This window comes from Rhodnius prolixus, unplaced genomic scaffold (genome assembly GCF_049639745.1).
Source record: "Rhodnius prolixus isolate KJV_2025 unplaced genomic scaffold, Rpr scaffold_44, whole genome shotgun sequence".
In the NCBI taxonomy this organism is placed as follows: Eukaryota; Metazoa; Arthropoda; class Insecta; order Hemiptera; family Reduviidae; genus Rhodnius; species Rhodnius prolixus.
In genome coordinates this window covers 6,954-151,132 of record NW_027411599.1, presented here as the reverse complement: position 1 = coordinate 151,132, position 144,179 = coordinate 6,954, and the positions used below count along the sequence as shown (strand labels likewise).

General features: G+C 33.6%; 6 protein-coding genes and 1 long non-coding RNA gene across 12 annotated transcripts in view; 2 read left to right on the top strand and 5 right to left on the bottom strand.

Moving 5' to 3' along the window:
* Positions 1-5,301: 5,301 nt before the first annotated feature.
* LOC141452104 (uncharacterized) lies at positions 5,302-9,496 on the bottom strand. The gene is made up of 4 exons (XM_074123968.1): positions 7,833-9,496; positions 7,091-7,264; positions 6,835-6,993; positions 5,302-5,980 (listed from the first exon to the last, which is right to left on the bottom strand). Exons 2-4 carry the CDS (start codon positions 7,206-7,208, stop codon positions 5,817-5,819), a joined length of 441 nt encoding a protein of 146 aa, XP_073980069.1. The 5' UTR covers positions 7,209-7,264; positions 7,833-9,496; the 3' UTR covers positions 5,302-5,816.
* A 129-nt stretch (positions 9,497-9,625) lies between these two features.
* Hdc (histidine decarboxylase) lies at positions 9,626-37,119 on the bottom strand. Its single transcript, XM_074123967.1, has 15 exons — positions 36,991-37,119; positions 31,793-31,853; positions 22,809-22,981; positions 22,606-22,719; positions 21,166-21,288; positions 18,742-18,876; positions 18,512-18,655; positions 15,810-15,876; positions 15,551-15,713; positions 15,374-15,444; positions 14,915-14,934; positions 12,850-12,948; positions 12,433-12,616; positions 11,087-11,233; positions 9,626-9,744 (listed from the first exon to the last, which is right to left on the bottom strand). Exons 2-15 carry the CDS (start codon positions 31,818-31,820, stop codon positions 9,698-9,700), a joined length of 1,515 nt encoding a protein of 504 aa, XP_073980068.1. The 5' UTR covers positions 31,821-31,853; positions 36,991-37,119; the 3' UTR covers positions 9,626-9,697.
* Positions 37,120-75,640: 38,521 nt separating this feature from the next.
* LOC141452109 (zinc metalloproteinase nas-13) lies at positions 75,641-83,459 on the top strand. The gene is made up of 5 exons (XM_074123977.1): positions 75,641-75,922; positions 76,824-77,009; positions 80,326-80,625; positions 82,254-82,387; positions 83,175-83,459. Exons 1-5 carry the CDS (start codon positions 75,775-75,777, stop codon positions 83,325-83,327), a joined length of 921 nt encoding a protein of 306 aa, XP_073980078.1. The 5' UTR covers positions 75,641-75,774; the 3' UTR covers positions 83,328-83,459.
* A 2,589-nt stretch (positions 83,460-86,048) lies between these two features.
* Positions 86,049-94,630, bottom strand: fu (STKc_STK36 domain-containing protein fused). 2 transcript variants are annotated; one of them, XM_074123976.1, is made up of 12 exons: positions 94,325-94,630; positions 93,310-93,483; positions 93,124-93,237; positions 92,869-93,014; positions 92,615-92,794; positions 92,293-92,534; positions 92,105-92,207; positions 90,689-90,875; positions 90,343-90,609; positions 89,915-90,260; positions 89,286-89,461; positions 86,049-86,906 (listed from the first exon to the last, which is right to left on the bottom strand). In XM_074123976.1, exons 2-12 carry the CDS (start codon positions 93,418-93,420, stop codon positions 86,850-86,852), a joined length of 1,929 nt encoding a protein of 642 aa, XP_073980077.1. In that variant the 5' UTR covers positions 93,421-93,483; positions 94,325-94,630; the 3' UTR covers positions 86,049-86,849. The 2 variants fall into 2 exon arrangements, with proteins under 2 accessions (XP_073980077.1, XP_073980076.1); XM_074123975.1 differs by lacking the exon at positions 94,325-94,630 and having other exon boundaries at positions 93,310-93,652.
* A 653-nt stretch (positions 94,631-95,283) lies between these two features.
* Positions 95,284-105,007, bottom strand: LOC141452106 (tRNA (uracil-5-)-methyltransferase homolog A). Of its 2 annotated transcripts, none has more exons than XM_074123973.1 (10): positions 104,893-105,007; positions 101,317-101,511; positions 101,056-101,226; positions 100,254-100,409; positions 99,689-99,884; positions 99,486-99,613; positions 98,853-99,106; positions 97,668-97,899; positions 95,981-96,173; positions 95,284-95,895 (listed from the first exon to the last, which is right to left on the bottom strand). In XM_074123973.1, the coding sequence occupies exons 1-10, from the start codon at positions 104,962-104,964 to the stop codon at positions 95,555-95,557; spliced, it is 1,938 nt and encodes a 645-aa protein (XP_073980074.1). In that variant the 5' UTR covers positions 104,965-105,007; the 3' UTR covers positions 95,284-95,554. The 2 variants fall into 2 exon arrangements, with proteins under 2 accessions (XP_073980074.1, XP_073980075.1); XM_074123974.1 differs by lacking the exon at positions 104,893-105,007 and adding an exon at positions 103,892-104,009.
* Positions 102,688-139,692, top strand: LOC141452105 (uncharacterized). Of its 4 annotated transcripts, XM_074123969.1 has the most exons (32): positions 102,688-102,879; positions 103,385-103,519; positions 107,061-107,104; positions 108,563-108,777; positions 110,169-110,405; positions 110,522-110,686; positions 111,433-111,602; positions 113,330-113,517; positions 114,092-114,366; positions 116,004-116,129; positions 116,537-116,564; positions 116,646-116,736; positions 116,829-116,918; positions 117,428-117,544; positions 118,911-119,000; positions 119,728-119,895; positions 120,951-121,028; positions 121,334-121,538; positions 122,986-123,186; positions 123,313-123,441; positions 124,504-124,734; positions 125,785-125,914; positions 126,267-126,371; positions 127,782-127,912; positions 128,236-128,416; positions 128,796-128,911; positions 130,021-130,298; positions 130,631-130,721; positions 132,455-132,631; positions 134,778-135,016; positions 136,170-137,740; positions 139,378-139,692. In XM_074123969.1, exons 2-31 carry the CDS (start codon positions 103,509-103,511, stop codon positions 137,719-137,721), a joined length of 5,859 nt encoding a protein of 1,952 aa, XP_073980070.1. In that variant the 5' UTR covers positions 102,688-102,879; positions 103,385-103,508; the 3' UTR covers positions 137,722-137,740; positions 139,378-139,692. The 4 variants fall into 4 exon arrangements, with proteins under 4 accessions (XP_073980070.1, XP_073980073.1, XP_073980072.1 ...); XM_074123972.1 differs by lacking the exon at positions 119,728-119,895; XM_074123971.1 differs by lacking the exons at positions 102,688-102,879; positions 103,385-103,519; positions 107,061-107,104 and adding an exon at positions 104,518-104,673.
* Positions 139,693-142,227: 2,535 nt separating this feature from the next.
* Positions 142,228-144,179, bottom strand: part of LOC141452102 (uncharacterized) — a 6,634-nt gene continuing 4,682 nt past the window's right edge. The window contains exon 3 of the long non-coding RNA XR_012457229.1: positions 142,228-142,746. This is a non-coding gene — a long non-coding RNA (uncharacterized lncRNA). The remainder of the gene's footprint in view (positions 142,747-144,179) is intronic.

Genomic DNA, 144,179 nt, shown 5'->3' with positions numbered 1-144,179 from the left:
CATACTGCCTCATCTCATTTATTATTTACCTAAATTCAATGAATTCTTCACCAAAATGTAGAGAAATGTATTCTGTATAAATGGCATAAATGGCTTTTTTTTCTAGGTATTGTAGTAAAAGAAATATAGATGGTTTAATTTTCGATGTTTTCTATCTACGATCTTGAACACCTTCAAAATTGAAACTAATATATCTCTTTTCGTGCTGGTCGGATTGCAATGATTTCTTTACCAAATTGTACATATAAGATAGCTCTATACCGGGTATAAATTGCAATCTTCTAGTTTCAATAGTTATTGTGAAATGGAAGGTTAAATTTTGAAGGTTTTCATATTTCTTCAAAATTTCATACTGCCTCATCTCATTTATTATTTACCTAAATTCAATGAATTCTTCACCAAAATGTAGAGAAATGTATTCTGTATAAATGGCATAAATGGCTTTTTTTCTAGGTATTGTAGTAAAAGAAATATAGATGGTTTAATTTTCGATGTTTTCTATCTACGATCTTGAACACCTTCAAAATTGAAACTAATATATCTCTTTTCGTGCTGGTCGGATTGCAATGATTTATTTACCAAATTGTACAGATAAGATAGCTCTATACCGGGTATAAATTGCAATCTTCTAGTTTCAATAGTTATTGTGAAATGGAAGGTTAAATTTTGAAGGTTTTCATATTTCTTCAAAATTTCATACTGCCTCATCTCATTTATTATTTACCTAAATTCAATGAATTCTTCACCAAAATGTAGAGAAATGTATTCTGTATAAATGGCATAAATGGCTTTTTTTCTAGGTATTGTAGTAAAAGAAATATAGATGGTTTAATTTTCGATGTTTTCTATCTACGATCTTGAACACCTTCAAAATTGAAACTAATATATCTCTTTTCGTGCTGGTCGGATTGCAATGATTTCTTTACCAAATTGTACATATAAGATAGCTCTATACCGGGTATAAATTGCAATCTTCTAGTTTCAATAGTTATTGTGAAATGGAAGGTTAAATTTTTAAGGTTTTCATATTTCTTCAAAATTTCATACTGCCTCATCTCATTTATTATTTACCTAAATTCAATGAATTCTTCACCAAAATGTAGAGAAATGTATTCTGTATAAATGGCATAAATGGCTTTTTTTCTAGGTATTGTAGTAAAAGAAATATAGATGGTTTAATTTTCGATGTTTTCTATCTACGATCTTGAACACCTTCAAAATTGAAACTAATATATCTCTTTTCGTGCTGGTCGGATTGCAATGATTTCTTTACCAAATTGTACATATAAGATAGCTCTATACCGGGTATAAATTGCAATCTTCTAGTTTCAATAGTTATTGTGAAATGGAAGGTTAAATTTTGAAGGTTTTCATATTTCTTCAAAATTTCATACTGCCTCATCTCATTTATTATTTACCTAAATTCAATGAATTCTTCACCAAAATGTAGAGAAATGTATTCTGTATAAATGGAATAAATGGCTTTTTTTTCTAGTTATTGTAGTAAAAGAAATATAGATGGTTTAATTTTCGATGTTTTCTATCTACGATCTTGAACACCTTCAAAATTGAAACTAATATATCTCTTTTCGTGCTGGTCGGATTGCAATGATTTCTTTACCAAATTGTACATATAAGATAGCTCTATACCGGGTATAAATTGCAATCTTCTAGTTTCAATAGTTATTGTGAAATGGAAGGTTAAATTTTTAAGGTTTTCATATTTCTTCAAAATTTCATACTGCCTCATCTCATTTATTATTTACCTAAATTCAATGAATTCTTCACCAAAATGTAGAGAAATGTATTCTGTATAAATGGCATAAATGGCTTTTTTTCTAGGTATTGTAGTAAAAGAAATATAGATGGTTTAATTTTCGATGTTTTCTATCTACGATCTTGAACACCTTCAAAATTGAAACTAATATATCTCTTTTCGTTCTGGTCGGATTGCAATGATTTCTTTACCAAATTGTACATATAAGATAGCTCTATACCGGGTATAAATTGCAATCTTCTAGTTTCAATAGTTATTGTGAAATGGAAGGTTAAATTTTGAAGGTTTTCATATTTCTTCAAAATTTCATACTGCCTCATCTCATTTATTATTTACCTAAATTCAATGAATTCTTCACCAAAATGTAGAGAAATGTATTCTGTATAAATGGCATAAATGGCTTTTTTTTCTAGGTATTGTAGTAAAAGAAATATAGATGGTTTAATTTTCGATGTTTTCTATCTACGATCTTGAACACCTTCAAAATTGAAACTAATATATCTGTTTTCGTGCTGGTCGGATTGCAATGATTTCTTTACCAAATTGTACATATAAGATAGCTCTATACCGGGTATAAATTGCAATCTTCTAGTTTCAATAGTTATTGTGAAATGGAAGGTTAAATTTTGAAGGTTTTCATATTTCTTCAAAATTTCATACTGCCTCATCTCATTTATTATTTACCTAAATTCAATGAATTCTTCACCAAAATGTAGAGAAATGTATTCTGTATAAATGGCATAAATGGCTTTTTTTCTAGGTATTGTAGTAAAAGAAATATAGATGGTTTAATTTTGGATGTTTTCTATCTACGATCTTGAACACCTTCAAAATTGAAACTAATATATCTCTTTTCGTGCTGGTCGGATTGCAATGATTTCTTTACCAAATTGTACATATAAGATAGCTCTATACCGGGTATAAATTGCAATCTTCTAGTTTCAATAGTTATTGTGAAATGGAAGGTTAAATTTTGAAGGTTTTCATATTTCTTCAAAATTTCATACTGCCTCATCTCATTTATTATTTACCTAAATTCAATGAATTCTTCACCAAAATGTAGAGAAATGTATTCTGTATAAATGGCATAAATGGCTTTTTTTTCTAGTTATTGTAGTAAAAGAAATATAGATGGTTTAATTTTCGATGTTTTCTATCTACGATCTTGAACACCTTCAAAATTGAAACTAATATATCTCTTTTCGTGCTGGTCGGATTGCAATGATTTCTTTACCAAATTGTACATATAAGATAGCTCTATACCGGGTATAAATTGCAATCTTCTAGTTTCAATAGTTATTGTGAAATGGAAGGTTAAATTTTGAAGGTTTTCATATTTCTTCAAAATTTCATACTGCCTCATCTCATTTATTATTTACCTAAATTCAATGAATTCTTCACCAAAATGTAGAGAAATGTATTCTGTATAAATGGCATAAATGGCTTTTTTTCTAGGTATTGTAGTAAAAGAAATATAGATGGTTTAATTTTCGATGTTTTCTATCTACGATCTTGAACACCTTCAAAATTGAAACTAATATATCTCTTTTCGTGCTGGTCGGATTGCAATGATTTCTTTACCAAATTGTACATATAAGATAGCTCTATACCGGGTATAAATTGCAATCTTCTAGTTTCAATAGTTATTGTGAAATGGAAGGTTAAATTTTGAAGGTTTTCATATTTCTTCAAAATTTCATACTGCCTCATCTCATTTATTATTTACCTAAATTCAATGAATTCTTCACCAAAATGTAGAGAAATGTATTCTGTATAAATGGCATAAATGGCTTTTTTTTCTAGGTATTGTAGTAAAAGAAATATAGATGGTTTAATTTTCGATGTTTTCTATCTACGATCTTGAACACCTTCAAAATTGAAACTAATATATCTCTTTTCGTGCTGGTCGGATTGCAATGATTTCTTTACCAAATTGTACATATAAGATAGCTCTATACCGGGTATAAATTGCAATCTTCTAGTTTCAATAGTTATTGTGAAATGGAAGGTTAAATTTTGAAGGTTTTCATATTTCTTCAAAATTTCATACTGCCTCATCTCATTTATTATTTACCTAAATTCAATGAATTCTTCACCAAAATGTAGAGAAATGTATTCTGTATAAATGGCATAAATGGCTTTTTTTTCTAGTTATTGTAGTAAAAGAAATATAGATGGTTTAATTTTCGATGTTTTCTATCTACGATCTTGAACACCTTCAAAATTGAAACTAATATATCTCTTTTCGTGCTGGTCGGATTGCAATGATTTCTTTACCAAATTGTACATATAAGATAGCTCTATACCGGGTATAAATTGCAATCTTCTAGTTTCAATAGTTATTGTGAAATGGAAGGTTAAATTTTGAAGGTTTTCATATTTCTTCAAAATTTCATACTGCCTCATCTCATTTATTATTTTCCTAAATTCAATGAATTCTTCACCAAAATGTAGAGAATTGTATTCTGTATAAATGGCATAAATGGCTTTTTTTCTAGGTATTGTAGTAAAAGAAATATAGATGGTTTAATTTTCGATGTTTTCTATCTACGATCTTGAACACCTTCAAAATTGAAACTAATATATCTCTTTTCGTGCTGGTCGGATTGCAATGATTTCTTTACCAAATTGTACATATAAGATAGCTCTATACCGGGTATAAATTGCAATCTTCTAGTTTCAATAGTTATTGTGAAATGGAAGGTTAAATTTTTAAGGTTTTCATATTTCTTCAAAATTTCATACTGCCTCAAATCATTTATTATTTACCTAAATTCAATGAATTCTTCACCAAAATGTAGAGAAATGTATTCTGTATAAATGGCATGAATGGCTTTTTTTTCTAGGTATTGTAGTAAAAGAAATATAGATGGTTTAATTTTCGATGTTTTCTATCTACGATCTTGAACACCTTCAAAATTGAAACTAATATATCTCTTTTCGTGCTGGTCGGATTGCAATGATTTCTTTACCAAATTGGACATATTAGATAGCTCTATAATGTGTAATTGCGTTGTTCTAGTCTCAATATTTTTATTACAAATTAAAGAATAGTTTAGAATTTTTTTACTGGTTTTTCAGTTGTAGATTTTTCTTAACGATTGAACTTATGCTACAAAAATATGTTCATGAAAATTTAATTTAATTTTTTTTATTTAACTGTTTTTATCCGACAAAATTTCTCAATAAAATCAAAATTTAGTCACATGTTAATTTTTTGAAACTATATTCTGCAATCATTCATTAACCGTAGTTGATGATGAAGCGTAATATATTTCTTTAAACTAATTTATTTTGGTTTTTGCATAATTTCATTTTTTATTAAATACCTATGGAGGAAAAAAAGTTTGATAAGAATATTTGGCTAAAAATGTCATAATGGTGGAACGGGTATGTGGGCGTTTAATTGGGCGTGGTCTACCCCTACCTCTCTACGGTTCTACATTTTCTAGTTTTTAGTAAACTAGTAAATTCTGCGTAAAACCAGTGTTTAGTTTAAATTGAATAAATTATGACACAAATAAACGTTGGGAGGATTATATTTTTATTTTATATTAAACTCATGTATTATATAATTTAAAATTGGCATTATTACTTATTATTATTATTATTAATACAATTATTTATTTAATTAATTTTGTGATTTATTTTTATATATTTGTATGTATTATTAGCTGTTATTGTCTACACAACAAGTTTTGAATCAAGACAATGAAAATCATTACTGAAAACTTTAACTAAAGTTCATTATAATCTAATTACCTATATTTATTTATTTTTCTAATTAGATTAATAATTTATTATACATTAATTGGATTTTTTAAATTTATTATTATCACTAAGTTTATGTATTTTTAATTTTCCATTATCATAAATTAAATTATTCAATAAAATAAAAACCACTGAATTAATTTACTAACAACATTACATAAACATTGACTACAGCAAAATGACTTGAAAACATTTAAAAATAATTAAAAATTAAAATGGCCAAGTATCTAAATTATAATGTTAATAATAATTTTGTTTAAATTCTTATTTATTTATTAGTAGTAGATTCCAGATGGCCACATTTGAGGCAGACTTTTTGTGTATAATTACTCCGATTGGTTGACTCTTCTTCTTCAATCTTCTCTGGAGAACCCAAAGATTTGGACCGATTATGTCTAGTTGGACCTTCGATTTCTAAACTTCCAGTGCTTTCTGGAATAAATAAATAAAAAATAAATAATTAATAATTTATTGAAATAAAGTTCTTAAGCAAAAGTACTATTCGTGAAAGAGGCGCATTCTAGCGGTGCCGACTGGTAACTACACTACTTATAATAGTTGGTCAACCTATATTATTCCTTAACATTTGAAAGGAGTGCTTTGGGATAGGGGGGCTTAAGAAGTAAAATTCATTACTATTTAATATCCATTAATTTAACCATTAAAGGTATAGACCCTAGGAGTATATAGCCTAGTACCGCAATACATCTTAGCTTTGCGGGTCTAGCCTCTAACCGTTCGGCTACCGTGGCGACTAGCAAACATACTTTACTGCAAATTTCTTATATTAACCATTAAAGGTATAGACCGGGGAATATAGCCTAGTACCGAAATACATCTTAGCTTTGCGGGTCTAGCCTCTAACCGTTCGGCTATCGTGGCGCCTAGCAAACATACATTACTGTAAATTTCTTATATTAACCATTAATGGTATAGACCGTGGAATATAGCCTAGTACCGCAATACATCTTAGCCTTGCTGGTCTAGCCTCTAACCGCTCGGCTATCGTGGCGACTAGCAAGCATACTTTACTGCAAATTTCTCATATTAACTATTAAAGGTATAGGACTGGGAATATAGTGCTGCAATACATCTTAGTATTGTGGGTCTAGCATCTAAGCACATCCCAGTATAGTACTTGCAGTTTCTCCGAAAATTTCGCACCAATCTAGAAGGTCCGCACTTCAGAGGAGTGGCGATTTCGCCTCTTCCAAAATACTACTAAGCATTGGGTGACACATTAAATAATCTTGAAAATTTCTCTAATTCTAGACGGAATTCCTCACCATTTTCTTGGCAATCGGTCGGCGATACTTCCTGCGTGATGTTGAACTCTGTACAAGTTGGCAAAACAGCTGTGGGGTTGTTAATGCCAAGACAATATTCGACCAAATCTAGACGTGAGTCCAACGAGAACTGTTTCTTTGCCAGCATCTTTCTTCGTGCTGGGTGATTAAAAGAAAAAAATAAACAGCATTCATTAATGAGGCGACATTCAGGTTCAGTGGAGCCAAAAACCATCTCTTTCTCTCTCATACTTACCTGGACTTCCTTTGTGAATGTTTGTCAGAAATGTCCATCCTTTGGTCCAGTTTTCGCCGCTATCTTGATCTGGATAGAAGATCGCTGCAAAACTACCGTTGACAATTTTTGGTGACATTGGTGAGTTAGCCAGCAGCAGACTGGAACCAAATAGTTCACTTCTTTCTTTGGTCTCTGCAAATTTTTAAATTGTTAATTAAATTTTAGGGGTTTAATTATAGTTTTTGTAAATTTTGTTAATTGATAAAAGGAAAAAGTATTGCCAACGTGTGAAATTTCCCTTCTACATCGAAAATGTCCGCTTGTCTTGTGGTTTCCGATGTGTAGTTTTTAAAAAACTGCCTGTGTGTGTGTTTGTGTGAGAAAAACCTCAATACCGGAAAATACAGCGGAAGTTGGAACTCGCCTGTAATCGTATCTTTCAACCGGAAGTACGATTTCATTTAACGGAACACCCATTGTTCATTTAAATTTTTATTTGAAAACACAATTTTCCAGTAAAAAATCATTTAAAGGATTACTGAGAGAGTGAATTGGTTAGTCTTCCCTCAAAAGTACCACTTAGCACAATGCGATCTTCTGTCTTAAAGTGGAGGTTGAATTGTTCTTGCTAATGTCTAGAGTTTGGAGGGGAAAAAATCCCATTCCGGAAGTATTGCTGTTTCGATTTTTCCTTTTTAATGAAGATTTCCTGTAACGCTATCTTCAGAGTACGTCTACTAAGTTCTTAGTTCTTACTTACCAAGTTTTGAAGCAGGAGATCTGTCATGATGCTTTGATTTCTTTGGCTCTTTTGCTAGGAAGTGGTATTCCCGCAGAGATGGCCGTTCTTATCTCATGAACAGATTAGGAACGCAATGTATACCATTTTTGTCGTAGTCCTTGGTGCCACTAGTTGAAGTGGTAGCTCGATACTAGCCACCTGATAATAGTCTTGAAAATAGAATGTTGAAATTGAAGTTTTGAAGTTACTAAGTTCAGCTTCTTCTTTAGCCTTTTTTAAATTTCATGAGCAGTTTCGAGGCTTTAGGCCCGTGTATGGGCAGCTAAAGGAAGCTAGGACTTGAAGAAAAGCATTTGTACCAGATGTTCATCATGAAGGAGTTGTTAAAGTCGTTGAGATTCTGTGGCCATGTTTGTTGTGCTCACAGTTCTTGTCATTAAAATCTCTGGTGGCAGCTTTTTTTGTCGTAAAGAGTTCGAAAGGAAATGGAGAGCTTCATGAAGCAAATGGCTCTCTCTCTCTCTCTCTCTCTCTCTCAATCCACACAACTTCCTGCTCTTAATTCTTGTACCATCTTTCGGAATTCCTACTCCTTTTTGGCCAGAATTGATTGAGCACTTCCGGAGAAGTTGCTTAGTAAGGCCTTCAAAGCAGCACAATTACTGCGCTGATAAATTTATCGAAACAATCCTCGATAATGTTTGCAAATGGTGCTCTCATTTCTCTAATATATCCTAAGGATTACACATGAGACAAGTGTATTAGGATTTTTTGGAGTGAACCCAACCTTTAGGTTCAGCTGTTACACTCAAAAAGGAGTCCCATAAAGTCTCAGCTCCAACTCATATTTACCTAACCTCTACAACTCCTTGATCTTTCGAGTGCCCAAAATTTCAAATATCGACTAGTTAGTAGTACATTATACCATTCATAATATCATGTGAAATTGCATCTAATAATCTAACTCGTCTTATTGTTCACTTATTACATACCATTCAAAATATCATGTAAAATTGCATCTAATAATGTAACTCGTCTTATTGTTCACTTATTATATACCATTCATAATATCATGTGAAATGGCATCTAATAATGTAACTCGTCTTATTGTTCACTTATTATATACCATTCATAATATCATGTAAAAATGCATCTAATAATGTAACTCGTCTTATTGTTCACTTATTATACCATTCATAATATCATGAAAAAATTGCATCTAATAATGTAACTCGTCTTATTGTTCACTTATTATACCATTCATAATTGCATCTAATAATGTAACTCGTCTTATTGTTCACTTATAATACCATTCATAATACTCGTATCATGAAAAAATTGCATCTAATAATCTAACTCGTCTTATTGTTCACTTATTACATACCATTCAAAATATCATGTAAAATTGCATCTAATAATGTAACTCGTCTTATTGTTCACTTATTATATACCATTCATAATATCATGTGAAATGGCATCTAATAATGTAACTCGTCTTATTGTTCACTTATTATACCATTCATAATATCATGTAAAATTGCATCTAATAATATAACTCGTCTTATTGTTCACTTATTGTACCATTCATAATATCATGTAAAATTTGCTTCTTGACTAATTTTTTTAACTAAAATTAGTTTGCCATCTTAGTTACCCTATCTATTCCTGATCATTTCCTCCAGCATCCCACAAAAACTACTTTTTGGCACAAAACAATTCAAGCTAAATGCAATTATAACGTAATCTACAGGATTGCTAAGGATACATGCAGTTACAAGGGAATATATAATTGGAAAAAAAAAATGCAAAAATAAATAAAATAAAAGAAATTAAAATTTATTAAGAATAATGTACGAGTATAAAATAAATAAACTTTTCGATGGTTATGCTGCCATATGTAGCTGGGGACATTCGCTTATTTGGTTGCCAACTGAAATTAATAAACAGAAAATAAATAAATAAAAAATAAAATAATTTAAAATAAAATTTTAATTAAAAAAAATAAATAAGTTGGCCCCCCTGTCATTAAATTAAAACAGCTGCTTTTATTCCTTTGTAAAAGTTTGAATGACCTTTTAATTTCCCATTTGACGAGTGTCAAATGTCTTTAAATAAAAGAACTATCCTGTGCAAGGTCAGCGTTCTAATCATAGGATTTTCGGTAATATGCGCGAAATTTACTTACAAAATTCTTCTTACATGCAATAATTTTTTGTAAGTTGTAGGAAACATTTGTATATTAATTTGAAGTTATCCAATCAAATACGAGTATGAGTGGCGAGAATCTGGTGATTATGGTTCTTAAGTTTAGTCTTTTGGGTGTCGGAAGACAAATCTAAGATTAATGAAGAGTTATTTCGTGATGCTGCATATGAGGATGTAATTAAACTGATCAACGTCCTGAGAAGGATCCAGGTCACTGGCTTTTTAAAAACAGGATATAGTACTCCTCTTCCAAGTAGAGCTTTACTGCTGTCTGTGCCAATTAAGGCCAGTTGAGACCAGTTGAGCTACAGAACTCCCTAAGTGATTTCAAGAACTTATCCAGCTTCTATACTGAGAGAAGTTGTAGCAAGAACTTAGAAATCACCCCCAATGCTTCCAGATGTTTTGGAGGGGGGATGGCGTTCCTTAAATTAAGAGAATCAAATTCTTTATGGGTAGTTACTCTTGGAAAGAGTGGGGTTTTTGGGGTTTAACCATAGTTGACCTTACCCTGCTTCCTGCAACGATCTTCCAAAATATTCTAAAAAAATAATACTTCCCAAGTTTGGAGACTATATAACCCTCGAAATACGCCCAGGTTATCCGGTAATCTGGGGGAAAAAAGATAACTACTTCCTGACATCCTAATCCCCACCCAGGTTTTCCTCATTAAAGGATGCTTCCCTCCATTTTATCTGTTTCCGGAAAGTTGTAGAAAGAGCCGATAGTCATATTCCTGATGCCAACAAACCCCACTTAAAAGGCCTTCTTCAACCGTCCCAAAGAAGACAGCCCCCCGTCAATTGAGATTTTCGAAGGTTACAACAGAAGAAGGTTACTCGGATCTGGAAGAACTTTCTCGAAAAAATGTAGTTCATGCAGAATGATCAAGATCAAGGAAAGAAAAAAAAAAAACCAAGAACTTCCGTCAGGTTCCAACAAAAGGAAAGAGCAAGGAGCCTAAGAGGCTGTTTAAGCCAAATTTAGTTTCCCATTTTCTCACTAATAGCGACACCGTCCACAAGGACGCTAAGATTCTAAGTTCTAGACCAAAATTTAAGACTCACCTGCTAGAGGAACTTTTTCACGTGGTCTATGTTTCTCTTCTTCAGCTAGTACTTCTGCGGCTATGGTCTTGATTTCTATCCAGTCTTTCAGTATATCGTCTACTGTGGTTCGCGGCGAGGTAACCGTAAATCTAATCACATATTTTCCTGTTTTTTGGGGGGAAAAAAAAATACAAAATTACTGAAGTTCTAGTAAAAAGCCTAGGCTTTATCAGTTCTTAAGACATTACGGGAGGATTCGATTTGGTTTTGGACAATGAGCTATCTGATTTGAAATCTCTCCAAGACTAGGAGATGGACCAAAAAAAAGGGCTTAATGGTGCTGCGTTTTTTGGCCAGAGAAAACTTGGACATCTACTGAAGAGCTTCTGGTTATTTGGACTGCTAAGGATATCCAGGTAAATCTGGATTTTATTTTCTAGATCCAACTTTGGGTTAGCTATCTTGGATTCTTTTTATTTTTTTGAGGTTATTGTGCTACAATCAGCGCGTTAGCGCTATAAGTAACCGTGATAACAGAGTAACAAATGATTAGGTAACCAGTGGAGTAGTTACCCAGTGGTAACACTCCCATAACATTAGATGGTTAGTCAATCTCTTCACTTGAGAGGAGATCACGAGGCCACCCTGTCTCTTAAGACATCTTGTCCGGGTTATCAGGAAGAGTTCTAGAAGAAAGATTTTTAGCTAGAGAGATTTATATGAGATTGCAGGCTGAAGTGGGAGTTTTCTGTTTTCAGCAACTTGTGTGATAAAAGAAATGTTAAGGGGTCAATATGTATAGTCCAGGGTTGGAGACATAAAATGGAGCGTTTACTTATAGTTCGAAGTATTTTAGATCGAAGAGAATGAATCCTTTCGTAGATTGGAGCGTTTGTTTGAACCCCACAGCTCTATTCCATACGGCCAGATGGGTTTCTAAAGAGTCTTTTAAGTAGTCGATAGCGGTCTGTTTAGTTCTGTACTTTTAAGACTAGTGTGGGGTGTTCCAAGAAAGTCTTCGGTCTAAGTAAAGCTCAAGCTAGCCTCAACTGGGAGAGGTGTTAGGTTATAGAAGACTGGAGGAATAGTAATGCGCCGAAGAGTGAAGATGGTATTTTGAGACTTGCTTTCATTAAGCTTTATAGCCCATCTCTTGAACCATTGCTCTAACCAGGAGAGATGAGATTGCAGGTTTCTGTGTGCTAAGAGAGGATGATGATTAGTGGACTGTAAGGAGGTGTAATTTGCGTATATGAGAAGTGTAGTTGGTAGGTCTGAAGTGTAAATGGAATAATCTTGGATTCAAAGGGATAATTCTAAATAAAAGGAAACTGAGTAGCTTCATATTGCCAAACAATGCTAACCTTTTAACGAAGCGGGCACACAATGCACATTCCCACGGGAGTTCATGATTTTCAACAGTTTCTCAGTCAACAGGTTGTCGCCTCTCAGTCTGAACACTACCATGCCTAGATGTCGTTTAGCTGGGATCTCAAATCGATTATCACTTTGTACAAATGATTCAAACTTTTGCGCCAATCTTACACCCTGCAAATTGATCGATTGTACAATCAAATTAAGTTTTTTTGTTTATATACTCTTTATTTACTTAGAATTTAAGATTTTGTTTGCTATGTAAGATGTACAAGTTTTTCTTTTTGTTTTTTGTATATGTACTGTTTTTTGTTTTTTGTAGCAACTCCTTTGTATAGGGCTATGCCCATGTAACAAATAAATAAATAATAATAATAATAATACTTAGAATTTAAGATCTTCTTTACCTCACGTATATGTTTTTGTAATCCGCTTACACCGTAATTTCTAATTACACACCATAATTTTAAGGAACGAAACCTTCGGCTTAATGGTATCTGCCAATGCTGCAAAAGAATATTGAACAACAAATTTAGAAATTAACTACATTAGCATACTGCCATAGAACATTGAAATCTTTGAGTTTAGTATTAGGTTCGAGTTAGTCTATAGACCAATTTGAGATTTTTCGCTGATAAAGTATAATATAAAACCTTTAAAGCTCATATAAATTGTGGTACTAGGCTATATTCCCCGGTCTATACCTTTAATGGTTAATACAAGAATCTTACAGTACAGTATGTTTGCTAGTCGCCACGATAGCCGGGCGGTTAGAGGCTAGACCCGCAAAGCTAAGATGTATTGCGGTGCTAGACTATATTCCCCGGTCTACACCTTTAATGGTTAATATGAGAAATTTGCAGTAAAGTATGTTTGCTAGTCGCCACGATAGCCGGAGCGGTTAGAAGCTAGACCCGCAAAGCTGAGATGTATTGCGGTACTAGGCTATATTCCCCGGTCTATACATTTAATGGTTAAAATGAGAAATTAGCAGTAAAGTATGTTTGCTAGTCGCCACGATAGCCGAGCGGTTAGAGGCTAGACCCGCAAAGCTGAGATGTATTGCGGTACTAGGCTATATTCCCCGGTCTATACATTTAATGGTTAAAATGAGAAATTAGCAGTAAAGTATGTTTGCAAGTCGCCACGATAGCCGAGCGGTTAGAGGCTAGACCCGCAAAGCTAAGATGTATTGCGGTACTAGGCTATATTCCCCGGTCTATACCTTTAATGGTTAATATGAGAAATTTGCAGTAAAGTATGTTTGCTACTCGCCACGATAGCCGGAGCGGTTAGAGGCTAGACCCGCAAAGCTGAGATGTATTGCGGTACTAGGCTATATTCCCCGGTCTATACCTTTAATGGTTAAAATGAGAAATTTGCAGTAAAGTTTGTTTGCTAGTCGCCACGATAGCCGGAGCGGTTAGAAGCTAGACCCGCAAAGCTGAGATGTATTGCGGTACTAGGCTATATTCCCCGGTCTATACATTTAATGGTTAAAATGAGAAATTAGCAGTAAAGTATGTTTGCTAGTCGCCACGATAGCCGAGCGGTTAGAGGCTAGACCCGCAAAGCTAAGATGTATTGCGGTACTAGGCTATATTCCCCGGTCTATACCTTTAATGGTTAATATGAGAAATTTGCAGTAAAGTATGTTTGCTAGTCGCCACGATAGCCGAGCGGTTAGAGGCTAGACCCGCAAAGCTAAGATGTATTGCGGTACTAGGCTATATTCCCCGGTCTATACCTTTAATGGTTAAAATGAGAAATTTGCAGTAAAGTTTGTTTGCTAGTCGCCACGATAGCCGGAGCGGTTAGAAGCTAGACCCGCAAAGCTGAGATGTATTGCGGTACTAGGCTATATTCCCCGGTCTATACATTTAATGGTTAAAATGAGAAATTAGCAGTAAAGTATGTTTGCTACTCGCCACGATAGCCGGAGCGGTTAGAGGCTAGACCCGCAAAGCTGAGATGTATTGCGGTACTAGGCTATATTCCCCGGTCTACACTCTTTAATGGTTAATATGAGAAATTTATAGTAAAGTATGTTTGCTAGTCACCTCCATTCACGATACCTAATTTGGTAGTTGGACGTTAAGCAGCCCGCCTGGTAAAATAGGCCTTTTTACTGCTATAGAAAACGCTATGAAAAAGAAACAGTTATGTTTTCCTGCTACGAAAATATCAGTTTTCATAGAAATCATTGTTCTGTATTTTAGTTTCCGGACTCGAAAGGTTTTTCCAACTGGAATACTTCCGGTGAAAACAAATCTGCACCGACCAACAAGAGAAAGGAAACTGCATTGGTAATTACCAAGCTTACTATTGGTTTTCAATTTTTTTTTTGGCTTTAACTATTGGCGAATCATATTTCGTAATTTATAATCCAAATTCATATATTACCTCATTAAGTGAGATCGGGGTAATAAACACTAAATATAAATAAATAATATTTTTAAAAAAACGACTTACCATAAAATCAACTGCTAGACCTATAAAAAATAAATAATAATAATAAAATAGATAATAATAATAATAAGCACTTTTCTTAAATACGACATGCTGGGTAATTAATATCTGTGATTTTCACCGTCACAGCCTGCACCAAACGAATTTTCTAGGCCAAAAAAAATCATTCAAATAAAAATTTTCCGAACATATACACGAAATTTAATGAAAATCCGTAGGTGCTATTTACAAAAAAAAAAATAAAAATAAAATAACGTAATGTTGTACTTCCGGTTTCGTATATTTCTACTGGTAAAGTCTTTTACTGGAAAAATCGATCTGATGATAATAATTTTTTCCTTCACCATGTAAAAGAAAATTAAAATGCATGCTATGGACGATTGAAATCACTGAAATTCTAGTTTTTCCCCTTTAACAATTAACTTTTTATATTTCGTATTTTTTAAATACATAATTATTTACCAGAATTTTCATGTTGTAAATAAAGCGGCTCAACATTAAATGTTCTATGTACTGCGCGGCTGTTTCTAACCCTAAATAAATAAATAAATAAATAAATATCGATTAATTTGATCGATGTTTGATAATAAATGTTTACAAAATAATAATAATAAAAAAGATAAATATATAATACTTTACCACATGGCCGTACAATCGAAATGCACCATCAACCATTTGGAGGGATTAAATGCCAACGAAGAGACATACTCAATACCTGTCAGCCAATGTCTGTATTCTGGACAGATAAAGGCGGAACCTGCGTACGCTGCATCCACGTGTAACCATAAATTTTCTTTTCGACCTTCAAAACAAAAGTAAATAAAGAAAAATCAACTATGGCATTTGAAAAACTATAGACAACAAAGAAAACTATTAAAATTTGTTGTAGTATACATACAAATTGGTCCTAATTCTTGAATATTATCGAATGCGCATGCCCCAGTAGTTCCTAAGGTAGCACATAGCTAAAACAGTTAATGGTTAGATTAGGTTACGGTTAGTTTAGTTTAGGTTAGGTTAGGTTAGGTTAGGTTTGGTTAGGTTAGGTTAGGTTAGGTTAGGTTAGGTTAGGTTAGGTTAGGTTAGGTTAGGTTAGGTTAGGTTAGGTTAGGTTAGGTTAGGTTAGGTTAGGTTAGGTTAACTTTCAATCAGTATTGTGGTACTTCCGGTTGTGAAATATACGAGGTTTGAAATTCCTTTGATTTTTTAATTTTTTTTTTTCTTATGAGTTCATACCTGCACATTAAATGCATCATACTTGAGGGACTCAGACTTACTCTAAAGGACCATTCAAGTATAATGTAGTGTTTTACTATTTGTTGTCCAAGATAGACGAAAATTTACTACCGGAAGTAACCAATTTTCTTAAAGAAAGGATTGTGTTTTATGGAAATTTCCCTATAGATGTTATTCTGTGTGTTTTATATTATAAAAAGGGGCTTAAATTGACCTGGTTAATATTTGGAGCTAGTAGAATATTGGAGCTAATAGACGGAAATATCTAAAGCCATTGATAGGCGCCACGGTAGCCGAGCGGTTAGACGCTAGACCCGCAAAGCTAAGATGTATTGTGGTACTAGGCTGTAATCCCCGGTCTATACCTGTAATGGTTAATATAAGAAATTTATAGTAAAGTATGTTTGCTAGTCGCCTCCGTCCACGGCACCTAATTTGGTGGTTGGACGTAAAGCCCGCCTGAAAAAATTAGCAATTACTTTACTCTAAGCCATAGATAACCTCCTTTTACTCAATTCAAATAAGAGAAAGAAGCAAAAATCAGGTGAACAGCTGAAAATGTAATTCTGTCAGCTGTATTTTAAAACGGATACAAAAATGGAAGGTAATTATTTACTAATGAACTAGAAAAAGAAGGAATTAATTTACTGGATGGTTACTGCGCTGGTATAGTGTATTTATCTTGGAGTGGAGAGAACATCTGGGGTCCTGTGTGAGGTCTCCCGGTAATTGTATCCCCCGGGAGTACAGCTATTTACCCGACAAGGAGATGGTTGGTTGGAGACGATTGAAGATATCACAGCGTAGACAGCAATAAGCTGATTGCTTTGGTTCTTCTCTTTAATTGTCCCTCATCATGAGACGGCAAGGAAATTACAGTTTTCTTCCCAATTATTTGGGCGATTTTCTTGCTTGCTCCCCCCCAACCCACAGCAAAAGGGTATCCTGTTGCCTTTTATGTATGTATGTATATATATATATTTCATCCAGAACTGCCTACGGGGTCTTTAATAACCCCGTGGCCTTGGGTTATTTCTTTTTATAATAATTAAGGATAATGTTTGCAATCTGTAAGATTGCACCGGTGTCTTTTCCAACGTCGATGCTGGAAGCTTCCAATCTTCATTCAGGTTTAGTTGTATTCTGCTGCTGTTAACAGGTTTTACTCGTATTTTATGTTTGTATCAAATTGTCAGAGTCGACTTAAATGGAAATGTACGTTTAAAGTCCACTAAATTGAGGGGAGATTACAATTGGTCTACTTGGTGTGTGAGTGTGTAAAGTTGTGACTCAAAAACGAAGAAAAGTACTAATATTAAAGTTTTGGACTTCGCCACAGAGGACTTCGCAACAAAGTTTTCGGTTAAAATTGGCCATTTTACTGTAACTTTTTTTGCTTTAACCAGTTAAGCGCGTTTGTTTGTGTATACACGTCAAACCAAATCTCTATTACAGTGCGTTCGACGTGTATACTCGTCGTGAAAAATATAAAATGCCATTAACTACAAAAAACCAAATCTCTATTACAGTGCGTTCGACGTGTATACTCGTCGTGAAAAATATAAATGCCATTAACTACAAAAAACTCGAAATTTTAATAAAATATAATAATAATATTATTTGGTGGGGATGTTTCCTTTATCTTACCAATAGAACTGCCAAGTATTTTATACGGAGGGAGGTGGTGGGAGTCAGCCAAATGATAAGTGGTTGGTACATGTTTGATCTCCGCATTAGAGATTGGGGAATTACGCACACAAATAGAAGCTCTCAACCCTTGTGCAATGCCCGTTTTTACCTTTTAGATAGAGATTCAAACCTCACAGTACGAGCATGATTTCATTTTGAGCACAGAATTCAAAAAGCTCTTTTCTTCCTTGTAAAAAAGCTCTTGCGTCCCTAGTTAACTAGGCGGCAATGCATACGTGAGAAGCGGTGCAAGATTTTGAATGAGCACAGAATGCTCTGGTAATCTCAAGCCCCCCCCCCCAGAGATTGCAGAAAAAGTCGCTTGCAGCGACTATTACGGACGTTGTAAACTTTTGGTTGTTTTTACCCTGCGTTTGACACATGTATACACGTCATTGTCGTGATTTCAATTCCGCACACTCTGGGGGGAGTTTTTAAAAATTAAATTCCACGCTTAACTGGGTTAAACTAGAAAAAATTCTATCAACATCCCTTTTTCTGGAATAAGGGAAAGAATTAGGCAGGCTTCTTCTAAAGTTTCGGGAATGGTTACACGCCTTCAGTAATTTTACTTGGGTTGGTATAGAATATGTGCTCATAACAAAGGATCGATATTAATGGTATGCATTTAGCCATTAGTTCATTACGTATGTTAAAAAAAATGTATGTACTTACAAAAAATGGTACCAGTCCTTTACTTCGATCTAATTCGATTGCTTCAATTAGCTTATCACCACGTAGCGACAAAGAATCATCAGTCTCGATATATCGCATTTTCACTAGACCAATCAGACCGGCTTTCTCGACTGATGAATGTGCCTGTAGCAACAACGTAAAAGTGATTTTAAAAAAACGGCGGCGATTATCGCTAGCATTCGAAATTTCAAAGAACCTAAAATGGTTACCTGATCTGAACAATAGGCTACCAGTCTGCTGTTGATTTCAGCATCGTCTAGATCATCGTAGGATTCTTTGTATCTTCTGATTGCTTCCGTACGGGCCGCTAGTAGTGAAACTAAAGTTGCTTCGCTGGCCGTTGTCTGTCAATTGAAACGGAAGCTACATTAATTTAGTTGAACATTCAATTTCTTTTCGTGCGTTTTTTTTTTTTTTTTAATCTACCGGAAATGGTTGTTCTGTAACTTATATTTTAGTATTTTCCCAAGAAACTTAATTTTAGGTCACATTTCCCAGTCGCTGGAATTCGTTTCGAAATAATTATTTTATTTTTTTAAATCTAAAATTTGTTCCGCTAGGCTGTACTTCCGGTTTACACTGTTTCTCTTTTTAAAATTTGAAATTTGTTGCAATTTAAAGAACTAATTAGTGCTTTATTCTAAGAATAATAGCTAACGCTCCCTTCTACGTCTCCAGTCACACAATACACTCTGATCTAAATACTCGTATTCCTCTCGTTTCTGGAAATTGACCCAATCTCGCCTACAACAAAACTCCACCACACATCTATACAGTAGATTACAACCCTCTGATCCACAACATGTCTTCCAACAATACTTCTACTCAAATCCAAATCGCAGACTAAAACGGCGGTGGCCACGCGATCATCTCAACATTTAACGCCGGATCTCCTAGGATGGTTGCTTGCCAACCTGGGAAAACTAACGGCCTATCCATCACTGGGATGGTCGTTGTTCACTACACTCACGCCTCTTAGCGCACATGCATGTGCGCGCACGTGTATGTAAGGGCATATATGTATATACGTGCATGTGTATTTCCGCCATCCCATAACTCTCATCTCTGTACCAGGATACAGTTGCTAAATAAATAAACAAATTACAAAAAAAATAGTGCTTTAAAATTACCGGAAAAACAAACTTGCCGGAATAAATAGGAGTTTTCATGAATTTACAATATTTTCTTGAAAACTTATCCAGCGATTTTCCTTTTTTGTTTTTTTAATTTTATAATTTTTAATGCATTTAAATTAACTTGTTGACATTTCATTTTAGTGTCTGGTATTTTTCCTACAATTTATGGAAAACACTTCCTTTGGATTCACTCTTTATTCTTGTTTTCTTTGTAATCCTTACAAAAGACGAAGGAGAGGAGAAGAATCTGTCACAGAGATTGGCCAAAGAAAAATAAATTTCATAACTAATGCGACTAAACAAAAAAATATGGACTTTAATATTAATTATATGCAAATGATTTGTTTTGGGAAAGCAGAAAAAAAAAAGTTTGTATGTTGGCAGAACTGGTTTTTTATTTATTTATTATTATTATGAGCATGCGCGTGCTCTCATTAATTTCATTGGCTGAACGAGTATTCTTGAAGAGAAGGAACTTATTTTTTTTAAGGCCATTTCCTGTCGGTAAGAGTCATTCAAATTAAAAACTTATGCTCTTGTTAGCGATGTCTTCTTCTACGTATTTATTAACCCCTTCCCCCCCCCACACCCAGAGCTCTCGCTGTAGCGGAAATAGCTAAGAAATGCTATTCAGATTTTAATTAATTTAAAACAAAACAGTTGTTAAACAAGTATGCTGGACCCTGCTGAAATCGGTACGAAACAGTAAATCAGCTGATTATCTGAAATTAAGTTTATATAAACCATTACAGAGGAGTTCACCAAAATACGTAATTAGTCTTTAAAATAAACAATACTTGAAATATGGTAAAAAAGAGGAAATAAACAAAAATTTTAACTTTTAATAAACAGTAAACTAAGATGAAAACGGAAAACCATTTTTAATAAAATAGTGAAAATAAAGAACTAGATATTATGTTTCAGATCCCTTTCTAGAAAAGCGAAGCTTCTCATATAGAAGGCCCTGATAAGACCGATTAGTGCTTTATGGAAGCGAATGCTGAGTTCAGGACCTAAGAGAGAGCCAGACAGCCTTGAGAGTATGGGGAAAGAAAAGTATTGAGGAAAATATATGATCCTGTGAACGAGGGAGGAAGATGGAGGAATCCGGTCACCAACTTAGGACTGCAAACTTTCTATGGAGAAGCAGGACATCGTTCAATGTTTTTTTAAAAAAAGGAAGATTAAGTTGGTTAGGACGACATGTGGAGAGGATGGTGGATAACCGCATCCCTAAATGTCTTTTATATGGAAGGGCCCCCTGAGGCGTCGGAATAAGAGGTAGGCCAAGACTGAGATGGCTCCTCAATCCTCAAAGAAAAGTAGATAGGGTTGTAGGATGAGCTCTTTATACTCTCCCTTTGATGGGTATTTTAACATAGGGTTCTCGACTTCTCAGTTTAATTCGCTCCTAAGTTAAAAGTATTAATGATAGCCAATACTCAATTAAATCAATAAAAAATAATTATTATTTATATAAATAAATAAAAAACTTACTTGCAACACACCACCTCCTCGGCCATTGGATTCAGAATGTAGGAAATCACTGGGTAGTCCAATCATCTTAGCCAGCCAATCCAATACTGTTATCTCCAGTTCTGTACAAGCTGGACTTGAAGCCTGTTTTGTTTTCCAGCGGGAAGGTTACAATGGAATTAAAGGTTACAAATCAGCTGATCAATTAGTACTTGTTTATTACTTTTAATGGCAGTGTGTTTGATGGTTGGTTCTAAGTGATGCTGATTCAGTAAACATGAGCTCTCATTAATCTCAGGAAATTGTTGTCGCTTATCTTCCGGTAACTTAGGAGTGATCGGTTTATCGGAATAGAAAAGATAAAGTACCAATTCTTTAATCTGCCATTAAAGTTAAAAGTTACGTAGAATGGAAAATATACCACTTCATGTTCGTACTTGCTCCTCTATTGTGAACAATTTTGCCAGTTTTAATCAGTCATTTCCGTTATTTTCATGGTATTGATTGAGAGTATAGTATGTGCATTATAGGAAGCCTTAAGATTGGCTTCCAGCATCTAATGGGATTCCTTTTAGAAAGACAGGGATAACCAACCATTACTTTGAAGTGAAATGGAGAGATGGGAGTTAACTTGAAGTTAAGTAAGCTCTTCAGCTTCTAAAGCTATATCTTCATATTGTATAGCTTTAAGAATTAGCTTAGAAATATCGCTGTGCTTTTGGGTCGTTTCCTTTTTTTTTTTTATTTTCGCGATATCTCCTCCAGTGCAATATAAGAGATTATGGCCTAGATGATACTCCTCCATTGAAGGATATCCGGGTTTTTTTTTTTTAGGGGTGGGAGTGATCCAAATATTTGCTTCATAAGCACAAAGAAAGCACTCTTGTGAGCACGCTCAAGAGAAATCGTGCTTGGATATGGGCAGTCTTGTTGTTTCTTAAAATAATTTAAGAAGGAGGTTTTATAAACATGATTTTGCTTAGCAAAATATTTCGGGATGCAGGAAGTTGTTGTTGCTTATCTTCCGGTAACTTCCGGAACGGTTTAATACGGAGAGAATAGAAAAGATTAAAAGCCAGTTCTCTGATCTGCCATTAATGTAAAATGTTACGTAGAATGGAATACAAAACTTTTGTAAACAAGACGTAAAAAGACTGAACTCTATGAAATATCTAAAAAATTTAAATCTATAATAATTTAAATTTATATAATAATCTGTTTTGTATACAGAGATGAATGCATTCTCTTTGTGCATCATTCATCCTTGATGACCTTCGACCATCTACAGGAAAAATTTCTGAAAAAAGATCAACGACCGAATTGAAGGACACTAACCAGTATCACCAGGCACACTGCCAGTTGGATATTTCTTTTAAGTATGAAAATAAATCAAGCATGGCAATCACAAAAAAAGAACTTGTAAAAAAAAAAAGTCTCAACAGACTTACTGCTAGAACTTACCCAAGTAAATCCGATACAGTTAATAGCATCGGCAATCATGTCGCCCAAGATGGATGGATACGAATTTAATGCTGGAAAATAGGCATGCATGTGCGGACTTTGCCAATGGGTCATCTTAAAAGGAAAATCAATAAATGATAGAATTGTAAGAAAAAGGAAAAAGAGAATCCCATAATTTTAAGCAGAAAAAGCACCACACTTACCCCGGGCATGATGACATTCTCAATGTCGTCCATAATACTGTTCCAGGATTCAGGCTCCAGAGGTGGATGCGGTGGTATCATTGAACGTATAAATCCAGGTTTAACATCTGGGAATACTCTTCGTTCACGGATATTCTCCAGATAGTCGGCAATGTAGTCTATCAGTTCTTTGCCTGGAAGCATTACCAACATGATTGTTACCGGCTCTCTCCCGGAAATAGAATAGAATCAAAGTTCGAGCTTTTTTTTTTAAGCGAACAAAATACAGGAAATGAGCTTTTTGTCCGTTGTCTTGGCGAAGAAACAACTACGCTAAGAAAAACAAGAAGAGATGACAGCTGAATCCGCTTCGGCTAATTCTGACTCTTGATGGACATTGTAGATTTGTAGATTGTATTAGAAGGGCGGTTCCACTAAAAAGATGGGAGAAGGAACGCAGGCAATTCAAAATGGCCACTTATTCCCCGCCCACCACTCATTGGCTTCGAGACCAATAAATCCGAATAAAGAGTTTCCGAATAAACTAATAAAACAGGACACTAGAGGAGCATCACGACTCAATCGCCACAGTGCACTGTATAAACCTAAGAGAGTTCTGGTAAAGATTACCAGATGCCACCAACTCCGAGATAGGAAACATTTAACCTGCCGAAGACGACGAATCTAGTTTGAATTCTTAGCCAATCACGAGTCCGTCAGCCTCTCTACTTAAGAATCGTTTACGATGATGGTAGACTTTATAAAATTTCAAAGCACGGTATGTAATAACCCGCGAATCAGGACAGCCTATATCATTTTCTGATTGTATGCCCTAACTTTAAGCTTTGTCAAGAAACGGATATATTTCAAAGTATAAAAGTGAAGCTGAAAGTACCAACAATTTGCTCCACTTTTCAGTGATTTAAGTTTAAGTTAGATGATTTCCTCGACTTCGCCATTATAATCATTAAAATCAAGAGCAGCATCAGTTGGAGATATTTTATCTTAAATTACTTTTTAAAAATGCATTTAAAATTAGATGAAAGTGTGTCCATTAACCTTCGATTATAAAAATAGTTCTTGTTTAAAATATTTCCTAACATTTTCTCAAATATTTCAGAGAGATCAGAAGTAAATTTTTGTAGTGCAATTTTGTAACCTTTGATTTCCTCATTTTAAGACAATCTACTTTAAAAATTGACTACTGGTCCATCTAAAAGAGTTTTCAATGAATTAAACAACTTGATAACTAACACTGTTGATTGCTCGGTGAACACGTTTTCTTGCAAAAAACAAACGTAATTTCTCATACTAAGATAGAAACGAATCCTGGGCAAATGATATACCGTTAGAAAGCCCACTAAACAAGGAAACTTGCATAAAAAGTGGCCAGCACCTAGGTCGGATAATGATCCCCATAAGGGGTCTAATGAGTTTTCTTCAAAAATGTTTCGATTACTTTTATTTTCCCAGTATCCAGGAGGAAGATTGAGGCTGTTTGGAGAATAACTTATGCTTCGAAATGGTATCAATTTTTAGAAAATTTATCTGTCTTTCTAACCGTGTCATCAGAATCGAATTCGGACTAAAACTTTCTGAGTAATAACATTTTTATTGCAAAAAAAAGTAAGGATTTTAGAAAAAAAATAATTTTAAAGTGACTTCACTCAAGAACAGTGGAAAATATGAAGTTGGCCACTACGTCATTGAACTCCACTTTAGATGTACTTCACACAGTATGCCTAAGGACATTACTTACTGGTTCACCCTGTATTATATTATACAAAATAATGTAAGTTTATTTATGTCAATGTATTACAAACTAACTCAATTTGAATGGGGGAATATCCCTTACAAGCATATAAATTAATCTATCTATCAATCTATCTCTATCTACTTTTTAGGGATTTATGGAATAACGGGTTTATATGTAGTGAGTGGGTAAAACCAAATAGATTTGGGAAAACCAAAAATAGAGATCGTGAAGTTGTAAGTTCGGCTTTAAGTTATGGTTTAAAGAATTTTATTTTTAAACAATTTGGTGAGGCTGTTAAGTGTCTATGAAAAACTTAATTTAAGTTTTTTTTTTTATGAATAATACATATAAAAATAAAAAAAGCCTGGCCAGTCCTTTGTATAATATATAGAATATTTATAAATTTGTATATAGTATTTTTGTAACGATTCTAGGTAGGCACCTACCTGTTGTATTTTATTACTACTCTGTTTTCTTGCTATTTTATTTTTTACTTCCGTTTTATTAAAATAATAATTGTTAAAAACTAAAATGGTTACTTTTCTTTTTGTTCCTTCTCCAAAAAATTAACAAACGAGTAAATTAATAATTTGATATCTGTGAAAACTTTTGAGTTTTCTGCATTTACGAGGGTCCTTTGAAAAGTCCGTGCAAAAATAAAAACTACTTAATTTTTTGGGGTAAACCTTTTTTATTTTTCAACATAGTCTCCTTTTAGGCTTATACACTTCGTCCAACGCTGCTCTAGTTTGTTGATCCCTTCCGAATAATAGGATTTGTCCAAGTCTGAAAAATAGCCATTCGTTTCTGCAATCACCTCCTCGTTTGAATAAAATCTTTTTCCCGCCAGCCATTTCTTCATATTGGGGAACAAATAGTAGTCCGAGGGAGCCAAGTCTGGAGAATAGGGGGGGATGTGAAACGAGTTGGAACCCTATTTCCATTAATTTTGCGACCACAACTGCTGAGGTGTGAGCTGGTGCGTTGTCGTGATGGAAAAGGACTTTTTTTGAGGGCCAATCGTGGGCGTTCTTCTTGCAGCTCGGTTTTCGAACGGTCCAATAACGATGAATAATATGCACCTGTAATAGTTTTACCCTTTTCCAGATAGTCGATGAGGATTATTCCTTGCGAATCCTAAAAGACAGTCGCCATAATCTTTCCGGCCGAAGGGACGGTCTTCGCCTTTTTTGGCGCAGATTCCCCCTTGGTAACCCATTGTTTAGATTTTTCTTTGGTCTCAGGAGTGTAGTGATGTATCCATGTTTCATCCACAGTGACGAAACAACGCTTAAAGTCCTGCGGATTCTTCTGGAACAGCTGCAAACCGTCCTTACACGATTTCGTTTTTGGTCAAGCGTGAGCAATCGCGGCACCCATCTTGCGGATAGCTTTGTCATGGTCCAAATGTTGATGCAAAATATTATGTACCCGTTCATTCGAGATGCCCACAGCACTAGCAATCTCACGCACCTTCACTCTTCTGTCATCCATCACCATATCATGGATTTTATCAATGATTTCTGGAGTAGTAACCTCAACAGGGCGTCCAGAACGTTCAGCGTCACTTGTGCCCATATGGCCACTCCGAAAATTTTGAAACCACTTATAAACTGTTCTAATCGAAGGTGCAGAGTCACCATAATGTTTATCAAGCTTCTCTTTAGTCTCCTGAGGCGTTTTGCCTTTTTCATAAAGTAGTGTTTAATCAACACACGAAATTCTTTTTCGTCCATTTTTTGAAAATCACTCGACTTCCTCGATTCAAACGAATGCCAAACACAAAGAAATAGACCGATCTGGCTGAAACTTGGTGTGTGTTCTTCCAAGAGATGCTACTAACTAAACATAACCTCGATACGCGCCAGTGGTGCTATCTCTCTGACTTTGCACGGACTTTTCAAACCCCCTCTCTGTTCGTGGTAGGGTTTTATTAAAAACCAAAAACATCCATTTGATCTTGAAGCTCAATAAATGCGCGCAACTGTTTCCTGTAATTGGGTGACTCCTTGATTCTATTATTCATTGAAGAAAATAACAGTTGAAAATTTCCAACAAAAAATCATGAAGAACGAAGTTTTTAGTCATTAAAGTAAAAATTTCATAGTTTATAAGAAACGTTTTTTTTGAGGCTCTGGGTTAAGCAGATTTATAAGGAAATTTAATGCTCTTTCGTGTATTAAGCATGCTTATCAACTTAGGACTTAGTAATAATTTAAAATAATTTCTGTAAATTGGTTTCCTTTGAGCAAAGACTTCTATTTTTTTCTTTATATGTTTAAGTAGGAGTTTGTCTTGTTTTTCTTTATTTAATTTCAGTTTTGAATTTTGCTACTCTACTGATGTTTTCATTAGAGTATTTATTGTAGTGCTGCACGAGACCGAGACAAGGCGAGACTTTATGCAGTCTCGATCTCGGTCTCGGTCTCGGTCTCGGTTTTTTTGAATTTTTGTTTAAGTATTAAAAGCGGTTTGCTATTAATAATCTTTTCAAAAAATGTTACTTTTTTCTAATAATTATTTTAATTTATATATTGGTAATGAAAATGTGTGTAAAAGAAGACAACTACTTACACTTCAATGCATCATATATTACTATTACTGTTATATATCTTTATATAATTTCAAAAAGATGTTAAAAACGCGCCAAATGAAAGACCCAAATAACATATCTGCCTCCTATAACAAGTCGATTCGTGAAATAAAAAATACACCTCCCAACAAACTTCCCGCTCCATTAGTTATGGCTGTTGGTGAAGATAAAGAATCTGATGATTCACGTTTTGACGTTGACGACGACTGCATCAATATTTTTGCACCATTTGCTCAAAAATCAGCAAATGATCACCGAAGCATGGAAGACAGAAATAATTAATTACACCAAATTAGACCAAGCACCAGTAGACGTTGACATTTTAGAATGGTGGAAAACACTTGAGAATTCCTTCAAAAATTTGTCTAGAATGGCGAAAGATATTTTTAGTATCTGTGCAACTTCAGTGCCATCGGAAAGATTATTTTCGCAAGCTGCGATGATAATGACCAATAGAAGATCTTCTCTAACTTCTGACTCAGTAAAAGCTCTTTTATGTATCAATGCTTGGGCAAAGTGTATCTTAAAAACGAAAATTTGTGGCAATATTTTTTAGGTGCATCGATAGTCTTTTTTTTCAAATTCACTAATTCCAAAATTCTAAAATATAATTCAAATAATATCAAAGTTCACAGTATTAGATTATTAATAGTCAAATTTATGAAATTGAATGAATGAATGATATGAATAGTGAAATTTAGTGAATTTATGTAAAAATTAGGTAATTCGAAGGGGGCCGCCACGGTAGCCGAGCGGTGCGAGACCTGCGAAGCTAATGTGTATTGTGGTACTGGGTTCGATTCCCGGTTTTAGGCCTTGGATTTTATTTAATGGTTAATATGAGAAATTTACAGTAAAGTATGTTTGCTAGTCGCCTCCGTCCGCGACACCTAATTGGTAGTTGGACGTGAAGCCCCGCCTGAAAAAATAGGCGATTACTTTACTTTGCTTACTTTACTTATGTAATTCGAAGTCAAATAGATGTAGTAATATTGAACATATATAATAAAATCGTATCTTTTAATAATTAATTCAATACCCGTAATGATTATTTATTAATAAAGAACACAATTTTATAATTTTGTAGCTAAAAATTAATATTTGAAAAACCGAGACGAGACCGAGATTTTTCGACGAGATATATATCATGTCTCGATCTCGGTCTCGGTCTCGGTTGCTCAAGTCTCGTCTCGGTCTCGGTCTCGAGACCGAGATTTGTCTCGTTTCTCGTGCAGCACTAATTTATTGAGTTATCGTAACAGGACTCCACTCTGTCGGTCCAAGAAAGACCAAGAGGTGTGTGTCTTCAATTAAAATATAAATTGCATTGTAGTATATATTTAGTTATTCACTTTTGTAGGTGATTTTTTGGTTTTATGCGATCTTTATGAATATAAAATGTAAATATAATTAATAAAGACAATTATTATTATTAATGCTCTTTCGTTCGGGAATAAACAGTTTTGTTACAGGATAAAGGATAGAAAAGTTACGGCCCATTTTTATGGCGGGGGAAAAAACCGCGAATATCGACGGAAAAGTTAAAAATGTAAAAATATCTTGGACACTATTGAGAATCGGGCCAAAGTGAAGAGTATTCTTTTTTTGGAAGCATTTGGAGCTACTGAATCACCTCCCCGGAAGTTTCGATCTCTAAAACCCTGTTTATAGTAAATATTTTGAAAATTTAAAATAACTTAATTTGAAAAAGGAAGTAAGATTATTGGCCAATTTCAGTCTTAAATTGTTTAATTAATTTTATTGGCAAGTTTTCGAATCTAGTGTCTAGGGTCAACTTCAGGGCTTATTAACTTAATTAGTTTTACATTGCCAACTTCACAGGTGGGCGTGTCTTCTGTCCTGGCTAAAAAACTGAAAGCTAGTCCAATCAAGAAATACAAAACGAAATTATGACATAAAATTGGCAATAATCTTTCTTCTATATGGGCTAACGAATCAGTCACCCTAAAAAATAGTTGAACTGTACTAGGCAATTATTAAATTATTTTAAAGCGGCCCCCCCCTTGAAAATGACTGTAAATTTGTCGAAAGTTCGACTTAAAAAAAAAAAAAAAAAAACTAGAATACTGCGCTTGCGCAAAAAAACCCACTTCTTTCCTGTAAAAAAAAAAATTAATTTCAAGATCTGTCTACGATAATTACGATATCTCCCTTTTTAATTAATCACCTGACTTTGTAATAAGTCAGCTGGTCGGTGGAAATTATAGAGTGCTTACGTCATTAAGGAAAAAAAAATATTTATTTATTTTTTTTTTTTTGGTGGGGGGACCCAGAATTGCAGACCGTAATTTGGACTCCGTATTTTGGAAAACCCAGAGTTATAGAGAATCTACGCGGAATTCCATTAATACTTTTACCGATGTAAATTGCCCCATAATTACGGTAAAATTATCATTAATGCGTGGACTTGATCTTGCGATATATACTTAACTGAAGTCCTTCTCTCTTTCTCTTTTTTGTTCACTATCTCTTTCTCTTAGTAAAAATTAAATTGTGAGTGTTTCAAGGTGCCTTTTATTAATACAATTTAAATTTTAAACCGGAAATGCACGTTGTTAAATTCAATGCACACTTCCGAATATATAATGTAAGGTTCCTTCTATTACCTACAGTAATTTTAGATACTTAAAATACCTAACTAAATAATAATTTCAAATTGTATATAAAAATAGGCGTTACAAAAGGAAATAAGATACCATTTTAAACATTGTTTTTGTTGTTATCTTTTATGGAAGGGAGAGGGGAACAACGCAGCGTCTGAACGCGTGAACTGATTTTCATGAATGAGTTCGCCATTTGATTCGAAATTATTTTTTTGCTTACAGTCTTCTTTAGATAAAATTTCAAATTTAGGGTCATTTGGGGGGGTGAGAGGGGGTGATTGGGTTAGACTTCCTAAATAAGTTCCATTTCAGCAGTTATAATGAACAGGTTTCAACAGGTTAGTGAGTATTTAATATGGCTGATAATAAATGAATTCGAAGGGATATTAATGGACTTAGAATCTTGAACAAAAGTCGTGTGAGTTGTTCAGCACACCAGAATTTTTAAATTTAAATTGATTGCGTACCCCCTCCCCCCCCAGTGACTTCCGGTAAAACCTCCAAGTTTGAAGAAATCAAACATTTTGTAGTGAATAAAGTTTGGTGATTGTTTTCACCATTATTTTGTTTGATTCACTCATTTTGTTTGCCAGTAACTCTGATTCGTTCTTCCATTGAGCTTTGGATCATAAAATGATTCCTACACAGACCAATAAGAGGTAGACCATAGTAGGTTCTACTACTGCTAAATGTCATTCCAATAAATCGATATAGTTAACTCGATTTATTTACTTTTATTTTTTTCTCACAAAGTAATAGGGTTTCAATTGAAAGATCTAAGTGAGATTTACGTACTTCGTAGCAAGAGCCGGGATTTTTTTTTTTATGGGCAATTTGAAGTAAGCATTGGCGTGGGGGGAGGGGGGTCTCTCATTGTGTAGCGGCGTTTTATTAAGCAGGCTGTCTCCATGGTGATAACATCGGTTTGTCTGTTTGTCTTCCCTTGGAGAAAAATCTGTTGTAAATTACACCCAGGATTTTCCTTCTAACACTGTTGGAACAATTGTAAAGCTTTTACAGGAAAGCGAATATCCGGTCCTTTACAAGAAAAATAAATAAAAATAAAATAAATTTCCTAGGGAAATCTCCTAGCTTCGTCATTTGTTATTTGGAAAACTCACAGAAAAATAATACGGAAAAACCTTGTTCCAATCGACTCCTTTCAACTTCGAACCACTCACACAACTTCCTTTACTAATATGAATAAACTAACCACTTCCGCTCAAAAGAGAGGGGGCCCTTATCTTGGAAAAGTGTTTAAATGAAAAGTCGTAGATCCACGTAAAGGGCATTCAGTTTTAAGGGTTTAAAGAGAATTCTTTGGTCGCTTATTTTGAGAATATTAATTTTTGTAAAGAAGGTGATTTCCGGTTGGCGGATTTTGGCGATAACTCTTATTGTGGCGTGCTCTGTTAGCGCTTAAGCAAAATAACACATTTTCAGCTTCCGGTTGTTGGACTGTTTTTAAGTTGCGGGTGGGACTTACGTACGTACACATATATTGTGAGGAGAGAGAGTACTGTTCTGGTCACAGGGAGACCTCATTACGTTTATTTCCTGTACAAAAATCCCCAAAATATGGAACTGTTGCTGCGAATTTCCTATCAGATAAGAGATGACGTCTGAAGACCACAAAAATGACCGGGGATACCTCTGAAACAGGTAATCTTACATGCAAGTGAGGAAACGCGCATGAGCGGTAGGCTGAGTAAAATTCATACCCTTCGGTGGAGTTCGGGAACGTTCGGAACTTCGTATATTAAAGTGCTTGATTTATAAATTTATGTATTTTTGAGCACTAACTTCCGTTCGATACCACTTTTGATACCTTAATGAAGAATATAGTCACAGTTTCCTGTGTTATTTCCTCCCTGAGCTCACGAAGGACAAGAAGAAAGTGAAAAGTAATTAAAAGTAAAGAAAAGAATCGATAGTAGAGTGTTTTAGCAAATATATTAGACCGGAACTGCAAGCTTTTCTTAGCGATTTCTTTTATTTCCGATTTATTTATTTAACCTTTAAAAGTACTTACCACGTCTCCTGTATTCTTCGGCATCCATTTTGTTCTTGTTTAGTTAAGAGTAAGTGACCAGCTGGAAGAAAACAAAATAATAAGTTTGATTTAATTGAGTTTAATTAAATACTCGTATATAGGAAACTACTTGTTTTTAGGGATATTGGCGACCTTTGCGGAATCCTCAGCCTACAGGATAAAGGATAGGTCAGCGTAATACTTCTCCAACACTCACACAACACATGGATCCTTCAGAGCAAGTTGATTCCTTCTAATGTGCCATATTCCAAGGTCTACACTCTAAATTCGCACAGCATCCCCACCTACACTCCTTATTCCCTCTAAACCAGTTTCTCTTTCACCTGGTTGTCCCTAAGGATCTACTCTGCTACAAGTATTATTAATTTATTAATTTAAGGTGTATCATTATCTTAAGCTATTGATGCTCAGAGCTTTTACCAGTGCATCGCCGGCCTCTAGGGCAATGTTCGCTCGCTGGAGAACAAACTGTTCTAACAGTTAGAAATCTCTAAATAAGAAACAAATTAATGATAATTTTCGTTTGAAGGAGGGGGGGCAAATCAAGTTCTCAGCCATTGGCGCCCTGGCAATAAAGTAAAGTAAAGTAATTACCTATTTTTTCAGACGGGCTTTACGTCCAACTACCAAATTAGGTGTCGTGGACGGAGGCGACTAGCAAACATACTTTACTGCAAATTTCTCATATTAACCATTAAAGGTATAGACAGGGGAATATAGCCTAGTACCGCAATACATCTTAGCTTTGCAGGTCTAGCATCTAACCGCTCGGCTATCGTGGCGACTAGCAAACATAATTTACTGCAAATTTCTCATATTAACCATTAAAGGTATAGACCGGGGAATATAGCCTAGTACCGCAATACATCTTAGCTTTGCAGGTCTAGCATCTAACCGCTCGGCTATCGTGCCGACTAGCAAACATACTTTACTGCAAATTTCTCTTATTAACCATTAAAGGTATAGACCGGGGAATATAGCCTAGTACCGCAATACATCTTAGCTTTGCAGGTCTAGCATCTAACCGCTCGGCTCTCGTGCCGACTAGCAAACATACTTTACTGTAAATTTCTCATATTAACCATTAAAGGTATAGACCGGGGAATATAGCCTAGTACCGCAATACATCTTAGCTTTGCGGGTCTAGCCTCTAACCGCTCGGCTATCGTGGCGACTAGCAAACATACTTTACTACTAATTTCTCATTTTAACCATTAAAGGTATAGACCGGGGAATATAGCCTAGTACCGCAATACATCTTAGCTTTGCGGATCTAGCTTCTAACCGCTCGGCTATAGGGCCGACTAGCAAACATACTTTACTGTAAATTTCTCATATTAACCATTAAAGGTATAGACCGGGAAATATAGCCTAGTACCGCAATACATATTAGCTTTACAGGCAGTATTAATATATTAAAATTTATAATGCATGGGATCTATCCAAAATGCTGTTGTGGTCAAACGAGTGGAAAAGTTCCTAATTTCTACTCATGGGATTTCCTGCCACCTGCTGCTCTAAATCCTTGACTCTCAAACTACAGAAAGTAGTTGTTTATTTTGACGTCATTTGTGGAAATATGGACACTAATTCTAGGTTACAATCTCCCTACCTGAGCCAATAGCAATCATACTAATGGTATTTCATTGTAGATCTTCCGACCAAACACACATGTCCACCATCTTTCGACTTACATACTCAGACGCGTCATAGCTGCCATCTTTTTTTTCTCTCTCCTCATTCAGACTCACAGGCAGCTCGCTTCTTACAACAACTGATGGAAAAATTAAATTCTCTTGAAGAATTGGTTTTGAATGTGGAAAATGAACCAAATCAAGCTGTTGGCTATTAGATTCTTCGTAAGAGCTTCTTAAAGGTCCCTGTCCGAAGATGGACAATGAGAGGACACTGTCCGGAGACCGGCGGTGATTTCAGTTGTTGATAAGCTTTAAATTTTTTGTTTGCGTTTCTTTGTGCTACAATCAGCGCGTTGGCGGTATGAGTAACAATGATAGAAATGAATGGTAGATCCAAACGAGTGGAGAAGTTACCGCAGTGGTAACACTCCAAAATTCTTGAACTATTAGTCACTCTCTTCACTTAAGAGAAGATCACGAGACCACTGTCTCTTAAGGCGTCTTTGTCTGGGTTATCAGGAAGAGTTCTTGAAGAATGATTTTCAGCTAGAGGATTTATATGAGATTGCAGGTTGAAATGGAGTTTTCTGTATCTAGTTTTCAGCGACTTGTGTGGACAAAAGGAATGTTAAGGATCCAGTGTGTATAGTCCAGGTTGGGAGACATAAAAATGGAGCGTTTACTTAAAGTTCGGAGTATTTTAGATTGAAGAGATTAGACTCTTTTCGGAGATTGGAGCGTTTGGTTGAACCCCACAGCTCTATTCCATACGCCCAGATGGGTTTCAAAGTTAAAAAATTAGTTTTTTGTTGTCCAGAGAGAGTTTTTGATCTATCGTCTAAGAGTCTTTTAAGTAGTCGATAGCGTCTGTTTAGTTCTGTTCTTTTTAGTCTAGTGTGGGGAGTTTGAAATTTCTATCAGTCTCTAAAGTTTCGACTTTCATGGACCACCATCAATCGACCTTTTCTTCCATATGCTACTTGGAAGTATTTCTGTAGTTTCAGTTTTCAGCAACATTGGCGTCCCAGCCTAACAACACGAACAGTGCTGACTCCTAAAACACTACACAATACGCATAAGGTGGGCCAACTGATACAGTTAATGTGTGGATACTTCCTTCCGTAATGCACATTAAAGGGGCACATTAGAAGTGGGTGTCATTAATAATAATTTCCTGGAACAATATTTTCAATTAAAAAAAAAAATGGTACTTTGTGAGAAAATAGTCGGGAAATTTGCAGCACTTCCGGTGGCGAAATCTTTATTAGGGTAGTCAAATGAAAGATAATTTCCGTTTGTTTTTTTTTCTGAGCTGCAGTGCTCATGAAAACCGCTTTAAAAACAAAGCTATTTCCGCTGGAAAGTTTGTATCACTAATTCGACAAGATCTGCGCGTCACTTCCTCTAATCTCTGTTAAAAAAAAAAGTCAGATAAAATTATTTGCCCCAAAAAAACAAACTAAGTCGCAAAGTAGGTGACGAATTCGATATCGATGGGGATATCGGAAGCCCCGACGAGGCGATTAGGAAGCCACATTCTATTTCAGCCCCAAGTGAGGTAAAGAACAAAGCACTGTTCATGTTAATTTTTCTCTAAAACAAAACATTCACACAATCAATAAAACTAATAACCTACTTTTTATGAATTAATATTAATGCGTTTTAATTACTGTAATTAAATTATTTCGTACAACTTAAGTGTAATATGGGAGAATTACGTTAGGTACTTTAATTACCAAAAAAACAAAAATATTGCGAACATACGCATAAATTAATAGCTTAGTTAAACTCTTTAAAATTCAGAATTTTTACTATATTTTAATGTACTTTTTTTATTTATTTAATGCTTCAAAATCTAAGGTTATAGAGCCCTTTTTTTAGAGCTCTGCCTATCTCCGGGCTGTGTTCTCTCATTACAGATAACCCTGTCCATCATCGGGGACAGTGTCGGCTGTAAGAAGCTCCTAGAAAAAGCTATATTCCCCAGACTATACCTTTAATGGTTAATATAAGAAATTAGCAGTAAAGTATGTTTGCTAGTCGTCACGGTAGCTGAGCGGTTAGAGGCTACACCCACAAAACTAAGATGTGGTACTGGGTTATATTCCCCGGCCTATACCTTTAATGGTTAATATGAGAAATTTACAGTAAAGTATGTTTGCTAGTCGCCACGGTAGCCGAGTGGTTAGAGGCTAGACCCGCAAAGCTAAGATGTATTGCGGTACTAGGCTATGTTCCCCGGTCTATACCTTTAATGGTTAATATGAGAAATTTGCAGTAAAGTATGTTTGCTAGTCGCCACGGTAGCCGAGCGGTTAGAGGCTAGACCAGCAAAGCTAAGATGTGTTGCGGTACTGGCTATATTCCCCTGGTCTATACCTTTAATGGTTAATATGAGAAATTTGCAGTAAAGTATGTTTGCTAGTCGCCACGATAGCCGAGCGGTTAGAGGCTAGACCCGCAAAGCTAAGATGTGTTGCGGTACTGGCTATATTCCCTGGTCTATACCTTTAATGGTTAATATGAGAAATTTATAGTAAAGTATGTTTGCTAGTCGCCACGATAGCCGAGCGGTTAGAGGCTAGACCCGCAAAGCTAAGATGTATTGCGGTACTAGGCTATGTTCCCCGGTCTATACCTTTAATGGTTAATATGAGAAATTTGCAGTAAAGTATGTTTGCTAGTCGCCACGGTAGCCGAGCGGTTAGAGGCTAGACCCGCAAAGCTAAGATGTATTGCGGTACTAGGCTATATTCCCCAGTCTATACCTTTAATGGTTAATATGAGCAATTTGCAGTAAAGTATGTTTGCTAGTCGCCTACGTCCATGACACCTAACTTTACTTTTATATCGGTTTATGATAATATTATCGCCCTTTTTGGGTGGGGAAGTGTCACGTTTCTAAATTCAACCCCAGATCTATTTAGCCCCACATATTTTAGTTGATCTATTTTTTGATAAAAACGATCTTATTGTCATGAACTTCAAAGCATAGTTTTTTTTTTTTAATCTTAACGGGAAATTCAAGAAAAGCGCTCACTAGATAAGGAAAATTTAAATGAAAAATTGGACTTGCTAATCAGATTTTTGTGGGGAAATTTCCATTATTCAATTTTCTTTTTAAATATATCTAGAAATGAATAAAAGAAATAGATTTATGTACATGTATTTAAAGCGCTTCTAAATCTAAGGTTTATAGACGATTCCCTCCCCCAGTGCACTGCCTATTCCGGGCAGAGTTCTCTCGTTCTAGACAACACTCTCCATTACCGGGGGACAGTGGAGATGTAAGAAGCTCCTAGAAAGAGAAAAAAAATCTAAAGGGGGGGGGCCAACAGCCTGGATTTTTTAAAATATTCGTAAATATAAGTATATCTTCTTTACATATTGTCAAAATATTTTTTAAGTCTATTTTTAAAGACGTTTTATTAAATTTTAAATTGTAAAAGTTCTGTTTATTTTTTCAAATAAATTTTAATTTTTTTGTTTTTAAGGGAAAAGCTAAAAAAAAAGAAAAAATAAGGATTTCGGAATACGTACCGGTTTATTGGGGACCTGAACTTCGGGACTTGAATGCTGTCTCTCTCTCTCTGGAAGTCCGAACTGGGGAATACACTCAGATTGGCTGCCTTATGTATAGTATATATACTATACACACCGCTCTACTAGTACAGTCCCTTTCAAAAACAAGGTTCTTTTTTTTTATTTTTTTACTTTTACCCCGCCCCCGCAATTAATTTCTTTAATACATCGAATTTAGTTTTTTTTTTCCTTATCAGCTGTGTTTTATGATGCACTCTTATATCACTAAATTTTTTATTACCACATATTACCAACTTAATTTTAATTTTTTTACTTCCTATTTAAAATTATTTTTACCTTAAGAGCATGTATGATTTCCGGTTTATTTATTATTTTGATTTTTTGTTTTTTTTTTCTTTCAAAGGAAATACGTACAGTTTTTTTGAGATCGCCAGTAGTTTTTAAATTGCCATTTACTGATGAGAAATATTGTCTTAAATATAAAGCCAATCAGAAAATTAAAACCTGGGACTAAATTTAAAGACATTTGGCAAACCGGAAGTGCCCGTTTTTTTCTATATACAGGATGTTAATTTTAAGACGGCTCAAACGCATTTCATGCTTAAATGGTTAATCTGAGCAAAAAATGGTAGAGAATAAAATCTGTTGCCTGTCACCTCTAGTTTCAGAATATGTGTCTTGATTTTAGGATTCCAAATTGTAAGGGTTCGCAGGGCTCTGGCTCGCAAGCCAGGTTAGCCAAGAGGTTATCAACTGCTCTCTGTATCTGAGGAGGCACCTTTGAAGGCATAGTACATGCTGCACAAGTTGAGTAAAGTGCATTATTTGATAAATTAAGGAATAAATTTGATCCTTTACATGAAAGATATTGATCACTTAAATATGTGGCAGGAGGTTTCCAATTTTTTTTGGTAATTAAACGCAACTCTCCCAAAATTACCTTCTTGTTTGTAACAGATGTAAAATAATTTTTTAGCCATTTTGGGTATGCTTGGGTACGTCTAAAGCTCTTAACATTTGATTTTTCTTAGAGAAATCACTCGGAAAACGACTTATTTCCTGATATTAAGAAAAATACTAGCTTTACTGCCTTGGCAATATTTTTAGTAGAAAGGGGATGAAAAAATACATAAAAATGACCTATCGCGTGCTCTTCTTTCTCTGTGATAACAAGTTAAAAAATTGAAATATGATTAATAAATACCAGATTTTTGAAATGGCTTAGCACCTTTAATTTTAAAGATATCAAATTGCGGTTTCCGGTTTCTTTCATAACTTTTTATACTCTTTAAAATTGTGTACATGAAAATGGGGATCAACTGCAAACTCTTTACTTTTGGTCGCGCGTCAGCCGCGTATGCGGGCAGAAATCTAAAATCAAGTCACATATTCTGAAACTAGAGGTGTCGGGCAACAAAATTTTTCCTCTTCAATTTTTGGCTCAGATCAACCGTTTAAGCAGGAAATGCATTTTAGCCGTCTTAAAATGAACATCCTGTATAAAATTACTACAATTTCATGTAAAAATCGTATAATGTTAAGAATATATAAACTTACAACTATTATTTGAAACATTTTGCCCGAAATGTTCCGCTTAAGGGCACTTCCGGAAGCCCTTTGTTCAAGATTACCAAAAAATACCGCTCCTACACCTCCAGAGTGCCTCCCTATTATAAAAAACCTTAAGAAGATTTCTACGAATTAAAATCTAAAGAATTGAAGTTATTGTAGAGTTTTAGAGGTTAGGCTGAGGCTAATATTCCTGTCGTAGCATGCATATCTTTTTTTTTTTTTGCTCATTCTCGTCTTTCAGATTTTCGTCCATCATCAGAGGGTTAATTAATAAATTAATTAAACTTGTTGACTGATTAAAGAAGTTAATTAATGTAAATAAATAAAAACATGTTGCATGTACATGCTTGTAGATTCTACTACTTAAGATTTTTTTTCATAAACAGCTTCAACGATCTGCTAGAACTTGATGGACCAATTATACAGGGTGTATACGGAGGAGAGGTCCGAAACTTCCGGGAGGTGATTCAGCAGCTCAAATGCAACAAAAAATATTCTCTTCACTTTGGCCCGATTCTCAATAGTGTCCAAGATATGTGCATTCTTAACTTTTCCGCCGTTATTAGCGTTTTTTTCACCATAAAAACGGCCATAACTTTTCTATCCTTTATCCTACAACAAATCTGCTTATTCCAAACGAAAGAGCATTAAATTTCCTATAAATTTGCTTAATACCGAACCTTAAAAAGTTTCTTATGAACAATGAAATTTTTACTTGTCTAAAAAATTTGTTCTCGATGATTTTTGTTAAAAATTTTGAACTGCATTTTTTCAATGATTAATGAATCAAAGGAGTCACATAATTTCAAAAAAAAAAGTTGCGCGCATTTATTGAGCTTCAAGATCATATGGATGTTTTTGTTTTTAATAAAACCCTACCCCGAACAGAGGGGGTGTAAATGCAGAAAACTTATTGCTTATTAATATTGAAAACCGATCACGAATAAGATAAAACTGTAACTTTGATCTTAAATATCTCCGACTAATATTAGGGATATCGAAACGGGGTTAACGTCATTTTTCACAGTTTTTTTTTATGTAGTTTTCATAACCATTGTCAAAAACCAGTGGTACTTATGGAAACCCCAATCAGGTTTTTCTGCCATAACTCCGGCAAAAATGAAGATACAGCATTGGGGTGGAAAATTTGAAAACTAGACCCAAAAAAAACATAGTTTACTTAGTGGGTTTTTTCCAGAATTCCGCTTTCCTAAAAAGTTATTAGCGATTGGTACGTTTTAAATGGATCACCCTGTATATACGAGGTCTATAAATTAAGTAATGAGACTGATTTTTTTAATTTTTTTTTTTATTCAAAAAGAATTACAATTCTATATTGTCACCTTCAAAATAACTTCCTTCTGAAGCCACACAGCGCTGGAGACGTTTCTTCCACTCCTCATAGCAGTGCTCGAACTCCGATACTGGAATAGCCTTCAGCTGGTCGGTTACAGCCGTTTGAATGTTTTCGACTGTCCCAAAATGAGTTCCCTTGAGGTGATTTTTCAACTTTGAGAAGAGAAAAAAGTCACAAGGACTCAAGTCAGGCGTATAAGGAGGCTGGAGGAGCCACAGGCCTCGTATTACCTAAGATGTATGACTCAAAGAGTTTGGACCAAAAATATATGGAATTAAGAAAATTGGAATATCCGGAACAAGTGGGATTTGAGCGGTTTTACTAATAAAAGTGCCAAGTATGAAAAAAAAAAGAAAAAGGGTCTTAACATCAATTAATTGATTGATGTTTTTCTCATCAATGAAGTAAATAATGAATGAATTTTATTGATTCAAAACTAGTATAATAAATTTGCTAAATCTTGGCTAAATATCAGTCTGACTTTATTTCGACCTTCAGTTCTACTTTGAAATCATGAAGTTTTGCTTTGTTTTCTTTTGTGCGCTTCTTTGTTCGTTTCAAAACAAATATATATATATATATATATATTTCGCTACATTGTTTTATTTTACAGATACTCACTTGGGAATATTGCCAATTATTGTTTTAAATAACACGATAACTGCGAGCGTAATGTTTCGTGATTTCTTTCGCACTACTGGATAATATTTTGATTTTTTTTTTTAAACCGGAAGTGTGCTTTGTAGGTACTACAAACAAATAGAGAGAGAGAGAGAATATTCTGGGCCCTCACACGACTTCCTTTTGCATTATTTGGATTAATTGAAACATTTTTTTATTAATTCTGTATGTTACTTGACTGCTTTACGTATTACTTATATATGTACGTATATTACGTAGTACGTATTACTTATGTATTTTACTCCTAATTGTCTAAGTTGCTAATTTTGTCTGCGTTAGCAGGTACAATAAGAGATATACTTGACACCTAGATTAGATTATACTAGAGCGGCCTCAAGGCCTACGCCACTGCGACCCCTTTGGATCTATTGTGGCTCCCCTCACTCTAAAGCTCACCCTCCCAGACCTGACTCTTAATGCTGGAGAGCGACTCTTGGGTAAAGCTCCACAGGCGTTGGCTTTTCCATCCTTAGCCACACGAGCCCCTCACACTGACACAACACGTGCAGTGCCGTTTCCTCCTCCTCTTCCTGACAGGACCTACAAAGGCTATCATCTGCCAGGCCCATTACTTGACATCGTATTTGGAAGGATGTTCACAAATTATATTCTATAGCCGCACCCAAAAATACTCTAAAATAATGCTGTACATGATTATAGTTTGATAAATCCCTAAAAACACCTAAAGGAGATGTTTGTGGAGAGGAGAAAGAGAGAGAGGATACAGAGCTAGGGATCCACGATATCCCAGAATGCTGTTCTCGCTTTCTTACCAGCACATTCCAAACCCAAAGCTAAGTGTCGCAAAAAGATGGATGTATCGAAAAAATTGGAGCTCTTTAATTGGTACGATCACAGATTTTTAACCTCCTCGTTGGGCGGTCCGGAGGATACCAGGGCATTGTCAGAAACCTTTCCTGACTATCAAGTCACGGACTTGACAAGACATTTGATTTCCCCCAGAGAGAGCCCCTGGCACAGTGAGGAGGATGTTCCTCCCTCAGTTGTTTAGGTTTCAGGGACAAGGTGATCCCAAATCCGGCCAGGTCTCTGGAGTTTCTCCCAAGAACCTGGTAGGTGTTTGGAGGCGGGATATGTCTCCCCCGGGTATCTAGTCGTACAGGAAGCGAGGTAATCCCAATCTGTCGGCTCTAATCCTTGAAATTTCCCGGAGAGAAGAGGAGTCCAACTACCCCTACTTCCGTAAACCATTTCCCTGCGCTACATTTGTATACTGAAATATAATTACATATAAAAGATTAATTAAAAAGCAATGTTGAAGATTTGTGTCGATTCATCCTAGTAACCTAAAGGAAACCTACACCACCAAATTCTTATTACCTAAGTCGATGAGCTCGGTTAAACCAAACAATAAGATTTAATGTTTACGGAAGTTGGACTCATTGCAGAATCCAAGTGGAGGGTTGCCAATGATTAATAAAACCAGATTTAAAAAGAACACTCAGGAACGACTCAGCATAGTTTTAGCGGTTTTCGTTTCCGGTTTCTACCGGAAAAACTCCAAGTTCGATAACTCGGAAAATTTCGTTTGACAATATAAAATTTCCGGTACGCAATTAATGGCGTACATGACCGGCAGCCGGCGAGGCAGACGGAAGTTCCACCTCAGCAGTCATTAAAAGCTTCGGAAAAGCAAATGAAGACGTAAATGGAAGACCGAAGTTTCAAGATCCAAAAAGGAAGTAAAGTATTCTATAAAATCAACTTGGCGGAATTTTTTTTTTGTGCTAAATTTACAACAGTTACGTAACCTTTGAGATGAAGATTTATTAGGAAGCGTATGGGAACTATTTCCACTCTATACAATGGATCAAATTTGCATGCGTTCCACTTTGTGAATCGGGTATTAAATTCGTCGGTATGAAGAATTAGAGTTGTAGTGTACTGCAGGATACTCTAGTGTTTTTACAAACTTCAAGGTTGTTTACCACTTCCGTTCATACTCTAGATCATCAGGAAATAGGTGTCCCTTCGATGGCTTCGAGAGTTTCCAGGCTGTAACAACTTTACAGTATTCTTTCTGGGATGCATATAAGCACGGGAATTAGCTGATGGTGAGGAAATCTGAGCTGATTTCAAATAATGCTATGTCATTGAAAGTACCTCTCCTCCAGACCTTTGATTGGATCTCTTTCTGGACATGGTGGGGTTGCAAGAATCAACTTCATGGGTAGAGCATCCTCTTCCCCTATTTGCCCCAATTTCCGCCTCCATTTCGGTGTCTCAGGTTATGTAAGGAAGAGGTAAAGTGATTTTAGTCTAGGAAATGCCTGTGCTACTATCTAAGTTTAGGCCATAAGAGTGGGGGTGTAAGGTTCCTGGACAATTTTTTAGGACGACATATCCACTCCAGTACTCGGCAATTCCAAAACTGTCCTATGGCCAACAGGGCACGGAAGGTTCAGAAAGCAGTTCTGTACAAGGTGGGGGCTTATTAGCTGGGGAACTGTTGTGCAGATTGTTGTGTCAAGAAGAGGAAGAAACGGCCTCTCACCTGTTATTCGATTGCGTTGCAATCGAGCGGTTGCGCTACGATATCTTTGGCACTTTGAGGCCAAAGGAGGTTGTAGCGCAGAAGGAACTGGTAGGAAAAGCCTTCAACCTTCTTAGAAGGGGAGGTTTCACCTATTAGACTCAAAAAGGGGAAGGCACAATAAACCTCTTGGTGGCTGCGGTGCCGTGGGGGCCCCGTCCCACATTTCAAAAATCTAAAAAAACCTATAGCCATCTATCTATACCACCATTGGCCACTGAAGTTGTGGTAGTTCTTAGTACCTCAGCATGTGGCACCCAACCATCCTGCATGCTATCCTCTGGCTAGTCAAGGCTAACGAATACCAGGACGATGAAAGCAGGAAACAACCTTCTATATTATGTTGCAAACTTAGCAAAATAAGATCCATATGACCTTGAAAACCATAGCAGTTGATTCCCTACAAATTAAAAGTTATAATCAATCACACTACTCAGGTTCTAACTAACAAATTTTTCTTTCTAACTTCGAACATTAGCGTCACATTTAATTAATAACCAACATCCAAATTTGTAAAGCTGTAAATTACAGGAAAAAGTGACCTTACAAGGAAATCGACCACGTTACACCGGAAATCTCTTTGTAATCGAAATTTCCCCAAGAAAAATCTTACAAATAAAATTTAAAGAACTACTTATATACAGGAGGTGTACACAGGAAGGAGAGGTCGAAACTTCCGGGAGGTGATTTAGCAGCTCAAATGCAACAAAAAATATTCTCTTCACTTTGGCCCGATTCTCAATAGTGTCCAAGATATTTAACAGTTTTAACTTTTCCGTCGATATTCGCGTATGCAGTCATTCTTATTACTTAAATAATCATAATACTTTTTTTAATAAAGTGTAATTATACGCGGGTATCGAACTGGGGATCTCCCACTTACAAAGCCACGCTCTTGACCACTAGACCAACACCCACCCCTCCCTGGCAAGATATTCTTACCGTAATCATAGGTCAAGAAGTCTTGTAAACAGGGTACATTAAAATTTTGCTTTTATTAGATGGTAAGACCAATTTATCCCTGATTCACCCAAAACCATTACATTACACTACGTTTTTTTAAATCTTTATTATTATTATTTTTTCTTCTTTGCGTTGTAAATGACATTTTTTGCAGACAAAGGACCTCCCAAAACTTGTTTTTCTGGTGGGCTTTGAACCCAGGTTTTAAAACATATCAAAGTACAAAGTAACTGGATACACATTCTAGTAGTTTTGAGTAGATTAAATGGCTGTGTTGTTGTTGTGTTGTTTGAGGTAATTGCATGAGTACGCGAGTTGCACGTGTTACGGTCTAATGGTAACAAGACTAGGAGTTACTAATCTGCACAAAACTGCAGAAAGAAAATTATAGCATGATTGGAATTTAATTGGATAATTGCAGAAAACTTGAAATGATCGAAGTAGGGAAATTATTCAATATACGAGTATTGAGCTTTAACAAATCGATACTTTTCGATTTCGATTTTTTTAAAATTTTAATTAGTTATTTTCAGTTTTTGTAGATTCATAACTAACTATATTTCCGTTTCAGTTAAGTCAAATAAAAACAATAAGTAAAGTAATGCCTATTTTTTCAGGCGGGGCTTAACGTCCAACTCGTACCAATTAGGTGTCATGGACTAGCAAACATACCTACTATAAATTTCTCATATTAACCATTAAAGGTATAGACCAGGGGAATATAGTCTAGTACCGCAATACATCTTAGCATTGCGGGTCTAACCTCTAACCGCTCGGCTACCGTGGCGACTAGCAAACTACTGCAAATTTCTCATATTAACCATTAAAGGTATAGACCGAGGAATATAGCCTAATACCGCAATACAACTTAGCTTTGCGGGTCTAGCCTCTAACCGCTCGGCTATCGTGGCGACTAGCAAACATACTTTACTGCAAATTTCTCATATTAACTAACCATTGAAGGTACAGACAGGGGAATATAGCCTAGTACCGCAATACATCTTAGCTTTGCGGGTCTAGACTCTAACCGCTCGGCTATCGTGGCGGCCTCAGTTAAGTCAAATATTTATTTTTTATATATATATATTTTTTTGTTTACGTCGCTGAAATGACCTCCTTGAAGTGTATTTTCCGTTTACGTCATTGATGATGATCCGTTTCATTGAGATCCATTTAGCGAAAGACGAAATTTAAGGAATTTCTAGTATCTCGTTCATTTCTGATTAGTTGAAAAATAACTACTTTCCTGCAATACAAAGACGTCAACAAGCCTCCTGGCTAACCACAATCCTGACTTGCGTATTACATTTATACTAAACTAGTTTTTATTGTGGCATAAAATTATGGAATAATTGGTCGAGTTGTTGCCTAACTTTTTTAAAAGAATTTTTCTCACCTTAAAATGTGGCATTTCCACGTAATTTGGAAATATTTTCTAAAAATTCGCAGTTTTATTAAAACTGTTCCCGGTAGGACCGGTTGTATAAGGGTTGATCGTCAACAAAAACTGCACCAGAAAAAGCTGTAACGATGGAAAAACACCCAATTTTGACAATTTTGTTTTTCTCTTTTTCTATAAAAGATAAAATTCTCAAATTTTCTTTAAAATATAGTGAAAATCCTCCTTTATATCAGTAATTTTTTTGCAACGACATAGATCTAATAGATTCCGAGGAAACTTTTTTTGATCATGTACTCCCTCTATATAATTTTTCTGAAATCTCTATCAACATCCCCCATAAAAGTAATTTTAAGTTAATTAAAATAAAACTATCTATTAGGTAGTGTGTTTGTATATTTATTTTATGAATTTAAACATTTATATACCTTGGACTTCACCTAGTCAAACGGTTGACATGGAATCCCCCAAGACTAGACTGAAAAGACAAGAAACTAACCAACGCTATAAAACTTCTCGCCAGACTACTTGACAAACGTTCGAAACTTAACCTACATAACAAAAGACTCTTATACCTAGCTGTAACTGCGACCTATTTGGTCATACGTCCATCGAAGTATGGGGGGATCGACTAAGCGTTCCAACTCACTACGCCTCCAGTCATTACAGTCCAAAAAGACTTGGAAAACTTCTTAACTTCTTCCATTCTATGTTTTCTAACCTCACACTATCCATAATGATCTACAAAATCCCTTTCATTCAAAGATCTTGCTAACAAAACTCGTTTTCTCAAATTTTTGATTCCCTCGTACATCAGCTCATCCTAACCCTCTAATAAGAACACCTATCTTCCTCCACATTACCAGGTAATCCTCTAAGGAGACTGAAGAGAAAGATGGCCTCTCGTGATCTACTCTTATCGTGAGAGCAAAGCACGTTACTGGAGTGACACCACTGGGTGCCTTCTCCACTCATGAATTCCTGTTATTTCTTTTATCAGGTACCATATTTGTTTGTTGCAACAACCGTTGCAGTTGTAGATTCCAATAAAAGATTTTTTTTTAAAAAACATTTATTAAAGTAATTTTACATTGTTGTAACAAATAGTTTTATGAAAAATATCTTAATGTTGAAATTTAAATACCTTAATATTTATTAAATAATAAGTAAAGTAAACTACAGTATTGCTTCTTAATTAATGAGATGGGTTTGCCTGGTGTGTTTCTTTGCAAGGTTCCGCTATATTGGGTTCCAAATTGTTTTTCCTTCGACCCCCAATCGATCCCTACTTTTGTTAAATAGGCCCCTGGGAGAGGTCTATATAGACCACTTTGGCGACCTCTGTTTTAATGTCGTAGACATCTTCGATAGAACAAGCGCAGCAAGCTAGAACTTTCTAAGAACAACAAAAAGAAATGTTCTTTTACACCCAAACAAATACAAAATACTTATTCTTGCTCCTTGTTCTAAGGCTCTAGTTCTTCCTTAAGACACTCGATTTACCTTCCGGAAAAAAGTTGCTAAGTACTCAATTATAAATTGTGGAAATTGCACTACCAGCAATTTTCCTATTACAAAATTTTCCACTTGTTGCATTAATTGTATATATATATACATATTATGTAACAAATTTTATGGTATTTACATTTTCTCTTTCACGTAACTTAAACTGTATGCATGCAGGAGAATATACTATTTATGGGCATTTTACATAACGAACACAACATCTCGCGGTATCTTAGCGGATCATAACTCATCCTGATTAATAACAGGCTAAAACACAATTACACAATTAATTGTTTATCTGCTAATCATCTTAAGATGACACAGGTACCAGAGTGATCCCCATCCGAGTAATCAAAGAAATCTGTTGAAGGTTAGCATTCCTTTGAAAACAGGATTGTATAATATGGTAGTAAATAATAATAAATCTGACAAAAACAAGACTGAAAAAAGAGATCTGGGGGTGCATCCTCACATGACTTCCTCTTACCGCTTAGTTTTTGCGTTATCTAATTTCCGCTAAATTTCATCATTTTTACGAAAAAGTAATTAACATCAATATTATACATTGTTCTCTTTGAAGGTACCATTTTCAGAAAGAGAGATAAAAAAAAAATAAGCTAAGAACTAAAAAGTTCGAGCCAGATAGGAACTTCTGGTTAGTATTCTGTACGGTTCTGAGCCTTGGAGATGGTGAGAGCCAGAAAGGAACTTCCGGTGAGTATTTTGTACGGTTCTGAACCTTGGAGATAGTGAGAGCCAGAAAGGAACTTCCGGTTAGTATTCTGTACGGTCCTGAGCCTTGGAGATGGTGAGAGCCAGAAAGGAACTTCCGGTTAGTATTCTGTACGGTTCTGAACCTTGGAGATGGTGAGAACCAGACAGGAACTTCCGGTTAGTATTCTGTACGGTTCTGAGCCTTGGAGATGGTGAGAGCCAGAAAGGAACTTCCGGTTAGTATTCTGTACGGTCCTGAGCCTTGGAGATGGTGAGAGCCAGAAAGGAACTTCCGGTTAGTATTCTGTACGGTTCTGAACCTTGGAGATGGTGAGAACCAGAAAGGAACTTCCGGTTAGTATTCTGTACGGTTCTGAGCCTTAGAGACGGTGAGAGCCTTAGAGACGATGGAAAAATTCCAAACAGGAAGTGCTACGTCACCGCGATTTTTCAGGTTTTTTTTTTTTTTTTTTTTTGGAAAACCTCCAATGATTTTCCTGTAAACTTAATGTACAGATCAACAGGTTTCATTTATTTCAGAAATCTGACCGGGAAAATTCAATTTTCCGGCATTCTAAGATATACATAAGTGAAAATAGGGTTAGCATCTTGAAAACTTATAGTAACCGACGAAAGAAAGACAAAGAGGAAGGCTGAAATGTGGAGAAAGTGCGCGGCGTGCTGTGTGAATTCCTGTCGAATTGGGAAAAAAAAGAAAAAGATGTTGCTGTTAACAGTTTTAGTTGTCCAAAAAAAAAATGACACCTGGAATGAAGAGAAGGTATATCAAAATATGAACTTCCGGTCGTAAAAAAAAGACGATCGTAAATTTTTACTTACATCGTAAGAGATAGTACACACAAAAGCTATTTTAAATTTTTTATCTACCAAGAATTTCTTCAAATAAATACCCAAACTTATATTTTTATTTACATTTTTGCTGCTATTTTTGGCATAAAAACACAAATAATCTTAGTAATTAAACAGCAGAGACTTATGTAATCTGGGTAATAACCTAACTCTGGGACACAGTTCACTATTTATCTCCATTGTTTATTCCTTAGTTTAGATTATTTATTCAATTGTTATCCATCGTATTCTGAATCAAGGACGGTTATTATGCTGGATTAATTTTGCATTTTCATTTATTCCTGGTAATAAAAAGATTTGAATCAATTAATTTATGAATTTAATTTTTTGTTTTTTTAATTGTAAAAATCATTAATTTCTCTGTCAAAATTCATTTAGAATAATTATTATTAAACTAGTGAAACGCCACGATAGCCGAGCGGTTAGAGGCTGGACCCGCAAAGCTAAGATGTATTGCGGTACTAGGCTATATTCCCCGGTCTATACCTTTAATGGTTAATATGAGAAATTTGCAGTAAAGTATGTTTGCTAGTCGCCAAGATAGCCGCGCGGTTAGAGGCTAGACCCGCAAAGCTAAGATGTATTGCGGTACTAGGCTATATTCCCTGGTCTATACCTTTAATGGTTAATATGAGAAATTTGCAGTAAAGTATGTTTGCTAGTCGCCACGATAGCCGAGAAGTTAGAGGCTAGACCCGCAAAGCTAAGATGTATTGCGGTACTAGGCTATATTCCCCGGTCTATACCTTTAATGGTTAATATGAGAAATTAACAGTAAAGTATGTTTGCTAGTCGCCACGATAGCCGAGCAGTTAGAGGCTAGACCCGCAAAGCTAAGATGTATTGCGGTACTAGGCTATATACCCCGGTCTATACCTTTAATGGTATTTATATAATTAGGTTCCAATGTTCATAAAAAGGCGGACGATCATCGCCACTGTATTACTCTCAAGAGTGTGGCGACGTGAATGAACTTTTCTGGCCCTCTGTTCAATGAACGAAAGCTGGAATAACGGTGGTTGATATCTGCATGCCTGCAATTTTAAAACTGCAGGTAGCAACATTTCTAATTACGACAGTTACTATGCTCCAGATAGCAGCACCATGCAAGTTAGATCTGGTGGCATTCGCACAAACTAAACAATGAGTGCAGAGTTGGGCACTGATTAAAAAAACAATTAAATTCTAAATTTAATTGATTAAATTTTTAATTGATTAAATTTATTTTTAATTTAATCAGCGAATTTAATCGTAATTTTAATCATATGACAATTATTTAATCAATTAAATTTCAGATTTAATCGTTAATCAAACTAATTTAATCATCCACTTTTATGGGTTTTCAACCAATGGTTCGAACCAGGTTTTGGCGAGGCCATTTTTCTAAGCGTCTTCAATAAATACTTTTCGGTTAATTTTTGTAGACTTGGACTTCTTCATGAGTCTCTAGACCAGTGGTTCTTAACCGGTGTTCCGCGAATATGGTCCAAGTGTTCCGCGAAATTTCAATTTTAAATGTATTGAAATTTAGAAACTTAGGAAAGAAGTTCTTGCTAAACACAGAATTTCAAATTATTTAATGTTAGTGTTCCGCAAGAAAAATATATACATATAATTGTGCTCCGCGTCTATAAAAAGGTTAAGAACCACTGATATAAAGGGTTGAAAATTTTTAGGGTCATGAAATTCTGTAAAATTATGGCCGTTCTATATCTCCCACTGTGAACCACGTATTGGTATGGAATTTTGTTCTCTTATACACTTTGTTTTTCTCAATTAAAAACTACAGTTATTTTTTACACAGATCTATAAATGTAGCAGATATAAAGGGTTGAAAATTTTTTGGGTCATGAAATTCTGTAAAATTATGGCCGTTCTATATCTCCCACTGTGAACCACGTATTGATATGGAATTTTTTTCTCTTATACACTTTGTTTTTCTCAATTAAAAACTACAGTTATTTTGTGCACACATCTATAAATGTAGCAGATATAAAGGGTTGAAAATTTTTTGGGTCATGAAATTCTGTAAAATTATTGCCGTTCTAAATCTCCCACTGTGAACCACGTATTGGTATGGAATTTTTTTCTCTTATACACTTTGTTTTTCTCAATTAAAAACTACAGTTATTTTGTGCACTGATCTATAAATGTAGCAGATATAAAGGGTTGAAAATTTTTTGGGTCATGAAATTCTGTAAAATTATGGCCGTTCTATATCTCCCACTGTGAACCACGTATTGGTATGGAATTTTTTTCTCTTATACACTTTGTTTTTCTCAATTAAAAACTACAGTAATTTTGTGCACACATCTATAAATGTAGCAGATATAAAGGGTTGAAAATTTTTTGGGTCATGAAATTCTGTAAAATTATGGCCGTTCTAAATCTACCACTGTGAACCACGTATTGGTATGGAATTTTTTTCTCTTATACACTTTGTTTTTCTTAATTAAAAACTACAGTTATTTTGTGCACAGATCTATAAATGTTGCAGATATAAAGGGTTGAAAATTTTTTGGGTCATGAAATTCTGTAAAATTATGGCCGTTCTATATCTCCCACTGTGAACCACGTATTGGTATGGAATTTTTTTCTCTTATACACTTTGTTTTTCTCAATTAAAAACTACAGTTATTTTGTGCAAACATCTATAAATGTAGCAGATATAAAGGGTTGAAAATTTTTTGGGTCATGAAATTCTGTAAAATTATGGCCGTTCTATATCTCCCACTGTGAACCACGTATTGATATAGAATTTTTTTCTCTTATACACTTTGTTTTTTTCAATTAAAAACTACAGTTATTTTGTGCACAGATCTATAAATGTAGCAGATATAACGGGGTTGAAAATTTTTTGGGTCATGAAATTCTGTAAAATTATGGCCGTTCTAAATCTTCCACTGTGAACCACGTATTGGTATGGAATTTTTTTCTCTTATACACTTTGTTTTTTTCAATTAAAAACTACAGTTATTTTGTGCACAGATCTATAAATGTAGCAGATATAAAGGGTTGAAAATTTTTTGGATCATGAAATTCTGTAAAATTATGGCCATTCTAAATCTCCCACTGTGAACCACGTATTGGTATGGAATTTTTTTCTCTTATACACTTTGTTTTTCTCAATTAAAACCTACAGTTATTTTGTGCACAGATCTATAAATGTAGCAGATATAAAGGGTTGAAAATTTTTTGGGTCATGAAATTCTGTAAAATTATGGCCGTTCTAAATCTCCCACTGTGAACCACGTATTGGTATGGAATTTTTTTCTCTTATACACTTTGTTTTTCTCAATTAAAAACTACAGTTATTTTGTGCACCGATCTATAAATGTAGCAGATATAAAGAGTTGAAAATTTTTTGGGTCATGAAATTCAGTAAAATTATGGCCGTTCTATATCTCCCACTGTGAACCACGTATTGATATGGAATTTTTTTCCCTTATACACTTTGTTTTTCTCAATTAAAAACTACAGTTATTTTGTGCACAGATCTATAAATGTAGCAGATATAAAGGGTTGAAAATTTTTTGGGTCATGAAATTCTGTAAAATTATGGCAGTTCTATATCTCCCACTGTGAACAACGTATTGATATGGAATTTCTTTCTCTTATACACTTTGTTTTTCTCAATTAAAAACTACAGTTATTTTGTGCACAGATCTATAAATGTAGCAGATATAAAGGGTTGAAAATTTTTTGGGTCATGAAATTCTGTAAAATAATGGCCGTTCTATATCTCCCACTGTGAACCACGTATTGATATGGAATTTTTTTCTCTTATACACTTTGTTTATCTCAATTAAAAACTACAGTTATTTTGTGCACAGATCTATAAATGTAGCAGATATAAAGGGTTGAAAATTTTTTGGGTCATGAAATTCTGTAAAATTATGGCCGTTCTAAATCTACCACTGTGAACCACGTATTGGTATGGAATTTTTTTCTCTTATACACTTTGTTTTTCTCAATTAAAAACTACAGTTATTTTGTGCACAGATCTATAAATGTAGCAGATATAAAGGGTTGAAAATTGTTTGGGTCATGAAATTCTGTAAAATTATGGCCGTTCTATATCTCCCACTGTGAACCAGTATTGGTATGGAATTTTTTTCTCTTATACACTTTGTTTTTCTCAATTAAAAACTACAGTTATTTTGTGCACAGATCTATAAATGTAGCAGATATAAAGGGTTGAAAATTTTTTGGGTCATGAAATTCTGTAAAATTATTGCCGTTCTAAATCTCCCACTGTGAACCACGTATTGGTATGGAATTTTTTTCTCTTATACACTTTGTTTTTCTCAATTAAAAACTACAGTTATTTTGTGCACTGATCTATAAATGTAGCAGATATAAAGGGTTGAAAATTTTTTGGGTCATGAAATTCTGTAAAATTATGGCCGTTCTAAATCTCCCACTGTGAACCACGTATTGGTATGGAATTTTTTTCTCTTATACACTTTGTTTTTCTCAATTAAAAACTACAGTTATTTTGTGCACACATCTATAAATGTAGCAGATATAAAGGGTTGAAAATTTTTTGGGTCATGAAATTCTGTAAAATTATGGCCGTTCTAAATCTACCACTGTGAACCACGTATTGGTATGGAATTTTTTTCTCTTATACACTTTGTTTTTCTTAATTAAAAACTACAGTTATTTTGTGCACAGATCTATAAATGTTGCAGATATAAAGGGTTGAAAATTTTTTGGGTCATGAAATTCTGTAAAATTATGGCCGTTCTATATCTCCCACTGTGAACCACGTATTGGTATGGAATTTTTTTCTCTTATACACTTTGTTTTTCTCAATTAAAAACTACAGTTATTTTGTGCACACATCTATAAATGTAGCAGATATAAAGGGTTGAAAATTTTTTGGGTCATGAAATTCTGTAAAATTATGGCCGTTCTATATCTCCCACTGTGAACCACGTATTGATATAGAATTTTTTTCTCTTATACACTTTGTTTTTTTCAATTAAAAACTACAGTTATTTTGTGCACAGATCTATAAATGTAGCAGATATAACGGGGTTGAAAATTTTTTGGGTCATGAAATTCTGTAAAATTATGGCCGTTCTAAATCTTCCACTGTGAACCACGTATTGGTATGGAATTTTTTTCTCTTATACACTTTGTTTTTTTCAATTAAAAACTACAGTTATTTTGTGCACAGATCTATAAATGTAGCAGATATAATGGGTTGAAAATTTTTTGGATCATGAAATTCTGTAAAATTATGGCCATTCTAAATCTCCCACTGTGAACAACGTATTGATATGGAATTTTTTTCTCTTATACACTTTGTTTTTCTCAATTAAAAACTACAGTTATTTTGTGCCCAGATCTATAAATGTAGCAGATATAAAGGGTTGAAAATTTTTTCGGTCATGAAATTCTGTAAAATTATGGCCGTTCTAAATCTCCCACTGTGAACAACGTATTGATATGGAATTTTTTTCTCTTATACACTTTGTTTTTCTCAATTAAAAACTACAGTTATTTTGTGCCCAGATCTATAAATGTAGCAGATATAAAGGGTTGAAAATTTTTTGGGTCATGAAATTCTGTAAAATTATGGCCGTTCTATATCTCCCACTGTGAACCACATATTGATATGGAATTTTTTTTTCATATACACTTTGTTTTTCTCAATTAAAAACTACAGTTATTTTGTGCACAGATCTATAAATGTAGCAGATATAAAGGGTTGAATATTTTTTGGGTCATGAAATTCTGTAAAATTATGGCCGTTCTAAATCTCCCACTGTGAACCACGTATTGGTATGGAATTTTTTTCTCTTATACACTTTGTTTTTCTCAATTAAAAACTACAGTTATTTTGTGCACCGATCTATAAATGTAGCAGATATAAAGGGTTGAAAATTTTTTGGGTCATGAAATTCTGTAAAATTATGGCCGTTCTATATCTCCCACTGTGAACCACGTATTGATATGGAATTTTTTTCTCTTATACACTTTGTTTTTCTCAATTAAAAACTACAGTTATTTTGTGGACAGATCTATAAATGTAGCAGATATAAAGGGTTGAAAATTTTTTGGGTCATGAAATTCTGTAAAATTATGGCCGTTCTAAATCTCCCACTGTGAACCACGTATTGGTATGGAATTTTTTTCTCTTATACACTTTGTTTTTCTCAATTAAAAACTACAGTTATTTTGTGCACAGATCTATAAATGTAGCAGATATAAAGGGTTGAAAATTTTTTGGGTCATGAAATTCTGTAAAATTATGGCCGTTCTAAATCTCCCACTGTGAACCACGTATTGGTATGGAATTTTTTTCTCTTATACACTTTGTTTTTCTCAATTAAAAACTACAGTTATTTTGTGCACAGATCTATAAATGTAGCAGATATAAAGGGTTGAAAATTTTTTGGGTCATGAAATTCAGTAAAATTATGGCCGTTCTAAATCTCCCACTGTGAACCACGTATTGGTATGGAATTTTTTTCTCTTATACACTTTGTTTTTCTCAATTAAAAACTACAGTTATTTTGTGCACCGATCTATAAATGTAGCAGATATAAAGAGTTGAAAATTTTTTGGGTCATGAAATTCAGTAAAATTATGGCCGTTCTATATCTCCCACTGTGAACCACGTATTGATATGGAATTTTTTTCCCTTATACACTTTGTTTTTCTCAATTAAAAACTACAGTTATTTTGTGCACAGATCTATAAATGTAGCAGATATAAAGGGTTGAAAATTTTTTGGGTCATGAAATTCTGTAAAATTATGGCAGTTCTATATCTCCCACTGTGAACAACGTATTGATATGGAATTTCTTTCTCTTATACACTTTGTTTTTCTCAATTAAAAACTACAGTTATTTTGTGCACAGATCTATAAATGTAGCAGATATAAAGGGTTGAAAATTTTTTGGGTCATGAAATTCTGTAAAATAATGGCCGTTCTATATCTCCCACTGTGAACCACGTATTGATATGGAATTTTTTTCTCTTATACACTTTGTTTATCTCAATTAAAAACTACAGTTATTTTGTGCACAGATCTATAAATGTAGCAGATATAAAGGGTTGAAAATTTTTTGGGTCATGAAATTCTGTAAAATTATGGCCGTTCTAAATCTACCACTGTGAACAACGTATTGGTATGGAATTTTTTTCTCTTATACACTTTGTTTTTCTCAATTAAAAACTACAGTTATTTTGTGCACAGATCTATAAATGTAGCAGATATAAAGGGTTGAAAATTGTTTGGGTCATGAAATTCTGTAAAATTATGGCCGTTCTATATCTCCCACTGTGAACCACGTATTGGTATGGAATTTTTTTCTCTTATACACTTTGTTTTTCTCAATTAAAAACTACAGTTATTTTGTGCACAGATCTATAAATGTAGCAGATATAAAGGGTTGAAAATTTTTTGGGTCATGAAATTCTGTAAAATTATTGCCGTTCTAAATCTCCCACTGTGAACCACGTATTGGTATGGAATTTTTTTCTCTTATACACTTTGTTTTTCTCAATTAAAAACTACAGTTATTTTGTGCACAGATCTATAAATGTAGCAGATATAAAGGGTTTAAAATTTTTTGGGTCATGAAATTCTGTAAAATTATGGCCGTTCTAAATCTCCCACTGTGAACCACGTATTGGTATGGAATTTTTTTCTCTTATACACTTTGTTTTTCTCAATTAAAAACTACAGATATTTTGTGCACACATCTATAAATGTAGCAGATATAAAGGGTTGAAAATTGTTTGGGTCATGAAATTCTGTAAAATTATGGCCGTTCTATATCTCCCACTGTGAACCACGTATTGGTATGGAATTTTTTTCTCTTATACACTTTGTTTTTCTCAATTAAAAACTACAGTTATTTTGTGCACAGATCTATAAATGTAGCAGATATAAAGGGTTGAAAATTTTTTGGGTCATGAAATTCTGTAAAATTATTGCCGTTCTAAATCTCCCACTGTGAACCACGTATTGGTATGGAATTTTTTTCTCTTATACACTTTGTTTTTCTCAATTAAAAACTACAGTTATTTTGTGCACAGATCTATAAATGTAGCAGATATAAAGGGTTTAAAATTTTTTGGGTCATGAAATTCTGTAAAATTATGGCCGTTCTAAATCTACCACTGTGAACCACGTATTGGTATGGAATTTTTTTCTCTTATACACTTTGTTTTTCTTAATTAAAAACTACAGTTATTTTGTGCACAGATCTATAAATGTTGCAGATATAAAGGGTTGAAAATTTTTTGGGTCATGAAATTCTGTAAAATTATGGCCGTTCTATATCTCCCACTGTGAACCACGTATTGGTATGGAATTTTTTTCTCTTATACACTTTGTTTTTCTCAATTAAAAACTACAGTTATTTTGTGCACACATCTATAAATGTAGCAGATATAAAGGGTTGAAAATTTTTTGGGTCATGAAATTCTGTAAAATTATGGCCGTTCTATATCTCCCACTGTGAACCACGTATTGATATAGAATTTTTTTCTCTTATACACTTTGTTTTTTTCAATTAAAAACTACAGTTATTTTGTGCACAGATCTATAAATGTAGCAGATATAACGGGGTTGAAAATTTTTTGGGTCATGAAATTCTGTAAAATTATGGCCGTTCTAAATCTTCCACTGTGAACCACGTATTGGTATGGAATTTTTTTCTCTTATACACTTTGTTTTTTTCAATTAAAAACTACAGTTATTTTGTGCACAGATCTATAAATGTAGCAGATATAAAGGGTTGAAAATTTTTTGGATCATGAAATTCTGTAAAATTATGGCCATTCTAAATCTCCCACTGTGAACAACGTATTGATATGGAATTTTTTTCTCTTATACACTTTGTTTTTCTCAATTAAAAACTACAGTTATTTTGTGCCCAGATCTATAAATGTAGCAGATATAAAGGGTTGAAAATTTTTTGGGTCATGAAATTCTGTAAAATTATGGCCGTTCTAAATCTCCCACTGTGAACAACGTATTGATATGGAATTTTTTTCTCTTATACACTTTGTTTTTCTCAATTAAAAACTACAGTTATTTTGTGCCCAGATCTATAAATGTAGCAGATATAAAGGGTTGAAAATTTTTTCGGTCATGAAATTCTGTAAAATTATGGCCGTTCTAAATCTCCCACTGTGAACCACGTATTGGTATGGAATTTTTTTCTCTTATACACTTTGTTTTTCTCAATTAAAAACTACAGTTATTTTGTGCACTGATCTATAAATGTAGCAGATATAAAGGGTTGAAAATTTTTTGGGTCATGAAATTCTGTAAAATTATGGCCGTTCTAAATCTCCCACTGTGAACCACGTATTGGTATGGAATTTTTTTCTCTTATACACTTTGTTTTTCTCAATTAAAAACTACAGTTATTTTGTGCACACATCTATAAATGTAGCAGATATAAAGGGTTGAAAATTTTTTGGGTCATGAAATTCTGTAAAATTATGGCCGTTCTATATCTCCCACTGTGAACCACGTATTGATATAGAATTTTTTTCTCTTATACACTTTGTTTTTTTCAATTAAAAACTACAGTTATTTTGTGCACAGATCTATAAATGTAGCAGATATAACGGGGTTGAAAATTTTTTGGGTCATGAAATTCTGTAAAATTATGGCCGTTCTAAATCTTCCACTGTGAACCACGTATTGGTATGGAATTTTTTTCTCTTATACACTTTGTTTTTTTCAATTAAAAACTACAGTTATTTTGTGCACAGATCTATAAATGTAGCAGATATAAAGGGTTGAAAATTTTTTGGATCATGAAATTCTGTAAAATTATGGCCATTCTAAATCTCCCACTGTGAACAACGTATTGATATGGAATTTTTTTCTCTTATACACTTTGTTTTTCTCAATTAAAAACTACAGTTATTTTGTGCCCAGATCTATAAATGTAGCAGATATAAAGGGTTGAAAATTTTTTCGGTCATGAAATTCTGTAAAATTATGGCCGTTCTAAATCTCCCACTGTGAACAACGTATTGATATGGAATTTTTTTCTCTTATACACTTTGTTTTTCTCAATTAAAAACTACAGTTATTTTGTGCCCAGATCTATAAATGTAGCAGATATAAAGGGTTGAAAATTTTTTGGGTCATGAAATTCTGTAAAATTATGGCCGTTCTATATCTCCCACTGTGAACCACATATTGATATGGAATTTTTTTTTCATATACACTTTGTTTTTCTCAATTAAAAACTACAGTTATTTTGTGCACAGATCTATAAATGTAGCAGATATAAAGGGTTGAATATTTTTTGGGTCATGAAATTCTGTAAAATTATGGCCGTTCTAAATCTCCCACTGTGAACCACGTATTGGTATGGAATTTTTTTCTCTTATACACTTTGTTTTTCTCAATTAAAAACTACAGTTATTTTGTGCACCGATCTATAAATGTAGCAGATATAAAGAGTTGAAAATTTTTTGGGTCATGAAATTCAGTAAAATTATGGCCGTTCTATATCTCCCACTGTGAACCACGTATTGATATGGAATTTTTTTCCCTTATACACTTTGTTTTTCTCAATTAAAAACTACAGTTATTTTGTGCACAGATCTATAAATGTAGCAGATATAAAGGGTTGAAAATTTTTTGGGTCATGAAATTCTGTAAAATTATGGCAGTTCTATATCTCCCACTGTGAACAACGTATTGATATGGAATTTCTTTCTCTTATACACTTTGTTTTTCTCAATTAAAAACTACAGTTATTTTGTGCACAGATCTATAAATGTAGCAGATATAAAGGGTTGAAAATTTTTTGGGTCATGAAATTCTGTAAAATAATGGCCGTTCTATATCTCCCACTGTGAACCACGTATTGATATGGAATTTTTTTCTCTTATACACTTTGTTTATCTCAATTAAAAACTACAGTTATTTTGTGCACAGATCTATAAATGTAGCAGATATAAAGGGTTGAAAATTTTTTGGGTCATGAAATTCTGTAAAATTATGGCCGTTCTAAATCTACCACTGTGAACAACGTATTGGTATGGAATTTTTTTCTCTTATACACTTTGTTTTTCTCAATTAAAAACTACAGTTATTTTGTGCACAGATCTATAAATGTAGCAGATATAAAGGGTTGAAAATTGTTTGGGTCATGAAATTCTGTAAAATTATGGCCGTTCTATATCTCCCACTGTGAACCACGTATTGGTATGGAATTTTTTTCTCTTATACACTTTGTTTTTCTCAATTAAAAACTACAGTTATTTTGTGCACAGATCTATAAATGTAGCAGATATAAAGGGTTGAAAATTTTTTGGGTCATGAAATTCTGTAAAATTATTGCCGTTCTAAATCTCCCACTGTGAACCACGTATTGGTATGGAATTTTTTTCTCTTATACACTTTGTTTTTCTCAATTAAAAACTACAGTTATTTTGTGCACAGATCTATAAATGTAGCAGATATAAAGGGTTTAAAATTTTTTGGGTCATGAAATTCTGTAAAATTATGGCCGTTCTAAATCTCCCACTGTGAACCACGTATTGGTATGGAATTTTTTTCTCTTATACACTTTGTTTTTCTCAATTAAAAACTACAGATATTTTGTGCACACATCTATAAATGTAGCAGATATAAAGGGTTGAAAATTGTTTGGGTCATGAAATTCTGTAAAATTATGGCCGTTCTATATCTCCCACTGTGAACCACGTATTGGTATGGAATTTTTTTCTCTTATACACTTTGTTTTTCTCAATTAAAAACTACAGTTATTTTGTGCACAGATCTATAAATGTAGCAGATATAAAGGGTTGAAAATTTTTTGGGTCATGAAATTCTGTAAAATTATTGCCGTTCTAAATCTCCCACTGTGAACCACGTATTGGTATGGAATTTTTTTCTCTTATACACTTTGTTTTTCTCAATTAAAAACTACAGTTATTTTGTGCACAGATCTATAAATGTAGCAGATATAAAGGGTTTAAAATTTTTTGGGTCATGAAATTCTGTAAAATTATGGCCGTTCTAAATCTACCACTGTGAACCACGTATTGGTATGGAATTTTTTTCTCTTATACACTTTGTTTTTCTTAATTAAAAACTACAGTTATTTTGTGCACAGATCTATAAATGTTGCAGATATAAAGGGTTGAAAATTTTTTGGGTCATGAAATTCTGTAAAATTATGGCCGTTCTATATCTCCCACTGTGAACCACGTATTGGTATGGAATTTTTTTCTCTTATACACTTTGTTTTTCTCAATTAAAAACTACAGTTATTTTGTGCACACATCTATAAATGTAGCAGATATAAAGGGTTGAAAATTTTTTGGGTCATGAAATTCTGTAAAATTATGGCCGTTCTATATCTCCCACTGTGAACCACGTATTGATATAGAATTTTTTTCTCTTATACACTTTGTTTTTTTCAATTAAAAACTACAGTTATTTTGTGCACAGATCTATAAATGTAGCAGATATAACGGGGTTGAAAATTTTTTGGGTCATGAAATTCTGTAAAATTATGGCCGTTCTAAATCTTCCACTGTGAACCACGTATTGGTATGGAATTTTTTTCTCTTATACACTTTGTTTTTTTCAATTAAAAACTACAGTTATTTTGTGCACAGATCTATAAATGTAGCAGATATAAAGGGTTGAAAATTTTTTGGATCATGAAATTCTGTAAAATTATGGCCATTCTAAATCTCCCACTGTGAACAACGTATTGATATGGAATTTTTTTCTCTTATACACTTTGTTTTTCTCAATTAAAAACTACAGTTATTTTGTGCCCAGATCTATAAATGTAGCAGATATAAAGGGTTGAAAATTTTTTGGGTCATGAAATTCTGTAAAATTATGGCCGTTCTAAATCTCCCACTGTGAACAACGTATTGATATGGAATTTTTTTCTCTTATACACTTTGTTTTTCTCAATTAAAAACTACAGTTATTTTGTGCCCAGATCTATAAATGTAGCAGATATAAAGGGTTGAAAATTTTTTCGGTCATGAAATTCTGTAAAATTATGGCCGTTCTAAATCTCCCACTGTGAACCACGTATTGGTATGGAATTTTTTTCTCTTATACACTTTGTTTTTCTCAATTAAAAACTACAGTTATTTTGTGCACTGATCTATAAATGTAGCAGATATAAAGGGTTGAAAATTTTTTGGGTCATGAAATTCTGTAAAATTATGGCCGTTCTAAATCTCCCACTGTGAACCACGTATTGGTATGGAATTTTTTTCTCTTATACACTTTGTTTTTCTCAATTAAAAACTACAGTTATTTTGTGCACACATCTATAAATGTAGCAGATATAAAGGGTTGAAAATTTTTTGGGTCATGAAATTCTGTAAAATTATGGCCGTTCTATATCTCCCACTGTGAACCACGTATTGATATAGAATTTTTTTCTCTTATACACTTTGTTTTTTTCAATTAAAAACTACAGTTATTTTGTGCACAGATCTATAAATGTAGCAGATATAACGGGGTTGAAAATTTTTTGGGTCATGAAATTCTGTAAAATTATGGCCGTTCTAAATCTTCCACTGTGAACCACGTATTGGTATGGAATTTTTTTCTCTTATACACTTTGTTTTTTTCAATTAAAAACTACAGTTATTTTGTGCACAGATCTATAAATGTAGCAGATATAAAGGGTTGAAAATTTTTTGGATCATGAAATTCTGTAAAATTATGGCCATTCTAAATCTCCCACTGTGAACAACGTATTGATATGGAATTTTTTTCTCTTATACACTTTGTTTTTCTCAATTAAAAACTACAGTTATTTTGTGCCCAGATCTATAAATGTAGCAGATATAAAGGGTTGAAAATTTTTTCGGTCATGAAATTCTGTAAAATTATGGCCGTTCTAAATCTCCCACTGTGAACAACGTATTGATATGGAATTTTTTTCTCTTATACACTTTGTTTTTCTCAATTAAAAACTACAGTTATTTTGTGCCCAGATCTATAAATGTAGCAGATATAAAGGGTTGAAAATTTTTTGGGTCATGAAATTCTGTAAAATTATGGCCGTTCTATATCTCCCACTGTGAACCACATATTGATATGGAATTTTTTTTTCATATACACTTTGTTTTTCTCAATTAAAAACTACAGTTATTTTGTGCACAGATCTATAAATGTAGCAGATATAAAGGGTTGAATATTTTTTGGGTCATGAAATTCTGTAAAATTATGGCCGTTCTAAATCTCCCACTGTGAACCACGTATTGGTATGGAATTTTTTTCTCTTATACACTTTGTTTTTCTCAATTAAAAACTACAGTTATTTTGTGCACCGATCTATAAATGTAGCAGATATAAAGGGTTGAAAATTTTTTGGGTCATGAAATTCTGTAAAATTATGGCCGTTCTATATCTCCCACTGTGAACCACGTATTGATATGGAATTTTTTTCTCTTATACACTTTGTTTTTCTCAATTAAAAACTACAGTTATTTTGTGGACAGATCTATAAATGTAGCAGATATAAAGGGTTGAAAATTTTTTGGGTCATGAAATTCTGTAAAATTATGGCCGTTCTAAATCTCCCACTGTGAACCACGTATTGGTATGGAATTTTTTTCTCTTATACACTTTGTTTTTCTCAATTAAAAACTACAGTTATTTTGTGCACTGATCTATAAATGTAGCAGATATAAAGGGTTGAAAATTTTTTGGGTCATGAAATTCTGTAAAATTATGGCCGTTCTAAATCTCCCACTGTGAACCACGTATTGGTATGGAATTTTTTTCTCTTATACACTTTGTTTTTCTCAATTAAAAACTACAGTTATTTTGTGCACCGATCTATAAATGTAGCAGATATAAAGAGTTGAAAATTTTTTGGGTCATGAAATTCAGTAAAATTATGGCCGTTCTATATCTCCCACTGTGAACCACGTATTGATATGGAATTTTTTTCCCTTATACACTTTGTTTTTCTCAATTAAAAACTACAGTTATTTTGTGCACAGATCTATAAATGTAGCAGATATAAAGGGTTTAAAATTTTTTGGGTCATGAAATTCTGTAAAATTATGGCCGTTCTAAATCTCCCACTGTGAACCACGTATTGGTATGGAATTTTTTTCTCTTATACACTTTGTTTTTCTCAATTAAAAACTACAGTTATTTTGTGCACCGATCTATAAATGTAGCAGATATAAAGGGTTGAAAATTTTTTGGGTCATGAAATTCTGTAAAATTATGGCCGTTCTATATCTCCCACTGTGAACAAGGTATTGATATGGAATTTTTTTCTCTTATACACTTTGTTTTTCTCAATTAAAAACTACAGTTATTTTGTGCACAGATCTATAAATGTAGCAGATATAAATGGTTGAAAATTTTTTGGGTCATGAAATTCTGTAAAATTATGGCCGTTCTATGTCTCCCACTGTGAACCACGTATTGATATGGAATTTTTTTCTCTTATACACTTTGTTTTTCTCAATTAAAAACTGCAGTTATTTTGTGCCCAGATCTATAAATGTAGCAGATATAAAGGGTTGAAAATTTTTTGGGTCATGAAATTCTGTAAAATTATGGCCGTTCTAAATCTCCCACTGTGAACAACGTATTGATATGGAATTTTTTTCTCTTATACACTTTGTTTTTCTCAATTAAAAACTACAGTTATTTTGTGCCCAGATCTATAAATGTAGCAGATATAAAGGGTTGAAAATTTTTTCGGTCATGAAATTCTGTAAAATTATGGCCGTTCTAAATCTCCCACTGTGAACCACGTATTGGTATGGAATTTTTTTCTCTTATACACTTTGTTTTTCTCAATTAAAAACTACAGTTATTTTGTGCACCGATCTATAAATGTAGCAGATATAAAGGGTTGAAAATTTTTTGGGTCATGAAATTCTGTAAAATTATGGCCGTTCTATGTCTCCCACTGTGAACCACGTATTGGTATGGAATTTTTTTCTCTTATACACTTTGTTTTTCTCAATTAAAAACTACAGTTATTTTGTGCACACATCTATAAATGTAGCAGATATAAAGGGTTGAAAATTTTTTGGGTCATGAAATTCTGTAAAATTATGGCCGTTCTATATCTCCCACTGTGAACCACGTATTGATATAGAATTTTTTTCTCTTATACACTTTGTTTTTTTCAATTAAAAACTACAGTTATTTTGTGCACAGATCTATAAATGTAGCAGATATAACGGGGTTGAAAATTTTTTGGGTCATGAAATTCTGTAAAATTATGGCCGTTCTAAATCTTCCACTGTGAACCACGTATTGGTATGGAATTTTTTTCTCTTATACACTTTGTTTTTTTCAATTAAAAACTACAGTTATTTTGTGCACAGATCTATAAATGTAGCAGATATAAAGGGTTGAAAATTTTTTGGGTCATGAAATTCTGTAAAATTATGGCAGTTCTATATCTCCCACTGTGAACAACGTATTGATATGGAATTTCTTTCTTATATACACTTTGTTTTTCTCAATTAAAAACTACAGTTATTTTGTGCACAGATCTATAAATGTAGCAGATATAAAGGGTTGAAAATTTTTTGGGTCATGAAATTCTGTAAAATAATGGCCGTTCTATATCTCCCACTGTGAACCACGTATTGATATGGAATTTTTTTCTCTTATACACTTTGTTTATCTCAATTAAAAACTACAGTTATTTTGTGCACAGATCTATAAATGTAGCAGATATAAAGGGTTGAAAATTTTTTGGGTCATGAAATTCTGTAAAATTATGGCCGTTCTAAATCTACCACTGTGAACCACGTATTGGTAGGAATTTTTTTCTCTTATACACTTTGTTTTTCTCAATTAAAAACTACAGTTATTTTGTGCCCAGATCTATAAATGTAGCAGATATTAAGGGTTGAAAATTTTTTCGGTCATGAAATTCTGTAAAATTATGGCCGTTCTAAATCTCCCACTGTGAACCACGTATTGGTATGGAATTTTTTTCTCTTATACACTTTGTTTTTCTCAATTAAAAACTACAGTTATTTTGTGCACCGATCTATAAATGTAGCAGATATAAAGGGTTGAAAATTTTTTGGGTCATGAAATTCTGTAAAATTATGGCCGTTCTATGTCTCCCACTGTGAACCACGTATTGGTATGGAATTTTTTTCTCTTATACACTTTGTTTTTCTCAATTAAAAACTACCGTTATTTTGTGCACAGATCTATAAATGTAGCAGATATAAAGGGTTTAAAATTTTTTGGGTCATGAAATTCTGTAAAATTATGGCCGTTCTAAATCTCCCACTGTGAACCACGTATTGGTATGGAATTTTTTTCTCTTATACACTTTGTTTTTCTCAATTAAAAACTACAGTTATTTTGTGCACAGATCTATAAATGTAGCAGATATAAAGGGTTTAAAATTTTTTGGGTCATGAAATTCTGTAAAATTATGGCCGTTCTAAATCTCCCACTGTGAACCACGTATTGGTATGGAATTTTTTTCTCTTATACACTTTGTTTTTCTCAATTAAAAACTACAGTTATTTTGTGCACCGATCTATAAATGTAGCAGATATAAAGGGTTGAAAATTTTTTGGGTCATGAAATTCTGTAAAATTATGGCCGTTCTATATCTCCCACTGTGAACAAGGTATTGATATGGAATTTTTTTCTCTTATACACTTTGTTTTTCTCAATTAAAAACTACAGTTATTTTGTGCACAGATCTATAAATGTAGCAGATATAAATGGTTGAAAATTTTTTGGGTCATGAAATTCTGTAAAATTATGGCCGTTCTATGTCTCCCACTGTGAACCACGTATTGATATGGAATTTTTTTCTCTTATACACTTTGTTTTTCTCAATTAAAAACTACAGTTATTTTGTGCCCAGATCTATAAATGTAGCAGATATAAAGGGTTGAAAATTTTTTGGGTCATGAAATTCTGTAAAATTATGGCCGTTCTAAATCTCCCACTGTGAACAACGTATTGATATGGAATTTTTTTCTCTTATACACTTTGTTTTTCTCAATTAAAAACTACAGTTATTTTGTGCCCAGATCTATAAATGTAGCAGATATAAAGGGTTGAAAATTTTTTCGGTCATGAAATTCTGTAAAATTATGGCCGTTCTAAATCTCCCACTGTGAACCACGTATTGGTATGGAATTTTTTTCTCTTATACACTTTGTTTTTCTCAATTAAAAACTACAGTTATTTTGTGCACCGATCTATAAATGTAGCAGATATAAAGGGTTGAAAATTTTTTGGGTCATGAAATTCTGTAAAATTATGGCCGTTCTATGTCTCCCACTGTGAACCACGTATTGGTATGGAATTTTTTTCTCTTATACACTTTGTTTTTCTCAATTAAAAACTACAGTTATTTTGTGCACCGATCTATAAATGTAGCAGATATAAAGGGTTGAAAATTTTTTGGGTCATGAAATTCTGTAAAATTATGGCCGTTCTATGTCTCCCACTGTGAACCACGTATTGGTATGGAATTTTTTTCTCTTATACACTTTGTTTTTCTCAATTAAAAACTACCGTTATTTTGTGCACAGATCTATAAATGTAGCAGATATAAAGGGTTTAAAATTTTTTGGGTCATGAAATTCTGTAAAATTATGGCCGTTCTAAATCTCCCACTGTGAACCACGTATTGGTATGGAATTTTTTTCTCTTATACACTTTGTTTTTCTCAATTAAAAACTACAGTTATTTTGTGCACAGATCTATAAATGTAGCAGATATAAAGGGTTTAAAATTTTTTGGGTCATGAAATTCTGTAAAATTATGGCCGTTCTAAATCTCCCACTGTGAACCACTTATTGGTATGGAATTTTTTTCTCTTATACACTTTGTTTTTCTCAATTAAAAACTACAGTTATTTTGTGCACCGATCTATAAATGTAGCAGATATAAATGGTTGAAAATTTTTTGGGTCATGAAATTCTGTAAAATTATGGCCGTTCTATATCTCCCACTGTGAACAAGGTATTGATATGGAATTTGTTTCTCTTATACACTTTGTTTTTCTCAATTAAAAACTACAGTTATTTTGTGCACAGATCTATAAATGTAGCAGATATAAATGGTTGAAAATTTTTTGGGTCATGAAATTCTGTAAAATTATGGCCGTTCTATGTCTCCCACTGTGAACCACGTATTGATATGGAATTTTTTTCTCTTATACACTTTGTTTTTCTCAATTAAAAACTACAGTTATTTTGTGCCCAGATCTATAAATGTAGCAGATATAAAGGGTTGAAAATTTTTTGGGTCATGAAATTCTGTAAAATTATGGCCGTTCTAAATCTCCCACTGTGAACAACGTATTGATATGGAATTTTTTTCTCTTATACACTTTGTTTTTCTCAATTAAAAACTACAGTTATTTTGTGCCCAGATCTATAAATGTAGCAGATATAAAGGGTTGAAAATTTTTTCGGTCATGAAATTCTGTAAAATTATGGCCGTTCTAAATCTCCCACTGTGAACCACGTATTGGTATGGAATTTTTTTCTCTTATACACTTTGTTTTTCTCAATTAAAAACTACAGTTATTTTGTGCACCGATCTATAAATGTAGCAGATATAAAGGGTTGAAAATTTTTTGGGTCATGAAATTCTGTAAAATTATGGCCGTTCTATGTCTCCCACTGTGAACCACGTATTGGTATGGAATTTTTTTCTCTTATACACTTTGTTTTTCTCAATTAAAAACTACAGTTATTTTGTGCACAGATCTATAAATGTAGCAGATATAAAGGGTTTAAAATTTTTTGGGTCATGAAATTCTGTAAAATTATGGCCGTTCTAAATCTCCCACTGTGAACCACGTATTGGTATGGAATTTTTTTCTCTTATACACTTTGTTTTTCTCAATTAAAAACTACAGTTATTTTGTGCACCGATCTATAAATATAGCAGATATAAAGGGTTGAAAATTTTTTGGGTCATGAAATTCTGTAAAATTATGGCCGTTCTATATCTCCCACTGTGAACAAGGTATTGATATGGAATTTTTTTCTCTTATACACTTTGTTTTTCTCAATTAAAAACTACAGTTATTTTGTGCCCAGATCTATAAATGTAGCAGATATAAAGGGTTGAAAATTTTTTGGGTCATGAAATTCTGTAAAATTATGGCCGTTCTAAATCTCCCACTGTGAACAACGTATTGATATGGAATTTTTTTCTCTTATACACTTTGTTTTTCTCAATTAAAAACTACAGTTATTTTGTGCCCAGATCTATAAATGTAGCAGATATAAAGGGTTGAAAATTTTTTCGGTCATGAAATTCTGTAAAATTATGGCCGTTCTAAATCTCCCACTGTGAACCACGTATTGGTATGGAATTTTTTTCTCTTATACACTTTGTTTTTCTCAATTAAAAACTACAGTTATTTTGTGCACCGATCTATAAATGTAGCAGATATAAAGGGTTGAAAATTTTTTGGGTCATGAAATTCTGTAAAATTATGGCCGTTCTATGTCTCCCACTGTGAACCACGTATTGGTATGGAATTTTTTTCTCTTATACACTTTGTTTTTCTCAATTAAAAACTACAGTTATTTTGTGCACACATCTATAAATGTAGCAGATATAAAGGGTTTAAAATTTTTTGGGTCATGAAATTCAGTAAAATTATGGCCGTTCTATATCTCCCACTGTGAACCACGTATTGATATGGAATTTTTTTCTTTTATACACTTTGTTTTTCTCAATTAAAAACTACAGTTATTTTGTGCACAGATCTATAAATGTAGCAGATATAAAGGGTTGATAATTTTTTGGGTCACGAAATTCTGTAAAATTATGGCCGTTCTATATCTCCCACTGTGAACCACGTATTGATATGGATTTTTTTTTCTCTTATACACTTTGTTTTTTTCAATTGCTAATTACAGTTATTTTGTGCACAGATCTATAAATGTAGCAGATATAAAGGGTTGAAAATTTTTTGGGTCATGAAATTCAGTAAAATTATGGCCGTTCTATATCTCCCACTGTGAACCACGTATTGATATGGAATTTTTTTCTTTTATACACTTTGTTTTTCTCAATTAAAAACTACAGTTATTTTGTGCACAGATCTATAAATGTAGCAGATATAAATGGTTGAAAATTTTTTGGGTCATGAAATTCTGTAAAATTATGGCCGTTCTATGTCTCCCACTGTGAACCACGTATTGATATGGAATTTTTTTCTCTTATACACTTTGTTTTTCTCAATTAAAAACTACAGTTATTTTGTGCCCAGATCTATAAATGTAGCAGATATAAAGGGTTGAAAATTTTTTCGGTCATGAAATTCTGTAAAATTATGGCCGTTCTAAATCTCCCACTGTGAACCACGTATTGGTATGGAATTTTTTTCTCTTATACACTTTGTTTTTCTCAATTAAAAACTACAGTTATTTTGTGCACCGATCTATAAATGTAGCAGATATAAAGGGTTGAAAATTTTTTGGGTCATGAAATTCTGTAAAATTATGGCCGTTCTATGTCTCCCACTGTGAACCACGTATTGGTATGGAATTTTTTTCTCTTATACACTTTGTTTTTCTCAATTAAAAACTACAGTTATTTTGTGCACAGATCTATAAATGTAGCAGATATAAAGGGTTTAAAATTTTTTGGGTCATGAAATTCTGTAAAATTATGGCCGTTCTAAATCTCCCACTGTGAACCACGTATTGGTATGGAATTTTTTTCTCTTATACACTTTGTTTTTCTCAATTAAAAACTACAGTTATTTTGTGCACCGATCTATAAATGTAGCAGATATAAAGGGTTGAAAATTTTTTGGGTCATGAAATTCTGTAAAATTATGGCCGTTCTATATCTCCCACTGTGAACAAGGTATTGATATGGAATTTTTTTCTCTTATACACTTTGTTTTTCTCAATTAAAAACTACAGTTATTTTGTGCACAGATCTATAAATGTAGCAGATATAAATGGTTGAAAATTTTTTGGGTCATGGAATTCTGTAAAATTATGGCCGTTCTATGTCTCCCACTGTGAACCACGTATTGATATGGAATTTTTTTCTCTTATACACTTTGTTTTTCTCAATTAAAAACTACAGTTATTTTGTGCACACATCTATAAATGTAGCAGATATAAAGGGTTTAAAATTTTTTGGGTCATGAAATTCAGTAAAATTATGGCCGTTCTATATCTCCCACTGTGAACCACGTATTGATATGGAATTTTTTTCTTTTATACACTTTGTTTTTCTCAATTAAAAACTACAGTTATTTTGTGCACAGATCTATAAATGTAGCAGATATAAAGGGTTGATAATTTTTTGGGTCACGAAATTCTGTAAAATTATGGCCGTTCTATATCTCCCACTGTGAACCACGTATTGATATGGATTTTTTTTTCTCTTATACACTTTGTTTTTTTCAATTGCTAATTACAGTTATTTTGTGCACAGATCTATAAATGTAGCAGATATAAAGGGTTGAAAATTTTTTGGGTCATGAAATTCAGTAAAATTATGGCCGTTCTATATCTCCCACTGTGAACCACGTATTGATATGGAATTTTTTTCTTTTATACACTTTGTTTTTCTCAATTAAAAACTACAGTTATTTTGTGCACAGATCTATAAATGTAGCAGATATAAAGGGTTGATAATTTTTTGGGTCACGAAATTCTGTAAAATTATGGCCGTTCTATATCTCCCACTGTGAACCACGTATTGATATGGATTTTTTTTTCTCTTATACACTTTGTTTTTTTCAATTGCTAATTACAGTTATTTTGTGCACAGATCTATAATTTTAGAAGATATAAAGTCTAGTGAGTTGTAAACATTGTGAAATGTGAGTGTAAGGTGGTCCTATCTAAGTCTAGTGAGTGGTAAACATGGTTAAATGTGAGTGTAAGGTGGTCCTATATAAGTCTAGTGATTGGTAAACATGGTGAAATGTGAGTGTAAGGTGGTCCTATATAAGTCTTGAGAGTCACCAACATAGTACAGGTGAGACACCAGACTGGTAGAATGAAGGTACCAAGTTTAGGAAAAGTAATAATATTGATAGAGAAGAGGCACCAGCTTGGCAGAATAAAGAGGCATTGGTCCGATTCTGGTTTAACCATTGGCAGTGTTTGGTTTTAAAAATTTAATCTCTCAAATTTTGATTAAATTAAAATATTTAATCGTCCAAAGCGATTAAAACTAAATTTGGAATTTAATTCAATCAATTAAAATTCTGATTATTTAATTTTAATTTTAATCTTAATTTTTAGTTATGATTAAAAATTTTAATTGATTAAATTCCGATTAAATTAAAAGTGAATTTAATTTAAATCAACTAATTTCGGACGATTAAATTTTATAATTTTAATCATGATTAAAATTAAATTTCGGTTTAAATCAATTGTTTTTTAATTGATTAAATTTTTGCCCAACTCTGAATCAGTGGGCTAATAATGTACAAGGTTTCTACTTTTAAAAGCAAATGTTACTTAACCTGATGGGGTCACCAACTTCCCCGGGTTCAGAGAAAATGGAAACCCCAAAAAAAACTGTTGCAAAAATTTACACCGTTTTTTGAGAGTGATTACCAGATTTTTTTTCGGATTTAGAGGAGCTCTAAGGAAGTATATCCGGTAAAATATCGATAAAGGAAATTTGATGCCTTATTAACCATGACAGAAATTGAGTCAAAATATAAATTTTATTACCCCATAATCGATTATATGATCATTTTTTATTTTTTTAAAATTTTTTTGTAACATATTTCTGCAATTTTGTTTTTTTTTTATCCACAAAATATTTACAATAATTTCGCGATATTTTTTGTGTTTCCTTCACTGGAAAATAAAAATAAATAACTCGATAAAGGGGTGAAAAAAAGTAATAAAATAAATCGATTAGTTATCGTAAAACAAAATCAAATCTTTTTTTTTTTTTTTTTTTTTTTAAGAATCTTGTAGAAAGAGAATAAACTCAGCTACCGCTAACGGTAGATTGCCACGAACTCACGAACTGGAGAAGGCTATGTGCATGCAAGTTGTTCACATTGTTGCGCGCGCACACTGACTGCGTAAAGTAACCAGAATGAACAGGTAACCACTGACAAAATTGACTTGTCAATACGTGCACAGAAAGGTTTCAACATTCGCAAGAAATGATCATTGTGGGCGTTTAGAATGGAGTAAATCTAGTGTGACACTCACACGACTTTGAGCAGTGCTCTTACTGTACATTCTGTGTCGTACAGGGCCGCTGTTTGATTGAAAAAGGGGGCCCCCCCTCTTCAATAAAATAGAATATAAAAACTTATAATTGACGTAAAGCTAGCTGATCGATTTGTGATGAGACCACTAAAAGTCCCAGCATTATTACCACAGATTTCGGAACTGCGCTACAAACAACTTGAAAGGAAACCCCCCTTAAATTTACCCCTCCCTCAGAAGTCCACTTCAGGAAATGTTTCTAAAAAGTCGCCAAAAAAAAAGAACCCGGAAAAATCTCTGCATGAAGTGACCACACTTTTGATCGATCAGTTTTCTTTAAATTTGAAATTTGCATTACATATTTAATTGCTACTAATACTATATTAATAGTAGTTCAACGACACCAAAACAAAAATATTTTGTGGCTACTAGTGGACAAAGAAGACGTAGCTTTTATATAACTTTACAGGCACGAGTATTTTACTGTAAAGTTTGTTCATGCTAGACTGGACTTTAGCGGCACTAAATGTCACGAAGTGGTTGACTAAAAATAAATGGTACAGATCATAATATTATTATGAAATTATATTTGAAAATAAAATCAATTTCGAATCTCGAATGGATTATCGATGTTCAAAACAAATGAATTCAAAATGCAACTTATGTTGAAAGATAGTTTTTTTTGTTTTTTAATCACACCAGTGAAAAAAGGAAGTATTGCAATCGTGACGAAATTGAGTTTTTTTCACCGGAAGTATGGATGAATAGTAGCGAACTTGTTAAGAAGAGAGGAAATTGTTAATAAACTGTAAAGGAAACAAAAAAAATCTATTGTGATCGCACAAACATGTATACAAGCCCATTTTACGTACAACCCAAATTTACGTATAAATTGTACAATTCGCTCAAGGAAAGTATTTCTTCCTGTAAAATTTTCTTCAAATTCTGAATTTTATCAACTTACCATTTAGAAAGTACGAGGGTCGTTTGAAAAGTCCGTGCAAAGTCAGAGAGATAGCACCACTGGCGCGTATCGAGGTTATGTTTAGTTAGTAGCATCTCTTGGAAGAACACACACCAAGTTTCAGCCAGATCGGTCTATTTCTTTGTGTTTGGCATTCGTTTGAATCGAGGAAGTCGAGTGATTTTCAAAAAATGGACGAAAAAGAATTTCGTGGGTTGATTAAACACTACTTTATGAAAGGCCAAACGCCTCAGGAGACTAAAGAGAAGCTTGATAAACATTATGGTGACTCTGCACCTTCGATTAGAACAGTTTATAAGTGGTTTCAAAATTTTCAGAGTGGCCATATGGGCACAAGTGACGCTGAACGTTCTGGACGCCTTGTTGAGGTTACTACTCCAGAAATCATTGATAAAATCCATGATATGGTGAATGGATGACAGAAGAGTGAAGGTGTGTGAGATTGCTAGTGCTGTGGGCATCTCGAATGAACGGGTACATAATATTTTGCATCAACATTTGGACATGACAAAGCTATCCGCAAGATGGGTGCCGCGATTGCTCACGCTTGACCAAAAACGAAATCGTGTAAGGACGGTTTTGCAGCTGTTCCAGAAGAATCCGCAGGACTTTAAGCGTCGTTTCGTCACTGTGGATGAAACATGGATACATCACAACACTCCTGAGACCAAAGAACAATCTAAACAATGGGTTACCAAGGGGGAATCTGCGCCAAAAAAGGCGAAGACCGTTCCTTCGGCCGGAAAGATTATGGCGACTGTCTTTTGGGATTCGCAAGGAATAATCCTCATCGACTATCTGGAAAAGGGTAAAACTATTACAGGTGCATATTATTCATCGTTATTGGACCGTTTGAAAACCGAGCTGCAAGAAAAACGCCCATGATTGGCCCACAAAAAAAGTTCTTTTTCCATCACGACAATGCACCAGCTCACACCTCAGCAGTTGTGGTCGCAAAATTAATGGAAATAGGGTTCCAACTCGTTTCACATCCCCCCTATTCTCCAGACTTGGCTCCCACGGACTGCTATTTGTTCCCCAATATGAAGAAATGGCTGGCGGGAAAACGATTTTATTCAAACGAGGAGGTGATTGCAGAAACAAATGGCTATTTTTCAGACTTGGACAAATCCTATTATTCGGAAGTGTATAAGCCTAAAAGGAGACTATGTTGAAAAATAAAAAAGGTTTACCCCAAAAAATTAAGTAGTTTTTATTTTTGCACGGACTTTTCAAACGATCCTCGTATTTGAAGTGTTTTTGAGACAATCTTCTAAAAATATAAACAAACAAAAAAGCTGGAAAAGAGTCTACTTCCGGTAGAGGATTCGTGTCACAGATTCTACGGGAGTGAGTGAACGATAGAGTTTCGCGTTTCCGGCGATTTTTCTTTTCTTTCTTTTTTTTTTTTGAGGCTGTTGCTCTGTTTAGCTCAAAAGAAAACTTTTCTTTTTTTTCCACGGACTTAAAAGGAAATTCGTGAGAAAACTCGCGAAATGAGAGTTAGTGAATAAGAGTTAGTGAAAACTTGCTACCATTATTTTAACATTTTCTTACAACTGAAAACATCGCATCAATAGAGAAACCATATCAACTTCCGGTTGATAGATTGCGGCAGCACGATCAGAATACATCCTCTTTATAGGGGTAAGAAGAAGTAAAAGAAAAAAAAATCTTAAACACCCGGGCTCTACTGCGGGAAAACTGTAAGAAAAGATTTTGATTTGCTTAAGCACATTTTTCCCTCATAGAAAGAAAACTATGCGGTCTACAAACTGGTGGTATACGGCCAGTAGATAGCGGGCCACAAGTTCTAGTGTAGTGGAAAACCTAAGATATTATGAAACGGCCGCGGTGGTAGTGGCTGAAAATCGACGACCGCCCCGAGTTGTGTGGAGGGAAGGTTTGGGTTGGTAAAGCGGACGCCGAAGTTGTGCAAGCCGGCGAGCTTCTAAAAGACCGAGCGTAGCGGCCGGCGGACCACAGTGTTGCGCGTGATCATGTGTCGATCAGTGTTGCTGACGGTGTTGCTAATGACAATGGATCTGATGTACGCGGCCAGACAGCATCCGGTACCGCCGCCTCCAAGACATCACGGCTACCATAAGATGATGTCCATGATGATGAACAGAGATATGGACGAAGTGTGTAAGTGGTTTCCTGTAAACTCCTTTGTCCGGGTGGCCACATTCTTAGAGTCAACTTTCCGAAATTGCCGTATTTTTGAGGTCCCTGAAGTTCAAAGATGGTCTGTTCCGGTGAGACATGTTAGCTCTCAAATACTTAAAAAAAAAAAAGAACCCAAGAAACTAAAACTTTAAATTCCGTTTAAAATGGTGGGGAGAGGTCTACATCCAAACGGAAGTAGCAATAGCTCACACACAAGGAAATTAATTTGAAATATTTCATCTGGAAAATTCGATCAATGATTTTCCTGTAGCAGCGGAAGTGAACTGTAGAACCATCGGAAACGATGAAGCAAATATCTCAATAGAACTTCCTCATTAATGAGCGGTATTTTTTAACTTTTCTGAGGTTTTCCCAATAATCGCTCTTATGATTTTTCCTCTACACACACAACTTAAAAGAAAATTATTTTCTAGAGCAGTTCTGTAGAAGTAGTTCTTTGTTCTTGCCTTTTGAATGTTATTTCGGTGCAATTATTGTCATGTTACATAGAAATAGATATAAAATAACAAATTTAGGGCTAGACCCTCAAGATGTATTGCGGTACTAGGCTATATTCCCCGGTCTATACCTTTAATGGTTAATTTGAGAAATTTGCAGTAAAGTATGATTGCCAGTCGCCACGATAGCCGAGCGGTTAGAGGCTAGACCCGCAAAGCTAAGATGTATTGCGGTACTAGGCTATATTCCCCGGTCTATAACTTTAATGGCTCAAAATGCCGGCATTCAGCTGTAGTTCTGAAAGGGAACAAAAACTCCCTATATCAATCTAATCTAATCTTCTAACATAAAGCTCTGACCTTCACCTAGAAATATCATCATTCATTTCGATATTTTTTTTTCTATTACATAAACACAACAGTACGTGATATCAACGGTTGGTCACCGATGGACAAGCAGAATATCTGGGAACTGAGCGGCCTACTTGAAGGCGACATCATGGAAGACTATGACGCAGCTCCACCGGAAGTGGAAAGAAACGCTGTACGAGACTATTCAGCCAAGTGGCCAGGCGGTGTAGTTCCTTATCATATCAGTGATGATTTTGGTGAGTAAATTAAGTTTTATTTATTTCCTGGTGATTTTGTGCTTTGCATGTTTAAAATTAGCGAAAGGAAATTTAATTTTTAGAAAAAGTAGTTATTTTTTGTATATAGTCTGTGAAACAGAAAAAAGTTTTACCTTAATTTCATGCAACATTATTAAGAAATCGCTGGCAGTAGTTGCATGTTGACATCACTCAGTTTGTAATAATCAAATAAAGATGAAATCAACTGTAACAGTAGATTGACTAAATATCGCTACTATCGCTACTACTGTACTCTGCAATTTTATGGCCAATAGTGAATGAGATCAAGTCTAAATAAAAAGTATTCCAGTCTGATTATGATATGACCAGGTTAAAGTGACACTGAACATCATCTTAAATCGGGCTGCCAGAACAGTATCATATTTAACTGGCTAAATGATTGTTCCATCAAAAACGTTCAAGCGAGTTCAAGAAAGCTTTTATTCAATCGTAATGGAAAATATTTTCGAATTGAATCATTCAAAATATTCATTCAATTTATCACATTCATAGATTTTAATTGTTTCAGAGAAATACTTACTAATTACGGAGAATGTACATTTCATTAATGGAAAGTTCGCCATTGCTTTTATATTCATAATAATATTCGAGAGCCATTGTTAAGTAATGAAGTAAAACTGATGTAATGTTTATAAAAATTAATTAGGTAATTTAGAATTCATAGGTTGACAACCCTGTCATCAATTTAAAACAGCTGAATAACCTCTTTTGCTTATCCAGTGCTAGTAATGAACGACTGTAGTATCAAGCAGCTACGCACGTACGAGGGTCGTTTGAAAAGTCCGTGCAAAAATAAAAACTACTTAATTTTTTGGGGTAAACCTTTTTTATTTTTCAACATAGTCTCCTTTTAGGCTTATACACTTCGTCCAACGCTGCTCTAGTTTGTTCATCCCTTCCGAATAATAGGATTTGTCCAAGTCTGAAAAATAGCCATTCGTTTCTGCAATCACCTCCTCGTTTGAATAAAATCTTTTTCCCGCCAGCCATTTCTTCATATTGGGGAACAAATAGTAGTCTGAGGGAGCCAAGTCTGGAGAATAGGGGGGGGATGTGAAACGAGTTGGAACCCTATTTCCATTAATTTTGCGACCACAACTGCTGAGGTGTGAGCAGGTGCGTTGTCGTGATGGAAAAGGACTTTTTTGTGGGCCAATCGTGGGCGTTTTTCTTGCAGCTCGGTTTTCAAACGGTCCAATAACGATGAATAATATGCACCTGTAATAGTTTTACCCTTTTCCAGATAGTCGATGAGGATTATTCCTTGCGAATCCTAAAAGACAGTCGCCATAATCTTTCCGGCCGAAGGAACGGCCTTCGCCTTTTTTGGCGCAGATTCCCCCTTGGTAACCCATTGTTTAGATTGTTCTTTGGTCTCAGGAGTGTTGTGATGTATCCATGTTTCATCCACAGTGACGAAACGACGCTTAAAGTCCTGCGGATTCTTCTGGAACAGCTGCAAAACCGTCCTTACACGATTTCGTTTTTGGTCAAGCGTGAGCAATCGCGGCACCCATCTTGCGGATAGCTTTGTCATGTCCAAATGTTGATGCAAAATATTATGTACCCGTTCATTCGAGATGCCCACAGCACTAGCAATCTCACGCACCTTCACTCTTCTGTCATCCATCACCATATCATGGATTTTATCAATGATTTCTGGAGTAGTAACCTCAACAGGGCGTCCAGAACGTTCAGCGTCACTTGTGTCCATATGGCCACTCCGAAAATTTTGAAACCACTTATAAACTGTTCTAATCGAAGGTGCAGAGTCACCATAATGTTTATCAAGCTTCTCTTTAGTCTCCTGAGGCGTTTGGCCTTTCATAAAGTAGTGTTTAATCAACACACGAAATTCTTTTTCGTCCATTTTTTGAAAATCACTTGACTTCCTCGATTCAAACGAATGCCAAACACAAAGAAATAGACCGATCTGGCTGAAACTTGGTGTGTGTTCTTCCAAGAGATGCTACTAACTAAACATAACCTCGATACGCGCCAGTAGTGCTATCTCTCTGACTTTGCTCGGACTTTTCAAACGACCCTCGTATTGTTGGTATAGTCCATCGATAGATTTCTGTTTTTGAGGAAAGAACTCAGTGAGGAATTATTAAAAAGAATATGGCATAACCTGTATAAGTGTGTTGATCAATTTGTGAAAAAAATCAAATGGAATATAGCTTATATTGCTTCTTTTTTTTTTCTAATCTTAGCATGGCATGTTTTATACAAATTCTGACGGGTTTGTTGTGTCCATTTCTTATTCCAACAGTGGTGGATCTAGACTTCCGTTTAGGGGATATTAGTCTATTAAGATAGTAAAATCAATGACGGACATTCTAAGGGGAACCTGCACCGTCAATATTACAGCTGTCAATTGAAATTTGCAGCAATATTTACAATTATTTGATTGAATTGATGCTAAATACAATTCGAGTTATTTGAATCTGATGATGCAATGTCTAAACAGTAAAAACAACGTGATACATATCAGTGATTGAAATCATTGATAAATCTTAATTATTTGTCTAGCTTTCGTGCTTTTCAATAACTAATTAGTAATTCATTTTCTATTTCATTTCGCGACTGAAGCAATCATTTTAAAGTTTGAATTTAAAAGATATCTTTACTTAAGTACATATTACGGAGATCTTTGCTAGCGTAATCTCAAGATTTACCCACTCTATCTTCCTAGAGTAGATTGTAGATTAATTCTAATAAGAGCAGTCTATCTTTAGATTAACACACATAGACTTGAGATCTCAGACTATCCTTAAAAAGGTATAAATATGAATGAAAAAATTTGAAGTATATACGTGCCGCTATGGTGATAGATTGTTATGTAAGGGAGTAAACTAGGTTGTGTATAAACCGTAGTAGGTTAGAGTATGCACATGAATGCACAGTGAGAATAGATTTTACTAAAAAAAAAAAAAAAAATAGATCGAATAATATTAATAGGCATAATATCTAACATTACGTCATGATTGAAAATATTATTTACTTTGTTTTTCTAATAATTGTTTATTCATCTATAAAATTGGTAACCACAGATTTATGTCTAAAGTATTTCCAGTGAGTGAATCAATTGCACAAAGATTTCTATAATTTTGATTTAGTTTATGGTTTCCTTCGTTTAAGCAAATTAAAACAAGTTACCATTCTTTCTTGACCGTAGATTTTTAGTAAATCGGTCCCCCCTCCTAAAAAAAAAAAATTGTAATTTATTACTTTGAGAAGAGATTTTTTTTAAAATAGTTAGGGGCTGTTGCAGACGATGGGGAGGTAGTTGTGATCAAGGGTGCCATGGACGAGTTTCATCAAAGTTCTTGTATAAAATTTCGGCCATACGAGGAAGGCGACTCGGACTGGATATCCATTAAAGGTGATTCACCGGGATGTTGGTCTTATGTGGGCCGAAGAGGCGGTGGCCAGGTAGTGAATCTGGGCCGACGTTGTGTACAACATGGTGTTGCTGCGCATGAACTGTTACACGCTCTTGGATTTCACCACCAGCAGAGCGCTTCAAATCGTGATGATTATGTCACCATTCGTTGGAAAAATATTAGAAGAGGTAGGCTTTTCTTCCGCCCACTTGGATCGCTCCATTAATGCCAAAGTAAATAAGGGACAAGTAAGACTTGGTATTTGTATCTGCGATCGGAATAATCAGACGTCTTAAAGCTAATGAAACAAGCTGATGACCTGTTTGGACTAGCCACTTCTTCAAATAGTGTTATCTCTGCTTAAGATTGCAACACTCATTTCCGCCATATTTGTGCTGAGTCTTGTAGGTTATGTTAGCCCTTCCAACAGTCGGAAGTTGTTAATCGCTGGGGGCTAAGATTGAAGCACTAAAATTGTTGTACATCTTGTGCATGTATCTCTTATTTCTTTGTCCTCTTACTTCTTCGCGCCTAAGGGTATTAAAATGTCTTTATATTTTCCTAATTATTGTTTGTTCTATACATAAATTAAGACGTTGTGAGGCTGCTTGCATACCTTCTTATACACTGACGAATTTACTCGTTTCGTACTTAATTCAATGAAGTAATCTTCAATATATTCAGCATATTGTGCTGCATCCGCGAGGGCAAAATTGGACTTCATTAATATCTTCTAAAACTGAGATTTTATCTCTAAATAAACACACGACATATCTCAACATTCACCCAATTCTACAGAGGCGTTGAGAATGTTAACTTAGGTTTTGCGTACCCACAGCTATGTGCACATATTTTTTTAGCATACTCTTTTATTCGAAAATGTTCGAAAGTTTCATTCCTCCATAGAGTGGCTCTCCAAGTGATTGAGTATAAACTTAATTTTTCTGAAGAAAAAGAAATATGTAATCTAAATGCAACATACTATTTGAGGTTCCGAAATTCAGACTGACACGTATTTCGAAAGGAATTTTTTTTTGAGACTTCATTTAGTCTAATCAAGTCTATTTATGGCAAAGAATAATTTTCATGCTGAGACTCTACTCTCATTTAATTCTTCGTTCATTGTACTGCACTGAACAGCATCATATTGAAGATAAATTATGGTTATAAGGGTAGTTGATTAGGAAATCGATCCGTTGTTCAGCCATTTGGACACTTCCATGCTGACAGAATTATTCCTTTTATTTTAAGTTCAAAAAAAGTTTGATTTCATCAGACAGCCCCCCCCTATTTTCGTATCGGGTTATCAATTGTTTCATAACAATTCTGTTTCAAATTAACCAAGTATTGAATTATGATGCAGTTTTTATAAAATTCGTTCAGCCTTGTCACAATTAATGTCAATAGATCAAACAGCGTATTTCTGTTATCTTTCGTTATTCTAATACTTGTAAATAATGCATTTAACAAGTATTTCTAAATACTTGTACGTAGTACAGACAATACAAAAAATATATCCATAATAATTTGATTTGTTCAGATTTACAATAATAAACCATCCAAAAACTAGACAAAATCGATTACTCCACCAATCATCCATTACATTACAAATCGATTAGTTCGATAGACAATGCGCAGCGCATATACCGAGTCTTACTTGCATTAGGTGAGGGAGAATTTAAATGCAACCTGAAACATAAATACTTTCTATTATTTGTTTATTGTTTTATTTCTTTGTTTACATATATATATATTTACACAAAAAAAATATTATATACAAATATTATATCTATTCTCACTGTGTTATTGTGCATAGGAACTGAAAGAAATTTCAAGAAATATAGTCCAGCGCGTGTTACCGATTTGGGTATTGAGTACGACTATGATAGTGTAATGCATTACAGTTCGCACGCATTCTCCAAGAATGGTAGACCAACAATCATACCTAAAGTAAGTGTATTCATTTATTAATAATGTAGTGGTGTTTTTGAACCATTAAAAAAAAAGTGGAGGTATATCATCTGAACTAGAACTTTGGTTTTGTTCTTGTAGACGATCCGGTTTGATATAATAAGTCGTTTATGATAAAAATAAAAAGAAAAGTCAGAACATTAAAAACAAAGTGTGGCCTACCCGTCGAAAATACTTTATAAGTAGTAGAAGGAAATGTTATAAGGAATGGAAAAAAAAAAAATTGAAATGAGATTATTATATCAATTTGTAAAACTTGAAAAAAAAAGTGCGTTAGAATAGAATTGTACGTAAAGGGAAGTAAATTAAACAGCCCAGACACCGCGATAGGATCAATTGTAACATCCTCTGTTTAGTCGTGACTATATTTCTGAAAGTCTGCTAAAATCCAGTCCTCATTATCAGGACCTAAAGCTGCCTATGTTCTCCAATAGTTCGCAATTGATAAACTCGTACATCTCATGCGTAACTTTGAACCTACAACTTAAACTTTCTTCTAATGATCGTGTGGATAAATGATCTTATCTAGCTCGCGTTTAATTGACCAAAATATTTTCTTAGGTATCTCCAATCTCGGTTATGTTATGGGTACTAATACCAAACGCATGTCTAATAATCAGAAACTGAAGTTTTATTAAAAGAATCTGATTAGCTTATTTGAACTACTCTTTGAAAATCTGTACAATATAATTAAGTTTTTTAACTATTTTTAAAGAAAACCAACATATTCAAGTCTTTAAGTTGTGCTTTTGTTCTCTGTTCACAGGAGGCAGGAGCTTTTATAGGGCAAAGGGCCCATCTAAGTGACAAAGATGTACGCAAGCTTAATATCATGTATGGATGTTCAGATCTGCCTTCTGTCATAGTTCCAACTACTGAATTTCCTATATTTAACTTTTGGGGTTTTCACTTTAGGTAACTTTAGAATATTTAAATAATTGTTAATGTAAATTGTATTTAAAAAAAAATTATATAATAAATGTTAAAAAATAAAAGACAAAGTGGGAGGCGTTCAAAGTCGTCTGGCCTCTGTTTTCTTCAGATCTCGGAACCTGTTATTTCAACTGTTTTTTTTCACCCTAGAATTATTTAGAATTTTTTCTTAGTGTAGTTTTTTAAAAAAATGAGTTTTCACTGTTAAGCTAATTATGGTGGCATACGAACTGTATGACTAAGAGAGCGACGGTGCTATGAACAGAAAGGTTTGGAAGCAGGGTCCCGTTAATCGAGTGTGTCAGATTGGTTTGCTTTAAAGATGGTTTCAGGAGAGAAGGAACAAGGAATGGAAACAGGATGATATAACAGCTTACCTGATATATCTTCAGGACAGGACATGAACAGAACTGGTTTGCTAATTTATTTATTTTCAAATAGGATTTTCAAAAAAGAGGAAACAATAACGTTTCGTTGTCTTTAGCCTCAACATCAGCATATGAGAAGTGATCAAATCTTAATACTAAGTTCTGTCGCATAAATTACAATATTAAGTTTTAAACACCCTGCAATATTGATTTTTCACGAAGTGCGTATTCTTCTACCAGACAAACTTGGCCAAAAAAAGAAAGAAAAACTCTCCAGGAAGCTGGTCACGAGTTGGAAGTCGGGAGATTTCATAAACAGTTTTGCTCTTGTACATTGAATTCCGGTTACTGCGTCGATACACAAGAAGATTAACTTACTCCTAACTTAAAACCTTATTCTTAATTCATACTTTATTTTAAATTTTTTCATGCTTTGTAATACTTTTTTCTTTTTTTTAAATTACGCGCAACTTTTTAAACTGTTCTACTATTTTGTATTCTCTAATTATGGGTTATGTTTGTTTTAGTGGTTATGTGTGCGAACTAATAAGTGGGAAATCCCCCGTTTCGCGTGCCATCTGTTGTAGCCTTGCTACTTTTTCATTTATTTTAAAGAATTTGTAAATAGTTAAAAGTATTTAACTTCCGTCACGACCACGGCACAGCATTTAGTGATTGAACGTTTAAGTAGTATACTTTAAAGGAATAAGCTACTTTACTCACTTTACGTATTTACTAAATCATCACTGTATGAGCATACGATACACTAATATTGATCGAAGAAATAGATTACTCCTCAATAATTAGTTACATGAACACGTTATAGCCGATTAGAATGAATGGAAGAAAATGATTAGAGAAGGATTACGATTATTTTAATTTTAGGTTAAGCTGTAAGGATGGCAGGAATTTAGAGTACTGATCCATCCATTAGTTGGTAAGTTTGTATGTACTATAGTTGTATATAGTAGAGGGATGAATGTGTGAAGCGAATGTATTTATAAGTAAGAATGGAGATTGATATTCTAGTGATAAGCACCTAGACGATGCTGGCTGTATGGCGAAAGCAAATGCCAAAAAAAGGCAAAAACTACTTAGTCACCGCCTCACTTTCTGAACTCTGTTCCCAGCATAATTAGAAAGAGGGTCTGGATTATTCTTTCCTAAGAATACCATCTCCCCCTTTAGTTTACAGTAAAAAAATAAGACCTTCTACAACTTGAAAGTGCAAGACTCTCTGTCTCAGAAAATTAATAAACTGAAATTTGAACTTCTTCCCGCCTGCTTTATAGTCCAGACGAACTTATTCCCAAGTATTGGCGGCTACAGAGGAAGTTATAGTAGGATTCATGGAATTTTTTTTGCCTTTAAAGTACTTTGGACAATACTTTTATAGTGGAATCGAATCACTAAAACAAAGATGTATTGAATTCATTAACCAAAAAAATAGATTATACTTTACAGAAAAAAAGGTCCGGTAAGTCTTAAATTCTCAATAAAGAAAGGAAGTCAACAATGTAGACTTATTATTATTGAGTACTCCACAACTATTAAGAATAAATTCTTTTTTAAGACAAAAACTTTGTTTGTAATAAGTATCTTCTTACACTTAAATTGAGCTCTTTTTCTCAACTATAGAACAATTTAACTTCAGTTCCTAATCAAGGAATTAGTTTATTTTTTAACTATAAGTGTTTTAGTACACCATATTGGCCTTCCGATTGTCGAAGCGAGCACATCTCTCCGACCATTACTTTTACAGCATGACACTATCCGATTGTTTCGAGGGAGATGTCAGACTAGATATGTTCGGAGTGACGAACGATATATTATATTTTTGAAGTTTTCTATTCAATTTCTTCAATCTTTTGTTTTTTAAAATAGTTTTTTAGCACTTCTTTTGGTATTTTATTACTACTATATTATGTACATATCTATATTTTCCTCCAATAATAGGATACAAATACTAAGTCCATTTAAAAAGCAGGAATGCAAATAAATAATTTTTTTTTTTTAAGTTTTTCTTTATTCTGCTACTAAATTACACATTTATTTAAAAAATAATTAGAAATTACAATAAAGTATCAACAAAATACATTTTGTTTTTACCTATATCTTATATACCTTTCTGTACAATTTACAAACCAAATTTTACAATTGGAAAAATATAACTACTTTTAATAAAAATGATCACAGTTTTACAGCGAGATTAAATTATTATTAATTTTCTCTTTAAGCGTACAATATTTCAATTATTCTTTACATTTTAGACTACATTTAATAATATTAAATTTATACAATATATCTGAAATACTTGTTTGATCTTTTTAACTTATAAACATTACAATTAGTGTGACATTTGATAACTTTTAATCGATATTAATTTATATGACTCTAATGTTGATTATTTACAAATTGAAATAAATAAAAAGTATGGACAAAAACAATTCTTTAGTTCTTAGAAACTCTAAGGAGGATTTAATAAAAAAAGAGAGCACGGTTTAACGATGGGTAAGCTGTATCAAAGCCGTACTAAGAAACTATTTCACACAGGCCGTTAAGGAAATATATGTATGTACCATTAAAAATTAGATGTTCAGAATCGATTCAATATTAATATTTCGATAATATTAATCAATTTATTAAAATCATTACTATTCAATTAACATTCTTATAAAGAATTAGTGGTGAATAATAAAACGTTTTTGCTAGTCGATTTGTTACTAAAAAAAAAAAAAAAAAATCTGCAAACATTTTTTGAAGAATTCAACAGTTAATGCTGACCAAATCTGGTAAAATTTGAAAATAAAAAGCTCAGTCTATGTTACAATCAAGCCTTTTGGAATAACTTTAAAACTTTAATTTTACTCGAAAAGGACACTGCTCTCAGGCGTGTTTTCTTAAGGACAAGAACTAACTGAATATCTAGCCAGAGTATTAAAACCTAGTTCATGTAGTTCAATATAATGAATTCGAATCATATTTTATGCTAACAAATACAATTTTTCAAAACAATCACGTTTTCCATAGACTTTCTTTCATTGATAGGTAGTAAAATAATGGATAAGAAGTGGTGTTCTAGATCCAATTGCAACTCAAGAGAGGCTACCTTGTGAAATAGTCAAAATATTTCAATAAATTCAAGATTTGGCTGTACTGGGAGATGTCTTGAGTTCTTCCAAAAATTCTTCAGCTAACTGTAAAAAAATTAATAAACAAATAATTTTTATTTACAAAATATTACACGCCACTATAGATTCATTTAAAAATAAAAGAAAAGAATTTTAAACAATAGCTATAATTTAGCATTACTTGTTTCCAAAAAAAAAAATTAAAAAGTAACTGTTTAAATAGAAACGTCAAAATAAAGAATCTATGACTGATCAATGAGCAAAAACTTTTAATCGTTTAAATTTTCCACTAATTTTGTTCACTTATTATTTTCTATTCCCTACAAAAAAAAGAAGCGTTTTTGTGATCACACAAAGTTTCTATTTTTGAGTATTCATTGGAAAATATTAGTTTTGTAGGTCCTCAGAATCCGAAAAAGTGGTTTTTATTAATTTCGCACAAGTTTATGTTCCTATACATGAGCAAGAATCAAGAAAATGAAAAATTGTTGAAAGTTTTCAATTTATCTGTAACTTTTATTTGAAACATTTGTCCATGAAAAATCCTATTTCGGTAAATCTTTAGAATAGCTCCCCAGAGGCGTGGCCTAATTCGAAGTGATTCTGATTCGCTGTTACTATAGAACCCGCCATATTCAAATATAAATATAAAACTATTTATTCATTTTATATTCACACTTAAATCTAGCGGGTTATATGGTACCACCGAATCAGAATAACTTCGAATTCTTTATTTATTTCTTAATGGGGGGCTTCGCCCCCCACACCCCCTGATTTTTTCTTTTTGGGGGGCTTCGCCCCCCATACCCCTCCTAACCTACCTAATCACCCTCAATTTTTTAATTTTTGTCACAAGATTCATTACACTAATTACACAGAACAACACAAAAGAAACTTACCTTATTCCGTGGAGTCCCTTTCCTGAGGAGGATATATCTCTCGAACTCCCTCCAGAAAATCTCTCATAAGGTCGCCACTGGAAGAATGACTCCTATGCCACATATACTCCGCTAAGTAGGAGTCAAACTGGCCAGTGGCGGTCCTTCTTGGGAGCTGCCTTTTTATGGAACTCCATGTTCCCTCAATAGCATTCGTGTGCACTTCACTTTCCGGATCTTTAAAATTTAGGGAGTGATTTACTTTCAAATGCTTGAACCCTTCGTTTTCCAGACATTCATATGACTTCCAACAGTCCGAGTAAACTGTAGTTCCTGGCAGTATGAAAGTCTTAATGACATCTAGCAACGTATCTTTATCCCTACTTTCAACGACCCTGAAAAAGCATTTATTCGACCCCCTCTCCACACCTCCAAACACCCATCTACCATCCACATGCTTTCCCCTATTATATTTCCTCTTACCAAACTTGCTTTCATCTATTTCCACAATCTTGCCGACGCCTCCAAGCATACTACTTTCTTCAATAACCATCTCCATGCACACCTCTCTATAAAAACTCCGCCAGTCACACACAGATCCTTCACTCAAACCCAATTCAAAGCACACATCACTCTGCGTCCTCTTATACACAAAAAACTCCGTCATCAGTAATATATCAATCATACTTAATTTGCTACTTTCAAACCAAGAACCCTTTCGCACACTTCTCCTTACATCATGATCAGGGGTCGAATCGCCTCGGCACCTCCATACACACTTATCAATCACACTATTTTTTTTTTCATTTTCATCTCACATCCACACTTCGGACATACATATCTCCTACTAATCAAACCAACATCCATACAAAATTTTACAACATTCATTACCCCACCCTCACTCACACTACAGCCATCCTTTAATTTAAAACGCTCATACTCATAAAGTTACAAAAAAACCGCACCTCCGGTCACAAAGAGAGCACTCGCGGGAACTATTCATACATTGAACAGGAAGCACTTGCTATGCAGTATGTGTACTGCGCCTGCGCGCTACACAAAAGCGCTACAAAATTCGCACCATCCGCCACAGTACTACTTGGCGGGCAGTAGTTTCAATTTTCCCCGGTAGGTGCTCTGCACTTCCCACCCCCTAAAAAAACAGGCCACGCCTCTGGGGCGCTATTCTAAAGATTAGCCCCTATTTCTATTTAAGACAATTCTGAAGACAAGTAAGATGAAGTTTTGCTTTAAAATTTCATATAAGTTCAATTTACAAGTCTCATATTTGTGTAGTATTGATAGAATTAAGTAAAATTCTCAATTTGTAGAAACTTGACCAGTTATTTTTCTATTTATTTGTAAAAAATAAGTCGTGGTAAGAGAAATTCGCGTCAGTACACCGCATTTCTTGCCCAACAAGTTAAACAAAGCCTACTTTTCTATAAACCACTTTTTGGAGATTGTCAACATTCCTATCGTGATGAAAAAGAAATTAAAAATAAAAATCCTAAAGAAATAGAGATCTCAGCTTCTTTTTTAAGAAAAAAATTAAAATGAAACTAACCTTTTTCTGATTTTCATTTGTGCTCCTTGTCAACATTACAACAATCTCTTCAAACTGTCCAGTCCATATACTTCTAAAAGTATCTGTACACTGTTTGGACATCAACTGCAGTAGACCAAGCGTTCTTAAGCTTAAACCTTCATTACTACTATTCAACATACTGTATAATTCGACACCTTTTAAAAACAAAAAAATACAAAAATATAAAAACAATGTAACCGGTGAAAAAAACACGACGCGAAAACATAACCTGAGATTAAGAGTTAACATAACCTGAGGTTAAAAGGTTACAAACATTTTAAGAGTGATATGAATTTAAAAAAAAATTGTTTTAAACGATTTGAGAAGTGTATGCTCCACGCGAGAATTACAAATATTAGCCCAACGAAGTACACAATACAGCGGATTGTGTAGAGGTGAATTAATTGAATTTTTAAAAAAAAGGTCCAATGAAATAACATCAAAAATAAGACTGCATATGTATATTTTATACGTTTATAGAACACCCTCAAAAGTCAAATGTTAAACAAAATAGATAATTTCCTTAAAGCTGTAAAGAATCAGTCTATCGATTATTTAAACCTTTCTGTCGCAAATTAAGGATAGATAAAGGTTTAGATAAAACTTACCTGGATTTTCAAATCCTTTTATCACTTGTTCCACAAAAAAAGAATACTCATTTAATTGTCTAAGTACATGGCATAAAATACAGATCATATTCACAGAAAGTCGTACTTTTCTTCTACGCAAACCCAATAAAAATGTATAGGGTGCAGCCAACGACAATACGATTGAAACTTGGCAAAATTGTTGTAAAAACATATTATCTGAATAAACAAGATTTGTGATCAACAGAAATACAGCTTCCAATGCTTGTAATTGTTCTGCGTTTAAATTATTTTCTGGATCAGTTTTCTGGATTAAAATCGAACTGGTATATAATAATTTTGGTAGAACTTTAACATTATAGTAAACCTGGAAGAGAAGTAAAGATAATGAGTTATTTTTTTTTATTTCTTAAATGCACAGGTGTTATCTAGAGTGTAATTGCGATCACCTGTCTAATTTTGGTCAACTCAGTTTCAGCTAATGTTGACACAGCAAATGGAAGACAAAATAGACATGCGTAATATTCAACCACATTTGCATAGATTGATCCCAAAGATCGACAGATCATATTTAAGAACGCTGGATCACGCATTGAAGTGACATCGCCGAGCATAACTTCTTCCATACTCTGATGAAGAAAAGCTAACCATTCTTCAGCTTCAATTGAGGAAACAGTCTTAGTTTCATCATAATTGATTGCCTCCTTTAGTTCACGCTATAATCATTTTAGAAATCTAATTAAACATTGCAAACAAAATTTTGTTTTTAATTTTCCTTAAAAGAAAATAACTTACCTCCAATTTTAGGCGATCAAGATGGCTAGGAATATTTTCTCTTTTAGTATTCAACGAAATTTTCCCTAATTTCTTCTCTAAAGACTTTAAATTCGCTGATAGATCATGATTTTCTCTGACTGCTTGATTTGTACGTCTCACATACTCTGGATTCAACATTAAATATCTTCCATATCTATCTTGATGCCTAACATCCGAAAAGAAACTGATCAAATATTTTTTTTTTTTATTAATTTGTTTTTTAACATTGTTTTTTACGTTCCTATCCTCAGGGTCATCATTTGTGACAGTGCATTGAAATGTTTTACAATTACATTATATCTTCTTTTAGTTGCATTACTTTTTAAAAAGTATTACACGTACAAGCATAAGTATTTGTAAAATACTAGCTCAATAGTTTTGTTGTGAAATATTAGCCGTATTAATTAAAACAGAATCACGTAAACCCAAAAAGACAAATATAAAGTTACAAAATACGGTAACGAAACTAGAAGAATATAAAATAAATTTAAAAAAATAACAGTGTTCTAAAGCAGATCTTTTCAGTAAAGGAAATATTAGGTTGGAACACTCGTTAAACTGAAGCGATGATTCTAAATATGAACACTACTCCAGGGATATCCCACAGTTTGACCGTAACACGTTTTCCTTCAATATATTTGATGGATAACCTGATATTGCGAGTGAAGAAAGATGATCGATTAAACGATTGCAGAGTAATGAAATTTAAAGAAATAACATACTGATAATTTATGGATAAGAAGGATTTTTGTGTATTATTGGAAGTTCGATAAGAACATTAAGACTTCTTAAAAGACTTGTGCCTTTGCATCCAACATAAGGAATTGGCAGAGTCCAGATATTTCCAAACATTTTGAACCTATGCCTTAAATAAATACATAAAATTTTAGAGATTTTTTTTTTTTTTTGTGAGCCATTTACGATCAAATTTATGTATGTATTTACAACCTGTACGTAATAACAACATGTAAATGTGTTCTATATTGAGTTTGGCACAGATTGTTTGCTGAATCCTGGTGGATCCAGCGCCACAATCGGGGAGGCATGTTGAGAGGAGCTAGCTAATGCTGAAACTCTCTGGAGGTTGTATGCGGGGCCATCGTCGTTTCTGGCGTCGTGGAGGACTGGGATGATGTAGATAAGGCTTGTGCTGCGGTATTAGGATGTATGGTTAGCCTATTATGGAAATTAAGGAAGCCGAGAATGTATTAGGTCACTGATTAAAAGGATTCTAAAGGAGGATTAAACTGGATACATAAAGCTCAGCTGCGTCTAAGTAGTGCCTTGTATAGAGTCAGTTTATTCCGTCCATTCATGGCTGATCTCTGCCCTAGCAGTCTTCGTTCAAATTGTTCAAAACTTATTTTACAAAAAAAAAATCTCTAGAATACACACCGCAATTGCGTTGCAGCTTTTAACAAAGCTAAATCCTGTTTCTGCATAGCTTTTGCCTTCTCTTGTGATACGGTCAGCTCAGCTGTAAGTGGCGTAGTCACAGCTGTGATCGAAATAGAAATTAATAATAATAATAATAATAAAAGGTGTAAACGAAAATAAATAAAATGAAAATAAGGATTTCTTACTTTTATCACCAATAATTAAAATACTTCCTTTAACAAACGGATGTTCCAGTAAATGTGGCCAGCTAAGTCTTTGCGTAGGATCTTTATTTAGCAAACCTTTCAATAGGGACTGACAATTCTGGGAGATATTCTCTGGCCATTTGATTGACTCATTTCTAATTAAACTTATCAAATGTAACAATGAAGTTGTATTGAATGGTGGTGAACCTACTAACATTTCATACGCAATACATCCTAGAGACCTTAAACAAATATGGATACCTCAGAACATGTAAACATTTCTGAAATGTCAAAGATAAATGATAACAAGACAATAACATACCATAAATCCACATTATGATCATACGGTGATTCTTCCATTAATTCTGGAGCCATATAGAGCGGTGTACCTTTAATTGAAGTTAAAACGTGAGTTCCTGTGCTCATACTTCTAGCAAATCCAAAATCACATAATTTTGCTACACCATCTTCAGACAACAGTACATTTTGTGGTTTCAAATCTCTAAAATTAATAAATATTAATTTCTCAGCAAAAAAACGTAACTGGAAACCTAATTTAAAAAAAATAAATCACACCTGTGTATCACTCGATTTGAATGGAGATAATATAGCGCTGAAATCAAATCACAAATAATTTTTACAGCTTTATCTTCACTTAAGTAACCAGCTTTAGCCAAAGTTTTGTACAAATCTTGGTAGGCAAATTCTGTGACAACAGCTATCTGAAAGTTGTTAGTAAAAAACTTTAGTTAGTTAATAAAATATCAAGGCTACTTAATATTGTTGCACTCTTAATATTACAAAAATATACTACTTTAAAAAGAATAAAACCTCATTTTCAGTCTCAAAAGAATCCAACATTTTTATAATATTAGGATGAAACAGACGTCGTTGTATTTCGCATTCTTTTCTTAAGTTTGTCAATTCTCTCTGAGATCTCCCACACTGTAATTAAAATCAATTTAATAATCGTTTGAAACGTTTACACAGAAAGAAATAAACACTATTTTAAGTTACCTTAGTAATTAGTTTTAATGCAGCAATTTCATCACTAGCCCTAGATTTAACTTTATATACACGTCCAAACGAACCTTCTCCTATTTTCCCAATAACCATGTACTTCTCCATTATTTGATTTTATTTGTTTAACTTCTTAGGCATTTTTCTTCACTACCTCCTGCAGCTTATTTGCTTAAATGTAATCATAGTAGAGTTATTTTTTAATTTCATTTATATTGTAAACAATGTTTGTTGCCCAAACCACTGAATTTCCTTCGCAACATTCTTACTTTACACCAACACTTCGACGAGACCCCATCCTATTCTTGCATTTATAACCTACTCTTAAGAAACCTTGATTCCCTTAATCACTGCTTTCAAGATATCAGGTTTTTGAAAAGTAAATACTTTTTAAATTAATTTAAATGTTTGTTTAATTAGGTTATTCCGATTAGTGTAAAATTTGAGGAGTTAAACGTTAAGCTATATCATCATAACTGTTTTCAACAGACCACTTCCCTGAATGAAGTAATAGATTTACCTAAACGTTGGTGAGATGAAACAAAATTTGTGTTTGAATTTAATTGATACACCGCACCTCAATATTACCAAAATAATCAATTAACAACGGTCGAAAACCAAAACTATCATTAAATTAAATAGTTTTTTGTGCTCAAGGTTTATTACTTAAATGCAATACTCATATTCTAGAAACTTAAGATAAATACTGAGCAGTGAACTCTTGGGTTTTCTTTTTTTTTGATCATTAAAAAAATTAATATTTACTGGTTTATCCTTCAAAGTACAATCTACTTTAAGCCAGCAAACCAATTTCTTTTAGATACCATGAAGATTCTTCGGAGTCAAACAAATCAAATCAAACTGTTTTAACCTCCTTTTTAGTAGAAATTTTTACACAGCATAAATTTAGCCTAGGGTCGAAATACATAAGCGATTTTAATCTTTACCAGCTATATCCAAACTTAAAGTTACACCTGTATCTTACCTACAATGGGCCGACTTTAATACTCACTTGTACTTACGCCCTAAAATATTCAGTAACAGTACTTGTTTTAAGTTTACTTGCAACATTACCATCAAGTTCATCATTTTCTGTAGGATCCTTGATGTTCTACATCCAGGTTAAAGTGAGCATTTTGAAATAATAACTTGATGAATTGATTAAGATACCACAATATCCCAATTATTTACTAAAAAGCTAGAAGATGGTAAAGTTTTCTATCTCAGTTAAGGTGTGCATGCGGACCATTATCAGTGGCGGATATGATACGAAGATATGGTAAGTAAGAGTAGTACGAAACATTTGAAATTTATACGCGATTGTGATTGCAATAAGGTCAATGCCTTCTCGATTGGATTTTCTATTATATAGTGATAAATTTTGTATTAACTATTTGTGTCTGTCATTAGTTGTCTAAGGTGGGATATTTACAGTATGGGTCATATCTAAATATATTTCTTTTGTTTTGGTTTTCTTATTTCTTATAATAAACGTATGGTTGAGTGTTATGGTTTTGGAAATCTAAGGCTTCATTTTATTTTCTGTTTTCCATTTCTTTTCTCTAAATAATGGGATGTACAATATGTCTAGTGAGTGGCTGAGCCTTAATTGCAAGGTTATATGTATAAAATAGAATTCTGTATTTTATTTTTTGCATACTGTTTCTTTTTCGGGTATTGTAAGCCATGTTGTCATATTTTTAGCAACTAAATCATTTGTTGCCTATTTCTACAAGGCTCTTTATGCAGAAGGAATAGAATGTGTAACATTTTTTGTCAAGCCTGGCCAGTTAGTAATTGTTTCGCAAATGCTCTTACTGTTTGCTTAACGGTTATGTTGGTTACGACTAGCTAGTCGTACTTTTATTGGGACTTTTTCATGCCTTACTTCATCGATGAAGTCCAAGTTGTAACAAACCAGAATCCAAAACATAAAAATGATAAAGGAACGGGAAAAAACATACTTTCTAGTTATACTGTTAAAGCTTTGAATGAATTATTTATACACATACACTGTTTTTACAAAATTAAATTCTGATTGTCTGTAAGTTTTTCTCTGAAAATTTTACAAATCGTCACCACTCTGATATAAAATGCTTTAACAGCAGTTTTTCAAGATATGAATGAAACCTTCTGCCTCTTTACAGTATATTTTTGGATTTAAAATTAAAAACGTTATTAATATCATTTACAATGATAAAAAATTCCTTCAGGAAAATGGAATTCTAGTCTAGTCCATCAACTAGCTATCTGCATTTTCCAATGATTCATTGGAAACTTGCTCTTTACAACAACTACTTTCATTTGTTTCCATCTTTTCAGATGAATCTACAGAATCCATGAATCTCTTAGATTTAGCTAAATCTAATCTTTCAAAATAGATAACTAATTCATAGTGATTAGTATGTGGGAACATATCCACAGGAACAGCCGCCACAGGTACAAATGGTTCGCCAAATAATGTTTTCGATTTTGCACGTCCTAAATCAATAAAATTTTGCAAAGCTGATTTACAATCACATGATAGAAACACTAATCGATCAAGATTTTCTGTTCGCCGTAACATTACTATTGCTTTTTGATCTGTAACAAAAGGAAATGATTTTTTTTTTTAGGAAATCGAATGAATTTAGGAAATAATAATAGATCAACCTATTTGAATACTTACGCAAACCTGCCCTAGGTGGGTCCAATATGGCCACTAACTTGTCTTCTTTAACCCTTTTTACCACAGAAGTGATAATTTCATCCGCCTTTCCACAAAAGAATTCACTATTATCTACACTATTTTTACTAGCATTTTCTCTAGCATCTTGTACGGCTTTTGACACGATTTCAATACCTAACACTTTATTGCTGTCCTGTAAAGAAATTTGAACAAGGTTAGAGATTAAAACAAAATCAAACATTTTATTATAATGATAATAATAAAATTATTGTAGCACCACTAAACTATATTAGGTGGCTTGGTGGGCAAAAACCTTGCAGGTGGGTGGAGTCCGGGCGCTCAGTGGTATTCAAAGGCTAGCGTGCCTGAGTGTCACCGGTGCCATGAGGACCTCCCCTACTGCGGCCTTGGAGGTTTTGTTAAATCTGCCCCCACTGCACATATACATTCAAGGTGTTGTAAGGGCCGTTGTCGTTAGGCTTATGGAAGGACAAGCTCCTATTACCGTCAGGCATGGAGGAGCATATCAAGAGTTATATGAGGAGCTGGAGGCCGATTCTATTTTGGGCCTGCCTTCGGATTCTATGACTCCCAAATATAACTTCGACAAGCCGTTCAAAGTCTGTATTGGAGACCGGGAGGCTTGGAGACGTGGACCCCCAGTGGTGGGAGATTCAATGTGGTACACTGATGGCTCCAAGATGGAGGAGGGAGTGGGAGCGGGAGTGTACGGGGTGAAGCCGAAATGTAGCTTTTCGGTTAGCCTAGGGAAGCTAGCTACAGTTTTTCAGGCTGAGCTGGCTGCAATTAGGTTCTGTGCTACCGAGATTGAAGGGCGAGGAATTATTAATTCTAAAGTCGTAATTTTCTCGGATAGTCAGGCTGCTCTACGGGCAATTAGTTCCTATCAGGTTAACTCAAAACTGGTTTGGGACTGTCTGGGTGCCCTGAAGGAAATTAGTGACCAAAATAAGGTCTTTCTGGTCTGGGTACCTGGTCATTCAGGACATAAGGGTAACGAAGCGGCAGATTTATTGGCCCGGGAAGGCTCTGCGAGATACTTCGTTGGCCCGGAGCCCTGTTTTGGGGTTCCGAAGTGTATTAAGACTGCGACCATTAACTTATGGGTGCAGAGTAGGTCTCAGGAGTGGTGGTCTGCCACCACTGGACAGAGACAGGCGAAGGAGTTTATTAAAGGCTATTCGCCGAGGCTGACTGCAGAATTAATCCGCCAAGGCCGTGGGGCTATCAGGATGATTGTAGGTCTATTAACTGGCCACTGCAGACTCAGAAAACACATGCATCGCATGGGCCTGGCAGATGATAGCCTTTGTAGGTTCTGTCAGGAAGAGGAGGAAACAGCACTGCACGTGTTGTGCCAGTGTGAGGGGCTTGTTTGGCTAAGGATGTTACTCCTCGGGGAGGAAAAACCAAGGCCTGTGAGCTTTACCCAAGAGTCGCTCTCCAGCATTAAGAGTCTAATTAAAAGGACAGGTCTGGAGGGTGAGCTTTAAAGTTAGGGGAGCCACAATAGACCCAAAGGGGTCGCAGTGGCGTAGGCCCTGAGGCCACCCAAAATTTAATCTAATCTAATCTAAACTATATTAGAAAATTATTTTCAGAAGCTAATGTTTAACAATTATTATGCTAAAATAAATACAATATCTATTAACAACTAATTCATTACTTTGGCCAAACATAAACCAATGGTGCCTGTACCACAGCAAACGTCCAACACAGTTGTATCCTTATTAATGGTCGCCAAATCTTTAACAGTTTCTATTAATCGTTCAGCACATCTTGTATTTATTTGGAAAAAAGATTCTGGAGAGATTTTAAATCTTAAATTGCACATAACTTCTTCAATATAAGGTTCGCCAGCCAACAAGGTACACTGTTGTGCTTCTGAATTTTTAGATCTGTTAATTTTGAAACAAACAAAACTGTTAATGACGCTTATCTACTAGTTAGAAAGACTTCAACTAGAATAACAAATTGTTTTTCTTAAATCATTTTTGCTTAAAGCGTATGAACTCATCTTTTTAAATAGAACGCAAGAACAAATTACTTTGTAAATATTTCTGAAGAGTCATCAAACAAATTAAAAAATCCACGAAAAGATTTCGGGTATCAGAAATCAGGCCGAAAACTTGCACTTGGATACAATAATAATGTTGATTTATTTAAGAAAATATGCATTCAAATTCTTGAAAAATAAACATTAACACGATTATCTTTAATTAAGATGTGAACATTTCACAATACGTTACTCACTAACATTAGGACAACATGTTTTATATATAACATTTAGATTAAGGACATTTATGGAGGACGAGGAGGTTAGTCTTCCTTTTAAGACTTATTGTGGAGGACGAGGAGGTTAGTCTTCCTTTTAAGACCTATCATGGAGGACGAGGATGTTAGTCTTATTTTTAAGACCTAACTCATAAAACTTTAATTAAACACTTTATTTATTAATACCTAATTTACATTTTTTTTTACTTTATTTGTCATATTTACACCTACAACAAATGTTGCATCAAGTAAATTTGATGAAACTGGTTAAATTTCATATGAAAGTCATGTAAGAGTCACCACCCATTGATGGAACTCTTTCGTAGAGGATATTACACTCACAACAGTAGGTCCCTAGGCCACCTCCGCTTCAAGCGATGAGGTGGATTGTCTGGAAGGTGAGGAGAGGAGAGTTGTTGGACGAGAGGATTAGGATGGAGAACAAGGAGGCTATGAAAGTTGCAGTAGCGAGACTTTATTAGGTCGGTTACAAAAGGGATGTGAAGGTCAGTGTGTATGGTAAGTTATAAATGTAATATGGAGCATTCACCTAATTTAAATAAAAACATATTCTAACCTTCTACTAAGAAACTGAAAGTACAATGAATTAACTTTCAACTTAGATCCTTCGCCTTCCATAAAAAACTGTTTTACATCTTCTTTTACTTTGATGACTTCCTCTTCGGCAAGTTCTTGTGGATGAAATCCTACTATGACCATCAGCTGATTTGTCTGAGTTCCTACTCTTACTGTTAACTGTCTCCAGTAGCCTTTCAAGGTATCCGGAGAAAATACCTCATATTTGGATTCTCTGACAAATTTTTCAAATATCTTTGGATATTTGAATGAAAAAAAGATTATGTTAGCTTTTCTTTCATTTTTCTTTTATTTTATTTTAATTTCAGTAGAAATATTTTATTATAAATTAATGGAGTAATAATTATAATCACAACTCCAGCAGCTTTATGTATTTTTTAAAATATATTCTTTAAAATACATAAATGTAACAATAGAATTAGCTTAGTTAGAAAGGTTAACTTTCGAGTTATTTACGACGAAAGACCCTGAATGCAATATCATCTTCTTGCAGCTGAGATTTTTTTTTTTCAGGAAAAATGTTAAAAGATGTTAAACTCACAATAATTTTTCTTAAGAGAAAAGAAAAATCAAAATAAAAACAGTGAATTGAACATTTTAAGATAATACCTACTTTTGATGTTTTCAACATTATTTCTGGAATAATTTTCAAACTATCAATGGGAGCAATTCCAATGGAGCCGCTGGCATATGTTCCTAGACGAAACCCTATCGCACTTTCTCCAGTCAGTTCATCTTTACCTAAAAGAAAAACAATTAAAATAATCATTTCTTTTGCATATATATTGTAAATTTCATCATAAGATAGGTTTTTACCTATAGTAAATTCACATTTATTCCTGTAATAATTACAGGCATCTGGCAAGGCTTTTACTTCATGCAGCTTACATGGTAATCCCTCATTAAGACTCTTCTGTCGTTCTATCCAATCATTAAGCTGAGGATTGGATTTAACCAATTTCACACCTAGATTTAACAACGTTCGTCGTGCGTCATCCCATTTCTGTTTTAACTTTATTGATAAAAAATTAACAAAATTTTAAGTTGTATAGTACACAAGGGAATAAAATCGTAGCTTATAATATATATTCATCTAAGAATAAAGTTTATTTTCAATGAATTCTCATGTAATATTTATATTATTAAGTAGTGTTCCTAAATAACTTAAAAAATACTGTTTTTTGAAACTGTACCAGGAAATTGTAAAACCAACCAAGTCCTGCGAAATGAATAAACTTGCCGATTCAAATAAGTGAAATCACTTAATGTCAAAACTTTTTCTTTCTATTGATTAGGATCATTCCTTGACTGCATGAAGTATGGTACCAAGTATAAGTATGGTAATCTAGGGCAAATAATTAAAAAGCAAAAAGACTCTTACCTGCTCCTCATATGGCATATGACACAGAGGTGTCGTACTATTCTCAATAGCCTCTATTTGTTGCTCTCTATTTTCAATTTTAATTTTCTTATTAAATTTCCCATCATTTTCCTCCTTTTTCCGCTTTATAAATGGATCAGGAGCAGGGTCGGCTATCTAAGAAGAAGAAGAAGCAAATCATTAAATCTTTGATAGTGTCGTGACGAAACTGAAATTCAAAATCAGAGTCAGTCAGGCAGTCGAGAGAGCAGTTATTTCTATCTGCCGGTTGTTACATGATCCCTAGGGAGTTCCATAGAGCAATGGTTTCTGAAGTGTGTTCCTTGAATTCGTCACTTATGTCTCGCGAAAAAAAAAGTAATAATTATTAAAATTTAGTAAACAATTTTGTAATATTATTGTTCTGTACAGAGACGTCAAAAGCAAAAACCTACACAGGAAATGAGTACAATATTGGTCATCTAGCAGACTTCTTGTTTTTGATCAGAAAAATCATTTGAATAAATATAGTTTTTTAGCAAATTTGTATGATATATGAATCAAATTTGGTTCAAGTTAAACGAACAGTATAACAGCAAATAAATCATGTTTTGCAGCAGTTGTGAACTGAGAAAAAATTGTTTAAGATGTGGTTTAGCATGTACCACATTCTTATCGCGGACAGTAGAAAGTACCCTGCTTTTATTTACGTCACAAGCGAAAACTAGAAGGCATCATTCTCATCAGGTTTTTTCATTATAATTCAATTGCATATTTAAAATGGTAATTTAAAAAAAAACAAAGAATCAACGTTATAATATACCTTTGTTTGTAGTTTTGATCCTTTCCACACTAGTCCTGATAGTTTTTCAAGAGCTACACCTTTTTCTTCTTCCGAACGGAAACAAGCGTAAACCCATTTACTCCTATTACCAGGGGATTTCACTTTATTGCAATTCAATTTCAATTTTACATTCAGCAGTTTCCTCAACTCCTAACAAAAAAAAAAAAAAAAAACTAACTTGGAATTGTTTATTTACTTACCCTAAAAACTGCAGATAATGAACAAAACTTTTTTACTTACACCCATTCCATAATATTTTGGAAGTCCTCTAATTTCTATTTTAAACTTTTCCGAAGTAAATCCATTTTTCTCTATGTAAGCGTAAGGATCTTCAACGTTTGTATTTGATTTATTTTCTGCATTATTACTTAAACTTGTATCCACACATGACTTAACTTCCAAATCAGAAACTGCGTTATCCATTTTGTGTTCTCTCTTTATATAAAAATAATCAAAAACAAATATTCTAGTAAATCGTATTTTCACAACACATTTTGGGCATTAGACTAACTGATTTTTCTCCATTAACTTAACCTTCTGTTTACGTAAGTGTAGTAAAGCAAGATTACGACTCGATCTTTTCTGTAATCGATTATTTCAATTCAATTTGATTGAATATTTGAAATTTCACTGAGCATTCCCGTTTTTACAATTATGAGTAAATTTTAAATATTTACAAAGAATTAATTGTTTGAGAATCATACAATCAACAGCATAACCTTCATAACATTAAAATAATATCTCAAAATAACCTAAACAGTTTGGTAACTTAAACAGTATTTAATTAATATTTCTTAAATTGGGATTTTTTAAAAATCAATTTTCAGCGATTTTTTTACTGATGTTATTACTTACAAGAATTTTTTTTTTTTTTTACGTGATCCCGTAAATTAAAACAAGTTTTTTTTTAGTTCATTGTGTGAACATATGTACATAAATCTTAAAAATGAAATATTGGTAACTTAAACATGGTAATCCGTTATTAGCCAACTGTCGATTCCTTTACTAAAGTTTTGGTTAAAATCCTTCAACCGTCATTAAAATTTACCGTTTTTTTTTACTATCTCTAAAATGGTTCCACCGACCCCTCTTCAATGCACGCGTAATGTTTGCGACTCAACTACATTTGCACCTCTGTTTTGTTATATGGCAGCCAATTGCAAGTAAGAACAGAAAACTGCGTATCAATTCCTTAACTAATTGACAATTTTCTTTAATTTATTTTTCAATTAAAAAACAAACTTTTAATTTTTTTTACGAAAGACTTGAATAGTAGAAAGTACAAAATATTAGTTAAGAAAATCTATTACTTTAGGTATTTTTTTAAAAATTGCATTAGTTGACAAATCATCAAATACCTATGGGAGAAAAATTAGTAACAAAAAATTAAATAATATTTTACCTATAAATAATATGAAAAAATAAAATTGGTTAGTGGAGAATGAATGGTTGTTCAGCCAATGGGAGAAAGGTAGGCGTGGTAAGTTAGCCACACCTACTACATGTAGACACGCCCTATGCACGCAGCTCACGCCTCTTTTAATAGAATTTAGATCGTGTTTTTTTTTTAATTTCCTTTTAAATTTTTTCTTCTATCTTAGAGAAAATGCTATTATCTTAGAAAATGTTATTAGCTTAGACTGTATGTAAAATTTGATAATTTTTAAAAGAAAATTTATTTTTAAGCTTAGCATAAAAATAGTACATTCAATTTTAAAGCAAACCATTGTCGCTATTATACATAAAAACGTCTAAATCGTACATTAGCAAGATTTAAAAAGAACAAGAAGAAGAACTGAAAGAGTAAGTAAGAGTTTTTTAAACTTTCATGCCGTTCCCCTCTAAGTGCCCCTCTCCGAGAATATTTTGCTTTTCTGATAATTATAAAGAATATTATTAGAAACATGTCCAGAATTGCAAAAATTTAACTGGAAGTGCAATTTACACGGAGATATCTCAGGTTTTTCTACCTAAATTTGAAAGTAATCAACTTTGATTTGTATTATACTTGGTGTGCTCATTTTGACAGCATTTACCCAAAACGGCGTGTTTTATGTCCCTCAGATTATGTTTGTGGGGGGGGGGGAAATTAGTGTTTTAATTGGTAAGTAATAAGTTGCCATTGTTATTGTTATAATCGGAGTGAGTCTTCCGTACATTTCACGCTGGATTGTGAAATATTTAGAGATTATTAAAGAACTTACTACAAAATAAATAATGATATTATTATTACATATGTTATGTTTATTTCATTGTACATGGATAAAAATAATTTTGCATAACTGATTTTCTGTAACCTTGGTTACAGTAATAACATTGTTGAGGGGTGTAAAAAAACCAGTAGACGTGAAGTTTTTTTCCCTACAAGAAGTGAAACGATTTACACACTTATTGTTATAATTTGTTATACTACTGTACAACAAAAACTAAAAATGATTAAAAGGTAATGGTTTTTATTGCAATTAATTGTTTAAATATATAACCACAAAAAAAAAAACAGTCTAAAGTAATGAGGAGGTTATGTTATTGAAAAACCTTGCCTGGTTGATGTGGTTTTATTTTTATTTAGTCTAATCCAAGATATAGATTAGATTTAAAAAAAAAAGTACTAAAAGTAGCAGCATATAAAAAAAGTGCGAAATCATTTTGAAGTTACAAATATCTATATTTTCAAACTGTCAGCATAGGTTATATTAAATGCTGTTAGCGCAGAGATAAATATCGTAAGATTAGACTAAATAAAAATTAAAGGGCTTAGTTTGAACTTAAAATGATTAAAATCAGTAAGAAAACAAAGTCTGGTTTGAAAACTTACCCTATTTCTTGTAATCACTATGAAAATGTAATTTTCTTTAAGTTTAGATTACATTCACTGTGATAGCAAGATTATGTTTGAATGCTTGTGATTCACCACAACATCCTCAGTACCAGAAAAATTATTTTACTGTTCAAAGAGTGTGGTTACTTCCACAGTATATACCTGATTTTTTAATCTACACGCGTGGTTTTTTTCTGAACGGCTTTCAATTTTTCATCCATCAGAGAGGTTGATTATTCGGTTTGGTGTTGCAACAGACTACAACAACATATGTTTCCTTCTTACATCAACAATTTGTCGCTATTTGATTATTTTATTCGCCGCAGCAAGCTTTATTATTATTATTTTTTGTCTTCTCTATTTCTGATCGGTTTTGCAAACTTAGCTTTTCCTCAATTCTTCAATCGGAAGTGGCACTTCACGGAAAGATTTTTCTAACGTTCCTTGGAAAATTGGAAATTATTTTAATGATTTTTTTGTAAACTTGGGGTTTGTGTATATTAATATTGATCCACAACGTTTACTCTTTTGAAAATTCTATTTAAGCTTTCCGTTAAAATACGATTTTAGTATTTATAACGTGTGGTATGATGGAGTAACCTAGTTACCTAGGTTACCTAGTCTAGTAATACAGCTAGGTTTTTCAGTTATAATTATTCAGTTTAGTTGCATAAATGCTCTTAATATTTAGTTTGTATCAAAGAAGTTAATGATTTCTGCACACAAACTTGGAATTTCTTTTTATTAGTTGTTGACAACACCCATGGAAGAAAGTATCAGTAATGTATCTTAAATATTTATACAAAATAGTAAAATTACTTGTTGTAAATCTAGTTTTGAAGGAAATACCAATACGGAAAGTATGACTTTTCCGAATGAATTTTTTTCATTTTTGTTTTTTTGCAGATATTTTCCGAAAATTTCTGTAATAACTTACTGTAATTTTCGAATAATCAGTTTTATACATTGTGATCTAAAATGATGGAAATATTTCTTACCAGGGAAAATTCGATGAAGGGGACAACTGCTCCAGAGGAGTGGGTTATGGCTTTTCCATTTTCTTGTACCATGAAGTCCCTTTGAGTTGTGATTTTATAAAAGTGAGATTGTGTTGCTAAATTTCCGGTTTTCGTAACTGGATGAATCGTACGATATTCCCACTTCTAAAAGGAGTTTGTAATCTTGGAAGCTGTAAGAGTAGATTTTTTTAGTTTACACACCAGATTTTGTTTGTTTGTTTTATTTTTTAAAATGATGTAAATTATCTTTTCTAATATTTTGGATGATTATAATTTCTTTTTAACAGAAAAGAAGATATCATATACTTAAATTTAAGAAAAAATAAATCAGTAAGATTAACAGTGAACCAGTATAAGAGCCCAGTTTTGAATCGGCCAATCATTAATTTGATTAAAAAAAGGATGATTAATTAAATTATCCTACAAGCCTTAAATAATTTTATAATGATTACAATTATCTTATAATCCTAACAGTGAACGGTAATGGCATCAACAATACAAGAGGATGAAGGTCGGTGGAAAACACGTTAAGTTGTAGGAATGTACAAATACTTTTTGGGGAAAACAATTTTCTTCCTTAGTACACATTTTCATGATTATTGTTTAGTAGTTCCTAATTGTTGTTTAGTAGTTCCTAATTGTTGTTTATTAGTTCCTAATTATTGTTTAGTAGTTCCTAATTATTGTTTAGTAGTTCCTAATTGAAGAACTTGATGCAAAAAGGAGTTATCTACAGTTTTTTTTTTTTAAATTTTTAGTAGGGACAAAAAACTAAATATGCTTTAAGATGTATTCCTTATGTTGTGTCTGCTGTAAGGATTAGTTAATATATTGTGATGGGGTCATTTGGGGCTCTCAATTTGAACTTTCTAGGGCATTTTTAAAGCTTGCTATAAGCAAAAGTTATTTTGCAGCTTAAACTCTTCTTTGCACCAAAATCATAATTTTCAGTAAAACTTGTGTACATAATTAAGTACTTTAGTCAATCAGATTTCTTGTTTTTGAGCTTTTAAGTGGCATTTTGTGTCTTGTCGAAGCGAATGTTAGATATATTATTTATGCCTGTCAAAAAGAAAAATAATAATATCTACCAAGGGAAGGGATTAGCTATGAGGTTAGCATACTGGACTCCCACGCGGGAGGTCCCGGGTTCGAATCCAGCAGCTGACCCTTAGATTTTCTCTTCCTAGGAGCTTCTTACAGCTCACTGTCCGGTGATGGACAGTGTTGTCTGTAACGAGAGAACAAGCTCCGGGCGCTAATAACCTCAGCTGTTGATGCGCTATAAATAAAAAAAAAATAATAATAATAATAATATCTACCAAATATAAACATTAAATAAACCTAATAACAAAAATGATTGCGTCATCTTTTCTGTTTGGAGCAAAAGAAAAGGTATCTGCAGTAGAAAACTCATTTTTGCTCCAAATCTAACCTAGGTTAGAGAATAAGTAATAATAAAGGAGTCTGCATAAAGACTCGTTTATGCACCCAAAAGATGTAGAATTGAACATACATTAGGGGGCGCCACTAAACACATTTTCTGCAAAAAAATATACATAGATAACTCCTTTTTGCACTTAGCTCTTCAATGATTGTTTAGTAGTTAGTGGGTGGCAATCTTTTGAAAGGCTAAAGTCAGATAGCACATCTCCTTCACTTTGCAGCTTATCCAGTTAATTGCTCTGTTGGTGTCCATGCTTGCAATTTAGAGATTTTTCTTTTCTTTTTTATTTGTAGTTGAACCTATGAAATTATTTAAAAGAAATCCCGCAACCCTATTTCTTTTCATATATATCACTTTTAGATGAAACATTTTAAGATAAAATTAGTTTAAGAGAGGTTCTATAAAAAGGAAATAATTTTACCTCTTTTTGATTTGTTGAAAGTTATTTGTTTTATTGATTTTTTTGTTTTGGTTTGCGTGAAATTTAAGCTCATTGACGCTGCGGACTTTTTTCCAATGTATCGCCTACTCTACTTCGGTAGCCAACACTAGATGATCATGCTGGACACTCGCAAGCACGATCTCCGCAAGGGACTGACCACTGCGCTAAACTCTCTTAATCTTAAAACTATTTTTTAAAAGTTATTATTTATTTTATTTGAATTACATCTTTTTAATTATCTTCTTCGATTGTTTTAAGAATGGAGTCCATGATGTCCACCTCGAGTCGGAAGATGAGAAGAGGTACTTGAAAAGAGTATAAAAATATTCCAAATAATCAAGTAAATTTTTAATATGTTTAAAGATAGCATATGATAAACTCGTTTAACCCACTTAAATTACTAATGTTAGGTGTTCCAGGCAGGAAGATCCACTACAGCTGTATCTCTGGTTCTTGCCGATATTCTGCTTCTAAAGAACTCACTTCTTTAAGAGTGCTCTAATTAATACTAATCAATGTAACTATATCGTTTCTTCTATTTCACTTATAAACCGCTTAATTGAATATACGACGTACGCGTACAACTTGGTGATGCTATCCTGAAGTTTTAGGCACCCCCCGCCCCGAAAAAACTAGGATTATATGTAAACTGTTTAGATTTTAAATGCTCGCAACTGTTTGCGATTATTATCGATTCCATTGAAGTCTGTTGTAAATGCTGAAGAGGAAAAAATGTTTCAGAACCATAAAAACCATCAACGTGGCACTGTTATTTATTTCTTTATTTCATTGTTTTTGTGGTCTTGTTTGCACATTAACCATTATTATTTTATGAGGGCTGGTATAAAACCAATATATTGTTATTCTCAGCTACTGTCGGCTTCGAATGCCTCAATTTACCAATATATTAGTGGCAAAAAATCAGCCCTATCTTTTCCCAATACATAATTTAAGAAATAGCGCAGCCTCTTTCCCTTCTTTCTTCATCATGATTGCCACTCTTCTACTACATTCTTCTTTGTGGCTTCCACGAAACAAAGATATTTTTTGAGCGCTGCGTACTAACTTATTTCTTCCTAGAACAACACAATGGTCTCTGAATGTGACTTCGTAACCACTGACAAGATTAAAAATTTTGTTTGTCCTTTCCACGAAGGCGGTACTACAGGAAAGTTGAGGTTGACTTTAAGGAGTATTGAGATGATGAGGAAGGGAAGGAAGTGGGAAGATTCGTGGAACGAAATTATCAAGGATTCCAACGCCCCAACGCTGTATGATGGAGATTGGTGTTTGCTCGCAGTTTGTTGGGATCAAGTACACCCCAAGCAACCCACTTCATCGAATTTTCCTGGAAAATAAACATTTTTGTTGGGAAGAGGGATTAGCTTAGTGGTTAGCATACTGAATTCCTACGCGGAGATCCTGGATTCGAATCCAGCTATTTAGCCGTTAGATTTTTTTTTTTATTTTGTAGGAGTTTCTTACAGCTGATTGTTTTTCAATATGGACAGTGCAAAGCCATTTTCAGTTTTTCGGACTGAGGGAGATTTCCGGCGATACCTCAAAATTCAAAATTTATTATTTATCACAGCAGTACGTCCCTTATCTAGTAAGAAGAAGTAAAAAAAAAACAATGTTTTAACCTTCATTTTGAAGGTTCACAAACTATCGATTTACATTAGTGTTTTAGTAAATAAAAAAATCGATTTTTTTTTTAAATTTCTCTAAATATATTTAACCATGTTTAATCTTTCTTCCAGCTCGTAAAGTTAAAAACCCATCACTTTTAGAAGAACCGGATGATATTGTCTCTATCAAGATCCCGCTTCATCTTCAAAAAGAGTTACATTGTGAACCGGATGTTGATTTATTTCCTGACAAACCATGGATTTGTGTTTCACTGGAGCGTATACTTAAAGATATTGAAGAGAATGCAGAAAAATCTGTATTCTTTCCATATAAAAGAACACTAGAGGTAAACGCTTATTGAGTTTCCAATTGTAATTTTACTAATCTTAATAAAGAACTAACCTTGACTATGTTTTCGCGGTTTACAAATAATCGTAAGTTTTGTTTTAGAGTTTTGCGTCGGGAATGACAAACCTTCTGGATGTGGTATTTTGGGGAAAGAATTGTCTAATAAAGCCTTTACCCTTGGCGAACATAAATTGTCTATAGTGGTTTACTTTGGAGTTCGAGTTCGTTCATTTGTAGGCGTCTGAAAATGTGATGTGATGAGCTCGAGATTGTTCTTGGGTATCTTTAACCCAAGTAGTTGCACAAATCAACTACGAGCATCTCTGGCTCTAGGTGTATGGGTGAACTTTAGGGTTGGCATTTGTTGGGTGTTGCTTGACCGGGATACCCACGGGAATTGCTAGTTCCTTCAAAATTGGCTAGCCCACTTCTCTCGCCGGTGATAACTACCGGGATTGAATTATTGTACGAGAAACAAACGACAAGATCTCTTGTTTTCAATAAGCTCCATCGACGAAGTGACAGGTCTATCAGCGGTTTTCCCCTAAAAAGAGAGGGTCGTCTGATGAAAGTGCCCGCATCAAAATCTAAGAGAAAAGCCTAATGTTGATCACATTTTTCGATTTATGAGAATTTTCTTTTTATCAGTAATTTTTCTGCACCTGGCTATATGTGACTGGCACATATTCTACGTAGAAGTCCACAAAATTCTGTGCCCACTCCAAGAGAATCCTGCTAAAATGCTCTGGCGCGTCAACTTTTTGGGACAAAAGAAGGATTACAGTCCCTGGAACACTCTTCGTCTTATTCAAATGATTCAGCCCCAGCAAACTTCCTTCCGCCCCCCCGGACTCAAATCCACAGGGGAACGATATCTAGGGGTAGTGGCTGCAGATATGAACAGCTTTCCAGTCGCGATTTGACCAAGGTGACCTTCAGCTTCGGTTCCACCAATGGGAGATAAATTTATGAACAGTTTAGTTCTTTTATTATACATTTACATATTAACTTTTTAATTAACGCATGCTAATGCATTTTAATTAGAAGTTGACCCCAGAAATTATTGATCAGACTGTAATAAATTGAAAAAATTTCTGCCTAATAAAATATGTACTCGGTTCATCTGATTTTTTCTAATTATAATTTAAACCACTAACAGCGCATTAGTGCTATTAACCTTCCATATGGTTAACAAAAGTCGAGCTGTTTTATTGTAAAATGTTAAGTTACATTTGTTTATTAATACATTTTTATTCTTTACAAGTATTTGCTTAAATGTGACGTGATGAATTTCCGCTAGACCCAAATTTTTAAAACTAGAAGAGTCCGAAACTATTTTTCAAGCCTTTTTTAGTTGAGAAGATTGTTCTTTACTATTTTTTGTTACAGTTACAAGAAGGAGAGGTAGTGGTTACTTACGAATATTATACACAAGAAACTGGCGGGCAACACTGGGTCTGTGTGACTAACAATGGAAAGAAGATCATTATTGACCATTTAATTTTACTATTTGAAGATGCTGTCAAGAAAGTGGAAACAGAATTCATTAAAGAACCAAAACCTTGGAAGAGTCTTGGAAGTGAAGAGGAAGTTGAACAGTTACAGCCGAGAAATCGACGTCCGTTGGTCAGTAAACGTTGAGCAATGTAGTAACAGAAACAGCTGTCGTGATTTTCACAAGATATTTTTTTTTAAATTTATGATTATTAAATTTATTGATTTTGATATATTTAATGTTTTAGATTAGTAGCCAATACATTAGTAAAAAAGATAAAAGATTTGGCAGCCCAAATTTCACTGTACTGGAAGCTGGTTCGACGCGTTTCACGTATTTAGACGTTCCAGTAGATTCGTATCATGAACACTACAACTACATCACTGCCAAGGCCATCGATGAAGCGATTCAGGTGAGTAAGAAATTTAGTTTGGTTTCCTTCATCTTAGTTTATCGTTCGAACGGATGCAGGTTTGTTGGGAAACCGAAGTATGGACTGTAAAAGTTATCGCTCCCAATTTTTTTTTGCCCTGAAGAGCAATTTGCTTACTTTTACTTCTTCCAGGTTTGGGGATAATCATTAATCAGAATTTAAACAACTTAAGCCTTCACAAACCTAATTAACTCGATGTTTCTTTCTGATGTAATCGATACTTGCTGACTGACTGATTGAGGGAGGTTACATGGAGTGTTACATATGTTATTTAATAAACTTGCTATCACTTAATAAACATTAAAATAATAATAATAATGAAAATCTAATGTATTTTAAAGGTTTCTGTATATTTTGTGCATTGATAATGTTTTTTTGGCTAAATTGTACTTTATTGTACTAGGAGGGGGCGCGCGTATTTGAATTTCGTAGTCCATTTTTTTGAAATAGGAAATAATTTTGTACACCAAACTGATGTATCAACCATTGGTGGATACAAATCCGGAAATAGGCAGAAACATTTAAAAAAAGTACTATTACGGATAAAATCTATGGTACTTATATTTAAATCTAACTCTAAAGATGACTGAAGGTACGAAATCAGTCAGGATTCTGAAAAAGGAAGCATGCTATCTTGGGATGGATTCTCATATACGATTTTTAGGTCGAATTTTGACTACATTAAAATATATTCCAGAAATATATTCGTTTTTAAATTTCCATAGGCCGTCATACCTCACAATGAAGTTGGCGTACAAGCAAGCGAAGGAATTCCAGTAAATGCTGCCACACAGTTTAATGCTGAAATTGAAGCCGCTGAAAAGAAAGAACAACTGGAGAAAATGCATATAGATTACACTGCAGTTTTACAGCTGTTGAAATCATCCAGTACTAGGTAAAGAGAACTATACTAGAAACCAACATAATGCATTTGGAAATGGTTTTTTAACTCTTAAGTAAGCTGTGACTACATTATATGTTCTTTTTTGGGGGGAAAGTCTAATCGTTTGGAAAGTGCAGAAATAAGAAGACGTAAGAGGAGCCCTAGACTTTCGTTTAAAGAACGGTAAACCCTTAAACAGTTAGGTATAGGTCTTTCACATGAATATTTACAGTGATCGCATCTCTATTGACTGATTAAGGTCAACTTGCTTCATCTCTTTCACTAAATATAGTTGTGAGCATCATTTTCTCGTAGATTACGCGTACATGGTTGGTAGTAAAGACAGTAAGCAAATTATGATTGGTTCGAAAGCGGTTAAAAGTAAGCAAAGTATGTGTATTATTAAAATATCAGTTGGTATTCACTTCCGCAATTTAGGACATTTAACATATTTCCTTTACTGGATGGATTTTTCAATTAACTATTTTCTTAAATTTCCAATACATATTCTATTCATGTTAATTTGCAACACATTAATTGAAACATTTTTCTAGAATTCTATTCTCGATCTATTGCATGAATTCGTCCGCTAATTTTACTAACATCCAGTTGATATATGCTTAGTTTAAAAAAAAACTCGATTACTGAAAAATAAACCTTCCGATTTTAATCGATTTGGTAAAATTTATTTATTCACTTTGTTTAGTTAAAAGAAAACTCGATTAATGAAAAATAAACCTTCCGATTTTAATTGATTTGGAAAAAATTTATTTATTCACTTCGCTTAGTTAAAAGAAAACTCGATTACTGATAAATAAACCTTCCGATTTTAATCGATTTGGTAAAATTTATTTATTCACTTTGTTTAGTTAAAAGAAAACTCGATTAATGAAAAATAAACCTTCCGATTTTAATTGATTTGGAAAAAATTTATTTATTCACTTCGCTTAGTTAAAAGAAAACTCGATTACTGATAAATAAACCTTCCGATTTTAATCGATTTGGTAAAATTTATTTATTCACTTTGTTTAGTTAAAAGAAAACTCGATTAATGAAAAATAAACCTTCCGATTTTAATTGATTTGGAAAAAATTTATTTATTCACTTCGCTTAGTTAAAAGAAAACTCGATTACTGATAAATAAACCTTCCGATTTTAATCGATTTGGTAAAATTTATTTATTTACTTATAAGAGAGCAGATGAAGAAGAAAGATAAAGTCGGGTGGTCAGTCTTATTAGCCAGAAATTTAAAGATTAATAATTAAAAACTAAGCACTTAGTGTGTATTCCAGTAAGGGGGCACTCAGAAAAGATCGATTAAAGTCGAAAGCACGCTGTAAGCATTTATTTCAGCATATGCTCAGCAAACAGAAATATTTCGTGCACTATCCTAATCCTGCCTAGAAAAAGTAAAAACAAAAATCAGATAATAATTACTTAGTAAACAAAATAGAAAAGAAGAAGTTACTGCAGTTAAGAAAATATAGATTGTAATATAAAAATAATTATAAGTAGATGATAAATATGGAATGGCTACGGAAATACAAGTATCCGGTGCATCTGTCTTGTACTAAACCACTCCATTCAATTTTATGGCTCTTCTTCTCCTCTCAGAGGTACCAAATTTTTTGACAATCAGATGGACAGAGAGAGTGGGAGAGGCGTTTTGAAACTTCCATTTTTAATGATAATATAATTTCATTGAAATTGAATAAAATTTTCTATTTATAATTTACAGAATTATGGAAACATTACAGTATAACGAAGCCTATGATTTAGGCTACGATGACTATGCCACGCTGAAAATGGCGAAAAAGTTAACTTCGTTTGAGTCACCTAGTTATGCACATAAAACAACGTTTGCTTGTTTACAAGAACTACGAGGACATTGTGTAACATCAATGGCCTGGCATCCTAATATTCAAGGTAATTGCAAGAATTTCAATTTTTGTTATTAGGTTTGTTCAAAAGGAAAAAAATAAAATAAAGTAAAAATTACTAACTGTTTTGTGACTGTAAGTAGTACGCGCATTAAGGGATGGGAGTTCTAATATATGTCTAACAAATTTCCCATTTGGAAATACTGATTTTCCTATTAAACTTACTGGACAATCGGTTTTGTGGTCCTCTGACCTCAGAAAATATTTTTTTTTTTTTTTGGCATCCTAAATCATGTCCATTGAGGAATTGACTCAAACTTCAGCGTTTTAATGAATTTGGATGATTTGGAACATTTTCTTACAATGGATCCAAATGTTATTTTCATATTGTTGAACGTGATGAAGTGAATCGTTTCAGCGAAACGAACAAGTTTTTCGTTCAAAAACTGATAAAATACATTCGTGGTGAATATGCCAATGGAGGGGGTGAAGAAGGCCTTGATTCCCATTCAAAATAGTTTTGTTTATGGTTGGACCTATGACCAGTTTACAATTGTATGGCTAAATAACTGAAGTTAGAGATGGTTTCAAGAATAACTAATCAGATTTGTTTCATATAGGAATCTTAGCGGCTTCTTACGGTGCTATTTTGCCCTTCAATTATAGTAAATTAGATGGCGATTCGGACGATGATGATTATAAAGTGGATGAGGATGCTATAACCGAAGAACCAATCGATAAGGCCTACCAAAAAAGATTAGAATTCGAGGCAAAAGATCACGATAAATGGTTGTCGGATGCTTCAAAATTATTTCTTGAAGATGCTGCTACAGATGAATCTGACGAGGAGTATGAATTAGCTAAAGATACTCTTGATTATGTACTTCAGTCAAAGGTGGGTTATTTTAATTTTGGATAAGAGAGTCCATGAATACGATACCAATTAACTTCTGCGCAAAAGGAGGATCGGATTTAAATACAAGGTTGTGGATCACTAAAGGAACGGAATCATTATTCCTCTTTACAATTGGCAGTGATGCCGCCGTGCCTTAGTATCGCTTCTGTTGGCCTACTTTACTTTTCACAGGTGGAATACCACGAAAAAGTGAAACTCTTATTTACTTTCCATGGGCGTGTTGTGATCGAGAAGTAATCAAGGCTAATCTATTGGTAATCTATTGGTATTGGCATAAGGCCGCACAGCCTTTATTAGAATTAAAGAATTGAAGCCTAACCTTAGCTAAACATTGTATGTTCATTATTTTTGGTGACTGAATCATAGTTACAATAGGATGAAAAATTAATGCCAGTTTCAGTCATTATAAACTTTATTATGCCGAGCTTTCCATCTAGGGTGACTAGGTCATCTTCAGGGCTGTGGAACATATTTACTGTGTGTTAACAATTATATTACCAATTAATTCTGTGACTTGGTGCAAGAAGTGCCAATGTCAGATTTTGGTAAAAATGAGTAAAAAATCTGTTTTGATATATTAACCATCCAAATTTTTCTTGCAAGGAGTGCCGAAGTCAATTTCAAAGTAGTAACTGAGTTACTAAAACTTACTGGTGCCAATATCAAAATTTAGCATCAATATTTCCCCCCTCCAGGTAAACCAAAGAGGACGTACACTGGTAATCCTTTTTTTGATATTGGCACTTCTTGCACCAAGACACAGAATTATATTACAATGAATATGTATAATGTAATGAAAATTTTACAAAAATATTTACCTAATTTACAATATACCGGTTATACATCATTAGAGACTTAGTGTGTCTTCTGTCTTGTCTTCTCATGGACTGAGTGTTATCGGTTTTTATGTGTTCGGTTGTAAGGAAGTCAGTGTAGCCAATTGTCAGAATAAAGTTTATAATGACTGAAACTGGCATTAATTGTTCATCCTGTATAGTATCGGAGTAAGCAAAAGCCCACACTGCAACATAAAAAGAAAACACCCTGGAGCTGTAGCTCAAGTTAAAACAGGAAATAATCTTATTTCTAGTTTTCCCCAATTTAAGGTTCTCAAGCAAGGAACGATTCTCATGTAAATTTGTAGATCGATATGTAGATCGATTACTTTTGTTAGAAACATATTTCTCAGGGAAAATTCGATTAATGGCGTTTTTGGGCAGAGTGGTTTGTGGGGAGTTCCTCTGATTCCTACCCTGTTGTGTACAGTTAAAGCAAAAGGGGATTTAAATGGATTTTAAGAAAATTTCTGTTCCAGAAGTAGCCTTATTTTTTTTTCAATGGATTGTTCACTTTACACGAAAATGGCTTCTAGGCTATTCTATAAAATTTCTTATCGTGTAGAAGACAGGCTTCTCAGTAAAGTAACATCCACAATAAAGTGTAATGTACAGTTTTACCAACAAATAATGTTGGTTAGAATTAATTGTGGGGGCCGGGGGGGGGCGGGTCAAATATTCCCGAGTTTCGTAAGGTTATTTAATGATTTAGAAATATAAGGGGGATGGGGGAAAATCATGTGCGTACTCACATTAGATTTTTGAGTTTTATTTTTTCAGAAAATAATGAAGAAAGAACTGAAATTGGACTATCTAGACTCGAAGAATGTGAGAGTCGATTCATTATGTCAAGGTCAGGAATTGAATTATGAAGATTATACTTATCAACCAGATCCAGATCTTAACGTAAGTAGTAGCCCGTAAATATAGTGAAAGCCAAAGGTTCTTACTTTAGTAATATAATATTCTTTTCACTTTCCTTATACTACTCGAGCTGGGATGGCACTTGCAGTCCCATTGCTTCCAATCACTTCACCTTGTTCAACAAGGTAGGGTGGAGCCTGGGTCCGCAAAAGTGCCATCCCTTCTTATTGCATCAACCTTATCGACGAGGAGGAGTGTGGAGAATATCATTTTGTCATCCCTTTAATACGCTTACTTTTATAATCTGTATAATCTACATCTATATTCTTACTTTAGTAATCTTTATAACACGCTACTCATTTTTAATCCTTAAAAATTTTGTTAGTTCGCTTAGTCGAAAAGAATTAATATTTTTGACTGTTTTACCAACTTTTACTTTTTAATTGCAGCTAGCAAAAGGACTCAAACATCTGAATCGTAAGTAAAGAGTCCTAACATTTCTTTCATTCAATTCTTGGAAGAAATTTGTCTTAAATAAACTTTCCAATTACGTTGCAGTTGATGAAATGGTCGGATTTGATATACATCCTGGCCCAAAAAAGCATAAAGCTGCTTCAATAACTGAGGAAACTTCAATAACTTCAAATAGGTAAAATTTTGATTTCTACTAGGAAGATTAGTGGATTTCTTCATTCTATGAAGGTCCCCCTGTCATATTAAGAAGTTCTAAATTCTGTATAGAAAAGCTTGGAAGCGCGAACTGACCATATCAGAAGATTCAGCGTGTTTCTCTGATAGCTCCAAGACTAAGCAAGTAATTGGAACTGAAATGTAAGTAGTTGAAGTTTGATGTTTCGGTTAGCTTAGGAGGCAGAGCTGTTTACCATTATATCTTTGTTCTGTCCTTATATAAAGACAATAAATAATTAAATCCCAAGGGTCTTCATTTTCTGGGACAACCAGGTCCTATGAAGTGTAGACAAAAAAAAAAATGGTGAACATTTTTCTCTCTTGTAATACCTCCCTATTTCCCAGTAAAGAAAAGGGGAAAAAATATATAAAGAAATTTTTCTGGCCCAGATTTTTGAATGGTTTTTAGGGAACGTTCTATTCCCTTGTTTTTAGGGTTGAATATTTCGATTAAAATTTTTGCGCTTTAAATGGTTTTAAAGTTCAGTGGAAAACACTACATACTTGAAATACTCCAAGAATCTTGGGAGGAAGGAAAATTCTAAGATGGCTTAAAATAGAGATTGCCTCTCTCAATGATTGTTAACATTAGATGTATTTCTGATTGTGCTTGGAAAAATTTTTAAATTGATTGATTGACTTATTTACAGTACGGGCAAAGCTGATAAAGTGAGACCAAACAAACCAATTGAAGATTCTTTTAAGATATATAAACATAAATGGAATTTTGGAAAACAATTGTTAAAAGAAGCGCGACGCATTCATAAGTATTCAATTATTATTTTAAAACTATAAAGCTATCTGACAAGATTCGAAGAGAGAATCTAATTAGTTTAATTTTTCTTATAGTTAATATTACATTAGAATTATCTCATAAGATTATTAGAATTCTTATTAGAATTATCTTACAAGTAAAAAGAGATTAGCTAAGTGGTTAAGTGTACTCTAAATCAAAGCCGGAATCCTGGGGCTAGCTGACTGCTCATCAGATTTTCTGTCCGATGGTGCATAGATTTGTTTAACATATTTACTTTTTTTACTAACATTTAGAGTATGTAAAATCTTTAAAATATAGTAAAAAGGACTCTAGATAGAATGTTCAAAAAATCCCTGGAAATGCTCAAAAAAACAATTTTCCTTTAAAAACAAAAAAAATTAGATATATTCCCTTCACAATCTGCAAGATAAAAGTTTATAGAAAATCATTTGAACCAGTGTTTACAAAATATCAAAAAAAGGGAACTTTGTTTTGTAAAATTTCCCTGCTATCTGTGAAAATTTGTAACATTTTTTTTTTTTTATATATATATAAAATATAGGGCCCAGTGCTGGACATTATACTGAAAAAGGTACTTTAGAAGGAAACCTAATTAATTTTCCCTTCATCTTTTCTTTCAGAAGTGTTTCTGAATCGAATTGTTTTTGAAAAAATATTTTTTCAAAATGTAGTCCAGCTTGAACGCAATGTGATTATGATTAAATTTTAAAAAGAAAGTAAAAAAGATAAATTACAAGTTTAAAAAGAATCTTTTTTGATTTTATCCAGTCGTAGCTCGCACATTTATTGCATCCCTGACCAGTTTCAGACTTTTAACCTTCATCAAAGGCAGAATAATTAGTTTGGTGTGGAGATTTCGACTTCAGGTTATGTTACCATTTCTCACTACACTTGCTGACTGAGTGAGGGAGGTTATATGGTGTTTATGAGTGTTTCAAAGTGTTTAATGAATCGTAAAATATTTTGTAGAAATAATTAAATAAAAATTAATGAAACCCAGTAGTTTTTTTGTGGATTCTGCACTTTTAGTGCATGTGTAATGTTTTAGAATAGTAAAATTGATGTTGTATTCTATATAGTTAATAGAATACCATTCTATAAAGACAGGTCGTAGGATATGTAGTATTATACTATAAAGCAGGATACAAAAAAAAAATAAGCGGCGACCCCGTTCAGTTCAGTTTTGCTTTGGTTCTCGCAATTGCTAGGGTAACTCCGGAAGTAGTGCGACTTTTCATCTGTGATTAGTGGATTTTTGTTTAGTGCCATTAAGAGCTTTACAAGTATTGAACTCACAAATTTAAGTGAAAAAAAGAAAAAAAATAATTTATTTATTTGATTCATTATTTTTACAGTAAATACCATCATATCGCTTGCAAAAAGAAAGGATCGCTGCCAAGTTTTCCAAAAGTAGGAAAATATATGCCAAAATTAAATCTATGTATGTAAGTATCTTATCAAAATTTATTTTAGAGATACTTCAATTAATTAATCAATTTAATTATTTATTTTTCTTTAAGACCAACCATTTTTAAAAAAAACCTCACTAATCTTAAAATTTCACAATCCCTCATAATTTTTGTTTTTTAAAAATATATCTTACCCAAGATCTGGCAGAATGCAGAATTTTTAAATGTTTTTTTTCCCCTCATGTAACGATTTAGCAAAGAAGTCTTTCTAAAGAAAAACTTCATTTCTTAACAACTCTTTAAACTTTCTATAATCACTTTGCTTTCTATAAATAGTAACACTTCTTTCGCGTTCTAAATTCAACTCACAAATATTTATTTTGGTTAATGAGTTAACTGCTCTTTAAACCAGTTATATGTATATTTTCTTGGAAATTGCTAGTGAAAATATAATACGAAAATGACGCCTAAATAGTCATCACTAATTGGGGAAAGCAAGGTATTTTTTTTAATGAATTATTTAATTAAAAAATAATATTTTGAATTCTGTGTAGAAGTAAGAAATTGACAAAGTTAACAAACACAAATTGAGGTTAGAATTGAATTTTGGGAACCTACGAAGTCAGAACAAATATCTTGGATTTGTAAAACAAATTTTCCCCCAAAAATATTTCTTTTTAAAGCATATAAATTTTATTATGCCCCCCAAAAACAAATAATAATTAAATTTATTATTATTATTTATTTATTTATTTTTTTATAGAGCCCAATATTATAAATGTGTTGGCCCATACAGTAGAAGTAAATTAACTTATGAAGAAATGGCAGAACGAGCTGATAAGAATTTGTATAGAACATTTTCTACATCAAGTTTACCGAGAATTTTATCAAAAAATATTCCGTACACTAAGCGAAGCAAACAAATGAAGAAGTAATTGAATTTTGTTTTGTTTAAAGATTCGTTCTTAAATAAGTAAATATCGATCAATTTAAATCGAACTTACATTCAATTCATATAATCCCTTATTTTTTTTGTTCGATTAAGTCAACTACATTAGAAATTATCTATTAGTACCATAAAATGGTTTTTTTTTTTTTTACGGTAAATGGAAATCCTTCCGCAGGTTATTGTCTCATTTACGCCATTTATTGCGGAACGAATTTCTTGTTTATTACACAAGACAATGCTCGTAACCAAAATTTCTGTAAGAATTGTTTCAAATTAACTGAAAAAAAAAAAATATATATGTTTCAATTTTTGATATTTGAAGTGGCTATTACTTGAACTTCCTCTTGAACAGGAAGTATTGCGATCGTTATTTTTCTTTGTAGAAATTTTCACCGGAAATATCTGAAATATCATTTTTAAGTGTTTTTGTTTTTGAATGTATGATCAATATGGACGAAAATCGTTGGAAATTCAACTCGTGAGTTCTAGTTTGTGTATGGGACATGTATCGACCAATAAGATTGTGGATAAACAAATCAGCTGGTTGACAAAAGTGCCGCTGTTAGATTTGTTTAGATTTCCTACCCCCTCCAGAAAACAGTTTACTTAAAACTTGCGTTTTGAAATATCGTTTCGTGAAAATTTCAATTCTTAGCAATTAGGAGCTGTTAGGCGATTCTCTAAATTGTGATTTATAGACTTATCATCTATTAAATTAAATACTTACACAAAATTTCTAAATTTTAAGAAAACGGACTGATAGAAAGTGGCATCTTTAAAGTACACATTTTTGCTATGGTTTTTAGCGATATAGTATATACTTTTTTAAATAGCTTCTTTAAAGTATAATATTGAAGTCAACTACTTTACAATCAGAATTTTTGTGTTTCCAAGAAAATGTAATTACGTAAATTACAGTAAAAGGAAGTCTTGTGAGTGTTCGCATCAGATTTTACATTTTATTTTTCTGAATATACTGTAACTTTTTTTTTTTTTTTTTTTGAAGCGTTTCTAAATAATTTGCTCCAAAATTTCAGCGGCGAGTGTTTTACTGATCTGGATTCTGATAATTTAGACGAAATATATCACGATATGGTGAACACAATAAAAGAAAGGTAAACTCCTTTTTTTTCATTTATTAAATTATATATTTCATGTGATCTTTTTTTAAAAAGCCATAATTCATGTAAATACTTTCCAAAGTTACTAAGATAGGTCTAAATTAAGCCTTTGCACCAGCGTAAGCAGAATTTTGAATATACTCCTGCCTTTCGTATCAAGTTTTCTAAGTAGACAAAAAAAACAGTGCTATAATATATACTCTGATGTTTAATTTTACGTCTGAAACTTTACTATATCTAATTTCTTTGATTTTACTAACATTAGTAACCTGCTAATTATTTTCCCTCGTTACCACCAGGCATAAAGAGCAAACACAATCCGCCAGCATAAAGACTAGATATAAACTCGCAGAAAGGAAAGATTATCCAAATTATTTATCCAGTGAGAGTGTACTAACTGAGGATGAAAATGCATACGTTGAAGAGAACGAAAAGATGGAAGTTAACCTCCTACCAAGACATACCGTATTAATTTGGAATGTAAAGGAGAATAGTCAACCGATAGTGAGTAGAATGGACATGTAGACGTAATTAATAAGGGGCTTAAATACAGGTTCCATGACGTCACAACTATGAATAAAAAAAAAACATATACAGGTGATTTAGATGCCCCATTTCGCTACGAAGACATAATATTCTCCAGCAACATCTATGTGCTTAAATCTATAGCCGAGCTAGCAAAGAAATATGAATGTATTTAAAAGTTATAGCCGAATTAGAATGAATGGAAGAAAATGATTAGAGAAGGATTACGGTGATTTTAATTTTAGGTTAAGCTATAAGGATGGCAGGAATATAGAGTGTTGATCCATCCATTAGCTGTAAGTTTGTATGTAAATAGTTGTACATAGTAGAGGGATGAATGTGCGAAGCGAATGTCTAGTGATAAGCACCTAGACGATGCTGGCTGTATGGCGAAAGTCAATGCCAAAAAAGAAAGCAAAAAATAAAAACAAAAGCAACATCTTATCTCTAGTTTATCATGCAGTTTACTTATAAATCTCTCTCTCCTCTCTCCTCTCTCTCCTTATAAAATCGCAAATATAAGCAACGTGGCCCTGGACCCGAAGTACTCACCAATTGGAGTGCATTTCTATGCTTCAAGATCCTCTTGTTAGGTGATCTTGTAGGAATCTACTAGCAACGACCAGATCGGAGCCATCTGTAGCAGCATACACACAATAGTGAGTAAATAAATTCAATAATGGCAGCATCTGTAACTTAGATTTAATTATTTTACTGACTCGCTTCTTGTTGGCCTTCTGGCTAAGGTCAAAGGGTAAATTAAAGTTTAATAATTTGTATTTTTTGATAATTTTAAAAGTCAAGGAATATAAACTAATAAAATTTTAGCCTCGTGGGTTTTAAAAAAACCTCTTTGCTTTAGATATATAGCATGAGTTCACATTTCCACCCCTGTCGACTGGACTGATGAGTGGGTGGGTAAAATCAATGTCTAACGCCTCCATCAAGCCTTCTTGTTAATCAAGGATTTGTTAGGACGCAACGCAGGTGGTAAATGGAATATCTAACACCGGAATGTGTAAGATTAAGGTTAGAGGACGGGACAGGACCCACGTCTCACGGTACCGCAGTCACAATGGGCTTATTGTGCCTTCCTTTTTTTAGTCTAATAGTAGAAACCTCCCTTACTAAAGAGGTTAAGGACTTTCCCTACCAGTTCCTTCTGCGCTACAATCTCCCTTGGCCTCAAAGTTCCAAAGATATCTGTAGCGCAGCCGCTCAATTGAACGCAATCGAATAACAAAAGTGAGAGGCCGTTTCCTCCTCTTCCTGATACCCTAACGTGTAAGTGGTAAACGTTCCGAGATGAGAACCATGTATCATACAGGGGCACACACTAATAGACCTAAGTGTAGTTGATGCGCCCAAATAAACATATGGATAGAAAGTGTTTTTTACAGCAAGTTTTTTATGGTTTATGTTTTAGCTAGCCCTAAGGAGTCCACAGGAAGTGACAAAGATACAGTTTTGCCCACATAACGGAAATTACCTTGCTGGAGGCACCACAGGCGGCCAGCTCGTATTTTGGAATCTTACTGGAATAGAGTTTTCTCCTATTGGGAGCAACAGAATTGAGCGAGATCGTGACGACAAAGTTCCCAGTGAAATGAAAGAAAAATTAGATTTTGTAACGTCTTTTATTTATTTATTTGTTTGTAGAATATCTATATTTATGTAATATTCCAATCAAAAATACTTTTTTGTTTCATACTTATTTATTTTTATTTCCATTCTTCTTACGCGTGAAAAACAGGAAAGAAAACATTCATGGTACCGCAAACCAAGAAATATTAAAGTATTACGTTGGACGGCCGCCTCCAGTATAGACAGTTTTCATCGGGGAAGAATTGTGGGTCTAACCTGGATTCATCCTGAACAAAGGGTAAATAATATTTTTACTTTCACACGTATTATTGGTACCAAAAAAGGTATTGTCATAATTTTTAAATTTATGAAATGGAGTTTCTACAAGAAAGGTCCGCTTTGAGGGCACTCTGTATCTGGAAAATTGGTTTTTAGAAAGTGACTTGTCCATTTTCCTGTGTGTGTGGGAAAACGTAAAGAAAATAAAACTCGATCTATCGATTGTAACCCTCTAGAACAGTGATTCCAAACCTTTTTCTTTCGCCCCGTACTCCAAAGAAATTTCATTCGAACCTCACACCCCCCTGAAATTTATATTTTGCTCAAGGATTAATTGTAGCTTTATATTGGCTTTAGTGACCGTAAAAATATTAAATATTAAGGATTCAATTTGGCGAGGAATCGGTCAAAAAAAAAAAAAACAACAACTCGTCTTTTTTGCCAACGTTTCGACAAATATATTGCCTTCATCAGGGCCTGGCTATGCGGGTTGGTTGAGTTACAGAAAACAGTTTTTATAAATACAGAACATTCTATACATGGAGTATACGGGTAAGTACTCATGAAAATGAAAACAAATGAGATGTATTCTAACAAGCCCACTGAATATCCTTAATCATGAGAAATAAAAAAATATGAAAAATATTTGAATAATAATAATAATACCCTATTATTTACCTGGACTTTTCTCGCACCCCCAGGTGGGTGACAGCACCCCAGATTGGGAACCCCTTGCTCTAGAAGGCCAGACTGTAAACTTAGCCTCGAAAATTCGACAGCCAAAAAAAGGGCTACTTTATTCCAGGAATTTATCATTTCATTGTCCTCTAAGATCATTGGCATCCGGAGCAGCTTTTTTTCAGTGCACTGTGTTCATTGAGTTCTCACAGTCAATGCGGTACAACACAGGACGGTGAGTTTCTTGGAATTGAGAAAATGGACAATGTTTTTGAGTACACTGGCCGGCATTGCTCTGAAAAAAGCTCCGGGTGTCCAATAACCTCAGATATTTGATGCGCCCTAAATACAAAAGAAAAAAGTCGTATGAGTGTTCTAATAATATTTGTTAATTTACTTTCAGTTTGTAGACGGCCATTTTGAGGTAGTGCGTCCGGAGGAGGAGATATTCTCAACACAGATCATTACTTCAGGCGGCGAAGGAGATATAAAATTCTGGGATCTTACTTCGAATAGTGGAGAACGATTTGAATGCCCACGAGAGAAGATGTTCATTGACACTTCGCAATGCCCACGTGTTGTAAATGAAGACACATTTGAGGATTTAGATAGCACATGGGAACCACTATTTAAGGTAATTAGTTTTATAATTACACATTATTGCTTTTGACTCTTTGATACGATTGCAAACTTTCCCTCTTAGGCTGGAAACATAGTAAATTGGAGCTCTTCTTGGCACCTAAGCTAAGTACCAATTTGGAACTTCCTGATTTAAGTTATGATGGATACTTACATACATACAAACACTGACGGATCACCAAATGGGGAGAAATGGATTTTTTTTTTTTTACTCAGGAGGCCCTCAAAAATGGATTATTTTCTTTAAAAACTCGAATGGAAATTTTGAAAAATTTTGTGAGGATGTACAATAGATGTTCTTGATGTTCCATTTTGTTCCAGTAAGGCTGGAAACATAGTGGAGCGGCGAGCAAAGCGGCGATGATAGCGAAGAGCAAAGCGGCGAAATCTTACACAAATTAACATATGGGACCGCGCATAGTGGGGGAGCAAAGCGAAGATAGAGCAACGCTATCTATAGAGAGTGTTTGTTTTCGCCGCCGCTTTGCTCTTCGCTCCACTATGTTTCCGGACTTCATTTCTCCCCATTTGGTGATCCGTCAGTGTTTGTATGTATGTAAGTATCATCATCAAATTGGTACTTAGCTCAGGTGCCAAGAAGAGCGCCAATTTAAGCTTTTAGGTTAAAAATCATCCAACCCTAAAAGTACCTTTTTGCTGAATCAATTCCCCCCCCCCAAAAAAACGAGTTTCACGAGTTTTTCTTTTAAAGTCAGTGGTGACCTTGTGTATGTAGATCTGTAACCCTTAACCTGGATCATTCTTCCCGGAAATTGGTGATTAAGGGTTCTTACGGTAAAGAGAAGTTTGAAGAAAAAAATCACTCCTCGAGCTATTTCCAGTGCGCTGGTGCCCTCAGTATACCAAGAGTTCTTTCGTTACAGACTGCTCTGGCAATCACCGGACAGCAACTGTAAAAAGCTCTTAGGAGGAAATCTAAGGCTAGCCAGCTGGAATCGAATGAATCCAGTACGCTCTGTCCACAGAGCTTATCCCCCTTCCCTTTAGCAGATAATACATATATTTATTTCTAAATTTTTTGTAGGTGAAAGTTCAATTTAAGGAAGGATTAAATATACCGATTAGCTGTATTATTTTTGATTATGTGCGTACACAGTATCAACTAGTAGAAGAAGAATTGAGTTCTGATTCTACGGAGCCATTTTTTGAGTTTGGTATGTTTAATAATATTTGAGTGCTATCATAGAAATTCTTGTATCCATTTCTGTTTTTTTTTTATTCGTATAACCACAAGTCTGCTATTAATGCCATAAAAGTAAGAGAGTTCTAGAAATCTAAGGTAAATGCTACCGCGTGCTTTGATTGTACATCCATTTTCTGGACATGCTTCGTTTGGAATGGCATGGGTGTCGATGCTGCCATATCAAGCGACGCTACATAAAAGAATAGTTCAACGCCCAATCTACGATGCGGAATGCAAGAGATGTGAAATCCCTTCAAATGTTCTTTAAAAAAAAAAAAAAAAAGTTTACTTCCGTAATAATGATCCATTTCCACTTCCTGCAGTGCGAGAAGAAGAAATGACGCCAATGAACAATTTTGCGGTGGCCGGAACTTATGGAGGACACTTGTTCACTATTACCTGGGAACCTAGCAAGAACGGAGAAGGAGGTTTGTGTTGAATTAATAAATTTTTTGGATTATATTTTATTTTTTGATTAAGTAAAGACGATTCTAACTTACTCCAATTCTTTAAAAACTTATTTATACTTAGCATTATATACATAGCAAAACTATAAATTAAACTGAAATGATACGTTGAAGGAGGATTTCCCATATCCCCTGAACCACTCTCATTAAAACTGAAGTTATAGTGCTATTTTATGTTTAATATTTTTAATTTAAGGCGGTCCAATAACTGAGATTATTGGTATCTGGATTTTTTCCCCCTGCATTGCCTATCTCCAGATAATGTTCTCTCATTACAGACATTACTAGCCAATCACCCGACAGTGTGCTCCTAGAAAGAGAAAATCTAAAACTTGAGAAAATATGGTTAGGTAGCACGCATGTACATTGTGTTTTGCTGGACCGGTTTCGAACTTTTTTTTAGATATCTTCTCGCTTAGTCAGCAAATGTAGTGCGAGACGTAAATGAAGTCCGAAATCTCCCCACCATATTGATTAATCTACCTCTCATGGTGGATGAAAGTACGAAACCGATCAGGGATACAAATAAGTCATGTGTGCTGCGACGGATATAAAATTAAAGATAGAAAAAAAAAAATCTTAAGGTCGCCAGCTGGATTCGAACCTGATATCCGGGTGGGAATCCCTGTTCGCTATTCCCTGAGCTAACCCTTTCTCTTGGAGCATCTATTATCATAGATAAAAGACGCGTATCCTTTACGCCAAAGGCAGCCAAATAGAATTGTAGTGGTAGTACAACCCCTAGTAGATCAGGGGTCCCCAAACTACGGCCAGCGGGCCACATGCGGCCCCCCTGAGGACATTTATCCGGGGCCCTCGCCGCACTTCCGGAAGGGGCATCTCTTTTATTGGTGGTCAGTGAGAGGAGGCACTATATGTGGCGGTGCCGCACCGTCACGGCTCCGAAAACAGTGTAAAATAACAGCCAGAAGTAGAAAGAAAGGCAAAGCACTATAACTAAAGGACATTGGACCATCTCATTAGCCCAAAAGCAGGTCCATAATTCCCACAGAAATATTGGGCAGTTTGGTGATTTAAATTTACTTGTTCTTTATTTGAAATATTCTATTTGTTCCCGTTTTGTTTTTTGTTTTACTTTAAAATAGTTTGTTTTATAGTCCGGCCCTCCAACGGTCTGAAGGACAGTGAACTGGTGTAAAAAGTTTGGGGACCCCTAGATAGTCTACAAGTCACCGGTCTTTGATGCGAAATGATCTCTTTCGTGGCACTTAGAAGACTTTTCTCGCCTGGACCAAACACCTCTCGTAACACTCAACATTGCCCACTACCTACTTATACGATCTAAGTAAATCTAAGAGCAGCCCAGCTGGACTTGGGGAAAGAGTTTTCATGATGTTTCTCTGTTCTCAGAGGCTATTGTATTATTATCTTCACCGGTACATGATGGACCAGTCGTATCCATTGAACAGAACAAATTGCATAGTAATCTAATATTGAGCGTGGGAGGACATATATTTGCTCTATGGTACGTCTATAATTTGGTAAGTGGAAAAATTTTGGTTCATTTTCTTACTGTTCTTCGTGTAGTTTTCCCCCCCAAAAAGAAAATCTTTTAAGACCACTTTCATGACTTTTTTTTCTTACAGTATCTCAAGATTGTAACTCACAAATTTTCTTTATATTCTGTACATTTTTTAAAACAGTACATTATTTTCAAGGGGGGCGCTTGTGGTGCCTGAGGCGGCCGGCCCTAAGACCGATATTACCATTCCTCCCGCACGAGAGATTGAGATTATGTAAAATAAAATAAGCAGAAGATTTATTCTCTGGCATTGTAAATAATAATTATTTTGTGTTTTCAAAGGATGTTCCATTGAAATGGTTAAAATATAACGATGTTACCCTGACTTATGGTGCATGGTCAATTTGGCGACCTTCGGTGCTCAGAATTGCCAGATCAGATGGTGTCCTAGAAATATGGGATTTATGGAGAAGTAGTGAACATCCTAAATTGACAATTTTTCCTACTACAGATAAAATTACAAGTTTGTAGTTCTTATTTACAACACTTTGTTCATTTTTTGTCTTTTCTCTCGGAAATGGCACCTAGGCTATTCTGTAAATTCCGTAAAATATATTACTCACAAGAATAAATTTCTAACTTTTTATATTCAATGATTTTTCTCGGAAAATTCGCTTTGGATAGTTATAGTTATTGATGAGAAGATGGCTTCTCTGTAAGGTTACATTTTCTATGTAATAATCACATCATGTCGGCAAGAATAAAATGTGATTGAAAAGTTTCGAAATTTGAAGACAATTTATGAGTAAGAAACTCGAGAACAGTAATTAGTGTGTGTGTGTTTACACAATATTTTTCACAATTATTGTTTCAATAAATTTGATGGTTGTTTTCGTTTGTAGCTATTGTAGATCCAATATTACCTTGTGAGGAACCTTTACTCTGCGTAGCGGACACAATTGGATCGATCAAACTCTTTAAGATAACTGCACAGTTTGTAGGCTTCTTGGATGAAGATGTAAGTAAGATCCACACTAATTCCTATAGTAAACAGTTTTGAAAATTAAGAGGTTTCACAAAAAAAAGAAAAAGATAAGTACAATAGCATGTGTGGCGTATGATTTAACATTTCTTACTTTATTTATTGATCCTGTTTTATTAAAACTAAGGTTAGGTTTTAGAATACTGACTTTCTCATGCAATTTCTTAAGAGTTCTTGTCTTGTAACATTTTAACGCAACAAAAAATGGCCCAAAAATGATTTTTTCCTTGGAAAAATTATTCAAATTAATACTTTTGATATAAGTACCAAGTTTACGAGAACATTTAGAATACATTTTCCTGAAGTAATTGCGGTACTTCAGGAATTGCCAACAAACTCGGAAATTTTTATCATTTACCCCCCTCTCTTTATAATATAAAACACGCAGAGTTGTACATTTTACTAGAAAGATACGTTAGAAGGGGAGAAAAAACATCCGTTTTTTTACTGAATCAAGAGACCTCCTCCTCTAATCATCCGATTTCTGGCGAAAATAGCGTGATCGCAATACTTCCCTGTTACCTAGTAGGAGAAAGTGGGGAAAAAAAACCTAGTTGTGGACCATTCTCACGATTTTCTCTTACACACAGACCAAAACTATGTTTTAACTTACGGTAGTCGGGTCAGCGATGTTAATATTTACTAAATTTTTAGTAGAACCTTCCATTGATGGTTACTGTTTTAGAGATATTGCTTCGATCGATGTTACAGATCGATGTTCTGCTTTAACCCACCCTTCATTATATACTTTTCTATCGTCTCGATAACTAGCATTCACAGCTGACGACCTCAAACAAAGAAAAAAGCATTTGTCGAGAATTTATTGGTTTCTAAATACCCTCTATTTTTACATTTATGGAATAAAACATACTTGTTTCTTTTTTTTTTAGCAAAAGTGTGATTATGCTAAGATGTTTATATCGTGAGTCACACTATTTTAAAGGTTATTTGAAATTTGAAAATTTCGTCATTCAGTCTAATTTTAGTAACTGGAGAAAGTCATTTTAGTGTTCACTTTTTTAAAAAATTTAATTCAAATAACGTATCATTTTTCATAGTATTATGTACCATATTTTTTTTTTCAGAAACCAAAGATTGTAGAATTAATCGACAGACAGATACAACGTAAAATATATCTTAGAAAATGGGATAAAGATTATCGAATTTCAAAGAACGTAAAAGATTATGAATATGAAGAGATACAAGATGAAATAGTACCGTTAAGAAAGTTAGAAAGGATTTCCCCAACAATGGATTTAGATAAATTGGATGATATACATGAACAGGAGAAATCTGCGAGAAAATCCATTAAAAAAGAGATGGACAAAGAGTGTAGGAGAACTTATTTTCGAGAATTGTATAAGTAAGATTTTTTTTATATTTTTATTTTACAACTTTTAATTTTGATTCAATCATTATTATTAATGTACGCTTTGGATAGCGTAAGGTTTCCCTCCCTACTGACGAATAATATTAATAAATGGGAAAATTCAAGGTGCTTGGAGTAGGCTTACCCAAAATTATTTTATTGTTATGTATGGTTTTAAAATCTGTATTCTTACATATACTGTAAGAATTAAATATGATTCAAATATTCAAACTTGGAAGAAAGATTTGTTGAGTTAGAACCTTTAGAATGGGTATTTAGGGCAAAGTAAGGGTGGTTAGGGTTCTCTGATCCTTCTTTGTGTCCAGGTGGTATGTAAGACGTCGAGGCTATGAATGTCCCTGGCTGGAAGAGAAGAAGAAGGATATCTATCGCAAGGAACAGGAGGAAATTATAGGCGTAAGTTTTATTTATTTCCGTTCATATTCGTATAAGTGATCATAAAACCAGCTTCCGTACGTTTATGTAGCAATAAAAATAACGATCAATGTGTTAAGTAGTGCTAAGAAAAATCAAACGTTATTTATTCTGCGGAGGCTTATTATCCCCTCATCATTGCGGCCAAAAAGCCTTTATAAATACAAACCATCTCCTAGAATCAGTGGTTTTGAAATTTTCTGTATCGTTGCCCCTTTTCGAAATAAATTGTCGCGCCCCACCCATCATTTTTATAATAATAAGGATTATTTTCTCTTCCTAGGAGCTTCTTACAGCTCACTGTCCGGTGATGGACAGTGTTCTCTGTAACGAGAGAACACTGTCCGGAGGCCGGCAGTGCACTGAAAAAAGCTCCGGGCGCCAATAACCTTAGATGTTGACGCGCCTTATATCATAAAACAAAAAAAAAAATAAGGATTCAAGATTGGCGAGGTATCGGTCCAAATAAAAAACAACTCGTCTTTTTGCCAACGTTTCGACAAATATAATTGTCCTCTTCAGGGCCTGGATATTACAAATACAAACAATTCAGTAACACAGAAAATCAGTAAAAAAACAGTAATATAAAAATAAAATGAAATAAAAAAATAAAATACAATAAATCTTTATAATTATTGAAACTTACGTGACTATGCGGGTTGGTTGAGTTACAGAAACTAAGAGCCAGAACTGGAGAACAGGTAAATATACACAGATATAGCGGGACTTCCACGGGAATTTTGGTAATGACAATGGGACAGATACAATAGAGTAATTACAATGTTCAATTTTGACAATAAAATAGATATTGGGAAAAATTTTTTTGATACAAAAAGTCGGAAAAACCATAAACCCTTATGAACTAAATATCATAATAACCAAATGATTAGCAAATTTAAAAGAATTTGCGAATGTGTATTTGTATATTCGGGCCCTGAAAAGGACAATATATTTATCGAAACGTTGGCAAAAAAGACGAGTTGTTGTTTTTATTTGACCGATTCCTGGCCAATCTTGAATCCTTAGTTTAATAATTTACGGTCACGAAGCCAATGTATTCATATTTATAATAGTTTAATTTTTTTTACTAAAACAAAATTAATCAGTACTAATCCGACTCAATGGTGTGGCTACGATATGATTACTCTGAAAATTGCCAAACACAATCGCAGAGTTTTACTTACAGAAGCTAGCTGGATATGTTGTTAATGTTGCGTTGTATTATAATATGTTCCATTAGGGGCTGCGGATTGTAGAGTAATGGTGTACCATCGGGAGCTGCCAAATACTAGCGCTAAAGGGATAAATCACAGCCACATTAGAGCAAGGAAAGTATCCTACAGGAAATGGAACTTATTTACTGTCGTCGCCCCTTCCCAAATCCTGTAATTAGCAAACTTTAGGCCTCATCACTAGCAGTTTCTTCAGCATCAGAATAGAACTGGTGTAACAATTTTTAAGAATTTTGAAGGAACCTATATCCTCCGTCCACTCTCTGAGACTGAGAGCTTGTTTGAAGCCATTTTTAAGAAATACATTTTTGTCTTAATCCCAATACTTTTCTGACTCAGAAAGAGGAAAGTAAATATAGAACTATGTGAATCACATGATGTGACGGACAGCTTTTTTTGTAAATGTGCAATTTTTTTTAAAAATTGATTTCCATATATTTTTAGCATTTAATTATAACCAACTTTCGTTAAAATTGATTTCAGTCCATCATGGCAGCTAGAAACATCGATTTGAACAAGTTGTGCGAAGATATGAAACCAATACTCAAACATGAACAACAGTTGAAATATAGACAAAATGAAATTGTCTACATGCAGGCCCAAGCAGATATAATTTTCAAGAGAAATATTGAACACATCAAAATTTTGAATCCTGCAATGGTAAACAATCGATTGTTTTAAATTGTAAAGTAGTTGTACTTTGGGTGATTTACCTGCCTGTGATTTACCCAAAATTGGGTTCAGCTCCTTACTATATAGGCAACATAGGCAGTAGAATTGATCTTAATTGTTTCATACGTTGGGATTAATTAATAATATTAAACTCATGCTAAAAATTCTTTAAAGTTAAACAATAAGATTTACTTTCAATTATTTGACAATTTATAGGTTATCAATTTACTGGAAAAATCATGGCACGCATATTTATTGCACCCTTGACCGGTTTAGAACTTGCATCCATCTTCAGATTATCATTTAGGTGGTAGAGATTTCGCGATTTCATACAGCACATGTTCAGCATATCACACTTATGTTGTTATATTTTTTTTTATTTTTTTATTTACTTGAAAATATCTGTCAAGAGATAATGATTTCATTTAGTTAGTTTTTCTTCGGATTTATGTTTTGTTGCAAAGTGATTTAGGTAATACAGGACAGAGTCCACATTATACCGGAATAGATTAGCCCTCATTACCGGAAGGGTGCTAGTTACGGAGAGGTGCTGTGTTAGAACAAACCTGTAGTCGCGGCCGTTAAGGGTTATTGAATAACAACCATGGTTGCCATGGTGATGTATTTCGATTCCTAATAATATAATAACATAACATATCTCTAAGTTAGATTTGTGACACTGATCGGTAGTGGAAATTCACATAACTTGGTCGTTTCTTTGCTGAGTGAGGTACAAAAATATTCTATGAATTTATTCTATCAACATATTTATCTAGCAGCAACTTTTTGTAAGTAGTGAAATCGTTGAATATTCAAAAAATACAAAGTAGAGGGAAAACTCGATACTCTCTCTTTTGAAATCGAATTTCCACACTTACCCAAAACTTGTTTTCTACACTCAAACGTTTTTCTCTTGCTATAAATTCATTTCAGTATAAGCTCTAGTTTTTATCTTCTGCATTATGCATCCTACCATTATGTTAGATGAGAATTAATTCAGTGTTTGCAAAACCTAAAAAAAAAAAAAAAAATTTAGAATGTCGTGTGTGATGACACTTTGTTTTTGTTTTTAATTTAAGACGCATGCGCATCTGAGGACATTGGCGCCCGGAGCTTTCTTTTTTTTTTCAGTGCACTGCGAGTCTTCGGGCAGTTTTTTTTCGTTACAGACAACACAGTCGTATCACTGTGGACATAAGAAGCTCTGCTAGAAAAGATCAACAGCCAGTTTCGAACCCATGTTCTCTCATCAATCAACACATTTATATCAGTTTACTGTTTAGACCAAGAGAGAGATCTTGTTTCTTGAATTATTGATTAAAAAGTATTCTCAGAAACAATAGAATACAAAAGAAAGTCAGTATGTTGTATCCAAAATACAGGAACTAAACATACGGAAGAACCACAGTACTGGAATAGATTTTTTTAGTTTTTCCAAATAAAAGTTTTCTAAGATTAAAACTGTCCGGTAGGATAGTTGTATAAAGGTGGATTGTTAAAAAAAACTGCACGAAAACTGCATTGAAAACGTTGAAAAACGCCCAACTTTGACAATTTTTTTTTCTCTTCTTCTATAAAAGATAAAATTCCCCAATTTTCTGTATAATATAGGGAAAATCCTCCTTTATAAATGATTTTTTTTTTTTTTTTTGCGACAACCCAGATTTTATAGATTTTGAGAAATAAGTTGCTGAAAATGAACAAAAATGGCATTTTCAAAAAATGTTCTTGTTCTTAGTTACCTGACAAGTTACTGATAAGTTACCTTTTTTATTGTAAACAACGTAGCGGCTAAACGCACGAACCGATTCTTTTATGTATGAGGTTTTATAGTGATTACGAACATACAAAATCGTAAAATATTTGTTCGGAAAATTGGCTTTTCTAAAAGGATTTAGATTTTCTAAAAAAATGTCGATTTTTCAATGTTTTTTTTTTTTTAAAGCAGGTTTGATCTCGTATACTCTTCAGAAGGATAAATATGTTATTTTATCTTCCGGTTTTGAAACCATAACAACAAATTATAGCTGAAATTGTCAATAATCTTACTTCCCTCATAGTACGTCCCACTAATGCGAAGTATTAAGAGACTAAACAAGAGAATTTAACTCCAACCTTACACTTCCGTTCACAGGTGAAACTATTCATAACAGATGTTCAGCCAGAAGTGAAAACGAGTGACTTACAAAAAGCCGAAGAAGAAGTGGAAATTCTTTTTGGTATCGATAATCATATATATGAAGAAGAACTCAAACTACTTGTAAAAATTTTTGATATTGGACCACCGCCAAAATACAAAGATCTAGAAGCGGATGCCCTAGATTTCCGCGAATGGACCAACGATCGTTTATTGCTGGCAAATAGCAAGACAAGGTGAGTGTGATGACAAGATTTAAAATGTGAAATTTTTCCATTCACAGTAATATTAGATGGCATTGTTCTCGCCGGAAATAATCCGAGAAAGGGCGGCAAAAGCTAGGGAAACTACTTCCTGGTGCCATCTACTTACCCCCTTTCATCAGCTGCCGCCTTCCATAGATATTCTGAATAAGACTGTCCCCAAGAGGATTTGTAAGTAGGTTATATTCTTCTCCAATATCATCTAGTTCCTTCAACCAGGGGCGCCCCCTAAGTAGAGCGATTAAGCCATCACCCCTCAAACAACGCCTTCTGTCCCCCCAGATGTTCTGAAATGATGGAATCGTAGATTCCGGTGATCTGACATTCCTCTAAAAATCGATTTTTGTATTTAAATTATTTGCCACCTTTATATAACAATAATAATAATAAAAAAGAATCGAAACGAACTAAATTTCCCAAGTTGAATAAAAATCGACCGACCACTGTAAATGAATACGATTTTTCAGCGTATTGAGATTGTCTTAAATACGAATCCTACGACTTTCTTTAAGGACGTTGTAGTAATTGTGTGAACGTAGATCTGTAATTTTTATCTGTTCAATAGATTATTCACTCCTTGAAAAATGATTCTTTTCTGTGAACTTATAGTGCTTTAGTTTTCACTTTTATTGTCTTTCAAGGAGAAAACTTCGGTTTAGGGCAGTCCTTGGCAAGCCTTGATTAGGTTTGAGAGAAGTAGAAAGCGTCTTGTGAATGTGTTGACATCATGTTTTGAGTTTTTGAAGATCATCAAAAAATCATCAACAATTTGATCAGACTCGATGCTCTTAATAAACACATTTTCGGAAACTCGTTTAGGTTTTCCCACTTCGTTTTTTTCCCCCCCCAAAGAGGAAGTAATAAATGTATCAATTGTCAGACTTTTTTTTTGTAATATAAGTGTGTCAACAACAACTAAGGGTATTGGCGCTTTTAGGTATTTCCGGCTCTGGTAGTGTTCTCTAGTTACTACAGATACTCCCTGTCCATCACTGGGCCTAGGATGAGAAAACCTAATATTCGAACCCTGGATCTCTTCGTTGGAATCTAGTACTTTTCTATTCGAGAATAATTCAGATTTATTTTCAAATTATAGCAAAAAATCTTATTACGTCTTTATTTGCAGATGGCTTCGTCAAGAGGTGCATACTTTATTTAAGGAAAACGGATATCTATGTACCGATTGGTTGAATCGTAAGAATATATATGTGACTAAAAAGTACCAGCATCGTCTGTCGAAACTTGAAGAGCTACAAAAAATTTACGGCCCTACCTATGACCCGTTATGGGATTTAAATCAAACAGTTTCTAAAAATAGTGAAAGAAAATATAAGAATATCCATGAAAAGGAGAGTGCATTTGTAAAGAAATTGTCCAAACAAGAAGAAGAGAAAACTGAAGAAGAGAATGGTATGGTGGATGATTTCCTGCGTGCGTTATTTTTGCAGAAAAAAAAGGTATACACATCGGAACGTAAACTTTATGAAGATAAACATGACAAACGTTCAGTATCATCTTGGATTGATCTTGAACGTATAGTAGAAGGTGGTGATGTTCTAGATATGTCTTTTGAATTTGAGCATAAAAGGAGACAGCAACGTATGGAAAAACTGAAGGAAATGTCGCCAACGAATTTTCCGGAAGTAGACGTTCAACAACAGTTAGGGCTTGAAGATTCCAAAACTACTATATCGTCTAAAAATACCCATTTAGATGAAAGCAGTGAACAGTATTTAGATACTGGTGATGATGATGAAGATAAAATTGCTGACCATGATGAAGAATTGACGCCTGCTTTAAAGATGTTAAGGAGAAAACTTCCAAAGACAAAATATTCAGCGACCTATGATAAAGAAACTGAATTGAAAATCTTTAAAAATGAAGTAGAAAAATTTCTAAATGAAGTAGTAAAAAAAACTTCAGAAAATGAAATAGAACCAGCAATACCAACCAAAGCCTACAGTTTATTATTGAAAGAAGAAGTACAAGAAAAACCAGAGGAACAAGTAGAAGAGGAACAACTAGAAGAGGAACAAGAAGAAGTAGTAGAGTTAGGTGTACAAGATGAAGAGTTTGAAGAAGGAGAATGGGAAGATGAGATGGATTTTTATGAAGAAGTAGAACCGGAGGAAGTAGAAGGTTTGACAGTTGAAACCAAGAAGAAGAAAGAGAAAAAGGAGTTCCAAATGGAAGGCGATGTCTGGGTAGCTATGGGTGGTGAAATGATTGGCAAGCCTGAATATTGTGAATCAATTCCGACAGACACTGCCTCACCATCTGATGTCACTGAGCAATATTTTCGCAGTCGATCCACATCAGAAACTTCTTCACCGTTAGAATGTGAAGCTGAATTTGGTGAATTTGAAGATCTATTGGATTATTATAAAACACATCCAGAGTCGCGTAGATATCCAAATTTACTTGAAGATAATAAAGTTCATGGGCAAACGGGCGGTATTAATCGTTTGAAGGATGTGAGAAACCTGAATAAGGATGGGAGTTTCACTTCTTTATTAAAAGAACAAGTACCAGAAATAATAGAATTGGAAGAAGTAAAAGATGTGTTATTGGAGAAAAAGAGCCATCTGTTGGAGGAGCATGATTCATCACGTACAACTATAGAGAAGAATGAAGAACTCGATGAAGAAGAAGCAGACAGATTAAAAGAGATTGACTAAATTATTTATAGGAACTTTGGTGAGAACCTTTTATTTTTCTTTAATTTGTCTTGTGCCTCATTATTACATTCCTCAAGTCATATTCTTCCTTCTCTTTCTTCTCCAAAACTAACCAATCAAGCATCCCCCTCTGACAGTAGTACAAGTCATTACTACAAAGCTAGTGTTTAAATAAGGCAACCAGTAAACTACAATTTAAGTGGAAGTAAGTACAACCAGTGTTGCTCCATAACAACTCGCCCCACGGGTAAAACTAAAATGTCGGGCCCCCCCCCCACACAATAAATTAGTTAAAACTTTTCATTTATTTTTTATAATGGTTTTTGGTTTATTTCGACCGTTGTTGATGGATGATTTTGAGGAATATCGAGGTGCGGTCATCAATAAATACAAACTTTTTTGCTTTATACCAACGTTTCGGTAATTTTTACTACCTTCTTCAGGGCCTCACCTCGATCACTAAATAAGACATTCAAGTATAAGTAGGTAAGTTGATCCAGGATATGAGCGTAGTCTAGTGGAAGATTATAATTATGCATTAAGTTTGTTTCTTTCATAACTTCTTGATAAAAAAGGCGAGTAATGTTATATTTTCTGAATAAAAACTTATTATTTTCAGTTAAAAAAAATACTATTCTTTATTTCAAACATAAACAAATATCTACATTATATACAGTTTTTCATATTATGTAATATATAAAACAAAAATACTATTCTTTATTTCAAACATAAACAAATATCTACATTATATACAGTTTTTCATATTATGTAATATATAAAACAAAAATACTATTCTTTATTTCAAACATAAACAAATATCTACATTATATACAGTTTTTCATATTATGTAATATATAAAACAAAAATACTATTCTTTATTTCAAACATAAACAAATATCTACATTATATACAGTTTTTCATATTATGTAATATATAAAACAAAAATACTATTCTTTATTTCAAACATAAACAAATATCTACATTATATACAGTTTTTCATATTATGTAATATATAAAACAAAAATACTATTCTTTATTTCAAACATAAACAAATATCTACATTATATACAGTTTTTCATATTATGTAATATATAAAACAAAAATACTATTCTTTATTTCAAACATAAACAAATATCTACATTATATACAGTTTTTCATATTATGTAATATATAAAACAAAAATACTATTCTTTATTTCAAACATAAACAAATATCTACATTATATACAGTTTTTCATATTATGTAATATATAAAACAAAAATACTATTCTTTATTTCAAACATAAACAAATATCTACATTATATACAGTTTTTCATATTATGTAATATATAAAACAAAAATACTATTCTTTATTTCAAACATAAACAAATATCTACATTATATACAGTTTTTCATATTATGTAATATATAAAACAAAAATAAAATAAAATAATTAGACACCCTCATTTCTTTTAAATTGTACAAATTATATTATATATATATTATATATGAACTTTAAAAACAGATAATCAAATTAAAACCTTATTATAACCTTTTTGCACCAACCTAATCGCTTTTCAAATCATCTTACGAAAACCTATTTTTCTTTTTTTGTTTTTGTTTTTAATTTAGTTCAAAGTTTAACTGAATTTATTTGATTTTGTTTTTTTGTTTAAGGTTAAAAGAAGAAAACTAGCTTCAAAAACTATTAATTCTGCTATTACAAATAACGAGTAAGTGTCCAAGTGATCACAATACTTAACCTCAACAAATTATCAACATGTAAAAGAATATTCCAAAGAAAAAAGAAAAAGAATGTTAACTACAATTAACTTTATAACAATTTTCTTTTCATTTAAATGAATGATACACAATGTTTCGTAAAAACAGATAGGGTACAAAAAAAAAAAATAATTTACAAAATAATCTCATATTTTTTGCCCTCACATTGTGCATAAAAGAAAATAAATAAAACTCCATTTATTAGCTTAAGTGTGTGACTTAATTGTTGAACCTTTTGAACCATTTTTCTTCTTGTTGGTTTTAAAAGGGTTATAGGTCCATGAACATAAACCCAACAAACCAGATCTCAGATTATAGAAAAAAATAATATAATTTAAACAAAAACAATATAAAATAGCAATTCATTTGTAAAATGATTGCCATTGCATACAATAAGATGTTCTATGTATAATGGGATTAAAGATCTTGGTGTTTAAATTCCACAATTTTTACAAAACGCTAAATTTCAAACCTCAATATCTCGCTTCTCCATCACCACAACATAATGAAAAAAACCTACACAAATGTAGACAATACTAGTGCCTATAATCGTGTATAATATAAACCTAAACGGTGTATTAGTTTAGGAGAAAATAGAGGTTAAAGTTTTGATAGTTTTACAAAACGCTAGTTTAGTTGTAAGTTGGGCAGTGTGCCCGTGCTATTTGAGAAGAAACCTTATCTTACTAATCTCAATGGATAGCTTAAGAAATTAGTTTATAAGTTAGTTTAGTTGTAAGTTGGGCTGTATGCCCGTGCTATTTGAGAAGAAACCTTATCTTACTAATCTCAATGGATAGCTTAAGAAATTAGTTTATAAGTTAGTTTAGTTGTAAGTTGGGCAGTGTGCCCGTGCTATTTGAGAAGAAACCTTATCTTACTAATCTCAATGGATAGCTTAAGAAATTAGTTTATAAGTTAGTTTAGTTGTAAGTTGGGCTGTATGCCCGTGCTATTTGAGAAGAAACCTTATCTTACTAATCTCAATGGATAGCTTAAGAAATTAGTTTATAAGTTAGTTTAGTTGTAAGTTGGGCAGTATGCCTCTGCCATATCAGAAGGAACCTTATCTTAGGGATCTCAATGGATGGCTTAAGTAATTAGTTTATAGGATAGGTTAGTTGTAAGTTGGACAGTATACCCCTGACATATCAGAAGGAACCTTATCTTAGGAATCCCAATGGATGGTTTGAGGAGAAAACCTTAACCTGATTCTCTGGAGATCATAGCCTTTTCCCAGTAACAGATAGTTTTCTGGAGCTTGATTGTTTCTTCATTAATAGATTCGCAGTCAGTCGGAAATCTGTACGAGTTTTATTATTAATAATTGATACACTTACTTTCGGTCATAATCTTATGTTTCAATAATAATTATAATTCCACTTATTCTACATTTTCATATTCGATTAATATGTATGAAACTAACAGCATGATAATAATGCATGAAACATTTATATCATTTCACTATTTGCATGTATACTAATCACTTAAACGAATACTTGGAATTATAATTATTTAAAACATTTTAGTGTCCACTATCAATGTTTTCCTTCGGCTTTTTAAGAGCCATGCTGTGAATCAATTATACAGACGAATTTCAGATACACATTCTGCACAGCACCTCGTGACAAAAAAACATTAGCACCGATTTTACACATTATACGTTTCAGTTTTATTAATTTGTCGTCTCTAGGTTGATTGGTTCTAAATCAGGCTGAGTTTTTCAGCAGGTAATCGTCTTCTTGTAGTTTCTTGAATTTCGTTTTCTTTGTTTGTTTTGCCGACTTGGTTTTCTTCAAGTCTGTATCTTTTTGTTAGCCCAATTACCCTCCTGTCCAATAATCATTTTCTTTTCGAACGCCTTTCTGATTATCCCCCCCCATTTCCCTAATCACCCAATCCTATACGTAACCTAGAAATCTAGGTTTACATCATTCTAGTCACTGGTCTATGCAGGCAGATCTCCCTATAATTCCCTCAGTCATTAAACGATTCATTTACCCTATTCCCTTATCCTCCAAATTTCTCCAGATCCATTTTTACAAAACTCCATTGTCTGTAGTTCTTCGTACCCTATGTACCTGCTTAAAAGACCAAGTAGAATGTGGTTGTGGGTAGAAAGGCGTTCTTTGGGGAGCAAAAAAACTGATCTCTACCTCCTCGAGGTGCTCCCCGGGCAACTACTCCCGGGAGTAGGCTAACAGAGACAGTACATTTTTTTAAGGCTCAAATGTAGCTTCAATTAATTTTTTTTCTAAATTTAATTAAACTTTACAAATATAATTATGTTCATTAACGATAACACCTCCCGTATGGGGAAAATGTACTAGCCACTTCTTCGGGGACCCTGGCGTCCCTGCGGGTATCCTAGCCATAAAACGCGAACGTTACTCGTTCACCAAAATCTACCGAACTACACAGGCACACAAATTTAAATTTTAACATTTCACATTCAATACGGACTTTTTACATTCTTTGACTAACGAATGATTCCGTTAGGTGCCACAATAGATCTTCAGTACTTCTAAAAGTGGTTGAGATTAAAAATTATCACTTTTCTGTCAACAGAGGCCAGATTACCGACTTTAACGACTGGTATTTTAACATATATTGTAAAAAAATGGACGAATTTTTCTAAAACATTTAACTACTTTTCACTATTTCTGATGTGTTACCCTAAAAATAGCAAAAACATATAATTACAGGACATTTTGGTTAGTGACATTCAAAATATTTTAAGTAAAAAAAGGTTTATTATAAAACATATTAAAATCAAAAAGAATTATTTTTTTTATTAACCATAAAAAAAGTCCATAATGTGATGCCTCTGCTATCTAGCAACAATCTTTGCAACTACTGAGGGTTTTTCAACGCCTAGTTTCAAGAAACGCCGCTAGTTGGTAGGAGCATGCTTTTCTAGCAGCGGCATTTTTGAGGAATGAATATTTTTCTGAATTTTTAAATGAAAAAAAAAATGTATTTCTTATGGACGCCTGCACAGAATCTGCAGATACCATCGTCTTCGCAAGATAGCTACTTCTCAGATCCTTCTGAGTCGACAATACCCCCTGAAGAAATGCATTAACATGAATAAATTTCATTATTTTTAGTCAGGGCTACAGCAGCCTTTAGGTTTTGATTTCTTCCAAGTAAACTTCACCCATTGGTCCCAATTTCCTTGTAGTTGGTCCATGAACTCCAGGTCGCAGTTACACCACTGGAATCTTCATCTCATCAGTAGGGGGTACCACTTCTCTGCTTCTTCTAAGAACAGTAAAGTAATTGCTATCTTTTCAGGCAGACTTTACTTTCAACTATCAGGTGTCAATGACGAACAAACTGTACTATAAATACCTATATTAACCAATTAAATAAAATGCAATGCCTATACCAAGAATTGAACCCAGTACCCATGATACATCTATACAGCGTTTCCCAACCTGTGGTACGCGAGTTGCTGGTTAGTGGTACGCGAAAAATAATCAATAATGGCGGACATAAAAAATTTAAGCATAAAAAAATAACATTGAAACGTTTTTTATAATAAATAAAACTTATTTTAATTAATAATGTTATTTCAGTAAATTTGTTAATATATGTGTACAGTAATAAGATTGGGCTGTCTCAAGATATACGAGAAAATATAATAGCACATTTAACAGGATTAAAATTGCCTTTCATGGAGTATTATCCCAAAACCCGAAAACACAAATGATAACTAGATTTCAAACCCTCCTTCTATAAAGAAAATTTAGGAAAAGCTACAACATTATCGATTAAAGATAAAGAAAATTTAATAGAATTATCATGGTGACAGAACTTAAATGATAACTATGTACAAAAATCTGCTTAAAGAGACTGGATTGTAATGAGTAAGCTCTATCCAAGCAACATTAAATTTAATTGGTACTTACAGGTAGTTGAATGCTTAAAAGAAATTAATTTTTAGAAGATTTGGGCACAAATATAATGATCCTAAAGAAGGACTTTGTAATTTTGAAGAGACAAATATGTACGTAGTTTTTAATTATTTTAAAAAAAATTTAAAACTTAAGATCTTACAGTTTATAAAGTGAACATGAATTTTGAACTCCTTTGTAACAGATACATTGTATCTCTATACAAATAAAGTTAATAATAATAAAATAACACACTCAGAACAACAAATTTCATGAAATACAATCAGTTTTACGAAGTGGTAGAATTTAGCATGATGTACTACCAAGTGGTACGGCGAGCCAAAAAAGGTTGGGAAACGCTGATCTATAGTTTTGCGTAAAATTACTATTAGTACTTTTACCACTTTAAAAAACTTTTTGACCAAGTTTTATTATATTCAGCATAAAATTTTTAGCATAGTTTTTCTTATACAATGAAATTGATGACATAATGAATTTAAAAGCTAGGAAAAAAATGTCTTATTTGATGTTCTTGCACATACTTTATTGATTGTTCTAGTTATTTAAAGTAATATGCGAAAGTATTTAGTCCCAAATATCTTTCGTACTCTACCAATAAAATTTAAGCTATTAAAGACCGCAATCACCTGTTAAAAATTTATAAAAATTGTGAAAGTAAATATGATTGTGATGGACAAGAAATGCAATTTTGTATTCACCTTTGTATCGACTACAAATTAAATTAAAAAAAAGCTCTGCTGTGGCTGTGTCATGGACACGGCCGTGTGTTGTACGTGA

Coding starts and splice junctions, on each gene's coding strand:
- Hdc (XM_074123967.1), bottom strand. CDS start 31,820: ATGGATGCCGAAGAATACAGGAGACGTG. Junction 22,982..31,792: donor CGAAGAATACAGGAGACGTG/GTAAGTACTTTT, acceptor TAATGCTTCCAG/GCAAAGAACTGATAGACTAC. Junction 15,877..18,511: donor AAGGACTGGTACCATTTTTT/GTAAGTACATAC, acceptor TAACTGTTTTAG/CTATGTGCTACCTTAGGAAC.
- fu (XM_074123976.1), bottom strand. CDS start 93,420: ATGGAGAAGTACATGGTTATTGGGAAAATAGGAGAAGGTTCGTTTGGA. Junction 93,238..93,309: donor CATTAAAACTAATTACTAAG/GTAACTTAAAAT, acceptor TTTTAATTACAG/TGTGGGAGATCTCAGAGAGA. Junction 92,535..92,614: donor GATCATAATGTGGATTTATG/GTATGTTATTGT, acceptor TATTTGTTTAAG/GTCTCTAGGATGTATTGCGT.
- LOC141452106 (XM_074123973.1), bottom strand. CDS start 104,964: ATGGTACAAGAAAATGGAAAAGCCATAACCCACTCCTCTGGAGCAGTT. Junction 99,885..100,253: donor ATATGCCATATGAGGAGCAG/GTAAGAGTCTTT, acceptor TTATCAATAAAG/TTAAAACAGAAATGGGATGA. Junction 95,896..95,980: donor CCCACCTAGGGCAGGTTTGC/GTAAGTATTCAA, acceptor CTTTTGTTACAG/ATCAAAAAGCAATAGTAATG.
- LOC141452104 (XM_074123968.1), bottom strand. CDS start 7,208: ATGTCACCAAAAATTGTCAACGGTAGTTTTGCAGCGATCTTCTATCCA. Junction 6,994..7,090: donor CATTCACAAAGGAAGTCCAG/GTAAGTATGAGA, acceptor TTAATCACCCAG/CACGAAGAAAGATGCTGGCA. Junction 5,981..6,834: donor GACCGATTGCCAAGAAAATG/GTGAGGAATTCC, acceptor TATTTATTCCAG/AAAGCACTGGAAGTTTAGAA.
- LOC141452109 (XM_074123977.1), top strand. CDS start 75,775: ATGTGTCGATCAGTGTTGCTGACGGTGTTGCTAATGACAATGGATCTG. Junction 80,626..82,253: donor TTGGAAAAATATTAGAAGAG/GTAGGCTTTTCT, acceptor TATTGTGCATAG/GAACTGAAAGAAATTTCAAG. Junction 82,388..83,174: donor GACCAACAATCATACCTAAA/GTAAGTGTATTC, acceptor CTCTGTTCACAG/GAGGCAGGAGCTTTTATAGG.
- LOC141452105 (XM_074123969.1), top strand. Junction 116,919..117,427: donor CAAGTAATTGGAACTGAAAT/GTAAGTAGTTGA, acceptor ACTTATTTACAG/TACGGGCAAAGCTGATAAAG. Junction 119,896..120,950: donor CGAAGCAAACAAATGAAGAA/GTAATTGAATTT, acceptor CCAAAATTTCAG/CGGCGAGTGTTTTACTGATC.